General features: G+C 57.9%; 13 protein-coding genes and 2 long non-coding RNA genes across 79 annotated transcripts in view; 6 read left to right on the top strand and 9 right to left on the bottom strand.

Moving 5' to 3' along the window:
- Positions 1 to 4,937: 4,937 nt before the first annotated feature.
- C1QTNF12 (C1q and TNF related 12) lies at positions 4,938 to 9,212 on the bottom strand. Its single transcript, XM_081488198.1, has 8 exons — positions 8,644 to 9,212; positions 6,754 to 6,870; positions 6,589 to 6,673; positions 6,350 to 6,501; positions 5,929 to 6,037; positions 5,590 to 5,680; positions 5,309 to 5,428; positions 4,938 to 5,134 (listed from the first exon to the last, which is right to left on the bottom strand). Exons 1-8 carry the CDS (start codon positions 8,806 to 8,808, stop codon positions 4,969 to 4,971), a joined length of 1,005 nt encoding a protein of 334 aa, XP_081344324.1. The 5' UTR covers positions 8,809 to 9,212; the 3' UTR covers positions 4,938 to 4,968.
- Positions 9,213 to 11,719: 2,507 nt separating this feature from the next.
- UBE2J2 (ubiquitin conjugating enzyme E2 J2) lies at positions 11,720 to 23,544 on the bottom strand. Of its 6 annotated transcripts, none has more exons than XM_081488209.1 (8): positions 23,215 to 23,544; positions 19,743 to 19,759; positions 19,392 to 19,522; positions 17,032 to 17,072; positions 13,563 to 13,665; positions 13,345 to 13,483; positions 12,981 to 13,061; positions 11,720 to 12,374 (listed from the first exon to the last, which is right to left on the bottom strand). In XM_081488209.1, the coding sequence occupies exons 3-8, from the start codon at positions 19,520 to 19,522 to the stop codon at positions 12,090 to 12,092; spliced, it is 780 nt and encodes a 259-aa protein (XP_081344335.1). In that variant the 5' UTR covers positions 19,743 to 19,759; positions 23,215 to 23,544; the 3' UTR covers positions 11,720 to 12,089. The 6 variants fall into 6 exon arrangements, with proteins under 6 accessions (XP_081344335.1, XP_081344334.1, XP_081344330.1 ...); XM_081488208.1 differs by having other exon boundaries at positions 19,743 to 19,777; positions 23,056 to 23,235; XM_081488204.1 differs by lacking the exon at positions 19,743 to 19,759 and having other exon boundaries at positions 23,370 to 23,544.
- On the top strand, positions 23,507 to 32,885 carry SCNN1D (sodium channel epithelial 1 subunit delta). Of its 5 annotated transcripts, XM_081488202.1 has the most exons (14): positions 23,507 to 23,736; positions 24,020 to 24,146; positions 28,648 to 29,183; positions 29,704 to 29,911; positions 29,988 to 30,169; positions 30,334 to 30,422; positions 30,495 to 30,658; positions 30,766 to 30,864; positions 31,072 to 31,189; positions 31,293 to 31,371; positions 31,448 to 31,505; positions 31,671 to 31,696; positions 31,802 to 31,916; positions 31,998 to 32,885. In XM_081488202.1, exons 3-14 carry the CDS (start codon positions 28,687 to 28,689, stop codon positions 32,334 to 32,336), a joined length of 1,974 nt encoding a protein of 657 aa, XP_081344328.1. In that variant the 5' UTR covers positions 23,507 to 23,736; positions 24,020 to 24,146; positions 28,648 to 28,686; the 3' UTR covers positions 32,337 to 32,885. The 5 variants fall into 5 exon arrangements, with proteins under 5 accessions (XP_081344328.1, XP_081344325.1, XP_081344327.1 ...); XM_081488199.1 differs by having other exon boundaries at positions 31,671 to 31,916; XM_081488201.1 differs by having other exon boundaries at positions 23,533 to 23,736; positions 29,788 to 29,911; positions 31,671 to 31,916.
- A 206-nt stretch (positions 32,886 to 33,091) lies between these two features.
- ACAP3 (ArfGAP with coiled-coil, ankyrin repeat and PH domains 3) lies at positions 33,092 to 47,822 on the bottom strand. Of its 3 annotated transcripts, XM_081488210.1 has the most exons (24): positions 47,257 to 47,822; positions 43,645 to 43,702; positions 42,882 to 43,001; positions 42,629 to 42,682; positions 41,463 to 41,521; positions 40,644 to 40,827; positions 40,234 to 40,278; positions 40,053 to 40,148; positions 39,898 to 39,972; positions 39,469 to 39,480; positions 38,745 to 38,857; positions 38,601 to 38,652; positions 38,278 to 38,378; positions 38,092 to 38,203; positions 37,651 to 37,859; positions 37,509 to 37,578; positions 37,295 to 37,389; positions 37,011 to 37,216; positions 36,747 to 36,851; positions 35,627 to 35,725; positions 35,322 to 35,542; positions 35,034 to 35,143; positions 34,813 to 34,923; positions 33,092 to 34,678 (listed from the first exon to the last, which is right to left on the bottom strand). In XM_081488210.1, exons 1-24 carry the CDS (start codon positions 47,301 to 47,303, stop codon positions 34,531 to 34,533), a joined length of 2,502 nt encoding a protein of 833 aa, XP_081344336.1. In that variant the 5' UTR covers positions 47,304 to 47,822; the 3' UTR covers positions 33,092 to 34,530. The 3 variants fall into 3 exon arrangements, with proteins under 3 accessions (XP_081344336.1, XP_081344337.1, XP_081344338.1); XM_081488211.1 differs by lacking the exon at positions 39,469 to 39,480; XM_081488212.1 differs by lacking the exons at positions 39,469 to 39,480; positions 42,629 to 42,682; positions 42,882 to 43,001; positions 43,645 to 43,702; positions 47,257 to 47,822 and adding an exon at positions 42,400 to 42,492.
- Positions 47,823 to 47,888: 66 nt separating this feature from the next.
- On the top strand, positions 47,889 to 50,777 carry PUSL1 (pseudouridine synthase like 1). 5 transcript variants are annotated; one of them, XM_081488218.1, is made up of 8 exons: positions 47,889 to 48,062; positions 48,327 to 48,384; positions 48,479 to 48,666; positions 48,809 to 48,958; positions 49,035 to 49,205; positions 49,824 to 49,878; positions 49,960 to 50,122; positions 50,438 to 50,777. In XM_081488218.1, exons 1-8 carry the CDS (start codon positions 47,998 to 48,000, stop codon positions 50,440 to 50,442), a joined length of 855 nt encoding a protein of 284 aa, XP_081344344.1. In that variant the 5' UTR covers positions 47,889 to 47,997; the 3' UTR covers positions 50,443 to 50,777. The 5 variants fall into 5 exon arrangements, with proteins under 5 accessions (XP_081344344.1, XP_081344343.1, XP_081344342.1 ...); XM_081488217.1 differs by having other exon boundaries at positions 50,461 to 50,777; XM_081488216.1 differs by having other exon boundaries at positions 49,824 to 50,122.
- INTS11 (integrator complex subunit 11) lies at positions 50,684 to 61,414 on the bottom strand. 2 transcript variants are annotated; one of them, XM_081488213.1, is made up of 17 exons: positions 61,256 to 61,414; positions 60,293 to 60,390; positions 59,796 to 59,869; positions 59,279 to 59,507; positions 54,269 to 54,367; positions 54,150 to 54,184; positions 53,742 to 53,880; positions 53,239 to 53,303; positions 52,889 to 53,078; positions 52,647 to 52,730; positions 52,159 to 52,248; positions 51,891 to 52,053; positions 51,690 to 51,797; positions 51,525 to 51,586; positions 51,313 to 51,455; positions 51,099 to 51,228; positions 50,684 to 51,009 (listed from the first exon to the last, which is right to left on the bottom strand). In XM_081488213.1, the coding sequence occupies exons 1-17, from the start codon at positions 61,281 to 61,283 to the stop codon at positions 50,947 to 50,949; spliced, it is 1,800 nt and encodes a 599-aa protein (XP_081344339.1). In that variant the 5' UTR covers positions 61,284 to 61,414; the 3' UTR covers positions 50,684 to 50,946. The 2 variants fall into 2 exon arrangements, with proteins under 2 accessions (XP_081344339.1, XP_081344340.1); XM_081488214.1 differs by lacking the exons at positions 59,279 to 59,507; positions 59,796 to 59,869.
- Positions 61,415 to 61,511: 97 nt separating this feature from the next.
- CPTP (ceramide-1-phosphate transfer protein) lies at positions 61,512 to 65,694 on the top strand. 23 transcript variants are annotated; one of them, XM_081488228.1, is made up of 6 exons: positions 61,512 to 61,576; positions 61,747 to 62,267; positions 62,562 to 62,632; positions 63,536 to 63,625; positions 63,879 to 64,012; positions 64,154 to 65,694. In XM_081488228.1, the coding sequence occupies exons 4-6, from the start codon at positions 63,599 to 63,601 to the stop codon at positions 64,674 to 64,676; spliced, it is 684 nt and encodes a 227-aa protein (XP_081344354.1). In that variant the 5' UTR covers positions 61,512 to 61,576; positions 61,747 to 62,267; positions 62,562 to 62,632; positions 63,536 to 63,598; the 3' UTR covers positions 64,677 to 65,694. The 23 variants fall into 23 exon arrangements, with proteins under 23 accessions (XP_081344354.1, XP_081344350.1, XP_081344360.1 ...); XM_081488224.1 differs by lacking the exon at positions 62,562 to 62,632 and having other exon boundaries at positions 61,747 to 62,297; XM_081488234.1 differs by lacking the exon at positions 62,562 to 62,632 and having other exon boundaries at positions 61,747 to 62,297; positions 63,536 to 63,611.
- Positions 65,695 to 67,362: 1,668 nt separating this feature from the next.
- TAS1R3 (taste 1 receptor member 3) lies at positions 67,363 to 71,394 on the top strand. Its single transcript, XM_081488243.1, has 6 exons — positions 67,363 to 67,547; positions 67,642 to 67,942; positions 68,018 to 68,800; positions 68,960 to 69,163; positions 69,258 to 69,378; positions 69,509 to 71,394. The coding sequence occupies exons 1-6, from the start codon at positions 67,363 to 67,365 to the stop codon at positions 70,471 to 70,473; spliced, it is 2,559 nt and encodes an 852-aa protein (XP_081344369.1). The 3' UTR covers positions 70,474 to 71,394.
- On the bottom strand, positions 71,356 to 83,580 carry DVL1 (dishevelled segment polarity protein 1). Of its 10 annotated transcripts, none has more exons than XM_081488251.1 (15): positions 83,092 to 83,580; positions 77,828 to 77,897; positions 77,581 to 77,702; positions 77,200 to 77,303; positions 76,814 to 76,952; positions 76,509 to 76,602; positions 76,105 to 76,174; positions 75,887 to 76,026; positions 75,736 to 75,812; positions 75,582 to 75,649; positions 75,297 to 75,449; positions 74,573 to 74,704; positions 74,224 to 74,391; positions 73,930 to 74,136; positions 71,356 to 72,695 (listed from the first exon to the last, which is right to left on the bottom strand). In XM_081488251.1, the coding sequence occupies exons 1-15, from the start codon at positions 83,259 to 83,261 to the stop codon at positions 72,307 to 72,309; spliced, it is 2,103 nt and encodes a 700-aa protein (XP_081344377.1). In that variant the 5' UTR covers positions 83,262 to 83,580; the 3' UTR covers positions 71,356 to 72,306. The 10 variants fall into 10 exon arrangements, with proteins under 10 accessions (XP_081344377.1, XP_081344375.1, XP_081344371.1 ...); XM_081488249.1 differs by having other exon boundaries at positions 75,372 to 75,449; positions 77,200 to 77,285; positions 83,092 to 83,559; XM_081488245.1 differs by having other exon boundaries at positions 77,200 to 77,285; positions 83,092 to 83,559.
- Positions 83,581 to 83,680: 100 nt separating this feature from the next.
- Positions 83,681 to 85,543, top strand: LOC145505646 (uncharacterized). Its single transcript, XR_014053175.1, has 2 exons — positions 83,681 to 84,596; positions 85,346 to 85,543. It is a non-coding gene; the product is annotated as an uncharacterized LOC145505646 (long non-coding RNA).
- A 633-nt stretch (positions 85,544 to 86,176) lies between these two features.
- MXRA8 (matrix remodeling associated 8) lies at positions 86,177 to 90,522 on the bottom strand. 8 transcript variants are annotated; one of them, XM_081488255.1, is made up of 10 exons: positions 90,425 to 90,522; positions 89,341 to 89,364; positions 88,921 to 89,217; positions 88,722 to 88,823; positions 88,129 to 88,608; positions 87,817 to 87,975; positions 87,597 to 87,633; positions 87,441 to 87,517; positions 87,265 to 87,345; positions 86,177 to 87,051 (listed from the first exon to the last, which is right to left on the bottom strand). In XM_081488255.1, the coding sequence occupies exons 1-10, from the start codon at positions 90,471 to 90,473 to the stop codon at positions 87,026 to 87,028; spliced, it is 1,332 nt and encodes a 443-aa protein (XP_081344381.1). In that variant the 5' UTR covers positions 90,474 to 90,522; the 3' UTR covers positions 86,177 to 87,025. The 8 variants fall into 8 exon arrangements, with proteins under 8 accessions (XP_081344381.1, XP_081344382.1, XP_081344380.1 ...); XM_081488256.1 differs by having other exon boundaries at positions 88,138 to 88,608; positions 88,921 to 89,226; XM_081488254.1 differs by having other exon boundaries at positions 88,921 to 89,226.
- A 19,531-nt stretch (positions 90,523 to 110,053) lies between these two features.
- On the bottom strand, positions 110,054 to 115,112 carry AURKAIP1 (aurora kinase A interacting protein 1). 4 transcript variants are annotated; one of them, XM_081488268.1, is made up of 4 exons: positions 115,049 to 115,112; positions 114,364 to 114,453; positions 110,336 to 110,781; positions 110,054 to 110,242 (listed from the first exon to the last, which is right to left on the bottom strand). In XM_081488268.1, exons 2-4 carry the CDS (start codon positions 114,413 to 114,415, stop codon positions 110,141 to 110,143), a joined length of 600 nt encoding a protein of 199 aa, XP_081344394.1. In that variant the 5' UTR covers positions 114,416 to 114,453; positions 115,049 to 115,112; the 3' UTR covers positions 110,054 to 110,140. The 4 variants fall into 4 exon arrangements, with proteins under 4 accessions (XP_081344394.1, XP_081344393.1, XP_081344396.1 ...); XM_081488267.1 differs by lacking the exon at positions 115,049 to 115,112 and adding an exon at positions 114,803 to 114,830; XM_081488270.1 differs by lacking the exon at positions 115,049 to 115,112 and adding an exon at positions 114,759 to 114,830.
- A 1,384-nt stretch (positions 115,113 to 116,496) lies between these two features.
- CCNL2 (cyclin L2) lies at positions 116,497 to 124,628 on the bottom strand. Of its 7 annotated transcripts, none has more exons than XR_014053176.1 (11): positions 124,321 to 124,628; positions 123,772 to 123,846; positions 123,380 to 123,489; positions 122,498 to 122,618; positions 121,494 to 121,558; positions 118,936 to 119,035; positions 118,650 to 118,754; positions 118,426 to 118,567; positions 117,818 to 117,941; positions 117,663 to 117,749; positions 116,497 to 117,518 (listed from the first exon to the last, which is right to left on the bottom strand). XR_014053176.1 is itself a non-coding variant. In XM_081488262.1 (11 exons), the coding sequence occupies exons 1-11, from the start codon at positions 124,603 to 124,605 to the stop codon at positions 117,164 to 117,166; spliced, it is 1,557 nt and encodes a 518-aa protein (XP_081344388.1). In that variant the 5' UTR covers positions 124,606 to 124,628; the 3' UTR covers positions 116,497 to 117,163. The 7 variants fall into 7 exon arrangements, 3 of the variants coding, with proteins under 3 accessions (XP_081344388.1, XP_081344390.1, XP_081344389.1); XR_014053177.1 differs by having other exon boundaries at positions 117,830 to 117,941; positions 118,936 to 120,921; XR_014053180.1 differs by having other exon boundaries at positions 118,936 to 120,921.
- On the top strand, positions 117,289 to 123,954 carry LOC145505655 (uncharacterized). The gene is made up of 2 exons (XR_014053183.1): positions 117,289 to 118,392; positions 122,831 to 123,954. It is a non-coding gene; the product is annotated as an uncharacterized LOC145505655 (long non-coding RNA).
- Positions 124,629 to 124,841: 213 nt separating the features above from the next.
- MRPL20 (mitochondrial ribosomal protein L20) overlaps positions 124,842 to 129,218 on the bottom strand; it is a 5,340-nt gene continuing 963 nt past the window's right edge. Inside the window, exons 3-6 of one of the 2 annotated variants that reach the window (XR_014053181.1) lie at positions 128,913 to 128,990; positions 126,506 to 126,630; positions 125,525 to 125,687; positions 124,842 to 125,350 (exon numbers count right to left, since the gene is read on the bottom strand). Coding sequence is in view for 1 of the 2 variants with exons in the window: in XM_081488266.1 (XP_081344392.1) it covers positions 127,143 to 127,316; positions 128,913 to 128,990 (252 nt within the window). In the remaining variant the exon portion in view is untranslated. Of the gene's footprint in view, positions 125,351 to 125,524; positions 125,688 to 126,505; positions 126,631 to 126,925; positions 127,317 to 128,912; positions 128,991 to 129,218 lie in introns of those variants that run through there. The other variant, XM_081488266.1, reaches the window with a different exon arrangement.

Raw genomic sequence — 129,218 nt, forward strand, 5'->3', positions numbered from 1 at the left:
TTCTGGTCTCACACACCCAGGCTGCTGGAGGGGTGTGGGCACAGGTGGCCATCTAGGCTGGCCTGGCCACCACCCCAGGTGTGTGTGACATGCCAGCTGTTGCAACACCAATGTTATCACACCAGAGGAGCCTGTGAGTCACTGCCCTAGAGCAGGTTGCATCCAAATCCTCCAGAACAAGTCTTTTGTCCCCGTGCCCCCACCTTCCCACTCCCCCCACACACCGTGGGCGCCATCAGACGCACCCTCAGATGCCCCCATTCTCCCAGCCCCCCCACACTGTGGGCACCATCTGACACACCCTCAGATGCCCCCAGTCCCCAGCCCCTCGACACTATGGGCGCTATCCAACACACCCTCAGATGCACCGAGGGGCAGGCATGCTGATAGAGGTGGTGGGCATGGACGTGGACACGAGTCAAGGGGGAGGGTGTGCCCAGTAGCCAGCCAGATGGGTTCCCCAGCCTGTCTTGACCCAGCTCCAGGGGCTTAACTGGGGGAGATCCCAGGCTGCTGGAGGCCTCAGCTCCTGTATCAGCTCCTGGATCAGTCAGGTCGAGACTGAGCACCTCCAGGACCTAGGGCAGGGTTGGAGCGGCCTGAACGTGGAGCCCAGAGGGCACACTGCTAAGCCCAGTCAGTGAACACAGCCCCCCAGCACCACTGAGCAAGGGCCCCGAGCACAGCCAGGTCCCAAGTCAGACCACCAAGTGCCGGCTGGGGGCCTCAGATGAGATAAGGCTCCCTGCGGCCCCTGAGGAGCTTCTGTCCCAGGTTGGGGGTCTGGAACCCCTCTCCCTTCACCCAGAGTCCCTGTTCGTCTGGGGAGTCCAGCTTCAGGTTCCAGGGAACTGATCCCTCCCCACCCGGGATCAATGATGGTGTGGTCACCAGCCCAAGTGTCCAGAACAACAGCCTTCAGAGCTGGACAATGCCAGTAGTTCTCCCAGTGCCAAGGACCCTGACTGCACCGACCTGAGATCAGGGACTGCCTGGGCCAGGGGTTCAGGCCACCGGCACCTAGACACCAACTCTGCATTCACCCCTGGGGGCCCAGTGATTCCAGCTCAGGCAAGAAAGCCTAAGCCCCAGGACAGAGATGGGGGATACACAGAGACCCTCAGACACACCACACAGACACTGGGGACCCTGGGCGGAAATGGGGGACACACAGAGAACCCCAGACACACCATACAGACACCAGGGACTTTGGCGGGGCTCCCCTTGGACCACAGAGTCACCATCACGATCAGCACTGGGACATTTGGGGTCAACCTGGGAGGCTGAGGTACACACAGGCCAGGAGGAGGTTCAGGGCCCCCCAGTGGACACATCCACCCAGGCTCCAAGAAGCCATCCCCACACCCCACAACCCCACACCCTCAGGGCACTCTGGATCCTTGGCCGGGGTCACAGGAGTCAGCGGTCTAGTCTGGCTGAGGACGGGAGCCCTGGTGGGGAGAGGCAGTCCAAGAGGCCCTTGGAACAGGCCCGCCTCCCAGCCCAGGCCCAACCTGAGGGGAGGATGTCATACCCAAGGTGGGCCCTGGCCACAAGAGCCCCAAAGGGTTGGTGTGTCCTGGCTGCACCCTAAGGGCCACACCCTCCCCGGAGCCCCAGCCCCGGCAGTTGGGCAGCTCTCAGACAGGCCTCACCCCTACCCTGGCCCATCCGCAGCCCGCAGAGGGGACCATGATGGTGGGACCTGGAACAGCCAGCCTGCCCACCCCTGTCCTCCCCAGTTCCTGCCACAACTGTTCCCAGCCCCCAAGAGAACTTGCTACTTTCCTAAGCCAGAGGCCCATTTCCTGTCTGCACTCCAACCAAATAACAGCAGAGGGTGCTGGGAGCAGGCTCTGACCCGACTGGGAGACACGCTGGCCCCTAGAACCTCAGGGACAGCCTCAGCCTCAGGACCAGGACGGATGGTCAAAGGCAGCTGGCTACAGCCCCAGGCCCAGGGCTCAGGGACTGTCCTCCATCCCAGGAGCCCTGGCATGGCCAGTCCCCAGCTCCGGCTGCAGGCAGATCAGCAGAGATTGAGGGCAGTGAGTCCTAGAAAGGCCAGCAAGTTCAACCCAGCACCTCCTGTGGCTCCAGAGCAGGGCTCGATCAGGGCTCAAGCTGAGGCTGCCCAGTGCAGTGCTGACCGTCCCAAAGCCCAGCTTGGAAACCAGAGTCTGGGCCAGAAACAAGCCCTGTCCCCAGGTCCCCCACCCCAGACCTCAGTGAGCCCCCTACCCTAAGCAGCAACAGCTCCTGCAACCCACCTGAGGAGCCCCTGCTCAGGCTGGGTGGGTGTGACCCAAAGGGCCCAGGGTCCTGCAGACCCGTTCGAGGCCCGGAGGCTTAGCAAACACCCCAGTTTGGGTCTGGCTCCAGGAGATGGTAGAGCTGAGAGAAGATGATGCAGCTGGGTCCAGGGTTGAGTCTCGTGGGGGCTTTACCCTGCACTGGCCTCTTATTTGCACTGGGGGGTCAGCCTATGTCCTTGAGGGCCAGTGCAGGCCTGAACCCCCCACCACCGCACCACTGCCACCCACACCAGCCCCCCATTTCTTTGCTCCTGCACCCCTAGCACCATGCTGGGGGTTCAGTTGGAGACCGCACATTCCGGGGGAATTACAGCTAAGTGGTTAATGACCTCCCATTAGGGGCAGAAGTCCGGAGGAAGACGAGACAGACCGGGAGAAGAAGGAATTCATAGGGCCTGGACTCCATCTTAGGCCTGTTCGTGCTGATCATACTCGGCCACCTCTCTAATGGACTCTGAACTCTGTGCTTAGTGCCTGTGGAAACGACAATAGAAGGATAAGACCCCCTCCAGACAGGGGAATCTTGAAGATTGTATCCAGGTTACTCATCGTGTAAGAGAAAACATACACTGATCCCCCTACCTCCGGACAGATCATAAATTTTTTCTGTAACCTTGGGCTTATTGATTGTTAACTGTTTGGAATGTAACCTCGGGCTTATTGATTATTGACTGTCTGAACACCTAACACATGAATGATGGGGTTATTGTGATTGTATTTACCTTTCGTTTGTTTATGTAAGTCACATGGAAATTGGGGTGGTGGGTTCAGACACGTACACATGGGGTATAAAAGATTTTCAGAAATGCTGATCGGGGTCCTTGGCTAAGAGGAGACTCTGCCTTGGGCCCGCCGGTGTAATAAACTGCACACTTCACTATCTGCATGTCCTTCTGAGTGAGCTTGTTTCCTGGAACGCATGGCTATAACAACCTCCCATTAGGGGCAGAAGCCTGGAGGAAGACGAGACAGATCGGGAGGCGGTGGAGTCGGGAGGCAGTGGAGCCGGGCGCCGGCCCTGGCCACCTGCCCAAGGGAGCCCGGGCAGCTGGCTCGTCTGTCCTGTCCGTCTCTCTTCTCCTCATCTTCTGTCTCCTACCTGTCACCCCAGCGGGGCCTGGGCCGACCCCTGTCATCACAGCTCCATGACAGGATCAGGTGAGGAGGCGATCCCTGCCCCCTCTCAGGCCAGGTCGGGTGAGGGATCTGAGAGGCCTCCCGAGCCAGAAGCCCATCTCCTGTCTGCACTCCAACCAGATAACTGCGGAGGGTGCAGGGAGCAGGCTCTGACCTGACTGGGAGACATGCTGAGCCCCAGAACCTCAGGGACAGCCTCAGCCTCAGGGCAAGGCGGGATGGTCAAGGGCAGCTTGGTGCCAAAGGACTGTCAGCAGAGCCCTGGGAACAGGGAGGAGTCTGGCTGCGCATCCTGCCAGGCACAGCCTCAGTGTCCCCTGTACACGGGCAGCAACACTGGTACCTGCAGCCAAGCAGGACTCCGGACGGACAGCAGCCCCAGGAAGCCTGGGCTCCAGGGCCCACACAGGCCCTCAGTGATGTGGAGCAGCAGCCCTGGCCTCCCCCCTTCTCCTCCCCCGCCCAGCAGAGAGACCCCAGCTTGGCACTCACGCATCCCCCTTGCAGGAGTGGATACACCCGTCTCAGATCATGCCGCCGTGAGGCTGAGAACCACTCCCAGACCCCAGGCTCCTGTCGCCACTGGGTGGGAGGCGGGGGGATGGGTCAGAGGCCAAGCCCATGGCTGCAGGGACTGGCGCCTGCCCGGCACCAGAGCTTTCCTGCCTCATTACCCAGCGGGGTGCAGGAGGGTCAGGAGAGTAGCTGGTAAGCTGCCCGCTATCCCCCCACCCCTCACCCCTGCCCCTGAGCCCCTGCTCTTCCATGCAGCCTTGGAAATGGGTCTCTGGGCCCCTCTACTGCAGAGCTGAGCGCCCCCTCACCCCCACCCTCCAGGCTTATACAGAGGGGTCACGTGGGGCCTCCCACTGGGGGCCCCCCGGGGCTAAGCAGAGATGGTATCTCAGCAGCTCTGCAGAGGCCTGAACCACCCACCACAATTTACATTCTTCAGTCTGAGTTTGCTGGGGCCACAAAGGGTGGGGGCCAGACCTCAGGGTGGCAGCCGCCAAGAAGGTGGTGAGAAGTCAGCTCCCTTAGGGAATGAGGGGATTTGAGGACCCTGGGGTTCATACAGGGGGCTGGCAGCCCTGTTCACCCACAGGCCCAGGCCCCCCTGGGTCACTCTGCCTCACCCTGAATGCCCCGACATGTACCATCCCACACCCCAACCTTGAGTTCTCCATGGCCCTGCGAATGTCCACAGATTGCTGCCCTCTGAAGTGGGACTGGCCCGGGCTGGCTGAGGGACAGCCCCAGGTCATGGGCAGGGCCAAGTGGCGGCTTGGATGGACAACTGTCCTTGTCCTCAGAGTAAATGTGGCCCTTAACAGAAGCAGGAGCTGTGGCGGCCACACCCATGCTGCCAGGGTGATTAGTGGGAGCCTCTACCTCCCCGGCCAAGCCCACACCCATACCCCACGGCCACTCTGCCCCCCCTCCCCTGCCCCTTCTCCATGATGACCCAGTGACCAGGCGACAGTAGGGGCTGGGGGACCTTTCTTTATTGCTATGATTACAGGTCTACCAGCGGGCAGAGGGGTGGGGTGGCAGGGTGACTTCTCTGAGGCCCTGTCCATCCCTCATGGGCCCAGGAGCAGGCCGGAGAAGCTGGAGCTGCTCTGCACAGTGAGAGCTGCCCCAGAGCCATTGTCCACGAAGATGGAGGTGTACTGTCCAGCCTGCAGACACCCACAGTGGATGTCACCACCCATGGGGCCCAGCTGCTCTCCAGTCGACATCCAGCCCCACCAGGTGGCCCCGCCCCAGGCCTTGCAGTGCCCAGGCTGAGGCTTAGAGGTCCAGAACCCCACCCCAGCGGTCCTCTGACCCCTGCCCCAGTGGCCCCGCCTCACCTGCAGCTGCAGCAGCCCCTGCACGTGCATTGTGAAGACACTGCCACTGCTCTCCAGGCCAGAGATGGCCTCCAGGGACCTGAACATGGGGTCCGGGAATGAGGGGCCAGGGCACAGTGGCTGTGAGGGGAACACCCTTGTCGGTGCCCAGAGATCTGAGTGCTCCCGCCTCAAGGCTCACCACGGTACTCTGTATTTGGGGCAGCCCCCTCTGTGGGCAAGGCAGTAGGCGGTCCCCTGCCCCTCAGGACACTCCAGCGACCCCCGGGGGGCCCACTCACGTGTGGCGATGGCACAGAGACTCAATGCAGACCAGCACCCGCACTGTGTCCCGGGCCCTCAGCCGGACCCTGCCCTGCAGCTCCCTGGGATCTGGGGAGACAGGCCGGATCTGTAGCGCCCACAGGGAGGACAGAGCAGAGGGGGAGGGGCCTGGGGGCCTTCAAGGCACACTGTGGGCTGGGGAGGGTGGGCATGAAGGCCGTCCAGTCCCCAGTGGGTGCAGGGTTGGGGCAGGAGGTGTCTCTGCAATGGGACTGAGGCCTGAGGTCTGTGACACTGGGGCCCACCTGAAGGGCCAGCCCCTCCCCACCACCCACACCCTGGCCAGATCCGCTCACCCACATGCAGGCTGGCAGAAAACTGGAAGATGGCGGTCACCGGGGCTGTGAACCGACCAGAGGCCAGGCTCAGGCCGGACCCCCGCAGGAAGGCACCCTGGGCAGCAGGCTGGAGGGACAGCAGGGGGACACAGTTGCAGTCTGGAGCCTCACCTCCCACACCCAGCCTGGGGCAGGGGGGGTGCCTGCAACTAACAGCCCTCAGCTCAAGCAGACCTCAGATGGGCAGGACAGAAGGGTGACTCGTGCATCTGTCCCCACCAGGACTCTGGGCACCAAGAAGCCCCACAAGGGAGGGCATCTCTGCTCAGGCCTCTTTGCACCCTACCCTGAGCCTCGGCGCCGTGTGTGGAGGCCCAGGGTTGCCCTGGGGCTGCTGTGGCCTGCTCTCCTATGGGGCCCGCCCGCCACACCCACTCACGGCCTGGAAGCCCTGAAGTTCCACCAGCGTCTTCTTGTCCACCAGCACTGGGCCCCTCAGCCGACAGTGGAAGGCCTCGGCCACCAGCTGCCTGCCTATCCCCTCAGGCAGCACAGGGCCCAGCAGCCCCAAGGACCGATGCTCGGTGGCCTCTGTGGGGACAATGGTGCAGGTGTGGCTCGTGTCAGCATGGGGTTCCTCTCCCACACCCAGGAGGAGAGGGGGTGGAGGGGGCCTACCCTTCAGCATGTCCTGGAACTCCCGCAGTGCAGACTCCTGGGGGGCCTCCACACTGGGCTGGCCGGGGGCACCAGAGAGGCCTCGCTGTGGGAGGCAGGAAAAAATGAGGCTCCCGAGGGGGCACTCCCAACCACCTTGTCCTGGGCTCGGACCCTGAAGCTCACCGATTTCTTGTCCTGGCCTCGGCACCGCTTCCTTGAGGGCCCATGATCAGGGCGCCGGACAAAGTTCAGCCACGTCACATGGGCATCTGTGAACTCAGGCCCTGAGGCATCAGGCAGCTGAAGGGTCAGAGGACAAGGCTATACACTGACCACCAGGCCCCGCTGGGTCCTGCCCCACTACCCCCGGAGAACAACAGGAATCTTAGGGCCCAGGCTGCTGGGGTGGGACTCAGTGCAGACACAGGGAATATGGCAACGGGGCACCGCAGGGCTCCCCTGGGGCTCAGGCCAGGGACCCATGTCCAGAAGCCTCGGGGTCTGCTGCCATGTTTGGATGCGCGTGGCCCCTCCTGCTGCTCCCTGTTCCCAGGCAGACAAGCAAAACAGCTGTGTGCACGTGGAGCCAGCCCCGCCTGTCCCGACAGAGGTCTGGCCTGGCTAAGGTGGACAGGAGTGTGTTCCAGAGTCGTGCAAGGCTGGGGAGAGTGGGCACAGGTCCTGCTCTGTGCTGGGAGCTGGGCGTGCAAGCTGGCGGCCCAGGATCAGACCCTCCAGACATCTCTCGTACACCTCATTTCTGCACCAGGGCAGTGGGAGGGATAGGAGCACACCCAGCCCCAAAGTCAGGGCTGAGTGAGGGGGTGCGAGCTGGTGGTTGGTCCCTCTCTGTATCCAGGTCTCACACAGGAGGTGCACAAAGTGACCAGAAGCACAGCAGACACTGGTCTGGCAGGGGAGAGCTACTGCCATGAGGCCAGTGGAGCCCCGGCCACTCCTGGAGAGCCAGCTGTCCAGGCAGACAGGCCAAGGGGTCCTGACCCAGGTCTGGGGGGCTGGGAGGGCCAGGGTTTCTCCCTTCTGCAGTCCACCTGTTCGTTTGGTCACCACAGACCTGAGCCGTGGTAGGGGATCCGGGGGGCAGGTGGGGCAGGAGCCCACTCTCAGCAGGAAGAGCGGGTCTCCTGATGCCTGCAGAGGGCCGTCCTGGGGTGGGGGTGGCATGGTCAGGGACAGCCCTTGTCTGCCCCCCAACTGCCTTGCCATGGCTCTGGAGGAGCAGCCCAGGCAGGTGGGGCCAGGCAGAGCAGGAACTGCCCCCAAGGATCCTCCCCCGAGCGGCTTTCCCAGAGCTTGCTGGCAGCCCACTCCCCTGGCAACAGGGCCAGAGGACTCGCTCTCCTCAGCCTGCCCAGCTGGAATATGGGGCCTCAGGCTCCAAGGGGGCGCGTGGGCTGAGAGCAGCCAGGCTGGCCGCCATAGAGACGCCTGCAGGAGGCGAAGGCCAGGATCAAAGGCTCGAGGGCTGGCAGGGGGCCTAGCCCAGCAACCAACCGCTGCTTCACTCCAAGTCCGGCAGCCACCAGGCCCTTGCTGACGGGGTCAGCTCCGAGACCCCCTCAGGGAGCCCCAGCCTGAGAGGGTGGAGGCCACAGGCTGAAGCAGGTGCGAGAGGCTCTCTTAGAGGGGAATGCCAGAGGGTAGGCTGGGGCCAGGGGCCTCCCAGAACCTGGCCTCCCTTCCCATGCCAGAGGCCGTAAGGGGTGCTGGCTACCCACCAGTGGGTCAGGGCAGGGCTAGCCTTGGCCACTCCGGAAGCCAGGGTTGGAGCACCAGATTCCAGCAGGGGATCTGAGCCAGCTGCCCAAAGCACCTCCCAAGTTTGTAGTCTCACCTGAGGGTAGCAGGTTACTCAGGGCATGACGGTCCTTAGGCTTCAGCGGGTTCAACGTAGCCCCCACAGAAGCCCCTCCACCCCCCAATCCCTCCCCAGGCCCAGAGAAGCTCCCCTGATCCACACTGTTATGGTTCCTGCCCAAAGTCCCACCCCACTCTGACAAGGGAGGCGGGCTGAAGGATGGCCCACGTGGGCCCGTAATAGACTGTGCATACCTTGGGGAAGCCCAGTAGCCCCTCGCTGCCCAGTGTGGTGGCGTTGGGGGCTATGGGGCGCAGGCTGGACTGCTGAGGCCTCTTGGGCTCCCGCCGGGCCCCGTTGCCCCCGAGGAATGCAAGCTGTGGCCAGAGGACTGTGGCGGCCAGCCAGGCCCAGCGCATGTTGGCTGCTAGCTGCCGGGTCCGGAGCCCACAGCAGCTCAATGCTGTTGAGCCCAGGCAACCAGAGGCACTCCGAGTCTGGGCGTGGGGGCGCAGCCCCGAGGGACGCCTGACTGCCACTGGTGCATGTCTGCACAGGATGAGCTGGGCTAGTGAGGGACGCGCCCCCAATCCTGCAGACTCCCTTGTGAGCAGTGCCCTCCCCGCCCGCGCTCCCCTCCTCCCCAAGACTGGCGGGCTCCAAGGGGGCGGGCTCACAAGGGAAGAACCTCAGCCTCCCAGGCTTCAGTGCCTGCCAGGGGGCGTGGATGGGGGCGGAACCCCACCGACAGACCACCCACCTCCCACACAGCTGCTGCCCAAGGGGAGAGGTTGTGCACTTCCCACCCCAGCCCCTTCAGGGTGGGGCCCAGCGACCCCCGGCGGGGACACACTCCATCGGGGTTCACAGCCCCTTCCTATGACCTCACAGCCTGTCCCTCTGGCCCTGCTGCCCCAGGCTGTGGCCCTGCTCCCAAGAGGGCTCCCAGCTGGTTCTAGCCTAGGTAACCCAGGGACCAGTGGGGCTAGCAGGAAGAAACCAGTCAAATTCATGCAGCTGCCCCTCCTCTTCTTGTGGTGCAGGCCCAACCCTCACTGAGGGGTTGCCTTCACCCAGCTGTGCCCCTTGGGCCCTCTAGTCCCCAGGCCTGTCCCCCAACTGGAGGTCAGCGGAAAGCTGAGCCCCCAGTGGCTGTGCCCTGCCAGACAAGCCACTCTGGCAATGGAGAGCAAGTGACAGTGGGCAGGTCCCCAGGGAGAGCTGGGGCCCTTCCTTACCTTCCTACAAGCTTCAGGCAGCATGAAGCTGTGGCCAAGTGGTGTTGACAGGCCCTGGTGGGGCCCCAACACCTAAGTCAGGACCATCCCCCTTCACCAGCTGCCCCTTGGCTAGTGCCGCCTGGGGCTAAGGGTGGTCAGAGCTGCAGCTGACCTGCTGCTTGCAACCCAGATTTGAAAAAGCTGTCCCAGGGGCAGCACGGAAGACCCCTCCAGACCCTCCCCCACTGGCAGAAGTCCAGCACAAACAATGCGAGCAGGAGACAACCAGCCCTGGGCCACATGCAGGGTTGGCAGCTTCAGGCAGAACCACCTCAGAGACAAGCTGGGTGGGGACAATGTGAGGAGTGTCCGCCCAAGGACACCTGTCCCACTCCTTAGGTAGAGGTGGTCACCTCCCAGGACAACAGCACCCAGTCTCAAGTGAATCCTGAGCTCGCCATTGGAGCCTCAGCTCTCTCAAGTGTCCAGCTGGTGAGCCTGGTCTCAAGGAGGTCACGCTACAGAAACCCCTCTGCACCTGCCCAGTTAAAGCCTCCACGTGACCATGGCCAACGCCCAGAAGGAAGGGACTGCCTGACAGACTCCTCCTCTCCAGGCTGGGCACCTGCATCCTGCTGGCCTGGAACATGTGGACGCGCCAGCTGTGCCAGCCTTCGGCAGTCTCCACAGGCCCCAGCCCCCCTGGCTGATTGAGGCCAGAACCAGAGGGAGCCTGCTCTTGAGTTGTCCACGCCTCCTGGCCATAGCCGCCAACTGCCCCCTGGAAAAGGCTCAGGTCAGCTGATCTTGACCCAACAGTGGACATCCCAACTCCACGCAAGAGGACAGGACCTTGGGCGCCCTCATTACAGCCCCCATCAGGCTGCCCGCCCACTGCCCACCAGGGGAGGTGTCCCAGCCTCTCAAACCAATGAGAGGACAAAGTCATCTTTTATTTGCAGTCACATCAGACAGCAAGCTGCCACGAGTGCCGGGGAGTCTCTGTACAGCGTGGACCTGCTCCCACCGCTGGCTGAGGGTTTTTGAAAGTTAAGATTTCACACACAGAAAAAATGCATCTGCTAAATGTTCTGTCTCCTGAGCCCCTCAAGCAACATGACACACCTGGAAGGGGTAAAGACCTCCACAGACACGCCCTCAGCCTGGCAGTGGATGGAGGGAGGCCCAGCAGAGCTACACACCAGCGGCCAGGCCCTGCAGTGAGCACAGGCAACAGGTCCACTGTTGGTCACAGGACGCCGAGCTCCTCGGCATATACAGCAGCTCTGGCCCCACAGGCCACCTCAGCACTGGGTGGAAATGGACTTGTGGTTCACAGACACCAAGAGCACAGAATTTAGGAACAAAGACAAAATGATTTTTTTCACAGGAGTGGGTCAAATACACAGAAGTGGTAAATCAAAGAGCAATTTTAAGTTGATCAAAAAAACAAAGAACACCGAAGATGCATCAATGCCCGGCTGCACGCAGTGAAGTCACCATCTGCAGTCTGGTGGCCCCCAGGCACAGCACCTTCCAAACACTAAACACTGTGCAGGTGACATCATCAAGCAGAGACATATAGGAGGAAGACATCGGCGATCCAGGGAGTCACAGATCCCAAGCCTGAGAGGGTGCCCACCAGCCCTGCCCCTGAACCCAGCCATCCATCCCTCCTTCCCAGGCAGCCAGCATCTAGGAACTAGACACAGATCTGCTGTGAAAGGAACCTGGGAGCCCGCCTCCCAGGGCAAACAAAGGTCTGGACCACAAGTGCGGAGCCTGTGGAGCAGGTGGGACCCAGGGAACCGCTGAGGGTCTCCTCCCGCCACCAGCGCAGCCCGTGGAAGGCTGCAGGTGTGAAGGGAAGCGGGTAGTGTGACCAGGCAAGACACACAGCTCAGCCTCAGTGAGAAAGCAGATTTTCAACTTCAGCACAACAGCCCGTGTGCTTCCCCAAGAGAAACCTGCTTACTTCTAGTGAACACAAGCATGTCTTGAACACTAAGGTCAGACAGAGCGCACACCCCCTGACCCACCCTTGGCCACCTGCCAGGCCCCGGCCCTGCCTGCCGGGTCAGAGTTCTGCACTAAGAACGCACGCAGAGTGTTGGAGAGGCATCGAGTTTTATATTTTTAAGTGACCAAATCTAATAAAATGAAAAACAGGTTACTAAAACAGGTCCAAAAGACAATACGGGAAATAAGCTATAAAACCAAAGCATGAGGCCTCCTTGTGGACATGGAGCCCCGCAGCCCCTGCTGGACGCCAGGGCGAGCGTGGGGGCTGGGGATCTCACGTTTCCTCCAAATCCAAACTACACACTTTGGTTCTTGTTTTCCTTTTAAAGGTTTTTAAAAAGCTAACCCCAGGAGTCAGCCAAGCCTGCCCTGTGCTCAGCGGCACGTCCAGCCAGCCCGCGTCGAGCTTGGGCCCAGCGTCCTGCGTGTCCGACCCCTCTGCTGGTCGTGGTGGCGGCTCACTCCTGCGCTATGCTTCTCAGCACGTACTTGACCGTGTAGGCGAAGGCCGCAAACCCAACTATAACAAACAAGTTCGCCAGGGCCCCGCCCAGGAGTCCATGGTGCCGGTTGGCCTGCTGGAGCCCCGCCAGGTGTGGCCCGGCTCCCGGCGCGTGCCCATTGAGGAGCGGGAGCCCGTGCTGGCCATGGTGCGTCTCCCCATCTGGAACCACGTCCGGTAAGGGGAGAGCCTGGGGTCTGCTACTGAGTTCATCTTGTGCTTTCTGTTTTTGCTTAATTTCCTAAGAGAAAAACAGTAGGAAACAAGGGTTGGTCTAAACAAGCCAGTTCCTTCAGGGTCTAGAAGGGGACTGTGGTATACCACGGAGACCCTGGAGGGTCAGTGGTCACCGGCTGCACACACTTCATCCTGACAACTGCCCTTGAAGGCTGAGCTGCTGCTAATCCTGTCTAACAGACACAAGGGCCCATGGCAACAGCCAGAATCACCATGCCTGTGCCTCGGGGACTGGGACTGAGCCAGGTCCGAGCTGCTCTGACCCACCAGGGCCCCAACCTCCATGTGGCCCAGCCTCCCCTGCTCACAGCCACATTCTCTGCTCTGGCACCAAGACCAGGGAGTATGTCCGCCCCTCACTCCTGGCCACCCGTGACCTCAGCAGGCCCACCACCCTTTCCCTGACCTGCCCCCATCTCCGACTCACCCTCCAGCCCCGAGGTGCCCCAAGGAGAGGGGCAGGTCTGCAGCACCTGCCTGTTTGCATCTCAGTTCCCCTCTCCATGTTTGTAGCACAAGAACACACAGGAATACATTCTCTTGGAAAAAATAGAATCAAAGTGTTCCTGACGGGGAAAGCAAAACCGATGGCAAACTTTCACTTTCTTACCTCCACAACTTCAGGAAATAATTCACAAAACACTTTGTCTTTTAAATTAAACACTAAACTTTGTGCAGCCAGTTGTCTTTTCTAGGAAGAAAGAGAAGGAAAATGTCAGCCTGATGGCTAATTTCAGTTCCTTCATGTTCCAGAAACAGACTAAGTGACAGCTGAGCGACTGGTGTCTTCATGTTGTGGAAAGCAGTCCACAAGCGTGCTCCTCAGGACAGACTGACCTGGAGTCTCCCAAGGCTGTTTTTACCTTTCTGTATCATCAGCTGATCTTAGACTTGATGCCAACTAATAACAGAGGAGTCCCTGTCCTAACTGGGCTGAGGAGACCAAGCATCCTCCCCACCCGCCCCAAGCTCACCGTGAAGTCCGATGTCTCGATGCTGCCCAGGGTGGGGCCCTTCTCCACCATAAAGCTCAGGAGCCCCGTCAGGATGGTGGAGACGGACCAGGCCGGGTTCCACGTGTCTGGGTGGAAATCCGTGATAGAAAGACATAGCCTGAAAAAGGGACCCAGTCAACGGGGCACAGGTTGCTCAGGACCCCAGTCCCACATCCAAGCACACAGGGACGCCTTACCTTGTATTGCACTTAAATCTTCCATTGGGAGTTATCATATAAATACTAGGAGGTTTAAAAGGAAATTCTCTGGGAAAAATTAGTTTTCCGTGATAATAGCCACCTGCAACAGAAGAGAGAAGCAGCCTTGTCATCGCCACGGTGGGCGCAGCCCTCACAGTCCTCAGTCTCCTGCCCACCCTACTCCTGCCCACCCGCCCTGGAACACACGTCTTGCTAGCCATCTCACTGCAGCTCACGACCACCAACCTAGAGAGGCCTTACCACCCACCTCACCCCATGCCGACCGCAAGCCCCTCTTCCTCCATCGCATGCTTCTCTTCCCGAGAGCAGAGCATCAAGACAGAATCTACACAGGCTCCTCACTGGCCCCACCCTCATATTCTGGTCCCCTCATTCTTGCACCTCTTGCCTCCCATTCTCCACCAAACCACACCGAGCAACAGGTGAATCGCCATCATTCTCCCCCTAAAAATGAGTAAACAATGAAACGCTGACCCCTACCCCTCCCTGAGCCCTGTGAGCTGCTCCCTCCCCTGGAGAGCCTCGGGCCCACCCAGACTGGCAAGGCAGGAGAACATCACTTGACAGGACTTCCAGCGACATGCACATGTGTGCATGTATGATGAGGCTTGAGGGAGCTGCCATCTTCCCACTGGGGCTCCCTGCTGGTCCCCAGCTCCACAGGTCTCTGCCCAACTCTCTGACTGCCTGGGGCACTCTCCCATGGTGAAAGAGTGATAGAAGCAGAAGAGTGATGGTGTTGGGGGGGTGACGGGCAAGTGCCACCTGAGGCCAGCTCTGCATATAGACAAGCCAGCCGGCGAGGGATTAACTCTAGAGACGACGCTGGAGCACACCCGCTCCAAGAGCACTGAGAAAAGTCAAACAGGAGAAAGCGCAGGAGATGGAAACAGGTGCTCGGCCTGGAGGAGCAGGAGCACCCACGCACATTAGTGGAGACCACATTACTGGAGACCACTTAGTGGGGGCGGGGAGGGGTGGGCGGCCAACCTGCCCGGCCAATCCAGAGAGGACTGTCAGCAGCACCTGCAGCCGCTGGCCCCTGGCAGGAAGGCCTCCGCATGCAGTCACACACACTGAGGGGCTGGGCCAGAGCCACGAGTAGGGCCTGCAGTTCTCCCAGCACCCAGATGCCCACTCTCCACCGCAGAGCATCTGTCACAGGCCTGGGAGATGGTGCATCTGAGGGTGTGAGAGGCCGGGGGGTGTGGGGTGGGGCAGTGAGAGGGAGGGGTCTCTCCTCTGGCTTCATTCCAAGTGTCCCGGCCAAGCCCTAGGATAGACACCACTGAGAGCGCCTGGCTCCGGAGGAGGGAGGCCTAGGAGAAGCACACCAAGAGCCACGGCAGTGCTGACCCCGACCCACTGTCGGGGAGCTGAACCCGCACCTCCTCCAGGGCCAGCACACCATCCAGTCAACACGACACCACCACGAGTCTCAGAAGCAGGCACAATGACTACTTCCACTTTATGATTTAAAAAAAACCATTTTAGCTTCTCTGAGTCCCTCATCTTTCATTGTAAGTTTGAGAACTAATTTTTAGAATAAGCCCGTGCGCATCTACAGAACACTCTCCTAGGGTTTTAAAGGAATAAAATAAAACCTCTAGACACAAATCAACACTCGTGTGTCAGGAAGCCCACTTCAACTGTGAGCCTCACAGGTCTGGCGCGGCACTGACAGAGCTCAGAGCAAAGATGGGGTCAGCGGGCAGCCGACATGGAACCAGACAGATGTGGACATGGGAGAGTGGCTAAGGAGACTGGGAGGGAAGGGTCAGAACACCCAAAAGTCAGAGGAGCAAATGAGGAGGGAGCCAAAGTCTACGCATCAGAATCCACACAGGCCCAGACACTGAGGCCTGAGAGCTGTCTGTCAGGTGTGGCAGTTGAGGGTCCCTTGGAGACCCTGATGGAGCAGAGTCATTAGAGGATGGCACTGTGGACAGCAGGGCCCTGAGCTGAGGAGGGGGACAGGCATCAGGAGGGGCACAACAAGTGCTAAGGAGAAGGGGGAGGAGAGTGGCAAGGTGGGCAGCAGAAAAAGCCCTGGTCTCTGAAGGAACCCTCCCAAGGAACCCTCCCAAGGAGAAGGTGGACTGTCCCAGCCCGAGGCCCAGGAATAGCAGGACACACAGGAGAGCAGAGTGACGGGGCTGGGCTGGGGAAGAAGAGACTTTTATCATCAGTCAGAGCGGCTGGGGGATGGGGAGGTTCCTGCAGTCAAGCCCCACACCCCTCTTATATGGAAAACACTAAATCCATAAAGAATAAAAACCCTTTAAAACCAGGCATAACCCTACTTGTGAAAGAACACTGCTCGTTTTTAGTGTCTCTTCAAGTTTGTTAAAAACACAGCATGTATTTGATAAGTATGATCCACACAGGCTGTCCTGCAGCCCATCTTCTGCCCTGTGGTCTGGAACCCCACGCAAAGCCATCACCAAGCCTGATACCCTGTGGTAAAAATGAGATGCCACCCACGTGCCTTCTGCACTGTTTCCTCAGGACAGGGGATTCCGGAGCCAGCAGAGTCCCATGAGGCTAGTGACATTTCTGCCAGCCTACCCACAAGGCTCGTGAGTGGCTTGTGGGCCAGCCCACCCTTCCTCCCCGCAGCACAAGTCCTCTAGGGAAATCGCACACAGAACCCCATGGCAGGAAGAAGCAAGCGGGCAGCTCCAGCCACCAGAAGTCAGGACCCAGGCCTAGAGAGTGGCCTGTCTGGCCACAGCTCTCCTCTGGGCTCCGGCTTCACCAGGAGGCTGGCTCCAGGCTCAACTTGAGCCCTGGAGACTGGCTGACTGACAGCTCCAAGGTCTATTCACAAACACTGGAGGCCACTGGGTGGCAGCATTCGGCCTTGGCAAGCCCTGCGGGCCCCCACATTTTGCACCCCACCAACACAAGGTGCCGCTCCAGGAGGACACTGCACAGAGCAAGCACTCGGGAACTGACTTCCTTTCCCTCGACAACACACACGCTGGCCTTACTCTTCCCCGTCTGTTCTCTCAGCTCTGACTCCACTGAGGTAGGAGGCTGAGCTAACTTGATACTTTAGCAGTCCCTGAAGACAGAGAGGTGAAGTGAAGTGAAGTGAAAGTCGCTCAATTATGTCCGACTCTTTGCGACCCCATGGACCATACAGTCCATGGAATTCTCCAGGCCAGAACACTGGAGTGGGTAGCCTTTCCCTTCTCCAGGGGATCTTCCCAACCCAGGGATCAAACCTGAAGACGGGAGACACATCAGCAAAACCAGACTCTGAGCAAACACCTCTAGGACTTGGAGGAAACCAGAACAAGCTCCAAATGTGTGCAGTCTACCTCCCACACATCCAAAACAGAAAGAGCATTACTGACAAACAAAAGGAGTTTCTCGGGTAAGGTCTCTTTGGAACACAGATGCTGCCTCTTGTTCATCTAATTCAGAGTTAAAGACTTACCTTCATAGGGAGTCATCTCAGGGCCTCGGACCACATAGTGCCTGAGGGAGGAGAGAAAATGAGTTGGCTTTGGCGATGGCATCACTCCAAGGCCAGGGTTTTTAGGACCCACCCGAAACTAAGACACTCACAGACATTCAGCAGGTGACTAAACTCAACCAGCTAAATAGCTCCCTGCCTCTCCAACAGGATCAGAGAGGCTGTGCCCTCCAAGTTTTCTACAAAGTGCCTCTGAATCCACAACACAGTATGCAAAAAGCTAACCCTCTTTGACCATTAACATCAACTGACAATTTAAAAATTCACTTCACGAGACTTCCCTGGAGGTCCAGAGGTTAAGACTCAGCACTTTCAAAGCAAGGGGTACAGGTTTCAATCCCTAGTTAGGGAACTAAGATTCACATGCCATGCAGTGTGAGGGAAAAAAAAAAACAAAAATTCACAATTTATAGTTGAGATGTACTTGAAATCTGATGTTTTTCAGTGTGCCCAAATATCATGCAATAGCTGGAGACACGCAGAGACTGTGCCCCTGGCCCTGCCACCCTGGAAGACTCAGACGCGACCTCGAGAGCAGTTATTTTCCAGCAGGAGAGACAGGGACAGTTCGTGATGGTCACCAAAGGCCTCACACAGAGGGACCACAGCCCCATGGACTCTGCTCTCCACACAATAAATGACACTTCATCTCTATGGCAAGAAGCATTGGAACTGCTCGATTTTTTTCGGTTGCTCTGTGTGGTTGATGGGATCTTAGTTCCCTGATGGACCAGGGATGGAATCCAGGCCCTTGGCAGTGAGAGCTGAGTCCTAACCACTGGACCACCAGGGAAGCCCTGAACTTATGAATTTTCAAAGAAAACAGAAAAGCACAAAGAATACAAAACTAACCAGAAACACAAGACCAGACACAACTGTGCACACATGAGTAACCACCTCTCCAAACACTACTTCCCACCAGGACACTTTGACAACCCCTGCTCTCTACTGGCTGATAGGTCAGATTCAAAAAATGACGGGCCGGGCAAGCAGTGCTCTGAGAGCGCCTGACAGCCCCAGGGCAGCAGAGTGAGGAAGGCCTAGAGTGCAGACCTCTCCAGAAAAGCGCTCTCTTCTCCAGCAGCGGGACAGACATGCCGGCTGGGAAGAGCCCACACAGCCGGCCCAACACGGCCGTCCTCAGCTGGTGTCTGGAACTGGATGCCAGGGGGTCTCATCACCTTAACGGCACCTCAACTGTTTGGGCAAAAATGTGGTCAGTGCTGAAAGGAAGCCTGCTGTCCTTCTGGGAGTCTGGAATACTGGGGGGCTCCAGGCAGAGGTTCCTGTGACCCAGTCCCCCTGAAATCTCTGGTGCTCAGTCCCAAGGGGGCTTCCTTGAGGACAACCCACCAGCATACAGCTTGTCCCAGCTCGTGGCAAGGAGGGGAAGCCTGTATCTGGTCTCCAATGGACTCTGTCCCACGCCTCTCCCTCTGTAGTGGGTCTTCCTAGTGAACAGTAGAACCTGGGACCTGACCCCTACTCAGGAGGATCCCCCACATGACAAGGATGTCCCCTAGAGTGCCACAGAGCCCATCTGTCCATCTGCTAGCTACATCCTGGGGGCAGGGCGAGTTCTGCCGTGACACTGATGTCTCCCCCACACACCAAGGCTGGACTCCCTGAGACCCTCTGCCCACCTGCCAGCGCTGACCCTTCTCTGCAAGCCAAGGAATGTGGATCCAAAATCCCTGAACACCTGTCCAACCTGGAAAAGACTTTTTTTAAACTCAGATCTCTTTCCTCTAGATTTAAAATTTTTTTTTACAGTATTTAAGATCAAAACATAAAATATTAAATACCCTCCAAACAGGAAAAACGTTCCTTAATGTTTCAGCCCTACATTGTTTCTCACAAAATCACCAGCACACCTGCTAAGGGCAGCACTTCTGTGGCATGGCAAGTTCCCATGAAACGCACGTCCACAGGCACAGGGCAGGGTTCAGGACCCCACCCCCCATCACAAACTTGCCAACATAGGACAGGCCACCTCACAGCATCAAGAAGCAAAGAGCAGAGAAGGAGAGTCAAGACAAGGAGCTTCTCCAACAGGCGTGAGTCTGCAGGCCCCAAAGCCACCCCTAGGAAGGACACTCTCTCTGGCCCCAGCGTGCAGAGCTCAAAGACAGCCCGCCACATCCTGGGTTGCTGTCCATTGTGAAGACAACCAAAGAGCATCTGCAGGCCTCACAGTCCACTCATGCCTGATGAGAGTACAGGAACCCCTTTCCCATGCTAAGAGGGCCCCTCTGGCCCTAAGCTCATCAGGGAGAAGCCAGGTGGCAGGTGGTGCAGGGAAGGAAGCGGCAGAGCCTTACCACTCAAGGATGTTGGAAGGGAGGGGCTCGGCACAGATGTAAGGCACAGGGTCTTTCTTAATCCGGAGATAGTCCTGCTTCAGGCGCTGGGTCGCTGTCGTCGGTGCTCTCTTACCGCTGTTGCTGCTCATCTGTAGAGACAAGTCTACACTGACACAGGACTGAGCGAGGCAGCCCCCACTGCCCACACCTCTGCCACCCGGAATCAAGGCCCCTGGGCTGCTCCAACTTGTCCGCCCTCTCAGACACCCGTGAGCCTTGCAGAGTCTCCTTTCCCATCTGTCCCAGCAGGTCCTTCGCCAATGTGACCTTCGTCAGATGCAAAGGTTAAGAGAGACCCTGCAGACTTACCTGTGTCCTTGAAGAACCTTCAGAGGGAGAAAGCCCTTGAATTCGACGGTCACGAGTAGAGATGAGCTAAAGCCAGCCCCAACTACCTGCCATGAGCATGTCTCCCCCAGCGCTACGCTGGGTGGTGCCATGCTCCTCCCAGAGCTCCTTGTTAAACATTTTCCAGCACATTTACCATTGGCCACAGGTGGGTGGGAGGAACAAGGGAATAGAGGAAGAGCCTCTTTCTGGAACTGGAGAGAGAGATTGGGACTCCGGAGAGACCCAGACACACGTGCAGGACAGAAGAGGAAGCAGAAGCAGCTGGACAGGCAAAGGTGAGGAAGTGTGCTGTGTCCAGGGCCCAGCACTGGGCCACCGCAGGAGCCAAAGCACTGTGAATGGCAGCTAATGAGGCCAACCAGGGACTCGAGGCCAGGCCGTCAGGCAGCACCCCACAAAGTTTTTAGGCCCAAGTCTTAAGGCAAATAAGATCTTCCATTAGAAAGGGCACTCTGGAGGCCCAGCAGAGGATGACTAGGACAGACTGGGACAGACAAGATGGCACGGGAGGGACAGGACGGCACAGGACAGTACTGAAGGCTGGGATGGGAGGGAGGGAGCAGCCATCATTCAAGAGAAGAGACCTGGCCTGGATCAGGGGACCTGGAACACCTCAGCTCTGCTCCAGAGGCAGGAGGGCAGGATGGGGAAGTGGAAGACGGGCTCCCCACTCTCAGGGACACCAGAACAGCTCCAGCTCCATCTACTTAACAAACTAGAACGTCTCATAGATGGAAATTAGATGCATAAGCAAAAAAGTTCTGCTGCTAAAAATAAAGCAAGAAAGTCACTGGTGTAAAATGCAGTGGAGATGGAGGACACACAGGGTGTGCAGCACAGGATGGAAAGAAGAGAGGGGAGGCTGACTAGACAGGGCAGCAAGTGAGGAATCACTCTGCCTAATCTGTGTTCCCAACCTGTCCCACCAAAGCACAGGACGTGAGCAGCCAAACCTCCACGCAGACCTCCCAGCCAGTACCCACTTGGCACTGCTCCCCACATCAGGCCAGACCTTCCTCACCTCACTTGCACCTTTCCTCCCATCAGTCTCTGCCCAGAGTGTCTCATCAGAGGCTATGGACTCCTGCCCTGTGCCCATGGGATCCTCCTCAGAGCATCCCCCCCGCCAGATGATGACCAGGGCTTGCGGTCTCACTCTGCACCCCCAGGGTGCCGCAGTGGTCCCTCCACATGCCCAGCCCTGCTTCCTGCTCTGGGGTCCCTAAACCTCAGATACCCATGTGCTCCCACTCTCCCCATCCCACCACACCCCCCCCGATGCAGGGCCCACTACGCTGCCCATCCGCTATCACGAGACGTCCGACTAGCTTCTGGCTTCCGGTCTCCCCCCATTTCAGTCCATCCTGTTCACTGAAGTCAACTGACCCTTCTCATCGCACAGTTCAGATCACAACCTTCAGGACTCACCCAGAAAATAAATTCACCTGAGCAAATAAATGTCAACACTTCTGCCATCTGCCAAGTCCTCAGCCCCAGGCCGCCCTCTATCCCCCAATTCGGACTTCCACAGCCCCCGACATTCCCACAGCCTGAGCCAACTCCTCCTCACCCCAACCACGTGGCCACACCCCAGCCCAGCCTCTACCAGTGGATGCCTCGCCAAGGCCCTGCCCAATCCAGTGCCCAACTCCCCTGGTCAAGTGCCTCCACATTCTGCCCTTTGCTGGCCTTCCTGCCACCCAGCTGCATATCGCACAGGTGCCACCAGGCCCTAGCAGACACTGCTGGCTGGGGTGCCCACTGCGGGTGGTTAGGGTCTAGCCGGTTAGGGTCTAGCCTGAGAGGGAGCGCTCCCCCAGCACCACCCCCAAGTTCCAACCAGAGACAGCAAGAGGGCCAGGTGGTTCACCACGGGCAACATCTAGTAACAAACACCATGACAAGTCAAAAGCAAGACCACCACCCAGGACTTGTTTCCTTTAACTGTTCACACTGACATTCTGCCACACACAAACCAATTCACTAGGTAATTCAAACACACCTGTGCTTGAACTCAATTAAGTGGCCAACTTCGATGCTTCAGAAAGGTTAGAGGACAGCCACACAAAACAAATAAAATAGATCCTGCCTGGCTCCTCACAAATGAACTTTCCTCCCCCTCTTGCTTTCGAAGTCATAATCTTTAGAAGCCTACTTACAATTCAACCGCTCTGTTTATTAAAGGAAAGGGTTCCCTCAGCCTCGCTCAGAGCAGTGCTCTCAGGCCCCTCCAGATGACAGGTGAGCCAACTTCTCCGTCTTCCCCAAGCACACAGGGTGCATATCGGGTGCCTCCACAGACCCCGAAGTGCATCTCAGGTCCCCTCAGGCCAAGTCCCCACAGACAGAGCACAAGTGTTACGGAAGACATTAAAAAACAAAACAAGAAGCACAGTCCACATACAAAACTTCAGTGCAGACAGCTTGAAGGCCGGTAGCCTGAACCAACATCCTGGCAAGAGTCCCCTCCGTACCATGCAGACACAGACTCGCCCCTCACTCAGCACTGCCCGCCCGGCTCCTTTGGTTCCTTTCTCTCCGCCCAGAGACCTTGGTCTGACCCACCAGAGTGCACATGACACACCCGTGCCCAGGACTCGCAGAGAAGTCTCTCCCTTCACCAGTGGGATTGCTTCACAGGTTGGATGGAGGCCCACGGCTGATGGGGGCCACCGCACCTGCCACTCCCGCACCTGCACAAAGGCTGGCTTGGCTATGTACAGATGACAGAGCACTAGTTCTAGATACTGGGATCCAACCGTACCTGCAGAGAGGCTGGGTTTTTCAAGAAAGCAAGACCCTAAAGTTACACCGAGGGTCCCTCACCCAGAGAAAACAGAGCCTTGACCACTGCCCAGAGAACTCTTAGGCCCTCACTAACTCCCCCCGGGGCTGCCCCGGGACCTCTCTAAGCATTTCCAGCCCGGGCCTGGGGTGAGTTGGAGAATGGATGTGAACTAAACACAGACCAGCTAAGTGGTATTAACTGGGAAGGGGGCGAGAAGCGTATATCTGGCCAGGGGTGGACCGGGACAGGTAACTAGCAGACGGGGAGAGCAGGTAGGCACAGGCGAGAAGCCGGCCTAGGGCCCTCTCCAGCCACCCAGCATGGAGCTTCCCCGTCTGACCGCCCGAATTTTGTTTCCACTCCAGACGTTCATTGCTCGGGGGACTTGAGAGGCGGTCTGGGGTCCTAACTGATCGAGATGAAGCGGCAGCGGGCTCAACGGCAGCCACCCCACCCCGACACCGATTCCCAAGATACGCTTACAAACCAAGCTCTACGCCGGGTCGTCCTGGCGGCGCCCGCAAGTGTGCCACTAACGGGAGCCTTTCCATGGGACGTCAGCCGTGTGGCCACCCGAATCCCCAAGTTGGCCGGAGGGAGAACGACCCGGCCCGGAGCCCCCGGCTCCCCGCTGTAACCGACCTCGGTTCCGCGCACAGAAGCTCCGGGCCGGGCCCCGCGAGCGCGGACGCGGCGAGGACGGACCGTGCGGAGGCACCGCGCTCCCCGCTCGGGCCGGCTCCGGCGGGGCGGACGCGCGGAAGAGGCCCCGGCGGAGGCCCGCGGCGCGCTCTCACCTCTCCCCGTCGCCGCGCGTGGGCCGCCGCCGCGCTCAGGCTCGCCGTGGTGGAGGCCGGAGCAGAGAGCGGAGAGTGGGGCCCGCGCCGCACAGCTGCACCGCGCCGGGAGCGAGCCCACCCGACCGCAGCCGCTACCGCCGCCGCTGCCGCTTTTGCTGCCGCCTCAGCTTCCAAGATGGCCGCCCACGGGGCGGGGCAATCCCCGCTTCCAGTTCCGGGGCGCGGTTAACTGAGGCGGCCGCTCTAGACGGCCAGGCGAAGGTCGCCTGCATCTCGCTGTCGCCTTTAGTCCCGGGAGGCAGAAGCAGCCGGCGCATGCGCACTGGCAGGCAGCTCCGAGGGGCGGAGAACGAGCTCAGGGCAGGTCTGGTCAATCAGTCACGGCTGGCCCTCCTGTTGGTCCCTCAGCCACACCGCTGTCAGCGGCCGCAGGGCTCCGGGGGGCTCCGGGGCCCCCTACCCTGCACGTTCCCCTTCTCATGATCCTCTGCCTTCCGCGGGAAAACAGCCCCAGTTAGAGGGTAACCCCCGAGGTGCCGGTATGAACCCCGCCCAAGTTTCCTGGTACCTCGACCCTCCCACCGCCCCCTTCCGAAGGATCGGCCCAGTCCCGCCTGGAGGACCCAGTTCTTGTGCCCACTTAACAGGGAAGCGCTGGAGGCAGTCCGCGTCCCCAGTGACTGAACCACCCGGGTTCCTGAGAATCGAATCCTGGGTAACCTTGTGTGACCGCAGTGATGGTGGAGCCAGGAGCCCCACTGGAACCTGTGCCAGGTGGGGTCCGATGTAGGAATCCTGCCCAGCCCCTGCCCAGGGGTAGAGCTGTCTTCATAAAAAGAGTTGCACTGTTTCCCGACTGAATTTTCCGCCCAGCCCATGAATAGGGTCATTATGCAGCAGTGGACGCTGCACTGAGGCTCACTTTCTGCTCCCACGGTCCCCTCCCAGGTCCTGGGGGAGGGGGAGGAAGAGCAGGGAGGTGGGGGCGGCCAGAGAAGTCCCTGGGGAGCAGAGTCTGTCTCTGGGACAGCACTGGGGGAACACTTTGGAGCAGGTAAGGATGGCATACGGGTGGGAGTCTGGATAAGGGAGGGCTGGGCAGTGGGCAGGCCAGCACGCTCCTCACCACCCTTCCTGGTGAGTGGGGGCTGGGGTGTGCCCTCACAGGGCTGTACCAGGGCAGACGCTGCACTGACTGTGAGACAGGCCTTGGTCATCAGCTGGGACCAATCCAGAGAGGCTGTCGCTAGGCAGATCTGGGGTTCAAACCCCAAAGTCTCACCCTTGACCACAACCCTGACTGCCTCTCAGTATACACCACCAGTCAATGGGGTTACTAACCACATGACGATTGACAGTGGACTCCAAGCTCCAGCGGGTCCAGCCATGGCCACTGGCAGAGGGCAGGCAGAGGGCCATGATAGCAACCGAATCTGGCCCACCCAGGGCACCTCAGACAAGATATGAGCAGTCATTGCAGGGCTGGCCCAGGCCCAGGGGCAGAAACAGAAGTGCCCATCGCCCCTCAGGCCAGCACCAGCCAGCCAGCCTGGGGGAAGCAGCCTGCTACCTCCCCCTGCCACGAGTGAGCTTTGCTGGCCCTGGCCCTCCTTCCTCATGGGGAGACTGGCGGTCCCAGGCCCCACCTCCTACTGCCACACTCAGAAAACATCTCAGGCTTCCTTCTCTCCCTTGCCTCCTCTGGGATCTGCCATCCCCACGCAGGGCGGGCCCAGCTGTTTTTAGCTCGAGGGGAGTTATGTAAGGGAGGCTTCCCTGAGGCTCTGGGTGTTTCAAGCACAGGTGTGAGAGAGACACAAGGCCAGACCCTGAGCCCTACACAGGCAACATCACACACTTGGCCCATTTCCAGTGGCCACTACCTTAAGGAGCCGCCTCTGTATTGGCCCAAATCCCTGCTTGACACTGCGGTCAGCACCTGGGGGACAGGGAGGTGCTGCAGTAGCACCGAGGAGGCCTCCTACCTGCCAGTTGGCAGGGACTCCAGATGGTCCAGCCCCCCAGGCTGGGGAGGACACCCCCGACCCCCAAAATCTGGCACAAGTGCAGAGCCCATTGGCTCAGACTTCATGGCTGCTGCACCAGAATCCTTCCAGGGCCAACTCTTAGCTGTCTCAGGGTGGAGACACCCACGGGTATGGAAGTGGAGCCCAGGTCTGGAAGGAGGCACATTGGTATCCCTAGGTCTAGCTTCAGGGAAGGCCAGCACTTGAAGGCTCAATGGGGCCATGCTCAGCAGGCGGGGCCAGCCATCTCACTGGGGAGAGGGTGGGGGACATAGGGCCCTAAATAATTTCTCTAATTCTGTCAACACACAGCTGTCAAGGAGCAGCCACACAAGCCCCTGTTGTGTGAGGAGCTGGAGATGCCCTGTCTGGTCCCAGCCAGTTCCTTCTGCCTGGAGGAGCCTGGGGAGGCAGGAGAGGGGTCGGGCAGGAAAGGGAGGAGGGGGCTGCTGGCCTTGCTGCCACTGGACATAGTCTCTGTGTCTCTGCCCTCCCAAAGGTGGGCTCTGGGGCAGCCTCCTCAGAAGCAGGAAGATGGGGCTCTGACGCTGGCCCCATGACATCAGTTGGTCTCATCTCTGAGTCTCGAGCCTCAAGAGGAAACTCAGCACTTTGTGCTTGAGGAAACGGGCTCAGAGAGGTTGAGTAATTTGTTCAACGTCACACAGCTGATGACTGAGGAAGCTGTGATTCGCACTCATGCCTAGATGAGTCCAGGGCCAGCTCTTCCCTGAGCGTGACTTCCCTCTCCCAGAGGTCCACAGCCACCATCTGCCCCTTCCAAAGGCAGGAGGCTGATGACCTCACCCCTCCTCAGAGCCAAGCCCCCGCCAGAAGGGCCTAGCGAGGGTGGGGGCTTCCTCCCTCATCTCAGACCCATTTGGGGTGGGCTGTCAGGAACCCAGAGCCTGTGTGGGAGGGGCAGAGGGCCAAGCGGAAGGTCTGGTCATTTGGGATGGCAAGGCCTCTGGCCTCATGGAGCCCTGTCGGGTTCCCCGTGGGTCCTCCTGGGGGCTCTCCGGCCTTTCACACACTGTCTGGCCTCAGGCAACCACTCTGGGGCCGAGGATTTCAGCCGTGAGGTGGTGGACTTGGACCCTGAGTGTGGTGTGTGGCTGGTGCAGGGTGTCTGTGCCTCCCAGGAGGCTGAGCTGTGGGCACCACCTGCCCACCCAGGCCTCAACTCATTCCCACAGTAGGTGCCTGTCCCAGGGGCTGGACAGCCAGAACCAGAGGACATCTGTGTTCTGGAAGTGGAGGCCCCTGCCCAGGGACCCCTGGCCACAAACACCTTGGTTAGAGCTTGGGCAGGTGGAGGCAAGCAAGAATTCTCCCAGGCCAGGCGGGAGGAGAGTGGACAGGGGAGGGAGCCAAGCACCCCAGGGTCTACCAGAGTGGGGTCCCTCCTTGCCCTCCAAAAACCTGGAGCCCCTCACCCACTGCTAGGGCCAGGCCCCCAGACCTCACTTTCAGGAACAAGGGCAAGAGAGCCTCACTGTGGTGAAGGACCCCCCTCCCTGCCCCAAAGACTTCTCCTTCCGGGACCAGAGCAGATGTGGATGTCCCTGCCAGGCTCCGCCCCACCACCTCGCCCCACGCCCAGCCTGTTATAAACAGGAGGCTGCTTGGCCAGCCTCGGGCCACAGTCCGCTTTGTCACCTGCTAGAACTGCCACCAGCACTGCCACAGTCACCACTGTTGCAGCCGCCAGCATCAGAGGATGGAGGCCCATGCACAGGGAGGGTGCAGCTTCGAGGTACCAGGGCTGTCAGGGCGGGGCGTCACCGGGGTTTCCCCGCTCCGGCTTGAGGTGGAGGGGCTGTGTCCCCCATGTCATCTGGAGCACAGGCACAGGCGGGGCGAGGGCAGAGGCTCCCATCCACGCCTTTGTCATGCATCCCCACTGACAGAGGGCTTGCTATGTGTGAGAGGAGTGTGTGTGTCTGTGCACAGCTGTGTGCGTGCGTGTACTGTGTGAAGGGGTGGTGCACCCCCACTCCTGCCATGGCTGAGGTGTCGGGGACCCAGGCCCCCATCTCAGGAAGCCACCCTCCTCTTGCCTGGCAGCCCCAGCCAGGGTGGGAGGTGGACAGTCTGGAAACATGGTTACTGGAGTCAGAAAGAACCTTCTAGAGGCCCTTTTCCCTCGCCTGTATCACGAGGCTGAAGGTCCTGCTGCCCTGTGAGGGCTCCATGTGGTCATGGGATACCCGTGTGGGCAGCACTCTGTGCCACAGGGGGCCCACCAGCAGCATCCATGCTGGCACGTTCTCCCAGCCTGGCTGCCTCCACAAACCTGAGGCCTGGGCTGACCACCCCCACCTGCTACCTGGGCTCCATGCAGCTGGTGGGCACTGGGTGTCCAGGCCAGCGTGTGCTGGCTGAGACACACCAGGCCCTTCCTTGGCTCAGCCCCCTCCCCAGGCATCAGCCCAGGCCTGGTTGCCTAGAGGGGCCAGAACCCAGGAGGCTACACCCTAGGTGCAAGAGGCCTAATGATTCAGAACAAGATGGGGACACTCTGGAAAGTCCGTAGGAAGCCCAGGCAGTGACTCACTGCGTGTCTCGGGCTAGCCAGCCTAACCTGGTCAGGGCCCACGGCCCTGTGCACTGAGGGACCAAGGTCCCGGGACGCTAGAGCCTCTGGGTGGGACTAGGGCCAGGCAGGCCCCAGGTCGACCTCCCTGGGGCCCTCAGGTCCCCACCATGTCTGGTCAGACTGCTGCCTACTTTTCTGGAAGCCCGAGGCCCACAAACAGAGCATCCCCGGACTCAGTTCAGTGGACAACACCCCCGCCCAGGCCCACAGTGCCCAACAGGCTACAGGCCTGCCCCTTGGCCCAGATGTGGCCGGACCTGCGTAGCTCCATCGGCCCCAATCCAGCGTGGCCATGCTGGCCACTGAGGGTTGGTGGAGGCTGTTGGGGCCCAGAGTCCAGTCAACCCCCAATGCTGGGCCCCAGGCCCACTCAGAGCAGGTCACCTGGCTGCCTCTCACCAGAGGCCCCTGCCCCACTTGGCAGATGGCAGCAGAGACCCACCCAACCTCGAGCCACCTGCAAACAAGGCCTGGCACAGCCTGGACCCTATGTCCCTTGCTGTCCCTGCCCCACCACCCAGGCTCGGCTCTGGCCATGATAAGACACGCCTGTGGAGGCTGCCTGGTGCCCCTCTTGTCACCATGGGAGTGGGGGGCAACAGAGTTGGTCCCAAGTTATGGACCAGCTTCCAATGGGGTTTTTCTCAAGCGTCAGCAAGCCAAGCTTGGCCACTGGTGGCTGAGGGAGATGACAATTCCGGGAGTTCCCAGGCATGGAGAATGGAAGACTGATGGCCTAGGTGGGGAGACCTGGGTGAGGTCAGGCCAAGTGGCAGCTGGAGCCCCGCTGAGTCTCACTTCTCAGATGCAGGCTGAAGGCACGGGCCAAACAGTGGGTGGGGGGCCAGGAACCTGGACGTGCCCCCAGGCACCCCCACCGACGCTGCCCAAGGAGGAACGTGGAGAGAGGCTGGTAGAGCTGCATGCCTCCTACAGAGAGCTGGTCACCTTCTTCTGCACCAACTCCACTATCCACGGCACCATCCGCCTTGTCTGCTCTAGCCAGAACCGCCTCAAGACTGCCTCCTGGGGGCTACTGCTGGCAGGAGCCCTGGGCGTGCTCTACTGGCAGTTCGCGCTCCTCTTCGAGCAGTACTGGCGCTACCCGGTCATCATGACAGTGTCCGTGCACTCGGAGCGCAAGCTCTTCCCATCGGTCACTCTGTGCGACATGAACCCACACCGGTGAGGGCTGGTCCAGCCTGGGGGCCCCTCCCCTGGTGTGGTCACAGCAGGACAACCCATCTCTTCTCAGGGGCAGGGCTAAAGGACAAGAAGAGTCAGCTGAGTGTTACTGTGACTAGTGCCAGGCTGGAGGGACCTTCAGGACCTAGGCAGCCCAGGAGGGGGAGGGGAGGAGAGCCAGGGGCTTTCCAGAAGAGCAGGTGCCTGGAGAGGGGAGCAGGGTAACATTACAGTGTGGAGTCAGTGGAGCAAAGACAGGGAAGGGCTATGAATGAGCCAGAGGAGGATGGGGTCCCGGGGGTGGGGGGCAGGCCAGGCCAGGGGTCTGACTTCCGTCTGCAGCCCCGGCTCCGAATTCAGAACCGCCTTCTAGGCTTCTGAAGATGGCAGGGGGTGGGGGGCTCCTGTCCTGTCTGTGACTTCGGGGTCAGTGCCTGGGGGCCAGCTTGGCTCTCTCCAAAGTACGCGTGCTAAGGGGGCCTGGCTCTGACTCTGCCCACTCCACCCACCCTGCCCTCAGGCCACACTTAGCCCGCCACCATCTGCGGGTTCTGGATGACTTTGCCCGGGAGAACATCTACTCCCTGTATCGGTTCAACTTTAGCGACAGCAGGGATGCCCTGGGGGCCGAGGTCCCAGGTCCAGAGCCTGCCTTCCAGCTGGACCGTAGGATCCGCCTCCAGAGGCTGAGACCCTTGGATGGCCAGAACAGAGTGGGCTTCAAACTGGTGAGTGTCCAGCCCGGGGGGGTCTGCATGGGACTCGGGCAGGCCAGTTGGCCCACACTGACCCCATGCCCCACAGTGTAACAGCACCAGCAGCGACTGTGTTCAGCAGGCCTACTCCTCCGGCGTGGTGGCCGCCCGGGAGTGGTACCGCTTCCACTACATAAACATCCTGGCCCTGCTGCCTGCTGCCCATGAGGACAGCCACGGCAGCCACTTTGTCTTCTCCTGCCGCTACGACGACCGAGACTGCCATGCCCAGTGAGTGCCCAGTGTGTCCGCCCCCCCCATCCAGTAGTCTGCCGGCCCCGTGGCTCCCTCCAGAGACAAGGCAGCTGTGCTCCCCTCCCCACAACCCCAGGCAACACACAGCAGGGTGACAAGTGGAGGGTGTGTGCTTGTCTGAGCATGGCCCCTGGTTCCAGGCACTTCCAGACGTCCCACCATCCCACCTACGGCAGCTGCTACACCTTCAAAGGTGTCTGGGCCGCACAACGGCCAGGCGTTACCCACAGTGAGTGCCAGCTGGGACTGGGTGCGGGCAGGGTGTCTGGGCCGACCTGGCCTCACCCCTGGCCTCCCCCAGGGATCAGCCTGGTCCTCAGGGCTGAGCAGCAGGACCACCTCCCTCTGCTGTCCACAAAGGCCGGCATCAAGGTCATGATCCACCCGCAAGACCACACGCCCTTCCTGGAGCACCAGGGCTTCAGCATCCGGCCAGGGACAGAGACCACCATCGACATCCGTGAGGTGGGCTGCCTCCACCTCCAGGCTCTCGGCCTCTGTTTCCAAGCCCGGGGGGTGGCGCAGGACCTCCAGTTCGAGGCAGCAGGACTGAGTAGCTCCCCTTTCCCCAGGACGAGGTGCACCGGCTCGGGAGCCCCTATGGGCAATGCATGGACAGCACAGGCACCGTGGACGTGCAGCTACTGTACAACACCTCCTATACCAGGCAGGTGAGTCTGGGCTTAGGGGGTGGGGAGGTGGGGCAGGGGCCCAGGGAGGGGGCTGGGGAGTAGGTGGGGGAGGCTAAGGCAAGGAGACCCTAAGGGACGCTGGTGGTGGGTGGGGGAACAGGCCAGTGGGAAGGAGGGGAGGCAGGTGGGCCGGGGAGAGGGGCGGCTGCCCTGGACCCCCAGCTTCAGCCCCCACTGTCCTCCTAGGCCTGCCTGGTCTCCTGCTTTCAGCAGCTGATGGTAGAGACCTGTTCCTGCGGCTACTTCTTCTACCCTCTGCCGGCGGGGGCCGAGTACTGCAGCTACATGCGGCACCCAGCCTGGGGTGAGCTCCCTGCCCTGCCCCACCAGCCTGTTTGGCCAACAGCAGACCTCCCCACCGCCCCTGGGTCGCTTCTCATAGATTCACCCGTGACTGTCGTCCCCAGGTCACTGCTTCCACCGCCTCTACCAGAAACTGAAGACCCACCAGCTGCCCTGCGCCACCCGATGCCCACGGCCTTGCAGGTGAGGAGGCGTGCTGGGCTCAGTCTGGTCTGCCCGGGGCCAGTGCACAGGGACATGACGGGGGTGTCTCTCCCAGGGAGTCTTCATACAAGCTCTCCGCTGGGACCTCCAGATGGCCTTCCTCCACGTCAGCTGTGAGTCCCCAAGGGGGGTGGTGGTGAGGGATGGACAAGTAGGGAGACCATGGGCAGACAGCCCTCCCAGGACTAGCCTCTGTCCCCGCGGTCCTGCCCTCACATCACCCTGCAGCGCCCGAGGGCCAGGAGGAGCCGCAGCCACAGCAAGTCTTGTGTGTGCAGGACTGGGTCCTGGCTGTGCTAGGTGAGCCAAGCGGACGGAACCCATGGCCACCTTCTGCCTCCGTCAAGTCCTGGCCGCTGCCCCTGCCCTCCTTGCCCTCCAGGGCCCACATAGAGGGCTCCACCAGCAGGTCTGGGGCTCAGCCCCTCTCACCTGCGCCCTGCCCCAGGATCAGCCTGGCCAAGGTGAACATTTTCTATCAGGAGCTCAACTACCGCACGGTGGACGAGACGCCGGTCTACTCGGTGAGCTGCCTCCTGGGCCGGGGCCAGGAGGGGGGCGGGGCAAGCACCCTGGCCTCTGCTCACCACTGCCAACGCCCGCAGGTGCCACAGCTGCTCTCAGCCATGGGCAGCCTCTGGAGCCTGTGGTTCGGCTCCTCCGTCCTCTCGGTCGTGGAGGTGCTGGAGCTGCTGTTGGATGCCATGGCCCTCACCCTACTGCTGTGCTGCCGCTGGCTCCGCGGGTCTCGGCGCCAGCCCGGGGCAGCCACGAGGGTGCCCTCTCCAAGCCAGAGGCCAGCCAGTGGACCAGTGGCTGCAGGCACAACGTCTAACACCCCAGGGCCCGGATGCCTTCACCTCCCGGGGCTTCAGCAGGAGTCTCGGCTGAGAAATTCAGCCAAGTGTGGGCCCCAGAGACCCCTGACACCTGAACCAGTCTGAACCTGGCCTGATCCTGGGAGCGGTGGCAGCGGTGGGCTCTCCTGACTGCCCAGGGCGAGCCAGTCCAGCCCCATGGGGCCTCCTGGGCCAACCAAGCCAAACTGGGGGCCCAGGAAGCAGCAGCACCAGAGCTGGGAGGTGGCTCGCCGCCAGGAACGCAGCACAGAAGGGCTTCTCGTTAGCCAAGCCACCCTGCCCTGCCCAGTGGTGGCCTCACAGGTCTCAAGGAGGCCCAGGGCAGGCAGGGAATAAGGCAGTGTCCCCACCACTCTGGATTCCCGTATTCTGGTCGTGATGAAGTATCTGCCCAAGTGGAGGAGTGTGTGCCCATGTGTGGGGGGCGCTCCACACAGGAGTGTGTGTTTGGTACCAGTGTCATATGTCCACATGTTTCTGTGTCAGCAGGTCTGTCTGCACCTACATGTAGGTGTGTGCAGGCATCGGGCAGAGCCTCACTCAGCTCGGGGCCAGTGGGAGAAAGGACAGGGCCAGGCCCAGGCACTCAGTGACCTGGGGCCACTTTCCAATAAAATGGACGATTTCACCTGGTGACTAGGGTGTTTTCTGCTGTCCTCCCCATCCCGAGTGAGCTGAAAACCTCCAACCAGATTGTACCACCACATCCTCAGTCACAGATGCTGTGGGGGTTGTGGGGCAGGGGACATGGGGCAGAGTTTGCCTAGGGGACAAGGCCAGGTCCAGACCATCCTCGCCAATTGGTGTCCATCCTAGAAAAGGCCACGGCAGCCAGGGAGTGGAGTATCAAGAACTGGTTTTAATCAATGGAGCCCAGGTTTTCATCAGGCAGATCCCCAGGTTCCAGCTTACTGCACCCTTTGAGGGTACCACTGGTGCTGTCCCACGCAGGGCCGGCCCTTGGGAAAGGCAAGTGACCCCCGCCCCAGTCGAGACAGAGCGGAGTGAGGTGGGTGAGGCGAGGCAGCGGGTGCAAGCGGCTGTTTATTAACTGTGATCTGGAGTGGAGGCGGGTCCTGCCAGCTGAGGCCCTAGCAAAGGCCCTGGCGCAGGCAGTGGGGCAGGAGATGGGGGCAGAGCTCAAGCAGGGAGAGAGGAAGCAGTTAATTCTGCTCTCTGGGGGTCACAGCCAGCAGGTGAGGGAGTTGGGGGCCCACCTTGCTGCCCATGGGGCCTCCCTGGGCAGCCTTTGCATAGTGACCAGCCAACTGGCCTTGGACTGGCCGAGGGATCGAGTTGGGGAGAGGCCCAGCCATCGCCCCAGGGCTCCAGGAAGAGGAATGCAGAAGGCATCAGAGGGCCCTGGGGGTGCGCCAAAGCCCCATGGGCTGAGCCAGGGGCAAGGCTGGTGAGGGGGCAGGGCTGAGCTGCAGAGCCCCCCCAGCAGTGGGCATAGCTGGGGGTCAAGGTGGTCCTTGAGTCCAGAGAAAAGACACGAGACAAAGTGAGAACGAGGTCCTTGTAGAAAACCCCTCAGTCCGTGACAAAGGACATCAGATGCAGGGGTGGGAAGAGCAACGCACCTGCCACCCGCTCTGGCAAAAGGCAGGGACAGGTGGGGCTGCATGGCCAGCCACACGGCCTCAGGACGTCCGTGCCCAGTCAGGGCTGAGGCCCCAGGCCAGAGCCCCCAAGCACCCAAGAAGCCCAGCCTGGATGCTGGGGTCGCTAAGTGAGGTACACGGGTTGATTCCCTGGATGGGCGGTCCCTTCTGCCCTCACAGGGTGCTGGTGGCCAGCCACCAGCCCCAGGGCCCAGCGGAGGGGCTGGGGGCATGGGAGGGACCCAACTAGCAGGTCAGTGTCCTTGGGCATTAAAGTGGGGGCATGAGGTGACACAGGCCCTGAGGGCAGAGTGGGGCACCAAGTGGCATGGGCCCAGGGATAGAGGGGCAGGAGGTGACACGGGCCTGGGGGAGCAGAGAGGAGCACAAAGTGACATGGGGCCTTGAGAGTGGTTTGTGACATGAGCAACCCAGGCCCCCTAGGAAGGGGTCACCTGAAGACACAGGGTCCCTGGGGGGGGAGAGTGATGCAACACCTCCTGGGGAAGACTGGAGCTTAGAAGACTCAGTGCTGGTCCTGCTCCGGCCCGGGATGGGGGCCTCTGGAGGAGGAGGGCAGAGCTGGCAGCAGGGGCTCCAGGAGCTCCGGAGCACCAGTGCTCTCCGGAAATGGGCCGGGGGGGGGGGGGGGGGGTCCCGCCCGCCCCGCTGCCCTAGCTCTCGTCCAAGTGAAGGCTGATGAATTCCTGAATGCACCTGCGGTACTGGAGCTCGGTGGGGCTGCTGCCGGCCAGAAGGCCCGGCTGGCCAGGGGGCGCCTCGGCCTCACGCATCTCCTCGGCCATGCGCGCCAGACGGAGCCTGGAAGAGGGCGGGCCTTGTGAAGACCCTAGCCCGCCCCTAGCCCACCGTGTCCCAGACCTGAGGAGAGCGGGCCTTGTGAAGTGCTCCGCCCCGCCCACAGGGTCCCCCACCCACACCGCCCTCCTGCTCACAGCGTGACGATGTCAGCGTTTGCTTCCTGCACGGCGATGCTCAATGGGTCCTGCTGAGCGTGGTCCAAGGCGTGCTGGTCCGCCCCCCTCTTCAAGAACAGGCAGACCTGGCTGAGAGCGGAGGGGGCAAGTCAGGTCAGGCCTTGGGCAGGTACTGGTGGGCGGGCGACCCGGGCCCATGGGGCGGGGGGAAGAGAGGGGATGACCAGCCCACGACTCACCCAGTACGGCCAAGGAGCGTGGCGTGGTGGAGCGGAGCCCGGCCGTGGCTGTCTCTTTGGTTCACGTCCGCTCCGTTTTGCAGGAGGAATTCACAGACGATCAGGGAGCCCTGGGGAAGCCGGCGCGGGGAGGCGGTATGGTTCAGACAGAGCCAAGCCGCGGAATCTGTTCCTTGCAGGCCCGCCACCTCCCACCATGCCCCTACGCCCCTTCCAGCGTGCGCACCAAGGCAGAGCCGCTGTGAAGACGCTGCACCTGGGTCTGGGCACAGCCGGGCGCCTACTTACCCCCAGCACGGCCTGCACCAGCGGCGTCTTGCCCTCGTCCTCCGCGTCAGCCCAGTTGACTTCCGCCCCGTGCGCCAGCGCCGCCGCCAGGGCGGGAAGGTCGCGGGTGCGCGCCGCGCGGTGCGCCAGCAACCCCGGGTGCAGCTCACGCACGTCTGCCAGGCCCCAGGCCTCCGCCTCTCCGTCCGCCTCGCCGCTGGACTCCTCTGACTCTGCACCCTCTGCGAGGACCCGGCGATCAGGGCCGATAAGCCGGCCCGGAGCGGGGGAGGCGCAGGGCCGGAGACGGGGAGCCGCGCACTCACCCTCCTCAGCGACGCGGTCCACCACAGAGCCCACGCCGAAGGCCAGGACATCTGAGCTGCCGTCAGAGCTGCCCCCTAAGCCGCTGTCGCTGCTCAGACCTGCAAAGTCCACAGCCAGAGGGGGTCCTGAGAGCGTCTGGGGGAAGGCTGGAGGGCTGCCCACCCTCCCGGGGATGCTCCCTGGAGCAGGATCAGTCCCCACTAGGGGGCAGAGGAGAGCCCTGCCCAGGATGGGAGGAAAGGCGAGAAAATCAAGTGACAGCTCAACGGAGTCAAGGATTAAGCGTCCCCAGGAGCACAGTCGTGGGTGTGATCCCCCCTCGCTCAGGTCGGCCCTAGCAGGACGGATGGGCTGAAGCGCCGCCATAATGCAAGCTGCGAGGTCTCCATCCAGACGCGGCCCAAAGCAGCAGTGAGCGCACCCAAGAGAAGCCCTCACAGAAGAGCCCTGAGCTCAGGGACAGGGAGGCAGCGCCCTCTGCTGCCCGAGGGCACCCGCTCACCACAGCAGCCCTGCCAGTTCTTGGCCCCCGTCTATGCCTTCTGTCCACACTGCCCAAAAAGGCGGCCCAGATGCCCCCGGCCAGTGGGTGCTGATAGACACTTCACAGGCAGGCCCCGGGAGGGGGCAGGGAGGGCCCCAACCTGCAGCATGTGCCCCGCACCCCTACTCCAGAAGAAGCTGGAGAAGATGCACACAATTGTCTTTCAGGAGCTGGTCTGGCACACAGCTGTCCACGAACACACATACATGTGCACACACCCATGCATACGCACACATGTACACACTCACATGTGTGTACCCATGTGCACAGTCATGCCACACACACACTCCTGTGTGCACACCGCACACGGGTCTCCCTAAGGGTCATGGCTCCAGCCTCCAAGTCAGTGGCTGAGTTACCCCCAGCCCCTGGAGATATTGTCCCAGCCTTAGCCCTGCTTGGCCCCCAGACTCTCCCCATCCCTACACCAGTCCCTCCTGCAAGGAATGTCCATCCCTCTGGTCCCTGGGTGAGTGGCCACAGCTGTCCTGTACTTGTCCACCCTCTGAGCGAGTATGCCTGGTCCCTGCTCTGCTGCCCTGGCTGAGCTGGGGGGTGGGCAGCAGGGGACTTACTGCGTGGGCCGGCCGCGGCAGCCCCTGCATCGAAGTAGGAGAAAAGGGAGTCCAGCTCGTCCGGGCAGAAGAGCGAGTCCCTGCGGAACCTGGGCTCCACGGAGCCTGTTGCAGGGCAGTAACGGGGCCAGGCTGGGAGGTGGGCAGAGCTTGGGGCTCTGATCCTTCCTCCCCCAACCCTTGGCCTCCCTGGGGTCCACAGTCTGGAGGCTCACCCCCTGCCCAGGCCTGTGAGCTGGGGCACACCTGCCGGCCTCCTCCCACCTGAGCACAGGGCAGCCACAGAGGGCAGAACGGGCTCCATCCGGACTTTGCTGCGGCGGGGGGCAGGGGCTCGGGGGGAGCTGTGATGGCGCTGGCACTTCTGCACCCTCCAGCGCTGTGGGGCCTCCCGTGCTGGTGCCGAGGGCGGCCTCCGCACAAACTTCTTTTCCACATATTTGTCCTTGATCCAGGCCTCCTTGTCCTGTCTGGACCAGGACCAGACATGAGGCCGCACTTGTGGGCCAGGGCTCCCCAGGCCCTGCCTAGGCTACCCCACACCTCACCTGGGGCTGCTGGCTGTGGGCTTCCTGCTGCCCGGCCCCTCACACTGGGCCTCGTAGATCCGGTTCACGGTGCTGTTTCCAAGCTCACACATCAGCTGGCAAGAGAGGGTGGGGCCGGCATCAGCCCAGCCCACAGACCTCCTCTCAAGTGGGCAGACCCGGCTCCTGTCTCCCTCCCCCCACCAGCCTCCTGGCGGCCTCCAATGACCCCCACCTTTAGCAGCTCCGGTTCCCACGAGTCCAGGGTCAGGGACCGCACCTTGGAGCAGTGGACACCCAGGCTCCTGGATGATGAGGGAGGAGGAGTCAGGGCATGGCTCCGCCCCCACCCCCTCCGGGCCACCCAGGAGGCCCACCTGTGGATGCCTGAGCACTCGATGCAGAGCAGCACGCCCAGGTTGATGCTGGCCCAGCGCGGGTCGGGCTGGCCACAGTCACCACACTGGCTGTTGCCGGCCACGTTCTGCACCCGCTGCAGCACGCTCTCACCCTTGACGCTGCGTTCCCGAGAGTCCGTGGCAGAGTCAATGCTGCTTGTGGATGGGGACGCTGTGCGGTCCAGCCTCTGGGGACCGGGTGAGGGGTCACTCAGCCCTATGGAAGCTACAGCCCCAGTCTCCCAAGTGGGGGCCCCCTCTTCCTCCCCAGATACAGGGGCCGACACAGGCCAGGGTCCCTGAGGCACAAGCCTGCAACCCCATGTGTGCACACACACTCATGTGTGCATACAGAGAATGCACATGCGTGCTGGTGTGTGGCCTGCGGGAGCTGTACACACACGTGCAGGGAGGGCCCACCTCACTGTAGCAACTGTCAGGGCTCTCCCGATAAGCAGAGGCAATGCTGGCTTGCACCGCCTGAACCCAGGCCTGCCGCAGTTTCTCTGAGTCAGCCTGCAGCATGCAGCTCCTGCAGGAAGGGGCCTGTCAGGCTGGGCAAGCAGAGGCTCCTGCCACATCACGCCCTGGGCGGGACCTTCTTACTTGGTGGGCGACACGACCTCAAAGCAGAACCTCCGTTCGACGTCCTCACAGGGCTTCACAGAGCAGAGCCGGAGGTCATCCACTACCACGGTCAGTACGTCCTGTGGGCATGACCGCCATGGCCCTTGCGCTCAGCACCCAGCCCTGCCCCACCCTGACCACCTGTTCACTGCTCTACCCAGGACACAGATTGCCTGGGATTCAAGTGGTCTCTGTCCCTGGCCACTCAGGCTTTGGTGCCCATCCGTGTCCTCAGCCCCCCAACCACCCACCCTCAGGCCAGGTGAGGAGGCCCAGGAGTCGCTGCCCTGGGCCCAGCACACCTTGAGCTTCTTCTGGTAGACCAGCTGGCTGTTCTGGATGGAGAACCAGCGCCTGGGTGGGGAATGGGCCAGGAGGGGTCAGGCTAGGCTGGGCATCCCCCCACCTGTCTGCCCTGCAGTCCCCCGAGGAAGGGCCTCCCTTACCGGTTCCACGTCTTGAAGGCATTGCTGGCTCTCTTGAAGAGGTAGCCTTCCATCACTACCCCACTGGGTGCATCGACGTCAAACTCCACCTTGGGCTCATCGTAGGAGAAGTCCTGGGAGCAGTTGGAGCCCAGGCCCCCATGAGCACCCACCCACTGCTGTGTGGACACGGCTGCCCTCCCAGGCTCCCCCCAGCCAAGGTTGAGAAGGTGGGTCTTCACAGCCACTTCCTGACCCAAACCCCATGGGGGCAGATGCCTCCCGCCACAGGTGGGGGCCTGGAGTGCTCCGGCCCCACCCCCCAGCTCCACCACCACCCGGCACAGACAGCAGGCTCTGGGTAGGATCAGGAAGGAAGCCGCCTCCCCTGTCCTCAGCCCCCCATTCATGTCGCCAGCTGGGCTGCTCCAGCCAGCCTAACAGAGCTCCATTCACATGGGCTGGGGAGACACTGAGCGTTGTCCTGTGTGTCCGGCAGTGGGAGAGGAGGCCCAGCCACCTGCTCCCCTGGCTGAGTGGGGGCGGGAAGGGACAGCTGCAGCTGTTCCCGAAGGGGACTCGGTCCCAGCTCAGCAGCCTCCGCTGGTGCTGGGCGCGCCCGGGAGGTGCTCAGGGTCGGAGCGCTGGGGCTGCGGAGGTGTCCTTGGTGCTGAAACGGGGCGGGGCAGACAGAGGCCCTACCCATCCATCCCCCCACCCCACCCCTGGGTGGGCGCCCACTCACCTGCAGCAGCGTCTGAGGGCGGGAGCAGGAGGAGGGAGAGAGAGAGCCAGTGAGTGAAGCCCTGCCGCCTCCTCCTGGGAACTAGCAGCTCCCACCCGCAGTCATCTCCACCCAGGGCAGCGCCATGACAGCCATCTGGCCAGGAGCAGAGAGGCCCCAGTAGGACCCTCTACCCAGCCCGAGCCCTAGCGCCCGCCCATGGGCTGAGGGGGCTGGTCCTGGCCTCTAAGTGACCTCTCAGTGTGCTGAGACCCTGAGGGATGAGGACTCCCACCTCTGACTGCTCTTCCAAGGAGGATTAAAATCAGCCTGAGCATGGGCAGGCCTGGGGAGGGACGGGGAGTGTGTCTTTGTGGCGGGCTCCCAGGTCCACACTTGGAGAGGGCTGAGGGGCCCCTCCACAGGGAGGTCAGGGCTGCAGGGCCTCACCCGCTGCTGGATGGCAGCATGCTTGCGCTCCATCTCCCGCTTCTCCACTGCTGAGTCGATCACCAGCTGGTCTAGCTGTGGGGAGGGGTACAGAGAGGGAAGTGGACCCCCTCCCCTGACACGCTGGCCCTGGCTTCCCCTCCCCGCAGGCTCACCTCGGCCGCCAGCTTCTTCATGTAGGGGTCCAGCTGGTGCAGCAGGCTGTACCCCTGCTGGAAGAAGCTGTACTGGGCGTGCATGAAGGACAGCATCTGGGGGATAGGGACACAGGTGAGGCCCGGCCGCCAGCCACAGTGGCCAGGGCCCTCACCAGGTGCATCCAACCCCAGCACTCACGGAATCCAGAATCTCAAACTTCTTCTTAGCCTGGAGGACGTTGATCTGTCAAGGAAGGAATGAACAGGTGAAGATATCAGGGCTGAGCTAGGCCATGGCCTGGACCTTGCTCATGTCCACTCAGGGTGCTTGTGGCTCCCCGAGACCACCAGCTCATCTGATGCTCCCTACACTGGTACCCATCCCTCCTCTCATGGTTTCTCCATGGGCAAAGCCATGAACTCTACCCCCTGCTCCAAGCCCTCCTGCAGCTTCCGGCCCTGGCTTGTCCCAAGCACATCCCCACTTCTGGGCCTTTGCCCAGGGCATCCCCCCTCCAGGTCCCTCCCCAAGCATCTGAGGTTTTCTCAGGTCAGAAGGGCCCCTCCAGACACTCTGTCTGCAGCGACACCCAAGGCCCAGCAACTCACCTGGAGCACATAGTCCAGTGCCAGGTGGCGGAAACACTTGCGGGCGAGGATCAGGGCACCCGTAGCCTCCTCCACCTCGTGGGGCCGGTGCCTCGGGGCCTGGGCATTCCTTACCAGTGACAGCTCCATGTCCTCCCGAACTTTATCAAACTGCTTCTTGGTCTCCTTGAACTTCCGCACGTCCCTGGAGGCCGGTGGGTGTCAGGTCAGGGAGCCTGAGGAGGGGTGCACTGGGGTCTCCCCACTTCAAGAAAGGCCCTCTTTCTGCTCCTAGCCCCTCTGTGCTCCACAGCCTCCTTCCCCACCTCCCTGTCCTGGCCTCCCACCCCCCACAGCCAGCACTCCCTGCCGCCTCCTCCTCAGGTCCCTTCCCCAATCCAGGGCCCCCTTTCTGTTCACCACCTCACCCACAGGATTGGTCCAGCTTGGGGTGACCCCAAGCCTTACCATGGACTCCAGATGCTTATCCTGGATGCTTACCCAGATCCTTACCCTAGACTCAGGGGATTCCCAACTATACACACAGCACTGAGCTGAGATCCCCGCCAAGTCCCCACCTCCTGCTCTATGACCCCAACCCTGACCCTTCCATGGTCCTGCCCTCACCCCTGCCTGAGGGCCCCCTCACTTCCCTCTGTGGTCCCTGCCCTCTAGCACTGTTTCCTCAGCCCAGTTTTGGCCTACGCTGAGCCCCCTACCCAGAGCCTGCAGGACTTGTGTCAGGGCCCCAGACTCTCTCAGCTCAAACACCCCAGCATGGGTGTGGCCTCACGCCCTCCTGGGGCCGAGAGAGGCCAGGCCTCCCTTGGGGCCACTCACTCTTTGACGAAGTTGTGGAGCTGCTGCCGTACAGACCTCTGGGCCTGGTCAAACAGGATCTGGGAGCACAGGAGGGTGGAGGTATCAGGGACCTGCCCCCACATGACCCCAGAAGCCAGGCCCCTGTCCCCTCAGGTAAGAACCAGAGAATGCCCTGTCCAGCCCCACTTAGGCCCCAGCTGATCACCCTCACAGAGCCGGCCTCGCAGAGTCCAAGGGACCAGGTGCAGCCCCCAGGCCTGGGTTGGCGCCCAGAGGCAACAGCTGTGACCACCTGCCCATCTCCCCCACTTGGCTCTCAGTCAGACTCGAGGCCCAAGCTGTCCCCCTCCCATGGCCCAGACAGAGCAAGCACACCCAGGGTCCCTAGTGACAGCCAGTGCCCCAGCCTGGGGAGAGGCCACCTTGAGGATGACCAGCCCTGCAGTTGGAAGGGTCCAGCTGTGGCCAAAGCTCCTGAGTGATCTGGCCTGGGGGCAGGGTAAAGTGGTTGTAGGGGCTGGAGGGGCCTCCCCCACAGCACTGACTGGACCCAGAATCAGATCCCCTCAACATGGGGAGAGGGCTGGGCCCTAACCAGAGGCAGACAGACACACAGACAGACTGCTGAGGCCGGACGAGCTGTCCAGCACTGGTTTATTTCTGAACTTCCCCTGTGGGGGAGGGGCCCCTTGTTTAGTCTGGGGCTCTGGTTTCCAGGCCATGGTCTGACCACCCACGTGGGCCTCATTCTGTTCTGTGCGGGAGCGGGGGGGGGGGCCCTGAGGGGCTCAAGGTCATGCAGACCCATCCCTGGAAGCAGTGGGGTCAGCCTGGCCAATGACCCCTGTCTGATGGCCCTGGATAACCCTCTAAGGCGCATATGCCAAGCCCCCACCACCCTCAGCCCCAGACGGGCAGGTTCCAAGCACCTCCCTGCTAGCTGTCCGGCCCTCACCTGGGACACAGTAGAGTTTCAGCAATGTGGGCGCCCCCCCCAGACTGCAGGAGCAGAAACGTGGCCTCCCCCACAGCCCGCCCCTGCCAGCTCAGCTCTCCCAGAGCCAGCCCAGAGCCTTCCAGGCTGGGCGGGGCCTCCAGGAAGCCTGAAGGGTGGCTGCCTGGGAAGGGATGACAACGATGATAAGGAAGCACAGTGCCCCCCCATTACCCCCATCAGGGCTCACCATGTGGTAGGTGACCATCTCTTGCAGGCTGTCTCCAAACCTCTGCAGACATTCCTGGGGGTGGGTGGGGGAGACCCTTGCTTAAATGCGACTGCCGAGCCCCCAGTGTCAGCACCTCCCACCCACTAGCCACAGAGTGGCCCCTGTGGCCCAGTACAAATGCCCACTTGCTCCCAGGGCAGGGGCACCCTCAAGGGGCTGCCTGCCTGTGCCTGCCCCTGCCTAGAGGTCAGAGGTCAGCTGCCCCCCTCACCGATATAACAGTGTCGCCCTGGCACTGCTGGGACAGGTCGCGGACGCCACTCACGAAGAGTCTGTTGGTAGTGACGTAGGCCTTGCCTGCCTCGATCATGCTGCTACATAACTTCACCAGCTGCAGACAGGACAGGATGGATGGGGGACACTCATGCCACCTGTGGGCCCAGCCCTCACCACCAAGGCCAGACCACACAGGCTGGGACCCTGCCAGGGCAGCTGGAATTCAGCTCAGGGCCCATCAGTGCCCAGGACATAGCTAGGCAGCCCTAGGTGGAGAAGGAAGGCCACTGCCCGCCACCTGTCCTCCTGAGCCCACCTGGTGCTAGGGCAACAGCTTGGCACTGCCCAGGCCTTGGCTCCAGTATGGGAGGTGGGAGCAAGAGAGGGAAGCCAGGAGCAGGGACCCCAGGGCCAGGGTGGGCATGCGGTCCTGGCCAAGGAACAGCAGGACCAGCTAGCAGGGGCTCAGGGATGCCACCCCTCCTCCCCTCCTGCCTGTGCCCCGGGCCCCTAGCCCAGCCACTCAGAAGCACAGCCCCCAAGCAGCTGCCCTCGCCTCCCCCAAGACTCCCCTCCTTGGCTTGGTGAGAGGAAACCACACAGACACAGGCGTGTGTGCGGCATGTGCACTGGGATAGGTATGAAGGCCAGTGACAGCCAGGCCCATGTGCTATGCATAAACACACACTTGTGCTTGTATTGGTGGCTGCGCGTGAGCTGGACTGAGCCCTCTATGTGCCCCCAGGCCCTTCCCTCACCTTGTCCAGTTTGGCCTCGATCTCAACCACGTCCGTTTCCACCTCATCGATAGTTGCCCTGCGACGGGTACAGGGTGGCTGGAGACCCGCCTGCAGCGAGCCTCCCCCACCGACTTAGCTGGTCTTCGTCTCCCCAGGCACCTCCCCAAAGGGGTCTGCAGTGGGAAGGGGCTGCTCTGTCGATAGCCACTGGCTCCCGCAGGCCCACCTTCCTCCACGCCCCTCAGACAGACTAAGACATGGAGACTGGGGTAGGGGCACGGAAGAGGGAGGAGGAGAGGGGGCAGGACTGGGACCATGACTCCAGGACTGCAGAGCCTTCAGGGCCCACCACCATCCCAAGCAGATAGAGGCCTAGTTGGCTGTGATGCCCCCAAATGAGGTCTGTGGACAGGGGAGGGGTGGTCCCTAGCACAGAGGGAGGGACAAGGGCCCTGTGGAGGGGGACATGCAGGGTCTCGCTGGTCACCGCCCCCCAGCCCAGCCCATATACCTCTCCAAGGCTCAGAGTTGACCCTAGACCCAATCTGGACCCCCCAACCCTTAGCTTCAGCTGTAGCCCACTCTGGCCTGGGGCTGGCGGACCCTGGGGCAGACCTGTGTCAGCAGAGCCTACAAACCTGGGGCTGCTCCCTGGCACAGTGAGACACCCAGCAGAGGCATGCCCCTACCTCCCGACTACTCCCCCAACCTCAAATACCAAGTTGGCCCTGTCTGCCTGGAGGGAGCAGTGGGTCAGACCTTGGAGGAGCCCATTCCCACTGGGGCGGCCTGACAATGGGGCTGCCTTGGGGAGGGAAGAGTTAACGATGACATCACCAGAGAAGCCAGTGGACAGAGAATCCCGGAAGGCGAGGCGAGAGGCAGATGGATCAGGCACGTGACTCCCCCCCCTCAATGCTCTGGGAACAGGAAACAGGGAAAGAGGGCCAGGATCCCAGGGGCCCCCCCAACCCACTCAGCTGGTGAGCTGGGCCCATCTGGCTTCCTGGGGACGAGGGACAACACGGAATGGAGCTCGGACCAGGGGCTGGAGGCAGCCGCCAGGGCCAGGGCCAAGGCAGAGGAGGCTGTCCAGGTCCAGAGGCCCCTCGCTGCCCCGTGGCTGATAGAAGAGGGCCATGTTCCAGGGTTTCCCAGGCTTGGGGGAGAGGGACTTAGTCCCTCATGTGGGGGGCAGCTCGGTACTCCCTCAATTAGGAGCTGCGGGGGAGGGGGGTGCCAGGCTGCCTCATCAGGGCCCTTGGAAGATCCCCTGTCCTCCTCCACTCTGAGCAGCCCTCATCCCTGCCCCAGGGCTGAGGGGTCTCTGAATTCCAGAGCAGAAAAGGGTCAGAGGGGACGTCTGCTTGGACCAGTGTTGGCCCACGCCCAGCAGGATGCCCAGCCTGAGACTACAGGATCCTGACCATTGCTGTAGCCTCTCCCCTCCCCCAGACCCAGGGGCCCAGGGCACGGAAGGACCACCTACCCAGGAGAGGATACTGCAGAGCAGAGCAGAGACATAGCCCCTGGAGCCCCAGTCACCCCAACTGCCCTGGGCAGCTGCGTGGAGGGCCATCACCCCTGAGCCAGGGGGGCGGGGAGGGGGCAGTTGGTCCCTAGAGAGCTGGTGGGGGTCACTGTACCAGATGGTGACAATGTGCTCGTGGGGGCAAGGTGGGCACTCAGCAGAGAGCCCATCCTGGGGGCCCCATGCCCCTCATCTCTCTCCTCCCAACTCCATTGACCAAGGCCTCCTCTCCTGCCATCCCTCCAGGATTTCCTCAGCAGCTTGGATGGTGGGTAGGAGGGTGAGGCCAGCTTCCCCACCAGAGCCATGACTCAGCGCCTGAGGCCCCACCCAGGGGAGGGGGCACCATGAACAAGGGGTGGGCGGCGCCCTGGTGAATCTGAGAGAGCCTGGAGCCCTCCAGCCACAGGCACCCAGGGCTGTGGGGCTCTGCCCAGGCCACGAGCACACAGACAGGGTCCCTCTTCCCCCGGGGCTGGGGTCACTTGGCCCTATATCTTGACCACATTCTCCCACCCAGCTCTACCCTAACCCTGGCCCCCAAGCTGGCCTCCAGGAAGTCCAGGTTACATCCTCAGCAGCACCTGAGGGCACAAGGACAAGGGAACCCCAAAAAGGCCTCAAAACCTAGTTAAATCTCAGCCCAACCCCGAAACCCACACAGTGCAGCTTCTGTGGCCCAAGGTCAGGGGCATCTCCCTGGCCCCCACCCCGGGGTCTTAGCTAGGTACTTTCAAAGAAAATTTGGCAAAGCCCAGGCATCAGCTGCATCCACTGCCTCACTGTGGGTGCTCCCCGGCAAGCAGGCTGGTGTGGAGGGAAGGCCTGGAGCTGCCCCACTGTGTGTGCCCCCAGCCCAGGATCATAGGTGCCTGAGTTGCTCACATCCCCCCCTCAACTGTCAGGAACGTAAGATAGGAGAGCACAGAGGTGACCATTAGCCTTCCCTGGCCTTCATTGCTGCTCCTTGTGAAGGGGCTGGCTCCAGGAACTCAGAGGTGAGAGCACTAATGCTGAGGCCCATCAGGCACCGCACACAGGCCCTCTTGCTAACACACCCCAAAGACCCAGCACACACACATACACATGCACACAACCCAGTGCAAGTGTGCCAAGGCCTGATAGGCACATGTGCCATCAAACACGTATGCACGCAGAAGCACGACACACACATACAGAAGTGTGTGCTCATGGATTTGGTGCATAAACACGTACCCTGGGCTGGGATACACAAGAACAAACTAACATGTGCTTAGTGCCTAAACTCATCCTTGCATGATAAACACCCACTCTGTATCTAGCAGTAGTCCAGGGGCGCAGCTCACCCACACATTCATCTCCAAGGTCTGGCACCTCAAGGGAGGGTGCAGAGGGGCAGAATTCACATGAGTGTACCCAAGCACAAGCATGAGCACCTGACACACAGGAGGTGCCCCGTTACAGCAGATGCGTGCACACCATGAACATGTCCACACAGATAAGCCCGCCTGCACTCCCAGGAAGGACTAAAAGCACAAACCCATGGCCGGCCACAGCCCAGACCCTCCACCAGTCTGTCGAATCCAGTCTGCTCAGGTAGCCCCCACCCTGCCAGGCATCTAGGTCACCCCTGCCAAGCAGCTGCCCCAACCCCTAACTGTGGCTCCAGTTGCCCGCCCCCTTGACTACTCTAGGCACAGGAACCAAGACAGATGCCAGGGGCAGACACCCGACGCACCCAGACGACCCTAGCCAGAGTCGGGCTGCAGGGCCCGGCAAGGTCTCAGCCCTGTGCAGGTGGCCTGCAGAAGGTCTAGACACAAAGCGGGCGGACACTCTCACGGAGAGGTGGCCGCGCCGGAGGCCGCCCCGCCCCACGCGCGCACCCTTCGCGCGCGGCGACCAGCACAAGGGGCATCTTTTGTTCCGGGCTCTAGGGCTGGGGTTGCTGCAGGCTTTGTCCAAGGCGAGTCCTCCTGCTCTGGCCTCCAGCCCCGGCGCCGGGTACAAAGGCGGCACCGGCTCCCCCTCCCGCGCCCCATCCCCCGGCGGTCCCTGGTGCCCCGAGGGGCTGCGAACCCGCGGATCACAAAGGGCCGCGCCGCGCCCCGGGGGCGCACCTGAAGCGCGGCGAGTCCTTGATGCATTCCTCGAACTCCACCGTCATGGCTGCGGCGGCGCGCGGCGCTCACTGGCACGAGGACCACGGCGGCCCGAGCGGCATCCCCGGCCGGCCTGCCCGCCCTCCCGCCCGCGCCGCGATCGGCGCCCGCCCGCCCCGGAACGAGGCCGCTGCACCACCGCCCCGCCCCGCCTGTCACCGCCGGGGAGAGTTGCCAAAGTCCTTCCTCCGCGCGCGCCGCCCGCTGTCACCGCCGGGGAGCGTCGCCAAACACTCCGACGTCCCGCCCCCTTCGTCCTGGCAGCCGGTCGGAAGAGTGGATGGACCCAGCAGCAGTCTCAGGAGCCGCTGGGCCGCGCGCGCTCCAGAGATTTGGCTTTAGGCAACCTGGGGGATTGGCAGCATGCGCTCATCGGGACCGCGGCGGGAGGAATGGGGGTGTGGGTGCTAGTGGGGTGGGCGCGGGAGCTTGTGGGTCTGCGTGAAGCTGCGGCGGCCTTTCCCTGGGTGGGCACTTTGCATCCGCTCCCTAAGTCTAGTCCCGCCTCGGCTCTCCTGCCCTGGGCAGCCTTGCTAGGCAGCCTGGGCGGGGCGAGAGCGCAGGCGCAAGCGCCGGAGCGGCCTGGAGGCGTAGACAGACGGGGTACGCGCGCGCGCGTAGCCCCACGTGCGGTCCAATCCACCTGGCTCTCCGCCTGTCCCGCTCAGCTCCTGCGGCTCCACCGCGTCCAATCTGGCTATGGGCGCGGGCTCGGTGCGGGCGCGCTACCTCGTGTACTTCCAGTACTTGGGAACGGACTTTAAGTACGTCCTCTGTGCCTCCTACCCGTGCCCGCTACCCACTCGTGGAGCCCGGCTCCGCGGGGAGCACCCAAGCTCGAGCTGGAAAGCAGCCCAGGACTGGCGCCCTAGGGGATGGCGGAGGCTGAGTTTAGGGTCCTCACCTCCGGCCTCAGCCGCCCAGGGCTGGAATGGCCGACTTTGACCCCAGAGGGCGGGGCGGGCGGGGCGGGCGGGGCCCCGGGCGAAGCAGCCTCCGCGCTCTAACTTCCACCTTCCCTGCCGCAGCGGGGTCGCGGCTGTCAGGGGCGTCCAGCGCGCAGTCGGAGTCCAGAACTACCTGGAGGTGAGCTCCGTAGGCCCGTGCCCGGGAGGGAGGAGGGCGACCCCGGGGAGAGGCAGATGGGACCCCGGCCCATCTGTATCTTACACACCTCTAGGAGGCTGCAGAGCGGCTGAACTCGGTGGTGCCGGCAAAGTTCACCATTTCCAGCCGCACGGATGCTGGGGTCCACGCCCTAAGCAACGCGGCGCACCTGGACATCCAGCGCCGCTCAGACCGGCCACCCTTCTCTCCTGAGGTCCTGACGGAAGCCCTCAACACCCACCTGAAGCACCCTGCGATCAGGTGAGCACCGCTCTCCTGGTCCTGGGATCGTACACTACGGCAGAGGCGGGAGGTGAGGATGCAACTCCTTGGGGGTGATGGGGGAGATGCCAAGGTGTCACATAGCTGCGGCAGGGGGTCATTCCTGGTCTCGCTCCCACAGGGTACTACAGGCCTTCCGTGTACCCAGCCACTTCCATGCCCGCCATGCAGCCACATCCAGGACCTACCTGTACCGCCTAGCTACCGGCTGCCCCAGGCCTGACAGGCTGCCTGTATTTGAACGAAACCGGTGCTGGGCACTTCATGCAGAGTGAGTGGTTTGAGCAGGGGGCTTGACCCCGCCTGGCCAGCCATTCACTCCTGACCACTCATTTGGCTCCCTGCAGCTGCTTGGATGTGGCTGCCATGCAGGAAGCCGCCCAGCACCTCCTGGGGACACACGACTTCAGTGCCTTCCAGTCGGCCGGCAGCCCAGCCTCCAGCCCGGTGCGCACCTTGCGCCGGGCCTCTGTGTCCCCCGACCCCGCCAGCCCCTTTGTCCTCCCGGAGGAAAGCAGGTGAGAAAAGCAGCCCACACTTTGGTCTGGAGGCTGCAAAGGCTGGATTTAGCTCCAGCTACTTCCCTAGTGCTGCACTTGGGGCTCCCTGGGTACCCACCCATCCAGTTTCTGGGGAGAAGAGGGTGCCTGTCAGCCATGGTGTGGGCCCAACACCCGTGAGGCTCGGTCCAGAAGGCAGAGCACACTGCCTGCCCTGCCCAGAGCTCACCAACTCGTGGACGAATCCTGGTGGTCAAGGACAAGGTTCCCCTGGGGGAGAAATACCAGGCCAGTGGTTCTGGTCTAGGCTGACAATGGTTGTTTCTACTGCCCCCCACCCCCCACTGTCCCAGGGCCTCCAGCCATCCAGCCAGATGGTAGCTACTGGATTCCAGAGCCTTCCCAGTTAGGCCCAGCCTCCAGCTCCTGCTGGAGAGCCCAGGGCCCCCTTCCAGTTGCCCCTGAGCCCACACCAGGACCTCGGCCCTGACAGCTCTGCAGTCACCTCACAAGCACCAGTCATCTGGCTTTAGTCTCCCTTTCACTGGGCTCAGTTACAGTAAAGCGGGGTTGGGGGGCGTTTGGACCCCAGGGTGGGAAGCCATAGGTCACACTGTGAGGCATCTGTGTCCCCAGGCGGTTGCAGTTCTGGAGCCTGGAGTTTGAGAGCCAGTCCTTCCTGTACAAACAGGTGGGCTCCATCCTGGGGTCTTCCCTGGGGGTGGGGCCTGGGGCTCAAACAGCTGCAGCAGTGTTTGCTTTTGGGTCACAGGTGCGGAGAATGACTGCTGTACTTGTAGCCGTGGGGCTGGGGGCTTTGATGCCTGCTCAGGTGAAAGCCATTCTGGAGAGCCGGGACCCCCTGGGGAAACACCAGAGCCGTGTGGCCCCTGCCCATGGCTTGTTCCTGAAGTCAGTGCTCTACGAAGGCCTTGGTAAGAGGAAGTGGCCTGAGGAGGTCCCTGCTTGTACCCTGACTGGGTGACCCTGCCCAAGGCTGAGCCTTCACCAGGAGAAGGATGCTTGGTGGCAGTGCTGTACCCCAGAAAGCCCAAAGGCAGGTAGCCTGGAGCAGGTGCCACAGCCCCTCAGCCAAGCCCCGTCCTGATCTGGCCCTGGGGGGAGGGAAGCTGAGAGGATCCAGACAGCAGCACTGGGTGGAGAGACTTGAACTCTGGGGCAAAGGCAGGGGCTCTGCAGTTCCATGGAAGGCTCTCACCCCGCCCCTGCAGAGACTTTCTTGCCCCTAGGATGACCTGGGGTCTGTCCACAGGCCCCACCTCCGTGCAGCCTCCTTGCATGCCCTCAGAGACCCAGTACAGAAGTCACAGGTGACCCTCTGCTGCTCCGTTGCTTGACCCTTCCTGCACTGTGCAGCGACCACAGTAAGCCTGTACCTGCCACAAGTCCCCATCTCCCTGGGCGCCTGCCCAGGTGAGTTGCCACAGAGGAGTGGTGCAGAAGACAGGCAGAAGCATCAGAAAGGGAGACGCCCAGACGGCCTGTGGTGGTTTTTATTGGAGATCAACACCCCAGGAGCCCCCACCCATCTCCTGGGAGGACAGGAGTAGAAATAAAAGGTGAAAAGCCTCCCAGATCCGTTTCTTTGGCCAAAAGCAGCCACTCAAGCAGGTACATGGCCCTATGTTCTCTACACAGATGAGCAGTGGGATCTACATCCAAGGACACAGGGAAGACGGGGCATAGACGGTAGATGGTCCTGGAGCGGAAGCCAGGTCCCTCTACTGTCCACGGGGCTTCAGCTGGCCTGGGGCAGGCCCTTCTTGAGCAGAGATGTGAGGTAGCTTCCTAGCTCCTCGTCCTGTAGCCACAGGCAAGAAGGGCTGTAGGTCTGTCCCCCTGACCCGCCTGCCCAGGGTGATAGGGAGACCCAACCAGTCCTGCCCTCACCTGGTAGGTCCAGGAGACCAGTAGCACCTTGGTGCCTGGGTCCTCAGAGTGGGCAGCGGCCTGGACTAAGATCGACTCCACGGTCACGGAGCCGTCAGGAAGGTGCTGCACGCAGTGGTCCTTGAGGACACTGTAGGGAGTCCCAGTGAGACCCAGCCTGGCGCCCCCACGTGTGCCCTGCATCCATGTCCGGAAGGGCAGCCATGGCGCCTACCTCTTCAGGTGGCTGTACACGCGCATGGCTGTCTCCTGCTCCTTGCGCGTGTCGTGCAGGTGCACACGGCAGGTGAAGCGCAGCTGGTGCTCGGCCAGGCCCAACTCCTTGAGGGCCTGCTCTGAGGACACGAGCCGGAAGTTCTGTAGGGCAAGAGTGGGTCAGAGCTAGCAGGGACAGCCCCCTAGCCCCATGGTGATTGCAGCACTCACGCTATCCTTCATGATCAGGGTGCCGTGCAAGAGCCGAGGCTTCTTGGCATCAGGGAGCAGCCCTGTGGGGACGGGGCACTGGTCGGCACTGTGAATGGGGCCACCTGCCCAGCAGCCACCCCACCCCACGCGCCCCTCCCCCCACCAGCTAGCCGTGCCACTCACCCTGCGCCATCTCCCGCTTCAGCAGCCCCAGTGAGATGCCCACAGGGATGCTGGGGCTCGTGGGCAACGTCACCGTCTCGCCGTTGGCCGGCATGTAGCAGTTGACCCCTGGCCGGGAGATGGAGACAGCCTCAGTCCAGGCTAGAGGGCCCCGCCTGCACCAGACCTCCCCACTCCCCTACCCTCGCCTGGACTGCCTACGAAATTCCTGCTCAATCTTCTGCTTCAGAAACTCCATCTTCTTGGCCTCGCCGTGCACCAGGAGCACATTCTCTGGCTCTGCCTGGCCCACCAGCTGCATGATGCCCTTGGCGTCCGCGTGGGCACTGAAGGACATGTACTCCACCTGCATCTTGACCTCCAGCTGCAACGTCGCAGCATGTGGGCCGTCAGCACAGGTGGTGGTTCTGAGGGCCTCCACCCTCCCAAGTGGGATCCACAGGGCTGGTAGAGAGAGGTGAGGACTCACCACCTGCCGCCCCTCCATCTCCAGCTTGCGCTGCCCACTGAGGATCTTGTGACCCACGGTGCCCTGAACGCAGTAGCCAGGCATGATGACCTATGGGAGGGAGGGAGAGACGAGCGGCTCCCCTGCACCTCTTGCTTCGGGGCTTCCTCCTGGGACATTCTCCCCATCCACCCTTCTGCCCACCTGAACTCGAACCCTTGAGGAGGGCCCTCCCCTCCAGGGCCCACTGCAGACCCTGGAGAGGCAGGCTCAGTGGTCTCAGCACAAGCCCACCCAGGCCTGACCCCCATGACAGCACTCAGGAAGTCAGGGGCTTTCCTGCCTGGTGCAGATGGTCCAAGACACAGTGAGTCAGCCTGGGTCAGACCTCAGGCACCAGGATCCCAAGCCTCCTGCTCCTAATGGCAGCAAGCCCCCAGCCAGGGCAGCCCCTGCCCCCAACCTCGCCAGCCCCCCAAGGAGCCAGCCCTGGGGCCCAGACCCCTCACCATGTTCTTCTCATTTCCTGCCCACTTCCGGAAGATCTGCAGTGACTGGCCAGCATGCAGCATCCCTGGGGTGGCAAAGACGACCTTTGGGGCAAGTGTGGGGACAGTCAGGGCAGCAGATGCTCCCCCTGCCCTCAGAGCCTTCTGCCCTCCCATCTTCCCAGCACAGAGGCACCCCACACCCTGCAAGCGAGCCCGAGCCTGGTGGAACTCCCTGCTCCCCCAGCTGCACCGGGGCACACCATGGGTCCTGGGCTGTCGGCAAATGCCCGGTCAAAGGCCTTGATGTGCTTGAACTCAAACATGTTCCTCTGCACGAAGGTCTTCCGTATCTTCTGGTTGGTCCAGGGGATGAAGAGCTTGTAGTAGTGATTGGCCTTCTCTGTCAGGCCCGTGGAGAAGTAGATGGGGGCTTTCAGGTCCATGCGCTCCCTGCAGCCAGGACAGGGCATGGTGGGGAGACTGTGGGGCAGGGCCGGCCAGCGGCCCCCATGTGTCCTCAGCCAGGGTCAAGTCCAGTGCCAGGAAGGGCGTTCCCCCACCCACGGCTAGCAGCACAGGGCTTAAAGCAACCATCCTGGGCTGTACCTACCAGAAGGTCTCCAGCAGGATGCAGAGCTCCTGAGCACGGCCCAGCGCAAACACGGGGATCAGCACCTGTGGGGTGGGGCTGTGAGGCCAGCTTGGACAGGAACCCCTGGCCATGCTGTCCCCCTCCAACTGTGTCAAGCCCAAACTTGCACACACGGGCAGGGAGTTAAGTTACTCCTTGTGGCCGCCTTCTCAGAAGACCAGCCCTGCTGGCAGCTCTGGGGGCTGGAGGCCGTGTCAATTGTGTGTAGCTCCTGTCCCAGCAAAACTGACCAATGGTCAGCGGACACTCTGGCCAGCCCTTCATTGGGGTCTGAGATATGAGGGGTGAATGAGCCCTGGCTGAAGGGTCTTCCCAGGGCTGAGCAAACCTTCCTCCCTCTGTGCCCAGAACACACAACATCCCTGCCCTGACCACATGCCGGAAAGCCAAAAGACCTGTGCAGCATGGCCGGGGGGCATGTGGCAAGTCCCACCTGGGGCCCCTGTGCCCTCGCCAGCTACCTTCCCACCGCGCTCCACGGTCTCATGGACCTTCTTCAGGAAGTCTCGCTCCCGGCAGCGCTTGGAGTCACGGATGGTGGTGGCGTAGGTGGACTCTGTGATGAGTAGGTTGGGGCGGCACTTATCAATCCAGGCGGCTCTAGAACACAGGTGGGCGTGGCCAGAAGAAGACAGTCCCCATGGTAGCTAGGCTTTACACGGCCATGGCCCTCCTGGACCCTCCGGTGGGCAGCCTGCCTTCTCTGCACAGGCCCAGGCCATCGACTGTCACAGCAACGCTTGAAGGGAGATAGGAGGACACCCAGGGGACAGTGATACAGACCACTCAGGTACCTGACACACCCCTTGAGGGTCACTATACCCTTGTAGGGACCTCCATGAATAAAACAAATGCATAGGCCTACTTACCCCAAATGCCTGTCTGGGGTCATGTTGTAATCCCCCTGGCAAAGAATGTGGTGATGAGAAGGGGCCTCCTCCCTCTCCTCAACCAGGCAGCCCTCCCTGTGCCCCGAGTTTCCACTGACCGTGTACACCACAGACTCTGAGCCCACTTTAATCAGGAACATGGCCGCCCCCAGCACGTGGCCCGCATAGTAAGCCTTGATTTCCAGCTCATCGTCCACCTGCAGAGAAGAGGGCTGACCTCAGGTCTGTGGGCTGCACCGGTCAGAGGGCAGGGAGGTGGAGTCTCAGGCAGCGGTGGGCGTGAGTTGATGACATCATTTGAGCCTTTCACTATGCCTGTTTTTTTTTCATACGCAACATCCAGTTCTGGTCAGAAGCAACCAAACACAGGAAATGGAACAATAAGGATGGAAATAGGAGAAACAACAGTCTACAGAAGCAGACTCAGGGCAGACTCAAGCACAGGCTTTAAAAAGATTGTTTTTAACACATTCAGAGAAAGAAAGAATTAAGAATGTTAGCAAAAAACTAGAAACTATTAAATACAATGGAAATCTTAAAACCAGAAACTATAATCCAAATTAAGAATTCAATAGAGCCATACTACCCAAGGCAATCTACATAGTGCTGCTGCTGCTGCTGCTGCTGCTAAGTCACTTCACTCGTGTCCGACTCTGCGACCCCATAGACAGCAGCCCACCAGGCTCCCCCGTCCCTGGGATTCTCCAGGCAAGAACACTGGAGTGGGTTGCCATTTCCTTCTCCAATGCATGAAAGTGAAAAGTGAAAGTGAAAGTGAAGTCGCGCCGACTCCTAGCGACCCCATGGACTGCAGCCTGCAGCCTACCAGGCTCCTCCGTCCACGAGATTTTCCAGGCAAGAGTACTGGAGTGGGTTGCCATTGCCTTCTTCCACATAGTCAGTGCAATCCCTATCAAAATACTGGGGCTTTCCAGGTGGCTCAGTGGTAAAAAATCTGCCTGCCAATGCAGGAGATGCAAGAGATGCAGGTTTGATCCCTGGGTTAGGAAGATCCCTGGGATGAGGAAATGGCAACTCACTCCAGTATTCTTGCCTGGAGAATCCCATGGACACAGGAGCCTGGTGGGCTGCAGTCCAGAGGGTCACACAGAGTAGGATTTGACTGAGCAGCTGAGCACACAGCACATCAACATGCCATTTTTCACAGAACAAGAACAAATTTTTCACAGAACAAGAACAAGTAAGTTTAAACTTTGTGTGGAAACACAAAAGACCCTAAAAAGCCAAAACAATCTTGACAAAGAACATAGCTGAAGGAATCACACGCCCCAATTTTAGACTATACAGCAAAGCTACAGTCATCAAAACTACATGGTAAATGGAGAGAAAAATGCAGAAAAACAGAGCTGGAGTAATCACACTCTCTGACTTCAGACTACTACAAAGCTACAGAAATCAAAGCAATCTGGCATTGGCACAAAGACAGAAATACAGATCAATGGAGCAGGACAGAAAGTCCAAAAATAAACCCACACACTTAAGGTCAATTAATCTACAACAAAGCAGGCAAGACCATACAATGCAGAAAAGAGAGTCTCTTCAATAGTGCTGTAAACACTAGACAGATACATGTAAAAGAATGAAATTAAAACATTCTCTTCTAACACCACATACAAAAATAAACAAAACAGATTAAAGGCCTAAATGTTAAAGAGCAGACACCCTAAAACCCTTAGAAGAAAACATAAGACAGGACACTCTCTGGCATAAACAGCAGCAGTATCTTTTTGGATCCGTCTCCTAGAGTAATGGAAATAACCAAAGTAAACAAATGGGACCTAAACTCAAAAGCTTTTGCATAGCAAAGGAAACCATAAACAAAACAAAAAGACAACCTACAGAATGGGGAAAAAAATTTGCTTATGATGCAACTGACGACATATTAATGTCCAAAATACACAAACAGCTCATACAGCTCAATTATCAGAAAAACAACTCGGACTTCCGTAGTTATCCAGTGGTTAAGAATCTACATGCTAATACAGGGGACATGAGTTCAATCCCTGGTCCAAGAAAATTCCACACGCTGCAGGGCAACTGAGCCGGTGCACTACAACTCCTGAGCCCATGTGCCACAACTACTCAAGCTCTTGTGCCCTAGAGCCCGTGCTTCGCAACAAGAGAAGCCACTGCAATGAGAAGCCAACACATTGCAACTAGAGAGCAGTCCCTGATCACCACAACTAGTGAAAAGTCTATGCACAGCAACAAAGACCAGTGCAGCCAAAAACAAAAATTATTTTAAAAATTAAAAAAAAAAAAAAACCTACAAAATCCAAAAATGGGCAGAAGATCTAAACAGACATTTCTCCAAAGAAGACATACAGCTGGCCAACATGCTCATGAAAAAATACTTATCACTGCTAATTAATATAGAACTGCAAATCAAGACTACAATAAGGTACCACTTTACAAAAGAGTCTACAAATAATAAACGATACAGAGGTTGTGGAGAAAAGGGAACCCTCCTACACTGTTGGTGGGAATGTAAATTAGTGCAGCCACTATGGAGAATGGTATGGAGGTTCCTCAAAAACCCAAAAATAGAGTTGCCATACGATCCAGCAATCCTACTCCTGGGCATACATCCAGAGAAAACAATAATTCGGAAAGATAACATGCACCCAAATATTTACTGCAGCACTATTTACAATAGCCAGGACATGGAAGCAACCTAAATGCCCATCAACAGATGAATGGATAAAGATGTGGTATACACAGACACACAAGACTACTATTCATTTGAAAAACAAAATTTTGCCCTTTATAGCAACATGGATGGACTTGGAAGACATTATGCTAAGTGAGATAAGTCAGATGGAAAGACAAATACTGTATTATATCACTTAACGTGAAATATAAAAAATACAACTAGTGAATGTAACAAAAACGAAACAGACTCAGACATAGAGAACAAACTAGTAAGAACAAACTACTAGTGGGGAGAGGGAAGAGAGAAAAGGTGAGAAGCATGGGGAATTAAGAGGTACAGGCTCTTACACATAAAATAAGCTACAAGGATATGTCATATAGGACAGAGAAGAGAGCCAATATTTTACAATAACTACACATGAAGTATAGCCTTCACTGATTTCCTAAAGGAAATCAGTCCTGAATATTCGTTGGAAGGACTGATGCTGAAGCTGAAACTCCAATACTTTGGCCACCTGATGAGAAGAATTGCCTCATTGGAAAAGACCCTGATGCTGGGAAAGACTGAAGGCAGCAGGAGAAGGGGATGACAGAGGATGAGATGGTTGGATGGCATCACCGACTCAATGGACATGACTTTGAGCAAGCTCTGGGAGTTGGCGATGGACAGGGAAGCCTGGCGTACTGCAATCCACTGGGTTGCAAAGAGTTGAACATGACTGAACAACTGAACTGAACTGACTAATACATGAAGTATAGCCTTTACAAACTGTGAGTCACTATACTGCATACCTGCAACATATAATATTGTAGGTCAATTATATTTCAACCTTAAAAAAAACTCAACAGATGAATTTAACAGCACATTATATACAACCAAGAAGAAAATTAATGAACTAAAATAAATAGAAGAGGCTATCCAGCATGAAATATAGACATGAGGACAATGGAGGGTCTGGAGAAGAAAGATCTCCATTCGGCCTGGAGGAAGCTGGGGGCAGCTCCAGGGCCTCACACATGAGCAGGAAGGGAACAGGTGAAGCCAGCATGGCCACCTGCCAGAGTCTGCAGGAAAGGACATAATCCCACAAGCCGCCTGAGAGGATTCTCCTACAAATAACAGATGGAAGACATGAGTCCTGGTAGTACCTGCTGCCCTAGAATTCTGAACCTAAGGGAGAAAGTCTTTTACAATAAAGGCAAAATAAACCCATCTGCAGACAAATAAAGTTGAGAGCATTCGTCACCAGCAAATCCACACTGATGCTCTTCATTGCAAATACGAAGTGAAGAACATGGGAAGGAGCAGGGACACAGCTAGGGTAATGGAGACGGTACCCGGCAAATGGTGAGGGCCTTGGGGCCTCATACGCTGACGGAATTAAAATCCTGCTATGTGGAAACAAGAGCTGGTGAGTCGGGGAGGGGTAAGTGAATTTAAGATGCTCTGAGACACTTTCATTGTCCAGGAAAGAGGCAAAAGTTCCAAGTACCTTAGAGCTGAGTTGTCATGGATGTGTTTTGTAATCTCTGCCACAAAAAGAATTACAAAAGAACATATAATTACTTACAAAATAAGAGGACAAATGGAGTTTTAAAAACTCAGTCCAGAAAAAGGCAATAAAGGAAATAAAACATAGAACAGGATGGACAAACGAAGTAAACAGGAAAAGATATACCTAAATCCCAAATTATTACACGTGGCATGCACACCTCTCCTGCAGGACAGGCCATCAGGTTGCATTAAACCCAAGACATGGAAAAGAGTCACATTTAAAATATGATGCAAAGGGACTTCCCTAGTGGTCCAGTGGTTAAGACTCTGCACTTCCACTGCAAGGGGAAGCGGGTTTGATCCTTGGTCAAGAAACTAAGATCCCACATGCTCCACAGTGCAGCCAAAAAACAAAAATAAAATATGCTGCAGAAAGGGTAAAAGTACTAAGGGCAAGGATTCAAGGTGTGGGAGGGGAACAGCGAGCTTTCACCATAAAGGCAGACTCGAAGATAAAGCATTATTGAGGATACACAGAATGCTTCAACTCGACAAAGGGTTCAACCTGAAAAATAAGATGACCCCGAATGTCAGACTCGTGATAACAAGCAAAACCTAGACTCTTGAGAAGAAACAGACAAATCCATGATCCTTGTGATAAATTTTACATTTGATGTCACTCGCCTGCCTGAAGTCTTGCACCTCCACCCTGAGTCGGTCCACTGCAATGAGTCCACACTCTGGTCTCTGTCCCACCTGGCCTGCCCCTGTGTACTCAGATGGCACAGTGGCCCTCTCTGGCCTCTTCCACACACTCAGGCAGAGCCAGGGAGTGGCAGGGGCCCTGCTCAGTGCTGGATCTGAGCTGGGCCCCACGCTCACCTTCTGCCTCCAAGGGTCCCTGGGATGGCAGCAGATGAGTTGGGGGCGGGGGGCTGACCTGCACCGTTTGGTGGAGGTGGACGGCCACCACTTTCTTCATGCAGTCCTTGATCATCTGGGATGTGAAGAAGTTGGCCTCGCCCTTCTTGTCCACGGCGATCTTGCGGTAGTCCTCCAGCAGGATGGGGCAGATGGCTTGGGTAGGCTGGGTCATGTAGATGGGCCCATCGTAGCCCACCATCTCACTGAAGTAGGGGAGTGCCCCGCAGTGGTCCAGGTGGAAGTGGCTGCAGGCACAGCACCAGTCAGCTGGATGCCCCCCAACCCCCCACCCAAAAACCCTACCCCCATTCCTCCACTCACTGAGGGCCCACTGTGGGTCAGACAAGGCCCTGAACACGGGAGAGGGAGAGGGCAAAGGGACTCAGGCCCAAGTGTCTAGCGACGCCACCAGCAGGCAGTTACTGTGGGGTCAGCTTCACGTTCCAGGAAGGAATACGAAGGGGCTCAGGGGAACACAAACCAGGGTGCCACTTGGGTGGGTGGTTGGGTCTGGGGGTGGGGAGGGCGCCCACCTGATGATCACGCAGTCCAGAAAGTCGGTCAGTCGGCCGCTGCGGGTGATGTAGGAAAAGTCAGGGAAGCGCCTCTGTTGGGGGAGAAGTGGAAGTGTCAGGATGCCGCCCACCCAGGGCACAGATGACTGTGGGGCAGCCAGGGCTGTAGGGACGGCCCCTGGGTCAGGGTGCAGTTGAGCCTGACACCCACACCCCGCAGGCCCACTGAGGCCACCGACTACTCAGAACACCTGAGTATGTAGGGCAGAGGTCAGGCTGCTGAGAGCTGAGACCCCACAGCCAGGGGGTCTGTGTACAGGCTCCAGTACAGTCTGGCCCATGCATATGTTCCACCTGTCAGGTGACGGTGGAGGCTGCCCTCCTACCAGTGCCCACCTGCCCCCCCGCCCCATTCCCCCTCTATAGTCAGAGCCCAAGATTCTGAGGCCCATGTCCCTTGGTGACAACACTGAGGAGCAGGCTGGATGCCAAGCCACCCACCCCCGAAGACTCACATCGTCGCTGAAGCCCATGTGCATCCCGCAGTCCAGCATGACGTTCTTGCCCGCAATGGACACCAAAATGCAGCTTCGGCCCACATCCTGGCCAGCCCCTGCATGGAAGGACCAGTCAGAGGCACGGCCATGGCCCCCTCTCTCCCACTGCCTGGCAAGGATTTGGGGTAAAAGAAGCAGTAAAAAGACAGGACTGTTCAAGAGTGAGTGGTGAGAAAGGTGCCATACGGGAAAAGAGGCTGGAAGGAGGACCCTGCAGAGGCCCCTGGTGAGGAACCAGGTACGAGGGGAGCATGGGGCTGAAGCGGCCAGAGGGGAACCGGAGCCAACAGCTAGGTGAGGCGTGAGGACATCTATGGTGGGGTGGGATGCGTGCTGTGCCCTTGTCGGCCAGGGGCAGGCCACTGCAGCTGGAGGCTGGGTGGGCTATTCTGAGAGTGTACCACAGAAGAGAGCATGTGGAGCTGCGGGGGACAACCCTACTAGAAGATGCTGCGGATACATGGCCCTGGCAGGGGGGCGGTTCCGGAAAAGCCCCCGGCACCTGTGCACAGAGACCCCGGCTGTTCCGATTCTGAGTGACCTGCTGTACCTCCTTCGTACTGCTGTACTGTTTGAGCCTTTAAACTATGCACTTCTATCTTTCACAAAAGGCAAGCTGGGTGGCGGGGGGCAGCGACGTTGGTTTTTGTTTTTAACGCTGCGCCGGTCAAGCAAAACTAGGGCTGACTGACGTGGAGTGAACGGCCCACAGTAAACGAAGGCTGCAGGGAAGCGGGGCTCAAGACGTATGGAAGAGGTGGAAGGCAGCCAGTGCGCGAACGCAGAGGCAGGAGGAAGGTGCACTAAGCACTGGCGCCGGGCGGGGGGCCGCGCGGCGAGGAAGACACGTCCCGGGGTCTCCAGACCTCCGAGCCCCCCACCAGCTATCCTCGGGCGCTCCTCGCGCCGCCCAGCACTCACCCAGGGGCGTGACCCTGATCTCGGGCATCCTGCCGGGCAAGCCAAGCGAGCTGGCGAGACCACCAAGGTCCCACGAGACCCGGGCGCCCGCGACCCGGTCCCGGCCACGCGCGCCTGATTCGCGGCTACGCACTGCGCAGGTGCAATCCCAACGGCGCCAGCTTCCGGCGCGTCGGACGGAAACGCGGGCCCGCGCAACGGGCTTTCTGATTGGGCGGCCGGCAGCCAGTCCCGGGCGGCTGGGCGGTGGGGCTGTGGCCAAGGGCCGGGCTGCCGGCTTCGCGGCTGCTGCGGTGGCACAGGTGAGCAGCGGCGGCGCAGGTGAGTGGGGTGCGACGGGCTCAAGGCGGCGCCGGGGAAACCCAGCCCAACCGAGCTGGGCCTGGGCCTTGCCGAGGGGTCGGAGCGGGACCCCCCCAGGCGTGGGAGGAGGCGGCCGAGGACCCGGCTCCAGCGCTAGCCCGGACCCCGAGCCCCTGTCCCCTCTCTAGGACTCAGCTGGAGCAGGACCCACGCAGGACAGGGGCCCCACCCTACCCGAGTCCCGGGTCCCAGCCTGGCGCCACCTGGAGCCCCCTTCTCAGGCGAGATTTCCAGGACTTCACTGCTCCCACTTCGCTGGGCCTGGGGTGCCGGAGAGCCAACCTCTTTTCCTGGGGACCTTCAGCTTGCCGTCAGCCTCAGCACGAGCCCTGACCTTGGGGCCATGGGCTGCCCCTGGGGGAGCCTTGGCGATTCCCTGCATCACCTCCCCAGAGCTGGCAGCCTGCCCGACCCCGCTGCGCCGCCACTGCCCTTCCTGTTGTTTGCAAGCTCTTAAAGGCTGCTGGCACCTCCCGTTGGCTGCTGGCTCAGGTTCCGGGCAGGAAGGCCAGGCCCACAGGATGGCTGGTGACCAGGAAGGTAGCCCTGAGGACCTCAGAGGCCATCTGCTTGGTGGACAGAACACTGAGGCGCTGAGAGAGGGGAGGAGTATTCTGGAAGCCTCCCAGTGTCTTCTTCCTGAGGCCAGGCACGTCTGTCCCCCACACCTGAAGATGGGGTGAGCTCACTGCTGGGCACTCCACCTAGTGCCAGGCATGTGACAAAGGCATAGGGCCTGCAGGGCCTCAGCACCCACTGGGCCCCATCAGAGGCTCCTAGCAGCCTGGGTGGTGGGTAGGGCAGGGTGTGCTGGCCCATTTTCCCTAAAGCTGTGGGGCAGGATCTTAGGTCAGTGCATGACTTGCTCATGGTATGGTAGGCACCCAGGTGTGCTCTCTTGGCTGGGCTCTCACCACAGCTCGAATGGCCTCCTCCCATGCAGGCTCTCAGAGAAGGCAATGGCACCCCACTCCAGTACTCTTGCCTGGAAAATCTCATGGACGGAGGAGCTGGGTAGGCTGCAGTCCATGGGGTCGCTAAGAGTCGGACACGACTGAGCAATTTCACTTTCACTTTTCACTTTCATGCATTGGAGAAGGAAATGGCAACCCACTCCAGTGTTCTTGCCTGGAGAATCCCAGGGACAGGGGAGCATGGTAGGCTGCCGTCTATGGGGTTGCACAGAGTCAGACACGACTGAAGTGACTTAGCAGCAGCAGCAGCAGCATGCAGGCTCTCACAAGACTTCCAGCACCAAGGGCCCAGGAACCCCTGTACCCAAAGGGGTGAGAGCTTGTCCTGGACAATGAGATGAGACACAGCCTAGTCCCCAGGGCCCGTCAGAGCCACACCACAGTGCAGCTCTGGGCACCCAGGGAGGCAGGGGCTGGGGTGTCCAGCAGCACCTGCTGACCTTGGGCACTTTGGTGTTTGTGGCATGACTATGGGAATGCCGGCAGAATCTAGAGGAGTTCTGTGGCCTGGGGCACTTCTGGAGTCCCTGGGACCAGGAGAGGACCTGTGTCCAGCCTTCCTTCTGTGTGGGACCTGACATCTCCTTGCCCTCTTCCTACATTCTCACCAAGCTCCAGTTACTGTAGGGGTGGAACATCTGGTGTCTGTCCTCTGGCAAATGCTGACCCCACAGCCTCTGTTTTGGGTTTTGGAATATAGCTTCAAGCATGGAAGGGCATGACACCCCCTCCACCCCACCCCCCCGCTTCAGCCCACAGTCTGTCTCTCCATGGTTCTCATCCTTTTACTTGCTGTGTTGGACTTCCTGTCTTTGTTAAAAACCACACACACACACACTCACCACTAGGATGTCATCCCAGTGGGCTGGGCTGTTGGTTGCACTCATAGTGCACCCAGGTGGCTGCCTGGCTTTGCGTGGGGACTCAGCAAATACTTCTGTAGTTAGTAGGAACGGACACACCCTGGAGAGACAGACTATAAACAACCAAGAAAACCCGAGCAGAGATGCTTTCCACAAGTGAGATGTATAAGGTTTGACAAGCCTGAGTTACGGGGGGCCATGCTAAAAGCAAAGGGCCCTGCTGTGGCCCAAGCAGAGCAAGGTGGCTTCTGGGGAGGAGGGGCTGACCTGGGGGTGGGAGTCCTCATGGGTTTTCACTGGGGAGCCACGGGATCCCAGCTGTTTCTTTCCAACTGCCTCCACTCCCCCTCCCCAAAATAATTACCCAAAGAGGAGCCTTCTCACCAGGAGACAACCCACAGCCCGACCCCCTGTGTGTTCCAGCTCCTGTTGAAAATGGATGACTTGGAGTCAGAGTTCAATCTGAAAGTCGTCCTGGTCAGTTTCAAGCAGTGTCTCAATGAGAAGGAGGAGGTGCTGCTGGAATACTACCTCGCTGGCTGGAGGGGGCTGGTCAGGTGCGCGAGGGGCTTCCCCAGCCACACGTCCCACCTGTATCCCGTCGGCCCAGTGCAGGTCGGCCATCCTCACTTGCGGCCCAGGAGGTGGGAGTGGTCTCACCCACACCCAGGCTGAGAGTGCCTGCTCACTTCCTGCAGGTTCCTGAACAGCCTGGGCACCATCTTCTCATTCATCTCCAAGGACGTGGTGACAAAGCTGCAGATCATGGACCAGCTGCGAGGCGGCCCCCAGCAAGAGCACTACAGCAGCCTGCAGGCCATGGTTGCCTACGAAGTGGGCAACCAACTGGTGGACCTGGAGCGGCGCTCATGCCACCCTGACTCAGGCTGCCGGACAGTGCTCCGGCTACACCGTGCACTGCGCTGGCTGCAGCTCTTCCTAGAGGGTGTCCGCACAAGCCCTGAGGACGCACGCACCTCTGTGCTCTGCACTGACTCCTACAATGCCTCGCTGGCCACCTACCACCCCTGGATCATCCGCCGGGCCGTCACCGTGGCCTTCTGTGCGCTGCCCACACGCAAGGTCTTCCTGGAGTCCATGAATGTTGGGTCCTCCGAACAGGCCGTGGAGATGCTAGGCGAGGCCCTGCCCTTTATTGAGCGTGTCTACAACATCTCCCAGAAGCTCTACGCCGAGCACGCCCTACTGGACCTGCCATAGGGGCTGGGGGACCCAGGTGGGGTGGGCTTCCCCTGATCCAGAGGTAGGCAGGACCTATCAGTCCCACCATGGAACTTTCTGGGCTCCTCTGTGAGCTGAGCTTGTCAGGAGCCACTCAGATTGTGCACATGGGCCACAGACAGGCTTCAACAGAGAAAGCAGACACTGGCCATCTGCTCTGTACCTGGCCTCTCCCTTGCCCAGGCATCTCATCTTTACCCTCTACCAAGTTACACCCATGTAGTTAGGCCTCTCCTGGGTGGGTGAAGTGCTGGAGGTGGAGGGCAGGCAGGATCAGTGTTCATGGAAAAGCTGCCCCTACTTGGGTGTCAAGTCTGTGGGCTGGGGAAGTCACAGGGCCCGGGATGTAGTGTTTGCCCACCTGGGCTGCCTTGAGCCTTCTGTACCGGCTAGCTGACCCCAGGACAGGGAGAAAACCCCTGGGCAGGGGTCAGCTCTGTGGGATTTCTCCCTGCCCCTGGCCTCCTCCTTAGCCAGGGGCGCACATGTCCTTAGCTGTGACAGCAGGACCTGAAACCCCAAGGGAAGGCCTGCTCTGCCTTCACTGCCCTGCATGCACACAGCGGCCTCCTGCAGCCTCAAGTCTGCACAGCACAGCCCTGGACGAGAATCCTAGAACCCAGGATTCCTCTGGGCTAGTGCTGGCTTCTCCCTCAGCGTGCACACATCCAGATGCTGTGTCCCCTTTCCCGGCCCCATACTGCTCTGTCCCCATGTAGCTCAGGAGACCTCGAATGACACAACACGGGAGGGAGCCTGGGCCACCTCCCCTCGGTGACAGGCTGACAGGTGACCACACCCAGCCTGGCCATCATCCAGTGACTGGGGGGTCTGGTCCCACCCACTTCCTCTTCTCTGTGAGCCCAAGATGTCAGGTGCCAAGAGGACAGTATCCACCGAGAGCAAATGTGTGTAAGTGTGAGCTTTCAGGGTCCCTCGGCGCTGTAATACAGGTGATGGCTTTTCCAAAATAAACAAATTGCACTTACAGAATAAAGTACTACACCCCAGGATAAGGGTGCTGCCAGGCCATCAGAGCAGTGTCAACCACAGGGGCATAAAGCATGTCCTGGCCAGTGTTGGGGTCCTTTGCATCTCTGTGCAAGCTTGGTCCCTCAACCACTGCCAAGGTCTGAATTATCTCCATTGGACAGGTGAGAAGACTGAGTCACAGAATCACCTGAGTGGCTGAGTTGGAAACAGATCTGAGGTCAGCCACGTACCCTGTAGAGAGGAAAATCTGCCGAGCTACAGCCAGTGGAGAGGCTGCTCTATGCAGGGCCATGGGCCTGGACAGAAAGAGGATGTGTGTCATGCAGGATCCTCACAGTTGCTGCCTGAGGCCAGAGCTGAACAGCAGCACCCAGCACAAGCCACCTCCCAGTCTGCTGCTGCACCCTGTCCAGCTCTGGCCATACTGTGGGGGCCAGAGCCTGGAATGTTACTGACAAAAGGCCAGAGAGCAAGGGCTGAACGTGTGCCTGTGTGCATACATGGGTGCCAGTGTAGGCACTGTGTGTGTGTGTTTTGTGCATTCTGTGTGTGCCATGCCTCATGCGCCCTTCCCAAGGGTGTGTAGTGTGTGTGTGTGTGTGTGTGTGTGGTGAACGTGCTGTCCATGTGTGCCCTCCCCAAGGCCATAGGTTCAGGCAGAGACCAGGTCCTTAGACCAATTCCCATAAACGTCTGCTAGGCCCCACTGCACCCTCAAGGGCATCTCGAGCCTCCCCCAGCTCCCTTGAGTGCCTGTGGCCTGGTGTCAGTGAGGCCCCCAGACCCAGACTCGAGGAGACCAGTCCCTGGGCACCCAGTGGCTAAGCAGGAGCCACCAGCCTGGGCCTCAGGTCCATTGCCACACCTGGTGCTGGCCTGACTGCTGCAGCCCATTTGGTTACAGCATTTCCTCCCTTGTTTGCATGCCTCCCCACCCAGGCCCAGCTGTGAGCTCTGTCCCTGAAGGAAGGCACCTGCCCCCTGAAGCCTGGTGTGTGCACAGCCAGCCTTGGGGCCCCCGAAGCTTCTAGGCCACAGACCCTCAAGGTGCACTGTTCCCAGGCAGGCTGAGACCATGGCCCCCACCTCAGGACCCTCCCCACCCAGTCATGGCTGAGAGCCATGCCAGCCAGCCATCCACTGTCCTTTTGGTTGCAGGGCTGTGCGATATCCCCCTCAGGCTGCCCCGGGGCCTGCAGTCCACCTTGCTCCACCCCAACTATAGATAGTGCCTCCCTGGGCTGGGGGGATGGTGTGCTGCCCCACAGGCACCTCCATGATTGTCTCACAGCAGCTGGAGACTCCAGGCCCCTCTGGCAAGCAGGTCCAGGGCGTCCCTCCAGAATGGGTGGGTACCAGGGGTTTGGACACAGGTAGCAACGTCGCGGGCAGTAGCTGCTTAGAGCCTGCCTGCCCAGGTCACCATTACCCAGAGGGCCTGTTGGTTCCATCAGGATAAGAAGCCCAATGTGAGCACACCTGAGGGGCCCAGGAGATGGGGGCGACTCCAGGGCCCCAAGGAGGCAGGTGAGCAGGCAAGTGCTTTGCTAAACAAATCCTGTGCCCCTCCCCGCCTGACTCCCCATATCTGGGGCCCCAGTCAGCCTGCCCTCTTGCTACTGGAAGTGCAAGTGCAAGCAGTCTGTCCTGCTGCTGGAAGCTGCCACCTGCCATGCTGGGCCTGATGCTCCTGGGCCTCGCGGCTGCACTGAGTATCAAACCAGGGGCCACATTGTGCCTGTCCCAGCAGCTCAGTCTGCCGGGAGACTATATTCTGGGCGGGCTTTTCCCGCTGGGCTTGGCCGAGGATACCGGGCTGAGTGACAGGATGCAGCCCAATGCCACTGTGTGCACCAGGTAGGGAGGCCAGGAGTGTGGGCAGGGGAGGTAGGGCTGGGGGAGGTTGGTCATGGGAGGAGGCGTTGGCCACCCGTAGCCCCTGTGGCCCCAGGTTGTCGGCCCCCGGCCTGCTCTGGGCGCTAGCCGTGATGATGGCCGTGGAGGAGATCAACAACGCGTCCACCTTGCTCCCTGGGCTGCGTCTGGGCTATGACCTCTTCGACACATGCTCAGAGCCCGTGGTCGCCATGAAGCCCAGCCTGGTGTTCATGGCCAAGGCGGGCAGCCGCAGCATCGGTGCCTACTGTGACTACACGCAGTACCAACCCCGCGTGCTGGCCGTCATCGGGCCTCACTCGTCCGAGGTTGCCATGGTCACTGGCAAGTTCTTCAGCTTCTTCCTCATGCCCCAGGTGCGCCCCCTCCCCACGTCCCATCCTTCTGCCCACCTCAGGAGCCCCCATGTCAGGAGCCACCTTCGCCTGCAGGTCAGCTACGGCGCCACCACCGACCGGCTGAGCAACCGCGAGACGTTCCCATCCTTCTTCCGCACGGTGCCCAGCGACCGCGTGCAGGCGACAGCCATAGTGGAGCTGCTGCGGGGGCTGCGCTGGAACTGGGTGGCTGCCGTGGGCAGTGACGACGAGTACGGCCGGCAGGGCCTGAGCCTCTTCTCCAGCCTGGCCAATGCCAAGGGCATCTGCATCGCTTATGAGGGCCTGATGCCGCTGCCCCGTCCCGGCAACCCGCGGCTGGGCTCTGTGCAGAGCCTGCTGCACCAGGTGAACCACAGCAGCGTGCAGGTGGTGGTGGTGTTCTCCTCTGCCCACGCCACCTACAGCCTCTTCAGCTACACCATCCACTACAGGCTCTCACCCAAGGTATGGGTGGCCAGCGAGGCCTGGCTGACCTCAAGCCTGGTTATGACACTACCGGGCATGGAGCAGGTGGGCACGGTGCTCGGCTTCCTGCATCAGGGTGCTGAGATGCCCGAGTTCCGGTCCTATGTGCAGACCCGCCTGGCCCAGGCTGCCGAGACCGCCTACTGCGCCTCGCTAGAGGCAGGGCGGCTGGGTCTGGAGGAGCACGTGGTGGGGCCACGCTGCCCCCAGTGTGACCGCGCCTCCCCAGAGAACGTGACTGATGGGCTGCTATACCACCAAACCTTTGCCGCCTACGCAGCCGTGTACGGCGTGGCCCACGCGCTTCACAAAGTGCTGCTCTGCAACTCTTCTGGCTGCCCCGCACAGGAGCCCGTGCGGCCCTGGCAGGTGAGGTCGCAGAAGCTGTGCCTCTTGGCTCGTTCCCCAATCCACTGGCACTCCTGAGGAGGAGGTAGGGGGCGGGGAGGGGGGTCTGGCCAGTGGCAACTCCCTGTCCAGCCCCACCATCCCAATTCCCCCACCGCCTCCTGATCCCCCCACTGCCAGCTCCTGGAGAACATGTACAACATGAGTTTCCGTGCATACAACCGGACCCTGCAATTTGACACCAGTGGGAATGTGGACCTACCTTATGACCTGAAGCTGTGGGTGTGGCGGGACCGGACACCCATGCTGCGCACCGTGGGCAGCTTCAACGGCAGTCTGGAGCTCCAGTTCTCCAACATGATCTGGCACACCCCGGGAAACCAAGTGAGTGCCAGTCCTGCCCAGGGAGCAGGGGCAGCCCCCAAGGCTTGGGCCAGTGCAGCCAGCCATGCAGATCCTGAGCCCTGCCACCCACCAGGAGCCCGTGTCCCAGTGCTCACGGCAGTGCAGGGAGGGCCAGGTGCGCCGTGTGAAGGGCTTCCACTCCTGCTGCTACGACTGTGTGGACTGCAAGGCAGGCAGCTACCAGCGCCACCCAGGTGAGCCCTCGGGGTCCAGCCCACGCTGAGGCCCAAATGAGGGCGGGTGCCACATGGTTGGGTCTGGGGCAGAGGCAAGGCCAGGGAAGCCAGTGGCCCCCAGCACCCTCTCTCTCCTCCCTTGCCTCAGACGATGCCCTCTGCAGCAAGTGTGACCAGGATCAGTGGTCCCCAGACCGGAGTACCCGGTGCTTCCCCCGCAGGCCCAGGTTCCTGGCGTGGGGGGAGCCGGCCGTGCTTGGGCTGCTCCTGCTGCTGGGCCTCGTTCTGGGTCTGGTGCTGGTGGCCCTGGGACTCTTCACTTGGCAATGGGACAGCCCACTAGTTCAGGCCACCGGGGGGCCCCGGGCCTGCTTCGGCCTGGCCTGCCTGGGCCTGGTCTGCCTCAGCGTCCTCCTGTTCCCTGGCCGGCCCAGCACTGCCAGCTGCATGGGCCAGCAGCTGCTGCTCCACCTCCCGCTCACCGGCTGCCTGAGCACACTATTCCTGCAGGCGGCCGAGATCTTTGTGGGCTCAGAGCTTCCACCCAGCTGGACAAACTGGCTCCATGGCCTCCTGCGGGGGCCCTGGGCCTGGCTGGTAGTACTGCTTGCCATGCTGGCAGAGGCAGCAGTCTGCTCCTGGTACCTGGCGGTCTTCCCGCCGGTGGTGATGACAAACTGGCATGTGCTGCCCACAGAGGCACTGGTTCACTGCCGCGTGAGCTCCTGGATCAGCTTCGGAGTGGTGCATGCCACCAACGCCATGCTGGCCTTCCTCTGCTTCCTGGGCACCTTCCTGGTACAGAGCCGGCCTGGCCGCTACAACAGCGCCCGCGGCCTGACCTTCGCCATGCTGGCCTACTTCATCACCTGGGTCTCCTACATCCCCCTCTTTGCCAATGTACATGTGGTATCCCACCCCCCTGTGCAGATGGGCACCATTCTCTTCTGTGTGCTGGGCATCCTGGCCACCTTCCATCTGCCTAAGTGCTACGTGCTGCTGTGGCGGCCAGACCTCAACACCCCCGAGTTCTTCTTGGGAGGCAGTCCCAGCGATGCCAGAGGGCAGGGTGGCAGTGGGGACAGGGAGGAGACTCAGGGGAAAAACAAGTGACACTTGAGTCGGTGACCTCACCCCAGTGAACTCACCTTGTTGAGGTGCCCCCAAACCAAGTCTCCATGCAGCAACCTGCAGACTGTGCCTTGACTCCACTGAGATTCACAGCCCTAGATTCTGCTCACCTTGACCCCAGAGTGACCTCCAGAGTGCGTAAGTGGCCTCAGCCCAATGGGATCTCATCACCTGGGGCCCCAGACTTAGGCTCTGTCTTGTCCTGGCCGAGCCCTGGCCTATACAGGTGACCTAGCCCCACTGTTCCAGTTAGAGGCCCATAGAGGGTTCTCAGGGCTCTGTGAAGCCTACACTGAGCGCTCAGGAAAGACCCCAGGGACCACATGAAGGCAAAGCTGGGTGTCACTTGCCTGGCTGAGCCCAGTGGGAGGCCCCCACCCAGCATCTTCTCCAAGCATCACAAGAGTGGGATGTTGGGAGGTGGGTGGGGCTTTCTCAACCCCTCTGCAGGGTTGTGTGCCTGACCTGGGCCCCAGCACAAGGCAGAGGCCTCCTCAGAAGGGAGGGGGCACCCAGCTTCCTTCTCTCTCCCTGGCCAGTGAGCCATCAGAATGGGGGCCAGTCACCTCCAGAACCACGGACAGAGCCCAGGCAGGGTTGGGGCATCAGCACTATGGCCAGCACCAGCCACAAGGACCCCTACCCCCGACCCCACCCCTGCCTCAGAGCCAGGAGCCAGCACCACGAACAGAAGACTGCCTGCCAGGTCGGCTGTGGGCAGGGCCTTGGTGAGCTGGCACCCAGAGGACAGCACCAAGCCAGTCCTGGGTCAGTTCTCAGCTGGACCCTGGGGAAGTTGACCTGGCGCTTCCCTGCATCCCAACCTCCTAAAGTGGGGAAGGAGAGACACAGATCACACATCAGTCCCATAAAATTAAATGCTTTTTAGTGTTTAAAATAGCATTTACACAGAAGCAGCTCTATTAACTATCTGGACGACGCTCCAACTGGATACAGTATCTACAGTGCAGACATGTGCAGGCCAGAGATGCCGGACGGAAGCGACGTGCATGTGTGCGTGCGTGGGTGGGTGGGTGGGAGGCCACCCCAAGATCGCGAGGAAGGCCAAGCTGGCCATGCCCTCTGCTCTAAACCCTGCCCCTGCAGCACCTGCGTGCATCTGTGGCCCTTGCCCCTCAGGGTCCCCCACCCTGCCGCCTCCCCCTCACTGTCCTCCTGCATACCTCCAGACACAACCTGTGTCCCTGCAGGGGGGACACACGAAACTGTTCCGGTGGCTGGGGTAGGGGACAGCTGACTTGGCCGCCACCCCACAGAGCACACAGGCCAGACAATAAATAAATAAATTAGATCCCTACCTTGGGCAGCCACAGAGGGGCCTTGGGGCTATGATTCTAACCCCGAGAGGACCCCCCAATCCTGGCCTAGGCAAGATGGGTGGGGCCTGTGAACCCGGTGGGGCCCAGGCCTAGTGGCCACCTCTCAGCTCAGTTTGAGGCCCGATGCACGGCTCTGTGGGCAAGCTGGGGTCCCTGAGGCATATGCCAAGAGGGGTGGGTCAGACCTGCCTGAGCACAGGAAGATGCCCCTCCTGCCCAGGGTTTGCAATGACAGCTCCAGCCAGGGGTGGATGAGCCGCCATCCAGATCACGGTGGTCTGGGCTGCCCTCAGCTCTTCCCCTCCAGCCTGCTGCCACTCTGTCCAGGCCCAGACCCCATGGCAGCAAGCACAGGTCTGACATGGGATGGCAGCTAAGGCAAGCCCACACAAGCTCCAGGAGCAGGGCCCTCCTGCAAGAGCAGGACCCTGGCCCTCCCCACAGCAGGGCTGGGCTGAAGGCACTCTCGCCTCGGTCACATGATATCCACGAAGAACTCACAGGGGTTCCCCATGGCCTTCTGGAAGGACTGGCGGCTGCCCGTCAGCTCTGGCGGGACAGCGGCCAGCTCCCGGACAGGTGGCCCCCCAGGTGGCCCCCCCACCACCGAGTAGGCCTTTGTCAGGGGGTGCAGCGGGGGGAGCCCTGGGGCGGCGGCTGAGGCCTGGCTGCGCGGGCTGCTGCCACGGCTGAGCTGGCTAGGCGGACGCTCCCGCCAGCCACTGCCACCTGCCCCGCTTGGTGTCGTGTGGTCTGACTCGCTGCCACTGCCCCCAGCTCCAGCCAACCGGCTCTCCTTCTCGCGGCCCAGGGCCCGACGGCTGCTCCCGCCAGCGCTCCGGGTGGACCCACTGCTTTTGCTTCCTGGGGTCAAGAACAGGGGAGAGGAATGGGATGGTCAGTACTAGGCCTTGCCTCTTCCAAGACAGACGGCATGGCCGGGACCGCCAGGGACAGCACCAATGGTCCTGAGCGGGTGCAGGTTGGGGTGGGCAGACATGCAGACGTGAGGGCCGGATTGGCCCAGCCCAGGGAAGCGGGAGCAGCTGCAGCAGGCAGAGGAGAGGAGATGCGGGGGAGAGGGGGGCGGGGCAGTGGCAGACAAGCAGGGATGCTCCAGGGCCAGCTCGATCCCCACTCCTCACACCAGTGCCTGAACCGAGGGCCTGGTCTTACAGCTGAGAAATGAAGGCCCAGAGGAGGCGGTGTGCCCGGGGCACTGCCAGCCATTGTGGGCTCCCCACCCAAGACCCGCCTTTCATCTGCCCCCAGAGCCCTGGCTGGCTACTCAGCCCAGCCTCTCCTGGGCACTCAGGACATGTCGGGAGCCTGAAGATGCCCACTGGCTGGGGACGTGCGGAGGGGGACGCCGGGCAGGACCCTGGCTTACCGGCCCTGAGGGTCCGCTCCACTAGTCCTTCAGTCTAAGGCTTGCTCAGCACAAAGCAAGGGATAGATGAGTTACACACCAGCAGCCGGGCACCCACGCTGCCAGCTGGGCCTGTGCAAGGTCCACTGGCGCCAAACACACTTCCCCTTGGACACTGCTGCCCCTGATCCACTGTCCTCTCTCCCTGTCCCCTTCTGGGTCCACCGAGTCACCAATCAGACCTCTCCCCAGATGCTTTTGGGGGCATGTTCCCATGGGCCTCACTGACCCCCCCTCAGCCTCAGGACAGTGTCCCAACAGGCACTCCTCTGTGACATCCCGACCCCCCTGCTCAGCTGCCCTTCACATCCCAGCAGCAGGCTGCGGCTATCTTTTGGAACCGTCACCTCTGCTCCCTGCTGTGCTGCAGGTACTGGGGAGAGGGTCCCAGGACCCCTCTGCTGTTCCCCCACCCTGGGCCATCACATCCCATGCCCCCATTCCCACATCATCTCCCTCTGCCTCTGCCACGTCTGGACCACCAGCACACCCACACAACCCCTGAAGACTCTAGGCTCTTCTCCCCAGCCTCTGACCACTCACCCCTTTCAGAAGAAGCCACCCAGGGCCCGAGCACAGAGCAGATGGGAGTGCAGGGCAGGGGGTGGGCACGCAGGGCAGAGCCAGGCTGTGGGGGAGGGGGCTGGGCTTGGAGGTAAGGGCCCTCACCTTCACTCTGCTGACTCCCGGCACTGCCGCTGCCGTAACCAAAGCCAGGGTCCTGATATGCGGGCGGGAAGCAGGGCGGGGGGCCCGGGTACTGGTAGGGGTAGCCCTGACCCAGGGGCCAGGGGGCAGCTGGGTGGGGCAACGGGGCCAGCGTGTCCTGATCGGAGGCCCCACTGGAGCCGCTGTTGAGGTTCAGGGCAGCAAGATCTGCGAGAGGGGAGGGCAGAGGGAGTGCGGGTGAGGGTGGGGAGGGCGGCCTTCCCTTCTGGGACTCCGCTCCGCAGCCCCACTCACTGCTGCACAGGTCCCCGAAGACGTAGTAGCACTGTTCCGAGAAGGTGACCTTGTTGACCGTGTGCCGCAGGAAGCCACGCTTCAGCATGCTGCTAGCGTACTTGCGCGCCTCCCGTCGCTCGCGGAAGCCCTCCAGGTGCGCATACAGCCAGTCCACCACATCTGCCCCTGGGCGGCAGCAGGCGGCAGTCAGAGGCAGGGACCCGGTCCCACCCCCCCAGCCCCCCGCCTGCCACTCGCAGCAGCCCTCCAGGTGCATGCACAGCCAGTCCACCACATCTGCACCTGAGTGGCAGCGGGCAACAGTCAGGCAGGGACCCGGCCCCACCCCCGCGTGCAGGACCCTCACCGATGACGGCATTGGCGATGGTGATCTTGAGCCACATGCGGTCCCGGATCTCCAGGCCCGAGTCCGGCAGCTGCATGACCCGGACGACAGCACCCATGTCGCTCTTCACCGTCAGCGGCGCCTCCTCCAGCTCTGCAAGGCATGGCCCCCCTCCTCAGCACAAGTGGCTGATGGGCGGCACAGGGTCAGAACAGACCCCAGGCCCGGCCTGCTTCCCCACTTCAGAGGCCAGGCTCTGCTGGCCGAGCAACTGTGGGGCTCAGTGCCAGCACTCAATGTCCCCACAGGGTCAGGGAGCAGGCACTGGGTGGGAAGGGTTTGGACTTTCATCTCCCACCCCGTCCAAACAGGGCAAGGCCCCCGCCGACCCTGCAGACCAGAGCCCCAGGGGCCGATATTGGGCGTCTTCTACCCATCCCCTGCAAGCTGGAGCTGTTAGTCATGTTAGTGGCAGGAAAGCAGGGTGAGGGCCCCAAGCAGGCACTTGCCTCTCCCTGCCCCCGCCACACAGACCCCAGGGCTTGCTGAGACCCTCCAGCCATCTCCCATTCCCACTGCTGGGACAGAGAGCAGGGAGGAGGGCGGGAGCAGGCACCCCTGCATCCGATCACAAGGACCTGGCAGCACCGTGAACACTCAAGGCTGGCATGGCCCGCGGGGGCAACTGCACCCAGTGAGTGCCTGGCCAGGGCCTCGGTTCCCAACCTTGTGAGCTGCCACTTACGCGGAGCGCCAGGCACAGAGCTGGTTAGTGAGGAGGAGCTGGTGCGCGTGACAGCACTGGAGCAGGGGCTCGTACCGTAGCGGGGCAGGCCTCCCGTCAACGCTGCCGTGTGGGACAGCCAGGCGGCTGGGTCGATGGGCCGAACTGGATCCGCTGGGCAGCCATAGCATGGCAACAGATGGATAGATGGATGGTGTCGGGGGAAGTGGAGCACAGGACAGAGAGGCCCTTCAGGCTGGGCTAGGTGCCCCACCCCCACCCCACTGGCCCCAGGGGGTCACTCACCCCTCGGGATGGTGAAGTAGCTGCGGGGTGTTGGGTCCCAGCACTTGGCCACCGTGAGGCTGATGGGCCTGCGGGGTGAGTGGGTCAAGGTGACCCAGGCAGCCCCCTTCCCTCCACTGTCCCACCCCTACACACCTCACCCCACATGCCTCACCCTGTCTGGGACACGATCTCCCGCAGGACCCGCACAGCATCATCATTGCTCATATTCTCAAAGTTGACGTCGTTCACCTGGGGGCGAGAGGTCAGCATGGTGGGTGGGCATGCTGCTCTTCCCCCCTCTCAGAAGCTCTCTCGGCCCGCACCTGCAGCAGCATGTCTCCCGGCTCGATGCGGCCATCAGCAGCAACAGCCCCACCCTTCATGATGGAGCCGATATAGATGCCACCGTCGCCCCGGTCATTGCTCTGGCCCACGATGCTGATGCCCAGGAAGTGGTGCCTCTCTGCAGGGCAGGGGCAGTGGTGAGCAGGTGTGCCCCCACCACCACTGTGCCCTGCCCAGCACCCCACAGAGGCCTCACCCATGTTGAGTGTGACGGTGATGATGTTGAGGGACATGGTGGAGTCCGTGATGCTGCTGAAAGAGGAAGCCTGCAGGGGACGCCAGGTGAGGGGCTGTGAGTGGGACCCATCTGCCCGCCCCAGCCTACACCTGTCCAGTCCACACCTGCTCAGTCCACACCTGACTGGTTCACACCTGCCAGCCCACACCTGCAAAATTCACACCTGCCTGGCCCTAACCTGACTGGTCTGGAACTACCTGGTTCACACCTGCCCAGTTCACACATGCCCGGTTCATACCTGCCTGGCACACACCTGCAATATTCACACCTACCTGGCCCACACCTGCAATATTCACACCTGCCTGGCCCACACCTGCCTGGTTCACAACTGCCTGGCCCACACCTGCCTGGTCCGCACCTACCCGGTCTGTCTGCCGCAGGCGCTGTTTCCGCCGCCGGCGCTTGTGTTTCCGGATGAGCCTGGAGGAGGTACTCTGCTCCGTGGAGCTGCTCAGCCTGAGGGGGCCCAGAGTCAGGGTCTGGCCACCCCCCATCTAGTTGAACTCAAAGGGGCAGGGGCAAGGTTGAACCTGGGGAAACCATCCCCACCCTGCAGACAGTGAGCAGCCAGCAGGGTCTCCTGCCCATGTGCACACACACATGCATACATATACGTGTGGTCCAGGGCACACACCCTGCCCCACCTTGCACCTCCACCCTCACCCACCGGCTGGTGTTGTCATCTTCATCTGAGTCAATGAAGCTGCTAGACTCAAGTTCACTGCTCAGCACGGTGGACGCACTGTCAGGGGGCAGCCCCAGGTCCCGCCGCCTGTCCCCCCTTGGGTGCCCATTGGTCCGGGCTGCTGTGGGGACAACAGGGAGGGGGGCTGGCCATGGGATCCCCTGGAAGTCACGGGCGGCCCCTGCAACCTCAAGCACTCTTTCACCTGGGAGCTGGCAGGGTGACTGCAGGGCTGCTGAGGGATTACTAGGGTCCAGGGTATTTGGGTCTGGAACCTCTGCCGAGGGACCCCCACTGGAAGGGGGGCCAGCAGGGGGTTGGGGTGCACAGGGGGGGTCCCAGGGAGGTCAAGGGCATGGCCTCATTACCCTCCTCACGGTTCCGGCGTCGGGCTCGCTCCCGCCGGTGGCTGACCAGGGACTCCGTGCCAGTCTCGTTGTCCATCCCATCGCGGCTGCCGGCCACATTCGGGCTGTGCCGAGGAGGGCTGGGCTGGGGCGGCCAGGCCACTCATGCCTCAAACACCCTCTCAGCTCCTCTCCTCCCAATGTCCAGTGGGACCTCGACTCCAGCAGAGCCCCCATCTACCCGCCGGCCCACTCTGGGCATCTCCACTTGTCCCTCCTCTGCTGACCAGCACCTACTGACCGTGGGTCCCTGCTCAGCTGCCCCTCCCCACTTCCAACAGGCTGGCAGGACGCAAGCCCCTCAGCTCCACTGGGCTCAGCACAGCCCCCCAGAGTCCTTACTGGAAGGAGGGAGGCCGGGAGTCCCCGATGCCGCCTGTCCGCTCGAGAGGCGGGGGCAGGTCTGTGTGCCCATCAGTGCCCTGAGACCCTGCATCCGAGTGTGCGCCCTCAGCCAGGACCAGCTGTGGACAAGAGCAGTGCTCAGGAACCAGCATCCAGGCAACCCCAGCAGGGCACCGGGCACAGGCAGTCACCTTCTTTCACTCCCACCAGCCTAGAGCCCTCCACCAGCATCCCATGGACTCACCCAGGAGACCACACGGCCATTGAAGCAGGGCAGCTTGGCATTATCGTCAGAGATCTCCTCCTTTACAACCCTGAAGGCAGATGCAGTTGTGAGGCAGCCACACTGGGGCCTGCTCCCATTGCTGGGCTCTGGACTAAGGCCCCCAGCTTGTCTGGGGTGTGGGTCACATGGGGCATCTGGCCACACGGGGCATCCAGCCACACACCCAGATGCCGGTCTGTGCAGATGCCCTTGCCCAGCACCTCCACTTCTGGGGACGGTCACCATCCTTCCAAGGACCCCGCCCAGGGCCCATGGGGCCCAGACACAAATGCAAGTATCCTCCTTGCTCTATGTGACTCCCTCAGACTTCATGTTACAAGGGCAAGGCCCATTTCACAGCAGGCTTCAACACAAGTGGGGTGTGGGGAGACCCCCCGGGAGATGCACAGCACACAGACCCACAAGCTCACACTCCAGGAGTGGGCCACCACCCTCCTGACCTGTTGGCCCAGCCAAGGAGACAGAAACAGACCCCGACTCACAGCACTGGCCTCACTCGAAGGGCGGCCAAGTGCAGGGCCAGCGGGGCCCACCTTGAAGCCTCAGGCCCTGAAGGTCAGCAAGTGTCACCAGCTCTACCCACTGCCCAACAGCTAGCCTGGCCTGTCCCTTCCTGCTGCTCCCAGCAAGTGGGCCAAGGGGGACAGGAAAGGCAGGTGGCCAAGGCCCAGGGCAACTCTAACTGGGAAGGAAGCCAAGGACCCTGGGGTCAGAAACAGGTTGGGGAGATACAGGAGTCAGGTTCAAAGGGGTGAGAAGGGCAGCAGGGAAGGGCCATGGGGCAGGGCAGACAGTGCTGTGGCCCAGACACATCCCACACTGCGGCCTCCTGGAGGCCCAGGGAGCAGGGTAGGCAGGGCGGGGCCGGCAGCAGGCCCCTGGAGCACAGCCCTGCCCAGCACCGCAGATTTCCACACCTGGGATGAGGGCCCAGTGTAGAAAAAGGAGCCGCAGACCAAGCAGGAAGTAGCCTCGTGGCCTCTGGGCCCAGACACCTCAACTTGGTGTGTCCGAAGCAGCAGCAGGGGGCAGGAGGCCCCAGAGAGCAAGGCTTCAGTCCACCCCACCCACCAGGAGAGGCCCAAGACCTCAGGGCAGACTGCACAGAGGAGACAGGGCAGCCTGGAGGGGGCACTCTGCCAGGGTCCTATGGTGACTCCATCAGATGCCTCCCAGGCCAGCCACACAGGCACAGATGAGGTGGACAGAACAATGGACAGGAGTCATTTCTCAGGACCCCCTCTCCCATTAGTGTCCACAGCCCCCATCACGCACCACAGTCTGGCAGAGCTGAGCTCTGGGGAGGCTGAGACCCAGCCTAAGATTCAGTCCAGGAGACCACACAGAAGGTGTCACCACAGGAAGATCTGCGGTGGCCTGGGGACACTTGGAGTTCTGCCGGCTGCAGCCAGGAGACAGGGGGTTGCAGCAAGCCCTCCAGGGGGCCCAGCGGGCCCCGAGCACTGCCTCTGAGTGACTGCAGCAAGAGACCCAGGGGGGACCTGGTTCTCACTTCACAGCCCAGGTGGCCCAGCCGGCAGCCTCCCCTCCCTCCCTGCACTCATGCTCCCGCCCTTTTTGACTCACAGCACAAGGCCCATGGGGATTCCCAGAAGTGGACACCCCAGGCGGCACTCTGAACCCCCACTGCCTGCACGGCCAGCACCTTCAGACAATCAGTCACCCAGAGCTGCCTGAGGTCCCCATGCAGCCCACCCACACATGAACACCCCCCACCAGGGCCCAGAGGCCCTGCTTCCCCAGTCCTCCCCAGCCTGAGAGATATACACCTTCTGGCCGGAACTAAAGGGCACCCAGCCTTCCCCCTGGGGGTCAGGGCATCGAGGAGCAGCTAGTCAGGATAGCAGGGAGGGAGGGGGAGGGCCTCGCCCCCCAGGACAGAGGGCCCAGGGGCATGGTGCTGCCCATCCCTAGTGATAGCCAGGAACAGGGACGAGGTTGGGGGTGGGGTTGGGGAAGGCCTCAACCAAGCCTGGGGAAATGCCCCCCAAACAATCCAGAGCACCTTCCCTGAGCCTGAGAGTAGACCTCAGGAGCTGTGGTCAGCAAAGACATGAACCCTCAGGGTGGCCACCCAGGGGAACCTCCGTTGGCATGTTGACCCCAGCTCTGGGATTCCTGGTGAGATCCCTGATAACCTGGAACTTGGGCTGTCCAGCCCCACCTGCCACCCCCGCAGACGCGCCCCAGTGAGGAATCTGCTCAGAAGCAGGGCCTGTGCAGAGCAGGGCTCCCTGCTCAGAGCCAGGAGCCCAGGGACCCTTGGGCTCCCAGAGGCCCAGTGGGATGCCCCACCTGTGTCCTCAGAGACACAGGGTTGCCCCAGGAGTCGGGGTCCTCAGTTCCCACAGAGTCTTCATCTGTCCCCCCACTGCCTCCTGACCAGGCTTGGGCTCTGCATGCTCCAGGGTGAAGGGTCTAGACCCTAGACCCTCCACACCTGACCACAAGCTCCAGGGGGTGAGGCATATAGAACCTCCCAACACCAGGGGCACTGACCACAGATGGCAGAGCTGCAGAGGGCAGAGCGGGAACTCAGGGCACCTGGACTAGGCCAAGCGCAGCCCCCATCACAGCCCCCAGGGCCCACAGACAGATGGGCCCACAGACAGATGGCCCCACAGACCAGAGCGCCTGGTCCAGAGATGCAGGGCCCAGAGCCACTGCCAAGTCCACGGAGGCCTGGAGTCCACCAGGCAGCGGAAATCTGTGAGCACGGCTGCACACCAAGCCCAATGCTTAGCACCTCTGGGCCAGCCCAGCACAGGCTCTGAGAGCCTCCCCAGCTTCATTGGGACACACAGCTATGACTTGCATGGGAAGAGTGGGAGGGAGGCGCAGGACTCTCTACCCACTTGGGAAGAGTGGGAGGGAGGCGCAGGACTCTCTACCCACTTGCCAAAGATGCTCATGGAGAGTGGGGCCCGGCTAGAGCAAGTGACTGTGGCCACATCTGAGACTTAGGAAGGTTTCCCTTCTTGGCCAGAGAGGCCAAGAACTGAGACTTCAGGAACAGAGGCCTCAGCAGGGTCAAGGGCCTCACAGTCCCCAATCTGAGGCCACCCCTCTCATAAGGGGGCCACTTCCCCAGCCCAGCCAGGACCTGCCCCCTCTTTCTCCAACCTCCACCTATATCCATTAGGTAGCCAAGGTGAGACTCTAGCTCTCATTTGTACTAAAGTGTGAGTGACTAATCAGACACTCCCAGAGGAAATTTATTCCACTGAGTAAATGATTCTACAGAATAAACAGAACCTGGAACTCTGCAGGTAGATCTCAGGAGAAGAAAGGAAGGAGGCAGATCCCCTCCAAGGGTCCCTGAGGCCAACAGGCCACCAACCACAGGTCTGGGGGTGGGGGTGGGGGTGGGGAATAAGATGAGACACCCCTGCTCTGTCTGCCCATGCCCACTACACCTTCTCGAGTCACCCCAATCCCTCCCTCTGTCCCAGTCCAGCCTACCAGCCCAGTCTTGTTCCCTGCTCCACATCCCAGTCATGCTCAGACAACCTGAAGAACTCCTACTCTTGCTTCAAGACCCAGATCTTGCCTGCCCACCGTGACCTCCTGGGCCAGAGCACCCATGGGTCCTGAAAATCCTCTAGCAGGCACAGCCTCTGCTGGGAGTGCACCTGGAGTGGGGCAGGGATCTCTGCAGCTCAGTGGCTATTAGACGCAGGAGGAGGGTCGGGCCCCTCAGGCTGCACCCCAGATCATGGTCCAAGGGCAGCAACGTTGGGGGGTTGGGCACCCAGTGTGTCACACACTCCTTTCAGTGTGTGAAAGAGCATGTGTGATTTCAGTAATTTTTGTTAAAATGATAAATTAAGATAAAAAACAAAAGCACCCTTTCACATACCTGATGATCACAGCCAAAGCAGAGTAGGCTCAGAGAAGTGAGACTGTAGGCAATCAACCAGCCGAGGCAGCAGTGGGGGGGTTCGCGCAGTGGCCAGGACCAGGCCCCCCAGTCTATGCCCTACCCTGTGAAGCCTGGCCTGGGGGCAGCTCCTAACCTGAGCCCGGCGGGGCTGGGGGCTGCCAAGGACCCATTCCCCATTCTCTGCCTCTCCTTGGTATTGAGGGCGTGAGACAGTCTAGTTGCCCCATGTCCCTTAGGCCTCCCTGGGAGCCACAAAGTGGCCTCAGCTTGACCTGACCTGGGACTGCCCAGGGCCAGTGCAAACCACAGAATCCAGGAAATGGCCTCAATGTCAAAGTCCCAAGACGCAGCCACAGACAAGGACACGGGCTGCCTAAGGGCGTCCAAGCACACCTGCTCGGCCCAGGCGGCCTCTGGGTGCCCCCCCCAGCACTGCCGACTGGGGGACTCAGGTTACCCGTGGTTGTGCTGGGTCAGGGCTCAAGCATTCAGCCAGCCTCCGGTTCACCGCTCACCGTTCCAGAGGCCCGGCCCAAGCAGGAAGTCCCCTCAGCCAGGACAGCCACCACTAAGGGCAGATGTGGGAACTCTGACCCAGAGGCTGCCCGAGTCAGCAGCTGGCCTGCACTGCTCTCAGGAACCCAAGTGGCATGTGGTTCAGCAGGGACACCGGCCCTATGGCCAGCAACCCCAAGGCTGGGGTGGGTGGAATAAAGCCCCATGTTGCTCAGTGACCCTTGGCCCCTGCCCTGTCCTGAGGACCCTGGAGAAGGGGGCCAGGAGAATGCTGTTTTAAGCCTCCAGAAACTTCCGCAGACCCCTGCAGACAGATCTGTGCCCTTGTCTCGGGTCACTTCATTTCCCCCGTGCTAACTAGGAGATCCACTGGGTGGCAGGCACCCTGTCCCCACCCTAACCCCTTCCCCCCAACGCTTGGAAACTCCTCTGACCCCAAGCCTCATGAATCCCACCTGCCCTCCACATAAAGGGGGCAGTGGACCCTGAGTCTGACAGGTGCCAAGATGGGATTTTGGAGGTCCACGTCGACCACAGACCTCCACCGCAAAGTCACACACACTCAGAACAGGGCCCAGGGTGAATGGAGAAGCCAGGACCGCTGTCAGCCCACCATCCAGTTCTCTCAGACCCCGGAGCAGACAGTCAGGGGCCCAAGCGTCCCATGCTCAGAGCACAGGTGGGACACACGCACCACAGCGCGCAGACACCGCCCAGGTCACAGCCACAGGATCCCCTGCCCTGCTTGGCCGGACAGGTGCCTACCGCGCGCACCCGCGCACAGGCCCTACGGCCCACTGACCCGAAGTCCTGGTCCATGGACTTGAAGAAGAATTTGTAGGCGTGCACGGGCCGGTTGCTGAGCACGTTCTTGAAGTCGGCCAGCGTGACGCGCTCGGGCGCCACCGGCAGCTTGACCAGGTACGGCGTCTCCTCCTCGTCCATGTGATAGATGATCTTGGTCTCCGCCATGGCGCGGAGCTCAGGCCCGGTCCGGGCCTCGGACGCGGGCGCCTCCCCGCTGCCGGCCCGCGCCCCGCCCGCGCGCCGCTCCCGGCCCGGCCGCGACCAGGCCCCCGCGTCCCCGCCCGGCCGCTCCGGCCCCGCCCGCCCTGCCGGCCTCAGCCCCGGACCCGGCCCCGGTCCCGACCCCGCGCGCACCCCGGCTGCTGTCCCTCCGCCCGCGGCCACCCATGCGCCCCCGGCCCGGGACGCAGGCAGGGAGGGCGCGAGGCCCGCCGCGTCCGTGCGCCCCGCCGCCGCCCCCTCGGGCCGCGCGTTAAAGGGACCACGGATCCGGCTACGAGGGGCCGCTGGGGGCGCCCGAGAGCGACGGGCCTGACGTCACCGGACGGCCCGCGGCGTCGGGGCGGGGTTGCGCACGCGCGGATGGGGAGGGCGGGGCGCGCTAGCGGGTGGGGCTTACTGCCGTGTCCAGGCCTGGAGCCCAGGGCGCGGGCGCCCGGCCTTCTCAATGCGCATCGGTGGGCCGTCCACAGGGTCAGGCTCCCCGCCTGTGGGCGGCCAGAGGCGCGCCCGGCGGGGAGAAGGCGGGTGGGGGCTCTCAGGAAACTCCGAGCCTGGCCTGGAGCCCTCGGAGGGGTTCTGCGCGGCCGGGCTCCGGTTCTCCACCTCTTCAGAGTCCGGCGGCGCCTTGGTCACATCGACGGGCTGCGGCGGCTACGCGGGAAGCTGAGAATTCTTGTGTCGGACCGTAACCGATGATACTCTGTCACTTTGCCCCCCCACCCCCACCCCGCTTCAGCCGAGTTGGCGCGCTCTCTGCCAGGTCGCACGGGGGCTCCAAGAAACACGGGCCGAGCGTGTGCGGGTCCCCGTGTGGACGCGACAGTAGGGTCAGCGCGAGCAGCTATGCGCACGCAGGGGCACGGCCCTCCGGCAGCAGGTGTAGAGTTTTTTTTTTTTTTCGCAGCCGCTGTCCATCAAACCTGCGTGGGGTCCTCCGTGGGGCAAGGGATAGGAAGAGCAGCGCCCCCCTGGCTGTGAAAGGTCCAGCCGCTGGGGAGAGCGGGTCTCCCTCTCTGACCCCAGGGGGAAAAGTGAGGCCACTAGGAGGAGGCCCAAGCTGGCGAGAGTGAGATGCGAGAGGACCTAGGGTGGAGCCTGAGAGTGATGTGGTTGCTGCCCCCCTTGAAGCTGGCTTGGAGCCTGGACTCTCCCATCTGCCAGGTCAGGACCATCCTCGCTCAGTGGACCAGCACAAGAAAATGCCACATTAGTCCATCACTGACTGGAGGAGCCAGTTTTTCCTTAAGTCCCTGAGTCCAGGCCAGGGACCACCCTCAGGTGAGCCTCGGCAGGGGTGTTGACATCCATTTCCCTGGGCTCTGAGGGCTCTGTGAGGTTGGCCCACTCAACAGAGCCTGGGCCTTCTTCCCTTGGGTCTCAGCTTCCCCAGAGGTGATCTGAGGAAGCCGGGAAGGATGGCCTTGAAGGAAGGGTCACCATGGCTCTCTGCTGGGTGTTCAGGGAGGGAGGAAGACAGTCTGTACCCTGCGAGCTCACCAGGGACCAGATCCTCCAGGCCAGATACAAATGGCTGCTGGTCACACTGATGCAGGGGCTCTGGGGTCCCAGCTGCACTCCTGCTCTTGAACCTCTCTCTCCTACCTGATCACCTAACTCTCAGGCCAAGTCACAGGACAGAGGCTGGTAGCCAGAGGCCAGTCCCGGGACCGATGCTCATGTGGTCGAGCTGGGGCTCTGCGAGGGACCTGAGTTTGTGGCCAGAGCCTGAGCTCTGACAGGAAGGGCCTTGTCCAGTGGCAGTGTGGCCACTGTGAGTCAGGGGTCACTAGGCTGGGGGGGGGTCACTAGGCTGGGGGGAGTCACAACTCCCTGCCCCAGCCTCCCTCCCTGCCTTTGCCACTGGGCGGGGGGTTTCTTGAGGGATGTGAAGAGAAAACAGCTATTTTGAATTGTTGCCCAGGCATTTTACTGCATGACAACCCTGCTCACGTACAGAATCTGGACAGTTAGGTGAGGACCCAAGCTCAGAATCCCTACCACAAGTTCCTGCCTTGTTTTTCCCCCAGCACCTTTTACAGTGACCACTTAGAGTCAAGACCATCACAGTCAGTGACCACTGCCCCAAGCGCCTTATACGTTCTAGGTGCTTGCTACCCTGGGCTCTCCATCTCCATCTCCGGCTTGCTGGTGACCTGCTAGAGAGCTGCCCTTCCCCCGGCTCACAGAGCATGCCCATCCCCCAACCAGGAACTGTAAGGAACAAATTTTGTGTGTCTCCTTCTTTGTATGACATCTTGAAACTGTGGCTTCATCAATACGACCCCAGGGTTTCACCTTTGGCAGGTGAGAGTTCCAATGCTGGGAGAGCCACACGCGGACTCGGTGTGGGTGGTTGTGGTTCCTTGCTCAGTGGGTCATGATCTGTGTGTTCTCAGTCCACCACTCTGGGTTTTCCAAGTTAGGGTGACAGTTACCCTCCTGCCCCCAAAGGCCTTGGAAGACAGGGTCAGGGTTGGAGAAACAGGCTTCTTTCTACCTCATGCTCCTGTTCTGTTCCTGTCCCACTGGCACACCTGAGGGCTCTCCCACTCACTGCTTCCTCCCCCTTTTTCCTTGTGCACTGAAGCTCATCCTGGCATCTGCTTCTCTTTTCAGAGGACTGAACTAGTACAGCCCTCTGTCCTCATATCCCCCAACATGCTCCCCTCCCCCATGTCCAATAAACCCTCTGAAGAGGACCTGAGGCCCCTCCCCAGGACACCCAGACCTTCTACCCAAAGGAAGGGGTGATGACAGTGCAACTTCAGATAAAAGAAAGCACTTTGGGGTCCCCAAGGCACAGACTCTGCCCCCAGGGAGATGGAGGGGAGCAGCAGAGGCATCCTTGGGCCCAGGTCTAAAATCGATGTGGTCTTTATTGAGATGATAGCAATTCCCCAGGATGAGCAAGTGTGGGGTGTCGGGAGTGGCAGTACTGGCCACTCTAAGACCATCTTGACACCATCCTCCGGTCCTCGGCCAAAACAGAGTCAATGAGGCCTCGTCCCTAGACTCCAGCCCAGGGAAGGGCCGAGAGAAGGGGGTCAGGGTCAGAAGTCACGTGGAGCCCAGTGACTGTCAAGGCAGCTTGTTGGAAATGGGGCTGGAGCAGGGTAAGCAGAGAGGCGGCCCCAGGTGGCCAGATGCAGTGCAGAGAGACACTAGCCCCAGGCCTGGAGTGCATAGGCTTTGGGTTGCCATGCAGAGCCCGCCACAGTCTGGCGGGGTAACGTGGGGTGCAGTCGAGGGGAGCCAGCAGGCAGCTCTCCTGAGGAAGGTAGGACTGCCAGCCCTGAGGCTGACCCAGACCCCAAGAATCCCCACTGAGCCCTGTCGTGCCCCCACCCCTGCAGAGGTGGGGCTCCCAGCCCCCGGTGGGCAGAGGCCAGGAGAGCCTGAGGGACTGGTGAACATCAGCAGGGTCTTGGCCACATGAGGAGGGAAGGACACCTGGTGAGGGCTGCTGAAGGGGCTGGCTGCAGCGCTGGCAGATTTCCAGGAAGCCCGCGAGCGTGATAGAAGACTAGGTGGTCCTGAGGGCCTGGAGGCAGCCTCACTCTGCACCCGTCCAGGCCAAGTTCCTGGACAGCGGGACCAGCCGCTGGAAGGGGGGCCAGGTGAGCTGCGTGGGGGTCAGGAAGAGTCCTCCGAGGTGGACAGACAAGAGTTGGCAGAGCTGCTGGTCCAGCCAGGAGCCCGGAGTCACCTTATTTGCAGTACTCCTTCCTGAACTCTGGAAGCCGAAGAGACAGGTGGTGTCTGCCCTCTGCCCCAGCAAAATGGGCCGACTTCCATCAGGACCATCCAGGGACTTCTGGAACTGCCGAGGGGGCAGGGGACTCCTGCCTGCAAGGCTGGCAGGTGTCTTGGGGTTCTGGGTAGATGGAAAGGGGGTACAGCCCAGCTCTACGATGGGCAGAGGTATCCTTCCCTACCCTCCACTAACCTTTGTCCAAGTCGATGTTCTTGGCGGGTGGGAGGCTGTGGGCCAGCTCAGCCCTCTCCTTCAGGATGTTGTTTTTGTAATCTGAAGCAGGAAGAGAGCAGGGTGAAGGCCTCCCAAAGACGTGCCTCCCTCATCCCAGGCCTGGGAGCCACAGTCTGCCACTTGGGTCTCCTCACCTAGTCGAATGTCCTCACTCCTGTAAAGAGCCTGGTCCCCGGAGGCCACAGCAAATTCTGCCATGTTCATGTCTTTCCTGGAGGCAGGAGGATGGTGGGAGGTCAGAGGGTGGGTGAGTCTTCTTGGTCCCCAGGGAAGCCAGAAGGGACACTCACCCCTTTGACTTGGACTTCTTGTCGGAGTATTCGTAGCCTGGGGAGGGAGACTCGTGTTGGGGGCAGCCTTGCCCACTCCCCAGCTCCTCCAGCCCAGAGGAACCCTCGCAGCCCAGGCAGGAGGCTCCCGGGGCCCTCTGCTTTGGTCACTGTGCCCTAAGTCCTGACTCCGGCTGGGAAAGGCTTCCTGTAGCTGGCCCCAGCCAGGCAATCGGCTCACCTCCACGGCGGCGCTGCCGGGTGGCCAGAACGACCGTGATGAGCAGCAGGATGAAGAGCAGCAGAGTGGCCAGCACGTAGCCCAGCTGCTGGAAGAAGTGGGCCCGGCCCTCGGGGACGATGACGTTGATGACGCTGCGGCCTCGCGTCAACGTGGGATCTGCGGGGACCGTGCGTGCGCGGGACAACGTCAGGGAGCGCCCAGTGCGCCCCGACCCAGCCGACCTCAGCCCGCGGAGGCCTCCCCCCCAACACCGGGATCCCTGATTTGGGACGGGAGGGGGCCAGGTGGGTTGCTGTCCCGCAGACATACCTCCTGCACCTGGGCCGGGCGCGCCGCTGTGGCTGGAGCCATTGCCTGGGGAGTCCCGCGGGGGCGGCCGGGCAGGTGGCTCGGTGACCCTCAGGTGGAAGACGCGGCGCTCGTGCAGGCCGCAATAGTGGTGGTGCAGGTGGCAGGAGTAGGTGCCCTCGTCTGCCGGCTCCAGCGGGTCGATGAGCAGTGAGAAGTCGCCGCGCGCGAACGCATCCGCCTCCACCGCTATGCGGTCGCGCAGGAAGGGCGGCCCGTAGGCGCGGCGCTCGCCGGACGCGTAAAGGTCAAGCAGGCGGTCCGCACGGTCGTGCGGCACCCCAGGGGGCTGGTGGTCCCAGTGCACAACCTGCTGCGCTTCCTCCAAGTGTCTGTCGGTCCACACGTGCGCGCGGTTCACGCACGTCAGCAGCGCAGGCGCGCCGCGCTCCACAGCCAGCACCTCTTTCTCGCCGTCCCAGTGCGCGCCAGCGGCCCGGGCTGGGGGAGCATGGCGGTCAGGGATCCCGGGCCGGGAGGGAGCCGGGACGGGGCGTCCAGGGTGGCAGGGGTGGGAGAGCACAGGCGGGGTGGGGGTGGGGGGGCACACTCACGGTCGTCGGTAACCTCGAGGCGCACGGCCAGGCTCTCGTAGAGGTGGCAGTAATGGTGGTGAAGATTACAGGTGTACAGACCCTCGTCAGTTTTCTCCACCGCTACGCACCGGGGATGGGAGGGAACCCAGCCTTAAGCTCCGCGGCCCCGCCCGCGCCCCGGAGCCCCCGCACCCCGCCGCGGTACCCCGGCCAGTACCTCGGATGAACAGCGAGAAGTTGCCATCGTGGAAGGCGGAGGAAGGCAGCAAGAGGCGACCGCGGTCGCGCGGCTTGTACACGCGCTGCTCGCCCGCCGAGTACATGTCCACCAGTCGGCGCGCGGGGCCGCCATCCTGGCCGCCACTGAGGTCCCAGTGGACGACGCGCTGGCGGTCGTGCAGCCGGTCTTGGGTCCACACCATGCGCGGGCTCTGGCAGCGCAGCACTGCCCGGGCGCCTGCTGCCCAGCTTACTGCAGACTCGGGCACCGCGGAGATGTCGGAGGTCGCGGGCCCTGATGGCCCTGGTGGGGAGGGGGAGTCACCAGGGAGGGATGAGACTCCAGAGGTCAGTACAGGATGGGGCTAGCAAGAAGGCAGGGAGACTGGCAGGTTCTTAGGGAAGGGTGGTCACTAACCTGAAGACAGAAGAACGGCTGAACCTGGAATGAGAGGAAGTGAGGGTCAAACTGGGGAGGGGTGACCTGAGCCTTTACATGTGGGTCACCTGCCGAAATTGGCCCTCCACTTGGCCCCTGGGTCCCTTTTATAGTCCTAGTTGAAGTGGGTGCTAAGGACACCCTGTTAACAGGTAGGGGTAGGTCCACAGAAGCCAGGAGGGCACAGTGGGGGGTCTCCTATTCCCCTACCTCTCCCAGGCCCCCACTTAATCCTCGTGGCCACCTGCCCGGGCTGCAGGAACAACACCTGCCTTTCTCCGGGTGACTGATGGGGCCAGCCCATCTCTGGATGTGTGCTTGTCACGAAGGGCCACTTTCAGGAATGGTGGCTACCCTAACCATCACTGCAGCAAGGCGACAAGAGCACCAGTGCCTAACACCTTGGCTGGTTTGGGGGCTCCTGCACATACATATCCAGTGTGGCACCTGCCCAGGGCCATGCTGCATGAACCCTCCAGGGTCCTCAGGCTGCTGGCACCCCACCTGGGAGCTCCTCGGCCTTCATAAAGGACAAGAAGCCTGGATGTTGGAAGTGACCCCACCATCTGCCAAATTCCTGCTCCAGAGATGTGGCCTGGCGCCCGGGCTGGACTGAGGAATGTGCCGGGTCAGCAGGCCACCCCCGGGGAGCGGGCTCGGGGGCCCCAGGAACAGACCCTGTGAGCCCCATGCTTCCCGGGTCCCCCTCAATCCTTCACCCATCCCCTCCTGACAACAGAGAAGCACAGGCTGGAGGGGCGTCCCAGAGAAGTAGGGGGTGCAAGGGACCCCAGGAGGAATCCCCATGCTCAGCTTCCCTGCCCTGCCCAGCCCTGTCTCCAGCATCCAGTGAGGGAAAGTTCTGTAGGGATCTAACATCAGACCTCAGATCCTCCGTGTCCTGGGGGCCTTCTCCTGGTGAGCAGCACCTTCTGAGGCCCCCAGACCCATCCGCTTTCTGGTGGGGTGTCCCCTCACCCCAGAGTTCAGACAAGCTTAGCCCCAAACACAGACTGGCTCAGACTAGGTGTCACTCCTGCCACCCCGCCCCCCATGAACTCACTCTGCAGAAGCACAAGTCTCCAGAGTAGGACCCAGGCCCGCAGCTCCATGGCGCCCGCCTGGCCCGCCTGCGCTTTGTCTCACTCAGTCTCAAACTCTGCAGAAAAACAGCCCGGCCCGCTCCCCCTCCCCCTCCCCCTCCCCCTCCTCAGCACCCGCCATGACATCACGGAGCCCTGGGCAGGCCACAGTCTGCAGACCGCCCCCTCTGCTCCTGCCCAGCCCCTTGGCCTCCCCTAGTACTTGGCTGGCCTGGTGGGAGGGGTTGGGGCCTTGGCCACTGTGTCCCAGAGGGTGAGGGTAGTCACTCTGGCTTGGGTCCTGGAGAAGGGGGCAGTAGCCCAGCTCTGGAGGGGCGGGGGCCTGAGGGCATGGCCCCAGATGCTTTGTGGGTGTTTGTGATAGATCCCCGCTGGGGCCACTGCAGGTCTAGAGTTCTGGAGGGAGCATCTCCTCACCTGCACCTCTATAGGGGGACCCCAGCCAAGACATCCCCCCCAACCCCCTGCAGGCCAGCAGAAAGGCCTGGGCTGCTGGGCCACCAGCTCTTCCCGCTGGCTGTGGGGTGACCCCTGGCCTCTGGGGGCTCCATTTTTTTCAGCTGTGAGGTGGGGACAAGAGTAGTGCAGGCCCTGGGGGTGCAGGGGCTCCCTTCTGGCAGCATGATGGGCACCACGGTCTATCAGTCAGCTTCAGCACCCAGAAAGCTGCCAGGGAGATGAGTGGCAGGGACCAGGGTCCCCTGTCCTGGTGCCCCCACCCCATCTGCCCACCACCCAGACCCAGGTCCACTGCTCCTGGGAGCATCGCCCTCCCCTCCCGGAGGGGAGGGAAGGAAGGAGGGTATGGAAGGCTTCCCAACAGAAGGCACAAATTTGAAGCTCTGGGAAAACTTACAAAGTCACGTAAACAAATGTGAAATAACAGAGCATGCACTGTGTACCAAACCCACTCTTTCTAGTTAAGCAAACCTCAAGAGAAAGAAAGGAAAAATCCACTGAACAACCACAAAACCCACGGTGCATTTTTGGACTCCCCTTTTGGACTGAATTATGGTCACAGGTCCCAGTCCCTGGTGGGCTGGAGTCTCACTCTTGAACCCTGCCCTGGTCCCCAAGTTCTCAGACAAGCAAGGAGCCCAGCTCAGCCAGACTCCTGGGCTCCAGGCAAGGGGAGGAGGCTGCTGATGCTGCAGCAAGAAGGAATGAGGGGTGACAGCAAGTAGGACCGGCTCGGAGGACACAGGGCTGTGAGGACACCCCACCCTCAACCTAACGGACCATTTCCTCAGCAGGATCCAGGCCCTGGTAGGCGGAGCCCTCTTTCCAAACTGGAATCAGGACTTGTCTCCACACCCCACCCCCAGCTCCTCCTGGGCCTTTCATTCTGGAAAAACAAGCCCTGCCTGGCTGGCCTTGAGGCCTGGCCTCTCCTCCTGTTTTTCTAACTGGTTTATATTAGTGCTGGTGGCCTCCCTCCCAGTCCGCCTCCCTCCTCTGAGCCCCCCGCCGCCCCCGCCCCCATGTGTCTGTCTCTCTCCATGTGCCTCAGCCGCTCTGTGCTCTGTTCTCCATCCCAGCCCTCTGTCCCCGCCTCTGGCTGCCGGGCTGTCTTTCTTCCACAGAAGGAAGTTGTCCAAGCAGGGCGTCAGGGAGGCAGACACCCAGGTCTGGCCTCTCAATCTGGAAGAGGACAGGGTCAGCTCCCAGCACTGAGCTAAGAGCCTGGAGGTGCTGGGTCCACACCCTTAACTCCCTGCAGAGCCCTCCACCCCACCCCGACCAAGCCTGCACGGAGGTTGGTGGGTTCACGGCACCGCAGATCCAGCCCTTGGCTCAGCCCCAGTGCAGAAGCCTGAAGGAGGAAGCAAACCCTGTGGCACCCCTGGGCAGGATGGACAGGGCAGTGGAAGACAGCAACACCCTCCTCCTTGCTCCCTCCTGTTCTCTCTCCTTGAGCCCACCTCCCCCGTCCTTGGCAGGAAACACAAGTGAGAACAGTGGCCCAGAAGAGAACAGACCAGAACTAAATGACCACATCCCCTCTCAAAAGTCCAGGCCGGACAAGGCGGGTCAGCCAGGCAGCCCCATGGAGACTGAGACTCAGTCTCTGGCTCCAGTCCTGGGGACCCGGACATTCCAGGCAGCCAGGCTCATTGGGAGGAAAAACCACAGGCACTCAGAGGCACAACCCGACACAGACACGTGTTAACATGTGCCGTTCTGTCATCCAGCAGAGCTGAGCACCTACTGTGCGCCAGGCCCTGGGGTTCAGCGCTGCACAGAGGCCAAGCTCCTGCCCTCTGGGAGTTGTTAATAGGGAGGCAGCCAGCTCGCTGAGGAATGAGGTCATTTTAAACACAGCGAGATTAAAGCCGGGCAGGGGCTCCCTCCACAAACTGACCAGGACACCCTCTGAGGGACCCACACCCACAGCGAATGGCCAGGCAGGGGCTCAGGAAGCTGCCTGCCAGTAGCGGTTGGGGTGGGGTGGGAGGGGGGGGAGGCATGCTGGGTGAGGAGGTCTGCGGGCCACGCCCAGGCTCTCACCTGGAGCCTAGGGAGGCCTGAAGGGGCCTGGTGGTCTGATGATGCAAGAAACGCCAAATGGTTAGTTTAGAGCTGTCAGGGTTCACAAGAGCACACCAGGAAAATGGACGTCCGAGGACCAGGTGGTGGACGGAATCTGACATGCTCCCCAGGGCACCTAGCCCTGAGGGAGCCTGTGGCTAGACAGCCCTTAGTACCCACACGACAGGTGCCTGCCAGTCACTCCTGAGGCAGAGTCTGCATTGCTGCCAAGGAGCCTCAGCATCTCCTGAAACACTGAGGGCCCAGCCCCTCCCCCAAGAAGAAAACAGACCTCACACTGCTTTTCTGTTGGTCTGAGCAGTTCTGCTTTTTTTTTTTTCTGAGCAGTTCTCCTTTTTTTTTTTTTTTTTTCTGAGCAGTTCTCTTTTTTTTTTTTTCTGAGCAGTTCTCCTAAAAGCCATTTGTAGAACTTCTGGTGGCCCAGTAGTCCTGGTGGTTCAGTGCCTAAGACTCAACTTTCCCAATGCAGGGGGCTTAGGTTTGATCCCCAGTCAGGGAACTAGATCCCACAGGTCACAATGAAGATCCAACTAAGACCTGGTACAGCCAAATAAATAAATACATTAAAAAAAAAAAAAAGTCATTTGAGACTGTCTTGGCCCTTCTTCTTGGTTCCTGGTGGCCTGCCTGGCCCCAAGAGGCAGGGGGAGTCTGCAGCCCTTATGTCCAAGGACCCATGAATCCCGTGGAAGCCCTCTTCTCCTCTTGTTGAGAAGACAGGGCTGTCCTCCACCATCTCCTGGAGTTTGCTGTAATCATGTCCATTGAGATGGTGATGCTATCTAATCACTTCATCCCCTGCTGCCCCCTTCTCATCCTGCCCTCAATCTTTCCCAGAATCAAGGACTTTTCCAAAGGGTAGGCTCTTCACATCAGATGGCTAAAGTATTGGAGCTTCAGCTTCAGCATCTGTCCTTCCAATGAATATTCAGGGTTGATTTCCTTTAGGATGGACTGGTTTGATCTCCTTGCTATGCAAAGGACTCTCAGTAGTCTTCTCCAGCACTACAATTCGAAAACATCAATTATTTAGCGCTCAGCCTTCTTTATGGTCCAACTCACATCTGTACGTGACTACTGGAAAAACCATAGCTTTGACTATACGGACCTTTGTTGACAAAGTGGTCTCTGCTTTTTACTGTCTAAGTTTGTCATAGCTTTACTTCCAAGGATTAAGCATCTTTTAATTTTGTAGCTGCAATCATTGTCTGCAGTGATTTTGGAGGCCAAGGAAAATCTGTCACTGCTTCTACTTTTTCCACTTCTATTTGCCATGAAGTGATGGGGCTGGGTGCCATGACCTTAGTTTTCTGAATGTTAAGTTTTAACCCAGCTTTTTCACTCTCCTTTTTCACCTTCATCAAGAGGCTCTTTAGTTCCTCTTCACTTTCTGTTATTAGAGTGGTATCATCTGCATATCTGAGGTTGTTGATATTTCTTCTGGCAGTCTTGATTCCAGCTTACGATTCATCCTGCCTGGCATTTTGCATGATGTACTCTGCATATAAGTTAAATAATCAGGGTGACAGTATACAGCCTTGATGTATTCCTTTCCCAATTTTGAACCAGTCAGTTGTTCCATGTCTGGTTCTAACCATTGCTTCTTGACCCTCATACAGGTTTCTCAGGAGACAGGTAAGGTGGTCTAGTACACTCATCACTTTAAGAATTTTCCACAGCTTGTTGTGATCCACACAAAGGCTTTAGCATACTCAAAGAAGCAGAAGTAGATGTTTTTCTGGAACACTCTTGCTTTCTCCATGATCTAATAAATGTTGGCAATTTGATCTCTGTTTCCTCTGCCTCTTTGACACCCATCTTGTACATCTGGAAGTTCTTGTTTCAGGGACTGCTGAAGCATAGCTTGAAGGATTCTGAGCATAACCTTGCTAGCATGTGAAATGAGCGCAATTGTGTGGTAGTCTGAACACTCTTTGGCATTGCCGTTTTTGGGGATTGAAATGAAAACTAACCTTTTCCATTCCTGTGGCCACTGCTGAGTTTTCCAGATTTGCTGACATGGGTGCAGCACTTTAACAGCATCATCATTTAGGATTTTAAATAGCTCAGCTGGATTTCCATCACCTCCACTAGCTTTGCTCACAGTAATGCTTCCAAAGACCTATTGGACTTCATAGTCCAGGACATCTGACTCTAGCTGAGTGACCACACCATTGTGGTTATCTGGGTCATTAAGACTTTTTGTACAGTTCTTCTATGTATTCTTGCCTCCCCTTCTTAATCTCTTCTGCTTCTGTTAGGTACTTACTGTTTCTGTCCTTTATCATGCCCGTCCTTGCATGAAATGTTCCCTTGATATCTCCAATTTTCTTGAAGAGATCGCTCGTCTTTTCCATTTTATTGTTTTCTTCTGTTTCTTTATATTGTTCACTTAAGAAGGCCTTCCTATCTCTCCCTGCTATTCTCTGGAACTCTACATTCATTTGGATGTATCTTTCCCTTTCTCCCTTACCTTTTCCTTCTCTTCTTTTCTCAGCTATTTGTAAAGCCTCCTAAGATGACTACTTTGCCTTCTTGCATTTATTTTTCTTTGGGATGGTTTTGGTCAATGCCTCCTGAACAATGCTACAAAATGTCCATGGTTCTTCAGGCAGTCTGTCCATCAGATCTAATCCCTTGAATCTATTTGTCACCTCCACTGTATAATCATAAGGGATTTGATTTAGGTCATACTTGAATGGCCTAGTGGTTTTCCTTACTTTCTTCAATTTAAGCCTGAATTTTGCAATAAGGAGCTCATGATCTGAGCCACAGTCAGCTTCAGGTCTTGTTTTTACTGACTGTATAGAGTTTCTCCAACTTTGGCTGCAAAGAACATAATCAATCTGATTTCGGTATTGACCATTTGGTGACGTCCAGGTGTAGAGCCATCTCTTGGGTTGTTGGAAAAGGGTGTTTGCTGTGACCAGTGTGTTCTCTTGACAAAACTCTGTTAGCCTTTGCCCTGCTTCTTTTGTACTCCAAGGCCAAACTTGCCAAGTATCTCTTGACTTCCTACTTTTGCATTCCAATCCTCTATGGTGAAAAGGGTATCTATTTTTGGTGTTAGTTCTAGAATGTGTTGTAGGTCTTCACAGAACCATTCAACTTCAGCTTCTTTGGCATCAGTAGTTGGGGTATAGACTTGGATTAAAGTAATGTTGAACAGTTTGCCTTGGAAATGAACTGAGATCATTCTGTCATTTTTGAGAGTGCACCCAAGTAATGCATTTCAGACTCTTGTTGACTATGAGGGCTACTCCTCTTCTTCTAAGGGATTCTTACCCACAGTAGTAGATATAATGGTCATCTGAATGGAATTCTCCCATTCCTATCCATTTTAGTTCACCAATTCCTAAGATGTTGATGTTCACTCTTGCTATTTTCTGCTTGACCATCCAATTTACCTTGATTCATGGAAAGGAGAGTGAGAAAGCTGGCTTAAAACTTAGCATTAAAAAAAAAAAAAAAAGATCATGGCATCCGGTCCCATCACTTCATGGCAAATAGATGGGGAAGCAGTGGCAGATTTTATTTCCTTGGGCTTAAAATTCACTGCAGGTGATGACTGCAGCCATGAAATTAAAAGACGCTTGCTCCTTGGAACAAAAGCCATGACAAACCTAGACAGCGTATTAAAAAGCAGAGACATCCCTTTTCTGAAAAGGTCTGTTTAGTTAAAGCTATGGCTTTTCCAGTAGTCATGTATGGATATGAGAGTTGGACCATAAAGAAGGCTGAGTGCCAAAGAACTGATGCTTTTGAACTGTGGTGCTGGAGAAGAGTCTTGAGAGTCCCTTGGACTGCAAGGAGATCAAACCAGCCCATCCTAAAGGAAATCAGGCCTGAATAGTCATTGGAAGGACAGATGCTAAAGCTGAAGCTCCAATACTTTAGCCACCTGATGTGAAGAGCTGACTTATTGGAAAAGAACGTGATGCTGGGAAAGACTGAAGGCAGGAGAAGTGTGTGATAGAAGATGAGATGGCTGGGTGGCATCACTGACTCAGGGACATGAGTTTGAGCAAGCTCTGAAAGACAGTGCAGGACAGGGAAGCCTGGCTTGCTGCAGTCCATGGGGTTGCAAAGAGTTGGACATGACTTAGCAACCGAACAACCATCTTGAGGAGCAGACATAGGATCCCTTCCATTTTTCTTCAGGTTGCTGCTCAGGTCATTGCTCTTTTTCACTTGCACCAGTACCTGGCTCCCTGTGTTGGAGGGATAAAAGGGAGCTTCCGGACGATGGGGAGATCTGTGGGGCACACGCTCATGCATAGTGCTTAACAGTTGTGAACATAGTGTTTAACTTTACCTCCTGTGTTAGAAATGTTTCATTTTACACAGGACCTGAGAGTGGTCTCCTGTACATAATTTCTTGAGGGCTCTATCCAAGGCTGCTTCTAGGGGACATCAGTGTATGGAGAGCAATTTGCAAGACCATGTCCTGTGTTAGATGAGTTTTCTGGCATAGCCTGAAAGAGATGTCTTAATAATCTCAACATCTTTAGAAAAGATCCAGCTATTTGCTGCATAAGAAACACAACCACAAGCTGGGGGAAAGATGAATGGTGGAGCACAGGGGGTTTCTCCAAGCAGGAGAACAGGGAACAGGGAACTGTTCTGCATGACCCACAATCAGGGGACACATGGCACCATGCATTTATCAAGATTCAATGAACTGCATGGCACAAGGAGGGAACCTTAACGTGTAAAGTCTAAAAAACTCATGCAGGTGATCAGGAAACCAGAATGTGGCCAGGAAACCTGCTGAGTCACACATGGAGTAACATCACGTAAGGGGTTGTGTGAGCGCCAGCCCAAGCAACCTCAGGAGTGAGCAGAGCCAGTGACTAAAGGAAGAGGGGCCTGCACCCAGCACTGAGCTTGAGCTGGCAAAGCTGTTTCCTGCTGGCTATGGTTTATCAGCTCCGCTACTGCCTATAGGACGTGGGCTAAACAATTAGGTGAGAGGTTATAGAAAAGCAAGAGAGGGGCTAGGATGAACCCCAAGGTCTGGATCACAGCTGGAAATGCTACTATGAACTCACGTTCAGCCTAACAAAACACTGGTGGATGCTTGTGGTAGCAGTTTCCTCTGTGTGGGCACATGGTCAACTGCCATCTGAGAAAGGCCCACAGCTGTGTGCACACCCAGCTCCAGATCTTGGTTTCTAAGACCATTTTCCAAGAACAGGAACCAGAGCTCCTTGGAGAAATGGCTGATTTTAGGGCTGTGTAAAAAAATACACAAAAGAAGTCTGTAGTGCCAAAAAGGAAGGATGTGCTAAAAAATAAAACAAAACTAATGATGGGGGTGTCAAAGGTCACAGGGCCCAAAGCTGGAACCAGAGGAGCAATGAAGTCCAGAGGTGCTGGACTGTAACCCAGAGCAGGAAGTAACCATCCACGTCCACAACCATAGGAAAAAGTGACTATACATAAACACAGCTTTTCCAGGCAGGAGAATCCCCAAGGTTGAGGTGGAGACAGAACAGGATCGTGGCTCTCACCCACACCAAGCACAGGGGGGTGCAGGGCTGATGTTGTCATCCTCTACTGCCCATGGTTCTGTGGGTCGGGAGTCCTAGCTCCACGTGGCATTGCTGGGATGGCTCGATGGGGCCTGGACGATCCACGTGCTTCTCTCTAGAAACTGGGGTCTTGGTGTGGCCACAGGCTGGGTCCTCTGTCCACATGACCCCTTGTCACTCAGCAGTCTAAACCAGGCTTCCTTCCTGACAGAAGCTGCTGGGTGCCTTAAGGCTGAAGCTCAAAAGCATCTGCCGCTTCTGACTGGTCAAAGCAGGTCACAGCCCAGATTCCTGGGAAGGGAGACAGCCCCCAGCTTTGGTGGTGGGACCAAAGCAGGACCACAAGGCTGAGGGGTTTGTGTACAGGGAGGGGTTCTGACATCTGTAGTAACCATGTACCAGAGGTGAGAGGCAGGTAGCACAATGAAACACAAGTAGTTCAGAGCATGTCTCAGGTTTACCTGAACAAATCCTTTATAAACAAGATCAGTTCAGACTTCCCTGGTGGTGGAGTGGATAAGAATCCACCTGCCAAATCAGGGGACATGAATTTGATCCCTGGTCTCAGGAAGATTCCATATGTGGTGGAGCAACTAAGCCCATGTGCCACAATTACTGTGCCCGTGTTCTAGAGCCCCCAGCCACAAATACAGAGCCCACGTGCTGCAACTACTGAAGCCCGAGCACTCTAGGGCCTGTAAGCCATAACTACTGAGTTTGCGTGCCACAACTAAAGCCCAGGCACCCAGAGCCTATTCTCAGAAGCAAGAGAAGCCACCACGATGAGAAGCCCCCATTGCAACAAAGAGTAGTAGTCCCTGCTTACCACAGCTGCATCAAGTCCACACAAAGCAATAAAGGCCCAACACAGTCAAAAATAATAAGTAAAAGAGATCAGCTGTTTGTTTTTTTTTTTCTTTTTAAGGGGAAGGGGGGTATAGGGACCTCATTGCTTTTCTTTTTAAAAAATATTTATTTATTTTTGGCTGTGCTGGGTCTTTGTTCCCTTGTGTGGGCTTTCTCTAGTTGTGGCGAGTGAGGGCTACTCTCTAGTCAGAATGCAAGCCTTGTGGTGGCTTCTCCTGTTGTGGAGCACAGGTTCTAGGGCGAGCAGGCTTGGTGGTTGTGACATGTGGGCTCAGCTGCCCTGTGGCATGTAGGATCTTCCTGGACTAGGGACTGAACTTGTGACCCTTGCATCGTACGGTGGACTCTTAACCACTGGGCCACCAGGGAAGCCCAAGATCAGTTCATTTAATCAAATATAATTAAACACAATACCACACCACCTTACCTGCCTCCTGAGAAATCTGTATGCAGGTCAAGAAGCAACACTTAGAACCAGACATGAAACAACGAACTGGTTCAAAATTGGGAAAGGAGTACGTCAAGGCTGTATATTGTCACTCTGCTTATTTAACTTATATGCAGAGTACATCATGGGTAATGCTGGGCTGAAGAAGCACAAGCTGGAATCAAGACTGCCAGGAGAAATATCAATAACCTCAGATACGCAGATGACACCACCCTTATGGCAGAAAGCGAAGAAGGGCTAGAGTCTCTTGATGAAAGTGAAAGAGGAGAGTGAAAAAGTTGGCTTAAAGGTCAACATTCAAAAAACTAACATCATGGCATCCAGTCCCATTACTTCATGGCAAATAGATAGGGAAACAATGGAAACTGACAGATTTTATTTTCTTGGGCTCCAAAATCACTGCAGATGGTGACTGCTGACATGAAATTAAAAGATGCTTGCTCCTTGGAAGAAAAGCTATGACCAACCTAGACAGCATATTAGAAAGCAGAGACATTACTTTGCAGACAAAAGTCCATCCAGTCAAAGCTATGGTTTTTCCAGTATTCATGTGTGGATGTGAGAGTTGGACTATAAAGAAAGTTGAGTGCTGAAGAATTGATGCTTTTGAACTGTGGTGTTGGGGAAGGCTCTTGAGAGTTCCTTGGACTGCAAGAAGATAAAACCAGTCCATCTTAAAGGAAATCAGTCCTGAATATTCATTGGAAGGTCTGATGCTGAAGCTGAAACTCCAATACTTTGGCCACCTGATGCAAAGAACTGACTCATTAGAAAAGATCCTGATGCTGGGAAAGACTGAAGGTAGGAGGAGAAGGGGATGACAGAGGATGAGATAGTTGGATGGCATCACCGACTTGATAGACATGAGTTTGAGCAAGCTCCGGGAGTTGGGGCTGGACAGTGAAGCTTGGCATGCTGCAGTCCATGGGGTCATAAAGAGTCGGACAGGACTGAGCGACTGAACTGAACTAAAACATGTATGTTTACATTTTTATGACCTTAAATAGTTCTTGGAAAAAAATAACTTACCTGACCCATAAAGCCAGACTAAGCAATGTAGGAAAGCTTAATTAAGCTTTGCATATGTAAGTAAACCTAATTCTTCCATAATGTTACATTATCTTTTCAGTGTTATGTGTCAGGAGAAAGATACATAGTTGTTTTAAGTCAAAATTATGGAAGCAGTCTAATTTGGGGCTTTTCCTGGTGGCTCAGTAGTAAAGAATCTGCCTGCCAATGAAGGAGACATGGGTTCAGTCCCTGGTCCGGATGATCCCTTGGAGAAGGAAATGGCAATCCACTCCAGTATTCTTGCCTGGGAAATCCCATGGACAGAGGAGCCAGGTGGACTATGGTCCATGGGGTCGCAAAGAGTCAGACACGACGTAGCCGCTAAACAACAATAAGTCTAATTTGTTCAAGGATTCATCCTGAAAAAACACTACCTAAACTTTTTATAATATAGATTGTTAAACTCCACGTTTTCCACCCTGACATTTAAACAATATTAAAGTAATGTTTATATGACATGAAGTCTCCTTGGCAATATTTGCTCTCTGCCAGAATTCACATCTCTCTGCTTCTTATCCAATGATCAACCACTGTCTCAGGTATTTTGCTTGTTTTTTGACTGTGGATTCTCCAAGAAAATGACTTTCTTTTAAAGGGTGAACACTTGTAAGGCAGCGCTGTTTGCTCTTTATTCAATAAGTTGCATCCGACTTTGTGACCCCATGGATTGTAGACCACCAGGCTCCTCTGTCCATGAGATTTCCCAGCAAGAAAACTGGAGTGGGTTGCCATTTCCTTCTCTAGGGACTCTTTCCGACCCAGGGATCGAACCCACATCTCCTGCTTGGCACACAGATTCTTTACCACTGAGCCACCTGGAAAGCCCTAAGCTGTTAGAAATTCAGTTTCTCTTTTCTTTCTGGAATTCTCACATTCTCTAGCTTTTTTCTCTCTCTTTAGCTTTTTAATCATACAGACTGCTTTGGTTTCCCGGAAGATAGGGAGTTACACTACAACACCCAGAGAATGCCTCCAGTTAGGCATCTGGAGACCCTGGGACTTGGGCCTCATCCTCCATGGCTGCCCAGAGAACGGGCTTCAACACACGTCATATGCTTCAGTCCAGTGTGGCTACCGCCCTCCTACGGTCCATCTTTGGCCAGCAAAGCCCTTTGTGCCCTCCCAACTTCTCCCATGGCCTCTGCCATGAAGAGACATGGTGGGCTCTCATGAATTTCCTGCCATAGGTCTGGCGTTAGGGCTGCCAGGTAAAAACTACACGAGACATACTTGTACTGAGAAATCTGTTGTTTATCTGATATTCAGATCTAACTGGGAGACCTGTACTTTTATTTGCTGAAGTTGGCAACCTTCCTGGAATCAGCCATAGTCCCCAGAGTCCTGGCTTCCACCAGAAGTGGGGTGGAGGGCACTTAAGGGCCACTGCTGGGGGTCTCAGTTTGTAGACTCCACTCTCAAACATAAGCACACAGCCAAGTGCCACCAGAGGAAGCCCACTGTCATGGGAAGCAGAGGCTACAGTCCGCAGACAGAGGGATGAACTGGGAAGAAGCGGAAATGGGACTTGGCGCCAGAGGCGGGTGGTGGAAACCCACAGCATCAGTATCCTCACAGAAGTGACCTGACCACACCCACGAAACAGACACACAGAAAACAAAGGGGTCTTAGAAATAAAGAACAAAGTAACAGAAACGGAAAAATTCATTACATGTGTTAGAAGAAAATGTTGAGGGTGCCAATGAGATAGAATATAGAAAGTGATCCAAAAAAAAGGAGTTTCAGAAGAAAAGAAACAGAGGGAAGGAAATGATGACAAAATGGTTCAAGAAAATATCCTAGAACTGAGGGAGGGTTAGGCATTTCCAGACAGAATTAGGCTCCCACGGGGCAGAAACAGACCCACACCAAAGCACACAGCATGGGAGAGTCCACACCAGTGAGGAAAGAGGAGCTCTGAAAAAGTCACAGAGGCTTGGGAGCCAAAACGGGTGCAGTTTTCTCAACAGCAACACTGGAAAAGGGAATACAAGAGAGTGACATCTGCAGAACTTGGCAGGAAATAATTTCCAGCCTAGAATTCCATACCCAGCCAAACTGTCAACCAAGAAACAGGATCCAATAAAGCCATATGCAGATTTACAAAGTTTCAGAATTTCTCGTGTTTTTTTCTACAGGAAACTATGAAGGGTGTGGGCTTCTCTCATAGCTCAGTTGGTAAAGAATCTGCCTGCAGTGCAGGAGACCTGGGTTTGATTCCTGGGTTGGGAAGATCCCCTGGAGAAGGAAATGGCAACCCACTCCAGTATGCTTGCCTGGAGATTCCCGTGGACAGAGGAGCCTGGTGGGCTACAGTCCATGGGGTCGCAAGACTCAGACACAACTTAGCGACTAAACTACCACCCACTGTGGAGGATATGCTCTTTCAAAGTAAAGGAAGGAAAAAGAATTTAAAAACATAAGTGAACACGAGGGGTCAGGGGAGCAGCGAGTTTGAGAGAATCCCCAAGGTGAAAGCTGGGCCCAGAGGCAATGGGCAAGCAGCCAGCTGGACAGGTGAGTGGTCCAGGAGAGACCTCACCTCAAGGTGAGTGAAGCTCAGCTGCTCTGAGAGGTGGGCTGAGAACTTGATGTTGACATTGTGATGAGGGCACAGAAAACTAAAGCAACTGAAAAGAATAAAAATAAGACAATTAATGCTTCCAGGGAAAAGAAAAATAGGGAAGGAAGAGCAGTGAATGTCTCCTTTTTATGGTTACAGGGACGTGAATACACTCACGGCCCCCAACTCACAAGTCAGAGAAGGGGCGGGAGGGAACAGCAGAGGACACCTACAAGGAAAACGAACCACAGAGACAAGCATGTTTAGTGCCATGTTTTCCAGAGTGAAAGTTAGGCCCCATGAGCGAGTGTGAATTCAATTTAGTGGCTCACAAACACCATTTCTTAATGAAGTTAACTAGAATAGAAAATGTCTGAGATTACTGTGCTTCAGTTCAATCACACAGTCATGTCAGACTCTTTGCGAACTTGTGGACTGCAGCACGCCAGTCCTCTCTGTCCATCACCAACTCCCAGAGTTTACTGAGACTCATGTCCATTGAGTCAGTGATGCCATCCAACCATCTCATCCTCTGTCATCCCCTTCTCCTCCTGCCTTCAATCTTTTCCCACATCAAGGTCTTTTCCAATGAGTCAGTTCTTCACATCAGCTGGCCAAAGGATTGGCGTTTCAGCTTCAGCATCAGTCCTTCCAACGAATATTCAGGACTGATTACCTTTAGGATGGACTGGTTGGTTCTCCTTGCTGTCCGAGGGACTCTCAAGGGTCTTCTCCAATACCACAGTTCAAAAGCATCAATTCTTCAGCACTCAACTTTCTTTATAGTCCAACTCTCACATCCACATATGACTACTAGGAAAAAAAATAGCTTTGACTAGATGGACCTTTGTTGGCAAAGTAATATCTCTGCTTTTCAATATGCTGTCTAGGTTGGTCATAGCTTTTCTTCCAAGAAGCAAGCATCTTTTAATTTCAAGGCTGCAGTCACCATCTGCAGTAATTTTGGAGCGCCCAAAAATAAAGTCTGTCCCTGTTTCCATTGTTTCCCCATCTATTTGCCATGAAGTGACAGGACCGGATGCCACGATCTTCATTTTCTGAATGTTGAGCTTTAAGCGAACATTTTCACTCTCCTCTTTCACTTTCATCAAGAGGCTCTTTAGTTCTTCACTTTCTGCCATAAGGGTGGTGTCATCTGCATATCTGAGGTTATTGGTATTTCTCCTGGCAATCTTGATTCCAGCTTGTGCTTCATCTAGCCCAGCATTTTGCATGATGTACTCTGCATATAAGCTAAATAAGTAGGGTGATAATATATAGCCCTGATGTACTCCTTTCCCAATTTTGAATCAGTCTGTTGTTCTATGTCTGGTTCTAACTGTTGCTTCTTGACCTGCACACAGGCTTCTCAGGAGACAGATAAGGTGGTCTGATATTCCCATCTCTTTGAGAATTTTCCATAGTTTGTTGTGGTCCACACAAAGGCTTTAGCATAGTCAATGAAGCAGAAGTAGATGTTTTTCTGGAACTCTCTTGCTTTTTCTGTGATTCACTTTTTAAAAAATAAGTTTTGGAGTCAAACAGTCTGAGAGCTGATTCATGGCTTCTCAGTCATGTGACTGTGGGCAAGTTCATCTGTGTACTTAAGGGTCCTCCCTTATCAGACAAAGCTCATTATAGATTTGTTGTGAAATGAGATAGTCCTGTGAAGAACCTAGCACTGTCTGTGGTAGAAGGAATCAAACCTACATCAATGATTAATTGTTTAAAAACATAATTCTTACTCTGCCGACTGTCTCTCGGACACTTACTCTTGGAAAGCTACTATAGGATGTGCCCCATGAAGAAAAGGAAATAAACCACAAAACTGGAACATGCAGCATTCCAGAAACAGAGGCTCCAGCTTATGAGGTCAAGGGTATCCCAGGGAGACCTTACTGGTGCCACTGAGGACCGAGAGCAGCCCAGACAGGGCTCAGGAGAGCGGCTTCACCTGAAGAAGGAACTCAAGGAGCTGGACTGGACTGAGAGTTTTCAACTTCTGTCAGCATGTTTGGGGCTGAGTCAGTGACACACAGAAAAACTTGCAAAAGAAAAAGCAAGACAAGGCCAAAAAGCTGAACAACAAAGGAAATATAAGTTTTTGAGGCTATTTACACTGCGATGATGACACTGGGAGGAGGCAGAGGCTGAGGCCAGCACACAGAGGTGGTGAGGTTGGTGCCTCTGGGACAGGCTCAGGGTAGGTGAGGTGAGTTGGGTGAGCAGAAGCTGGGAACTCCAGGCTGAGCCACATACAGTCCTACCTGCCCCATAAAATTAAATAAGAATTCAACTGTAAACACACAGTAACAAAACCAACAAGAACAAAGTGAACAGGCTCCTCTTGGCAGTGTTCATGGGGAACCCCAGGTCTGAGTTCCAGAGAACCATGGAGTGATGCACCCCCTCCCCGTTCATGTGACAGCTTTGGTGTCCCAAGCCTTTGGGGACTCCAGGCCAGAGCCCCAGTTGTGGTAGCCTCTGGGGCTTCCTCCACCCACAGAGGGGCCAGAGGGAGGCTGGATTCACTCAGCAGGAAGCCAGGTTGAATCAGTTCCCTCCCCCACAGTGCAGACCATTTACACTAGGGCAAGGCCAGCCCATGTGGGCGAGGGTGTGGGATATCAGGTAACAGGGTGACCCCTGTCCTACTTTCCCAAATTCAATGGGTCAACCTACACTCCACATGGCACATGCATGACTCATGCCAGTGACCCGGTTCACCCTGATCTTGGGTATGGCCATTGCAAAGAGGCTCCTAAGGAGTTGGCACAACTACCCCCACCCCCAGCCCAAGTGTTGTCTCCCCTTCTCTTGGCCTCAAGAGGTCCTGACAGTCCTGCTGCTGCCACAGCTGAAAGGAGGGGGCTGCAGGCCTGGTCCTACCCCACTGGGGTCTTCAGTGCTTCCCTCCCTACTGAGTCAGAGTGAAGTGAGGTCGCTCAGTCGTGTCCGACTCCTTGCGACCCCATGGACTGCAGCCTACCAGGCTCCTCCATCCATGGGATTTTCCAGGCAAGAATACTGGAGTGGGTTGCCATTTCCTTCTCCAACTCAATCAGATGGGGTCCTGAAATACACACAGGCTGCCGCACACCCCACACAGAGAACTCCAACCTCTGTGAGTGGCAAAGTCCCCGCGGAGGTTAACTCTAGCCCCAGGCCTACTGCTCAACTGACTCCCAGGTGAGGGGCCCAATGCCACAGCTCAGCCTCCTCATCCAAACACTGGCCCAGCAGTGCTCTGTGGGGCTGAGGTCAGTGCCAGGAAGATTCGACAGGGCGTCTGGGTGCCCAGCCAGGCAGCAGGGCTGTCACCCTCCAGCGCCCACCCTCAGGCTACCTCCAGTCCCAAGTCTGGACTGCTTCACCCCATCCTGGGGGCTGCAGCTCCACAGCCCTTCAGGAAAGTGAACGTTGCTCAGTCATATCCAACTCTTTGCGACCCCATGGACTATACAATCCATGGAATTCTCCAGGCCAGAATACTGGAGTGGGTAGCCTTTCCTTTCTCCATGGGATCTTCCCAACTCAGGGATCAAATCCAGGTCTCTTGCCCTGCAGGCAGATTCTTTACCAGCTGAGCCACAAGGAAAGCCCAAGAATACTGGAGTGGGTAGCCTATCCCTTCTCCAGGGGATCTTTCTGACCCAGGAATGGGACCAGGGTCTCTTGCATTACAGGTGGATTCTTTACCAACTGAGCTATCAGGGAAGCCTCAGCCCTTCAGGGGCTTTCTCCAAAACTCAGTCCTAGAGAGGAACCTTCTTTGCCTCCCTGTCCCCCAGGTTCCAGTGTTCTTATAGCAAGTCCAGTGGGCATGGCCAGGCCAGGGGAGTGAGGCCTCCTTCTGCCCTATGTCTTGTCCCTCTGTCACCCTTGCCAGCCTGCGTGCTCCCCTGGGTGGTGGGGAGCACAGCCATTCACATGCAGGGTTTGAGGGGCGTAGGCGTATGTGTGGCCCCTGTGCATCCAGCCTCACATCCTCCCCCAGGACTTGAACCTGCCTGGCTCCTTCCTTGGCCCATGGTGTGGGCACAAATGCCCAGGTCGAAGAGCCTGGCCATGCCCCAGGAGGAACAGCAGAGTGACAGGCGTGGAGCAGACCTCATTACAGTGCCTGCCCTGGGTCCACAAGGCAGCCACTCCAACCCTGGAGCCTCTCCTCTGGCTGTGCCCATGCCAAAGCACTGCTCCGAGAGGCTGCGGGGGGACCGACTGCAGGCCGGAACCCCGTCACACAGGCAGACCCCTCACTCTGTGCCCCTCTCAGGGGTGCCCAGGGCTAGAACAGGAGCCAACACAGAGGAGCCGAGAGAGGGTGGAGGCCCCACAGGGAAGAAGCGAGAGGCAGCCTCCTGCGGTCTGGGAGGAGCTAAAGAATAAAAATAAAACCCCCAAACCACCTCCTGAGGTCATGGTTGGGGCCCAGGGCACCCGAACCACAGACGGGATGAGGTCTGCATGTGAGCCAGGAGGGGCGGCTGCTGCCAGGTCCAGGCCCAACAGGGCAGGGGAGGGGAAGGGACTAAGGAGACCAGCAGGGCTGGGCCAGCTCAGGAGACAACCCGAAAGGATCAGTCACATCAGGAGCAGGGGCCTGGATGGCGGTCCCACTCACGCGTCCAGGCTACATGCTCTCAGTCAGGGGCTGCTCTGCGTGCTGTAGGGCATTTCACAGTATCCCCAGCCTCACCCACTGTGACCCCACCATGACAACCAAAACTGTCTCCAAACGTGGCCAAATGTCTACTTAAGAACCACTGCTCTGGAAGAATGGTGAGGCTGTGCAGTCTGGAGCCCCTGGGCAGCCTGCCTTCTCAGGGTGCCCCAGCTGGCAACCCCCAGCGTGGAGGGGGCAGGCGCCCTGCAGTGCTCTGCCAGGTAGCTGCCTCCTGGCATCTGGGTCTGTGCCTCTCTGCACAGGCGGCTGGTTGCACCCTCGGCACTCACTGCCCTAGCCGAGCTTCTGACGGACAGAGGCCTTGTCTCCAGACTCAGCATCTATTTCTCTCCCGCCAGTCAGGGAAGGGTGGGGTGAGCCTTGGGCAGCTTCACAGCAGGGCTGGAAGGAAACACCGGGAGCAGCTGCTCGGCAGCCATGGGTATCAGCCAAGGGCAGCACTGGCAGGCTGAGGCCCTGCTGGGCAGGCCGGTGGAGCTGGGGCCAGACTGACTACCAGAAGAGCCTGGTCCACTCCACCCCAAGGAGGCCCCACTGCCGAAGCCCTGGACCTGGGAGCCCTGCCCCACCCGCAGCTGAGGAAACAGACCGAAGGATGCTTCTGTCCTGGTCCTCAGCAAAAACCCCTTTGGCTGCCAGGAGCCCAACCAGTGCCCCCTAGTGGTTGCTGGTGGAAGCAGTCCTGTGCCCCTAAAGGCCCCAGGTCCCTCAAAGTCAGGGCCAGCTTCACCTTCCTGACATCCAACACGTACATTTGCTCCATGAGCCCATCCCACTGACAGGCAGGGACCCAGATGGGCCCCTTGGCTAGAAGCCTGCGCACCTGGCGGGCACACACAGGACAGGGCCCACCAGGCTCACTGAAGCATTGGGGTCATCAGTGCCCTTCCAGGGGGAATTCTGGGAAGCCTGTGTCCAAGTACACCCCCTCCCTCCAGATCTGCACGGAACCCAACCCAGGCCCAGACACATCTCCACAGCCTAGTGTGAAGCAGGACAGGGCATCCCAGGGCTCAGGAGAGCTGCACCTTCCCCTCCTTGCACATGGCAGTCAGGAGCAAGGCAGACACCTCACCTATGCTCACCTGAGCTCAGACTCTGACCAGGCTCCATGCCTGCAGCCCAATCCCCCAAGCCTGGATATGAGAGGCCCAAGCTCCCCGCCTAATCCCCTACTATTAGACACAACACATTCCTCTCCACGCAGACAGAATCTGGAATTCCTGGGGGCAACTGGCTCATGATAAGGCTCCAGGCTTCCCCAGCTCCATAAAGGTCCCCCTCTCAGCCGGTCCAACCCTGAACCTGCCAGACCAGGCCATCCCTTCCTGATGAGCCCCAGAAAGTGGCAGAGGCCAAGGAGCTCACAGCAGGCTAGGGGTCCCCTGCTGTAGCTAAGCAGGACCTGCCCACCATCCCTAAGAACAGGTGCCTTTGCTGCCTTCCTCCTGTCTGCCCAGTGAGGGCCTCCCTGACCCCCCAACTGTGCAGGTCCCTTTTTTTCCTTCCAATCATCAGGTCCTATAGCTACACACAAGCCACAGCTGGTTGAACCCAAAACCAAAGAGATGGAGTGCTGACTATAAGCTCTGCTCAGGATTTCAACTGCAAGAAGGATCAACGGTATACTCACTCCCTAACCCCCAGATGGTCCCCGTGCCACGCTCCCTGACTGTGTGTTCACCAGGGGCAGGGCTGTGACTCTTCACAGATGTCCCACAGCACTGGCTGTCCCTCCTGCAGCCGTGGGACCAGGACAGGGCCCGCTGGGGGAAGGGGCTCTCAATCTGCCCCAGGGACCTTGGGTTCCTGTAATACCAGAAGGTGGCGCCAGCCTTCATCCCAGAACAGCTCACACCAAGCAGAAGAGGGTCCAGGCCAGTAGGGACAGCCGAGTCCCCAGAGCATTTATTATCGTTGGGCATCTGCAGTCACGGGGGCGGGGGACAGACAGGAGACTCATTTGCCCTTCAGGTAGATCTTGGGGGTCTGCCAGCCTGGGGGGGCTTCCTTCAGGCCTGCCTTCTGCCAGATGCGCCTCAGGTCTCTCTCGAGCTTCATCTGCAAGGGCAGAGGGAGTGACCACCAACAGGTCAGTGGCATAGCCACGCACCCCAGCCACCCCACGTAGCTGCAGCCAAGGGCCACACTCACCTGCTTCCGTTTCAGACGTGCTTCCCTAACTTTCCGCCGCAGGAACCGGGTCCTCTTGACCAACTTACAGTACTTGTGATGATTCATCTTCCGCCGGCGGATCTTGAGCACGTTTCTGCACTGCTTCTGGGGCACATCCCAGACCTCCTTACCACCCTGCTCAACCCCTTCGCCCACCTGACTGGGCGGACACTCATAGAGTTGGGCTGGAGACACAGTCCCTGGGGTCCCAGTGTCCAGTCTCGGTAGGAGGTAGCGAATGGTTAGCCAGCTCTCCAGGGGGCTGATAGACATCTTCCTTGGGACCAGCATCTCCTCAAGTTCCATGTGGACCCGCTTGCCAGGGAGAGAGGCAACCCCACTTGGGCCTGTTGGTTTCGTGCTATAGCAAGGCCTGCAGGCATGCCTGCCCAGCACCCCTAAGACAGGCCAGGGTCCATTGCAGCCTGCAGGAAACAAGAGAGCACAGTGAATTACTGCTCGTGGGGCTACACAACCTACACAGCCATGGGGCCTATGGAGCAGAACCCCCTAGAGCCCTGCTGACATTCTCAAGCCAAGACTCACCTTTTGTGACATCTGGATGTCTACAGGGTTGTCTGCTCTTATCCATCAGAGGGCAGACAGAATGAAAACTACAAGCACAGAAAACTAACCAAACTGATCACATGGATCACTGCTGCTGCTGCTACTGCTAAGTCGCTTCAGTCGTGTCCGACTCTGTGCGACCCCATAGATGGCAGCCCACCAGGCTCCGCCGTCCCTGGGATTCTCCAAGCAAGAATACTGGAGTGGGTTGCCATTTCCTTCTCCAGTGCATGAAAGGGAAAAGTGAAAGTGAAGTCGCTCAGTCATGTCCGACTCCTAGCGACCCCATGGGTCTGCAGCCTACCAGGCTCCTCCACCCATGGGATTTTCCAGGCAAGAGTACTGGAGTGGGGTGCCATTGCCTTCTCCGACATGGATCACAGACTTGTCTAATTCAGTGAAACTATGAGCCATGCCGCACAGGGCCACCCAAGAAGGACAGGTCATGGTGGAGCGTTCTGATAAAATGTGGTCCACTGGAGAAGGGAATGGCAAACCACTTCAGTATTCTTGCCTTGAGAACTCCATGAACAGTATGAAAAGACAAAAAATATGACACTGAAAGATGAACTCCCCAGGTCAGGAGGTGCCTGATATGCTACTGGAGAAGAGCAAAGAAAAAGCTCCAGAAGGAATGAAGAAGCTAAGCCAAAGTGGAAACAACGCCCAGGTGTGGATATATCTGGTGATGAAAGTTAAAGTCCAATGCTATAAAGAACAATATTGCATAGAAACCTGGAATATTAGGTCTATGAATCAAGGTAAACTGGAAGTGGTCAAACAGGAGATGGCAAGAGTGAACATCAACATTTTAGCAATCAGTGAACTAAAATGGACCAAAATAGGAGAATTTAATTCAGATGACCATTATTTCTACCACTGTGGGTAAGAATCCCTTAAAAGAAATGGAGTAGCCCTCACAGTCAACAAAAGAGTCCGAAATACAGTACTTGGATGCAATCTCAAAAATGAAAGAATGATCTCTGTTTGTTTCCAAGGCAAACCATTCAGTATCACAGTAATCCATGTCTATGCCCCAACCACTAATGCCAAAGAAGCTGAAGTTGAATGGTTCTATGAAGATCTATGTGATCTTCTAGAACTAACAACAAAAAAAGATGTCCTTTTCATCATAGGGGACTGGAATGCAAAAGTAGGAAGTCAAGAGATACCTGGAGTAACAGGCAAGTTTGGCCTTGGAGTACAAAATAAAGCCGGGCAAAGGCTAATAGAGTTTTGCCAAGAGAACACACTGGTCATAGCAAACACCCTCATCCAACAACGCAAGAGATGACTCTACACATGGACATCACTAGATAGTCTATACTGAAATCAGACTGATTATATTCTTTGCAGCTGAAGATGGAGAAGTTCTATACAGGCAGTAAAAACAAGACTGGGAACTGACTGTGGCTCAGATCACAAACTCCTTATTGCCAAATTCAGACTTAAATGGAAAAAAGTAGGGAAAACCACTAGACTATTCAGGTATGACCTAAATCAAATCCCCTATGATTATACAGTGGAAATGACAAATAGATTCAAAGGATTACAGTTGATAGAGTGTCTGAAGAACTATGGACAGAGGTTCGTAACACTGTAGAGAAGACGGTGATCAAGACCATCCCCAAGAAAAGAAATGCAAAAAAGCAAATGGTTGTCTGAGGAGGCCTTGCAAATAGCTGAGAAAAGAAAAGAAGCGAAAGGCAAAGGAGAAAAGGAAAGATATACCCATGTGATAATTCAGACTTCCGAAGAATAGCAAGGAGACAGAAGAACACCTTCCTCAGTGGTCAATGCAAAGAAATAGAGGAAAACAATAGAATGGGAAAGATTAGAGAACTCTTCAAGAAAATTAGAGATACCAAAGGAGCATTTCATGCAAAGATAGGCACAATAAAGGACAGAAATGGTATGGACCTAACAAAAGCAGAAGATATTAAGAAGAGGTGGCAAGAAACCCAGAAGAACTATACAAAAGAGACCTTCAGTCAGTTCAGTTCAGTCGCTCAGTTGTGTTCGACTCTTTGCAACCCCATGGACTGCAGCATGCCAGACTTCCCTGTCCATCACCTACTCCCAGAGCTTGCTCAAACTCATATCCATCAAGTCGGTGATGCCATTCAACCATCTCATCCTCTGTCGTCCCATTCTCCTCCTGCCTTCAATCTTTCCCAGCATCAGGGTCTTTTCCAATGAGTCAGCTCTTCACATCAGGTGGTCAAAGTGTTGGAGTTTCAGCTTCAGCAATAGTCCTTTCAATGAATATTCAGGACTGATTTCCTTTAGGATGGACTGGTTGGATCTCCTTGCAGTCCAAAGGGCTCTCAAGAGTCTTCTCCAACACCACAGTTCAAAAGCATCAGTTCTTCCGGATTCAGCTTTCTTTATAGTCCAAGTCTCATATCCCTACATGACTACTGGAAAAACCATAGCTTTGACTAGATGGACCTTTGTCGGCAAAGTAATGCCTCTGCTTTTTAATATGCTGTCTAGGTTTGTCATAGCTTTTATTTCAGAGTGCAAGCATCTTTTAATTTCATGGCTGCAGTCACCATCTGCAGTGATTTTGGAGCCCAAGAAAATAAAGTCTGTCACTGTTTCCATTGTTTCCCCATCTATTTGCCATGAAGTGATGGGACCAGATGCCATGATCTTTGTTTTCTGAATGTTGAGTTTTAAGCGAACATTTTCACTCTTCTCTTTCACTTTCATCAAGAGGCTCTTTAGTTCTTCTTCACTTTCTGCCATAAGGATGGTGTCATCTGCATATCTGAGGCTATTGATATTTCTTCCGGGAATCTTGATTCCAGCTTGTGCTTCATCCAGCCCGGCATTTTGCATGATGTACTCTGCAAACCTTGACAGCGTATTAAAAAGCAGAGAGATTATTTTGCCAACAAAGGTTTTGTCTAGTCAAAGCTATGGTTTTTCCAGTAGTAATGTATGGATGTGAGATTTGGACCATAAAGAAGGCTGAGTGCTGAAGAATTGATGCTACTGAACTGTGGTGCTGGAGAAGACTCTTGAGAGTCCCTTGGACTGCAAGATCAAACCAGTCAATCCTAAAGGAAATTCTGGAAGGACTGATGCTGAAGCCACCTGATGCGAAAAGCCGACTCACTGGAAAAAGACCTTGATGCTGGGAAAGACTGAAGGCAGAAAAGGATGACAGAGAAAGAGATGGTTGGATGGCACACCGACATGAGTTTAAGCAAGCTCCGGGAGATGGTGAAGGACAGGGAAGCCTGGTGTGCTGTAGTCCATGGGGGTCAGAAAGAGTCCGACAGGACTGAGCGATTGAACAACAACAGGGTTGTTTGTGTGGCCTGGCCCCGCCTCCAGGTGGGGAGAACAGCAGCGCAGGTAACCAAGCCGCTAACTCCACACTCCTAACCCAGGTGTGTATCCGGCCCATCTTCCCCCACGGGGCTTCTTACCTGCCCTGGGAACAGCCCTGAGCAGCTGGGAAGTCAGACGCATCAGAAACATAGTCTCTGCGTGGCTGTGGCCCCAGGCGATCAGCGGAGCTGGAACACAGGTGTGCGCCGAGGTCACTCTGGGGGCTCTGGTCTCGTTCCCCGCACCCGGTCTCCCTCGCCACGCTTTCCCACCACGAGGATGCCACTTCGAGTACAGCTGCCTCCCTCAAAACCTCTGCCTCTGAGGGTCCCCAGCTGCGCGACTCTGGGCAGGTACTAGCCCTCCCTGAGCCTCAGCTTCACCCAATGTCTCCAACCGCGCAGGTTGTGTCTACGATCGGGTCTCGGGCCCCGAGCCCCAGCCAGCCGCGGCCTCCTGGGCTGTCCCTGGGGCCCACTCGCCGCGTCCTCACACAGACACTCCTCGAACACCGCAACGAGGTTCAAGAAACCATACCGTCGCCTCGCTCAAGCACTTCCGGTCCGTTCCTAAGGCCGCCCCAGCCCAAGCGCGGCCGCCTGCGTGTTTCTACGCCCAGCGCCCCCTAGCGCCCCACGGCGCCCCACTTCCAGTCGGCGCAGGCCCTGCCGGACCCAGAAAGCGACGGTTTCCGGCCGGAGGAACCGCCCCACCCGTGCCCAGCATCTCCCACAGCTCGCCGACTCCGCCTATCCCTCGCGGAGGCTAGAAAACTACACTTACCACAATCCCAAGGGCGTTCCCTATGCGCCTGCGTGGCTCGAACTCTGGTCGCTCCCCGACAGTCAAGGGTCAGTCGTCCCGGGAGGCCGGAAATGGCGTTTTCCCGGCGACGGAAAAAGAGTTTGCGGGGGCGACGGAAGTGGCCGTAATTACTGTAGATGCTGGGGCACGAGTGGGACTCGGAGCAGCTCGTCTTGAGGGGCGTCGTCTTCACCCCCGAGCCCGCCTCTTTGGGTGCGGAAGGTGGTAGACAGGTGCCGGGCGTTGGGCTAGAGCCGGGGCGCCGTCAGGAGTGACTTGGCTGTCTCGGACCCGCCACCCCTCCGCTTTGGCTTGCAGCCCCCGCTCTGCCAGTCTGGATAAGCGAAGGACGTCCCGCATGTACCGTGGGATGGATAACAGGACGCTTTTTGCATGGGTGGAGTGTCTATTCCTTCCTTAAAGCAAACAAGCTCCCATGTTGTGTCCATGAGAAGTTTCTGTCTGAAAACCAGAAGCAGCATGGGGTTGAGCTAAGACCCTGTGTTGTTCCTCAGGGTAAGGGGCGCAGAGGGCCCACTTAACCCGTGTAACACATCAAGGCTCTGTTGTCCTGAGGTTGGGTAGGATGGACAGGATCCCCAGAATGGACCTGAAGGAGCTCCTGCTAGGACAAGGATGTGGGGAGTCTCTTTGGTCCTCCTCTGAGGCTTGCCCTGTAGGAGGGTCTTCCAGTGAGTCTTAGTACGAAATGGCCAGGCCTAGCTACCCCCAGGCCCCAGCTTGGCTAAGCAGGGAGTGGAGGACAGGCCAATGGAAGGGCAGGACTGCAGGATCTGGGGCCAGCTCTATAACTGAGTCACCAGAGGATGTACCCTTCAACCTGAGGGGCAGCTTCTGGTTCCCAGGTTGAAAGGTCTCTGAACACATCCAGGAGCCTACCTCTCAGCCTCCGCAGGCTTTTATGGTTTGGTTCTAAGAGTGAGCCACCTGGACCCTGGATGCTGACCTTGCTGCTTTCACACCTTGGCTGTACTGACTTCAGGCACCTTTCTCCAGGCCACTGGCACCAGTAAGGGTGTGCCTTCCACCCATGAAGCGCTGGTCTGGAGAGAGCCAACACGGGGCAGACAGGCCACCTGAGTGCCTTTGATCGGCACAGAGTGCACGCAGCACTTGGAGACAGCCTTGACCCACCCCGCTCACCGGCACCACCAAGCTGTCCTCACCCACTCCCACAGAGGACCCCTCCAGGGTGATACTCTTTGTCCTTTGCAAGCCTTCCATTTATCCTGCTAGCAGGAGACAGCACAGAGCCCTCACAAGCCCTCAGAGAGGAGCAGATGCACAGAATTCAGTACAAAACCCAACACTGTAATGAGATCAGAGGGGGAGCGGAGACACACGGCTAGATCGGTGCTGCAGGCTGTGCAGGGGAGCAAACAATGAGAATGACAAACGACAAGCCCTTTAACTTTCCAAATGTCCTGAGTAGAGAGAATTGTTTATTTAACAACGTAAAATGCATATATAGGAAACTTCTCTAGGAGCTGGTGGCCTGCACTCAGCATCACACAGATAAAAATATACGACTTTCAACACAGATCTAAATACCTTCACATTTTAAAAATCAGAATTCTCTACACAAGTTTTAAGCTGACAGTTCAAGTTCTCAGTTTTCATATATAGCTTTAACTCGTATTAAACACATGTTTATTTACAACGTGGACAGAGTAAGGGGCTATTAAGGCCATTTTCTCATCGTGAAACACTGCAAAATACATACATAGTATAACCTAATATAGGCAAAGGTTCAAAAAGTCATTTTCTTGGTTTAACGTAATTAAGTACAGGTTCGGGGGTGAACAGACAGCCTGTTGTAGCACCAAACCCCGCTGCTGGGACACGTGCCCCGCCTTTGCATCTAGCAGGGCTACTGCTGAGGCGCTGGGCAAGAGCCGGGGGCCGGGCCCAGGCCAGACAAAAGGGCACCTTGCCAGCCTCTCCATGCCATCTCCAAATTCATCACACGGTCCAGAGTCAACAACTATATCCAGAAAGAGTCACGCCCCAGGGCCAGCAGCTTGAGGTGTCCACACTGAGGGCCAAAGCACAGTCCTGCGGGGACCCCACCCCTCACCTCCGGTGCCTGCTGTGCCCAGGGTGGTCCCGCTCGTAGCGATGGGCTGTTCGCTCATAAGACCGAGAACGCTCCCGTCGCTGGTCTCTATAGTAATGACTTTTTTTCTTGTATTTTCCAGAAGTATCCGCCCGCTCCCGAGAGCGGCTCCGAGAGCGGGAGGAGCTCCGGCTACGGGACTTGTGTGGCTTCTGGGCGGAGTACTTGCAGTCCTTGGATCTCCGGTAGCTCCGCACCTTGGAGCCTTTGTAGGGGGCGCCCCGGTGGGCCTGTCGTGGTGGGGAGTCACTCCGGCTCCGCGAGCGGCTCTGTGACTTGGACCCACCAGATGTGGAGCCACTTTCACTTTTCCTGTGAAGGAGACCACCAGGTGGGTGACCACTCATCCCGACCACTTCAGGGTCAGGAGCAACTGTTCCCGAGGAGAGGCCACACCACTTCCCCAGGAAACATCCCGGTGCCTGCTGCAGCCCCGTGCACCCAAGCAGCACACACCTTCTCTTAGGGGACGCAGAACGCGACGGGGACCTTGAGTAGCTCTGCTCGTGACTCCCACTTCGACTCCCCTGCCCCTTCGGCAAGCTGAGAATAGGGCAGAGAACAGTTGAGACCTCAAGTCTCTCTAGCCAACCCCAGTGCCATCTGGGCACGTGGATACTCACCCATTCACCGGACTGTCCGCCTTGGCTTTCTTCACACCCTCCACTTTCCTCTTGGCGTTCTTCACGGAGAGTGGGGAAGGCTTATTTCCTTTGCCTTCTTTGGGCGATTCCACTAGAATCAATCACAAGAAGTTACAACCCAACAACTGCTCTGGTGAGAAATGGGAAAGCCCAGCAAGGTGAGGCCACTCCCAAGGGACTGCTGCTGCCAACTCTGACTTCTAGCTCCCAGCCCAGTTCAGGACCTCCAGATGCAGGAAGACCACCTGTCTCACTCACCAGGCCTCTGGGACGGGAGACGGGCATCATGCTTAACTCTAGGATCTGACAATAGGATCTACTCCTTCAGATTTATGAGACTTTCATCAAGGCAAACTACTTGGGTAGGCTGGGTAATGAGAGCCATTTCAGGAGCCTGTCCATACCCCTTACTAATGAAAACACAAGAACGGACTTCACAGGAGCCCCCACCTCACTTCAAAGATCGCCTCCTGTTTGCTGGGGACTCGGGAGCCCTCAGGAGTGCTCAGACTAGCTGCAGATGTGATCCGAGAGAACTCAAGGTGAGAGGGCTGCCCCTGGGAGGAGATGCTTACCAGGCTTGGGGGCAGGCGAGAACCGCGATGCGCTGTCCAGCACCTGGGTGCTGCCGGGCAGCAGGCCCTTGGCTTGTGCCTTTGCCTCATCGAGGGCGTGCCTGCGCTTCTCCACTTCACTCTCCAGGTGAGTCAGATCAACCTAGAAAAGCCAGAGTGCATGATTCAGACCAGATGCTTCCAGTCAAACACAGGTGCACACATTACATGAAAAGACACAGAACCTTTTTCCGAGTATACAGCTGCAGGATTTTTAAGCAGATTTCTTGAATTTCTTCTTCAGTTGCTCCAAACAAAAGAAACCAATGGGGACGATTGGGTAAAGGAATCTGTAAACACAGAGGCCATCACCATCAACCATTCTTCAGAGCCAACAAGAATCTCAGGGCAATAAAAAAACAAGCCTGATGGTCACCAACAAGTAGGCTTTTTACTGACGCCAGTGAACATAACTTGAAGCATAGTACAGTTTACTGGGGTTGGTGACTCCCCAGGTGGCCCTGCACTGACCTCCAGCGTCCGGGCAGCAAGATAGATGCAGGCACAGGCGATGCTCTCAGGCTGGAACCTCACAAAAACATCTGTGCGAAGGCTGTCGTTCATGTAGTTCCTGAAAACCAAACACAGAAGAACTGAAACCCCTGGAGCACTCACATGACACCCGTCTGCACTGTCGAGGTAAAGTCACTCTACTAACTAGTCTATGGCCAGGACTTAAGAGCTAGACAGTCTTGTGATTCTCATAAGTTCATGGAGAAACGTCCCAGCTGCTTTTTCTGAATACAGGATAGGAAGACAGGGAAACTACTGAAAAAAATCTTTTAAAGCTGGCTGAATGTCAGAGAGTACATGTTGCTATGAAAGAGAACCAACTTTAACTTTACTTTTCCCTCTCAACCTTTGGCCTGCTCTCATGCAAAACACAGTGCCTCAGAAAGATGTCTACTGTGGCAGTTCAACATGTTTGAGTATGAAAATTTAAATGCTCAAAATCCATAGTGCAGAGAAACATGCAAACTCAAATGAACGGGCTGAGCACAAAGCCTGCGAGGGCCTTTCTGAGACAAGTCGTCCTCTTGCACTCCTTTTCCGGGAAGATGTGCTCGCGGTGTAGCTTCTTCCACACGGGAGTCCACTTGACAAGGGGGAAAAACTCCCTTGGGTACATGGGAACATCATGCAGAGGGCTCAGTGCCCAAAGGGAAATCCTCTTCTCAGGCTTATCAAAGAACCGTTTCCAAATTGTCCCATTTCAATAAGGAGTCTTAAAATGAACATTCATAAAATCAGATAAAAGCAACAAAATACAAGTTTCATCACAATCAGTACATTTTTAAAAACTATCATATTAGAACATATAAAGATACAAAACATTTTCATTTCTTAAAAGGTTAGAATTCTAATGCTGGCTACATTTTCAGCAATTTCATTTAGATACGTTTCTCTAAGATTTAAAAGACCAAAAATCAAACTTCACAATAATTTTATCAATATTGCAAAAACACAAGAAAACAGAAAATATTGCATAGATTCATTGCACAAGAAACAGTTGAACAGGTCATACATTCATTGCTTCTAACATACCCCAATGATAGCAGGCTACACCCACAGGGGCAGCCAAGTCATGCTGGGGCCTAACTGATGCACCCCCCCACCCTGGTTATCTCTGCCCCAAATCCTGGAGAAGGTGACCTACGAACCCATGGAGAGATTTCTCAGTGATAAATTCTACATCTGCCCACTAGGAGCACCTGGCTCTTAAGATCTCACTCCAGGTACCCAGAGGGGACCAAGAAAAAGCTTGTTTGATGGAGCCAAGGCCATATGTCCCAAGAGTTGCAAGTAAACAGTTCAAACATTTAATAAACACAACCATCAGTAACTATTTTGGTTCTAATAAAAAAGATTTAGTATTCAGTTATAACATTATTAAACCATTAACTTTTATGTCCTTAAAAAAACAAAAGTCCTCAAAACATATATTTAAAGTGACTATTTTTGAAATAAGTTACAATATAAACAGTGTCCATGGAATGATTTAAAGATGCACACCTTTTACAAAAATGTTTCAACCCTTAGCTGCTGAAAAGAGCAACTTCGGGACTTCCAGAAATAAATACCACCACCCCACACTACAGTCTCAACTCCCACCAGCCAGTTTTCACAGCATCCCCTAGTTTGCTTTTTTTAAGAGAAAGGTACTGCATCTTTATTGCACAGGTAGAGCAGTTTCAAATGGACAAAATTCAAATCAAGACAGTTATCAACTCTAATCAATACAATTACCAAGCACGACAGAGGATTAACAAGAAGCACAACCGTCAGAGAACCACAGCAGCAGTGGGCCAGCACTAGACTATCGTGCGCATACCACCATCTAGAGCCAGCCTTCGGTGGAGAGCCTGCACGGGTTTGGCTGAGGACGGCCGCTGTCCCCGCACCGAAGCGCTTGGACAGGAGAGGAGAAGTCTTAGTCACTTACCCTCAGAGGCTACCCTTTGATTGAAAGAGTACAGAAAAGAAAAGTCAAAATAGGTTCTCCATTAGCACAGCACAGCACCAGACAATTCAGGCAGCAAAAACATGACCCTTACAGACCTAACTCTGTGGGAAAGCACCCAGCACTGAACTGTTACTTCAGGCTTCACTTCTAGTATATTAGCATATTGTTAAAATCAGTCCCCAAAGAAGGCCCTACACCCCCTCTTCCTCCCATACGATTCACTTAACCAAGGCAGTGAGAAGCAAGTTCACATTAGATATAAAACCACTAAGTCCACACTGCCAGCTGTGGGAAAGATCCTGACATGCCTAGTCAACAGCCCCCAAAGGGAAGCCTGCTGACTGCTCTCCTGGGGGGTGGGGGGGGATGGGTCACCTTACCGTTCCACCAGTGCCTGATATTTTGGGAATCTGGTTGGAATTTACATGGCAGGAACACTGGGCACTTGGACAACTCCAGCCCACAACCAAGTCATGGGACCGACTACCCACTGCCCAGGTGCCTCAAATCAACATACTCCTGCACTGCCCTGGCTGGTCTCATGTAACAAGGAAGGTCAACTCACCATGAAGTCTGGACCAGGTGTTGGTTACGCTCACACTCTAACACCTGAAGGTACATAACGATTATCTGGAAGATATGGGTCAGGCAGTTATTACCGAGAACCTTGAGAACCCAGAATTCAGATCTTGAGGGCATCCATGCAGCAAACAAGAGCCTCGTGTTAGATCCCACGGCTGGCTCCTGTCACACGCCCGGTGAACAGTTCAGCCGGAGGGGAGTTTTTGCTGATGTGCCTGCACCCTGCTTTTGAGCCAGGCACCAGGGAAGCGTGGGAGGACCTAGCTGCACTGAGCTTCTCGCGGCTGGGGCTCAGGCTCATTCTCATCTTCGACACATTCTCCACCAGTGAGAGTAGCCTACCCGGAACGTTTCTGCACCCCAGCCGCTAACTTATACAAAGCATGGCGTGAGAATACTTTCAGCAAATGAAGAAAAAGCTCTTAAATCTATGGTGAGTTATTTACCAAGATTCTGAATTAATGCCAGAAAGTCACACAAGTGAGAAAGAAGCTATGAGGAAACCCCCAATAAAAAGGGAACAGAGAAAGATGAAAACAGCACTCTGCGTTTGAGGGGAACATGGAAGATATGTGTGCTATCATATGCTCAACTGATACACGCTGCAAAACTGTCCTCCTTCACTTCCAAATAAACGTTTCAGAATTCTTCCAATTCCCCCATAAAAGAAAATAAAGTTATTACTTAAGCAGCTTTAGAAAATTAGCTGTTGAAAAAGAAACAATAAACTGACAGATTTCATTCTTACAAGTTATCACTATTTCCGAAAGCTCAAACTTAAAAGAGATAACTTTCACCTCTTAAAAATATACTATTAAAGTTAACATAATATGAGAAGGCTGATGAGAAAACAATTATCTTTCAGAGTACAGGTATAAACTGGAAAACCAAATCAGGGACACATTTAATCCTTTGGAGTTCCCAATCTGGGTGGGAAGGCAGCAGTCACTTTGGTAAGCTCACGTGGCAGCTGGGCCTCATACCCACCTTGTGAGGGTGCTTCACATGGACGCAGAAACCCAGCTCCTTGAGAACTCGCCTTTCCGCCTTTATAATTTGATTCTTTAAGTTAATGTAATCTTGATCCAAGAGTAGAGGCGCAGGTTTTCTACAAAGACAAAATACACAATCTGCGTAAGAGTCAAACAAAACAGAGTCTATCAAATCCCAGTTACCTCCAGTGACAATCTACCATACACACAACAGAGATGGAGTCAGGAAGTTCACTTCCTTTAACTAACAAAACCACAAAGTCTTCCTCAAACCCCACGCTAACCTGCTTATCCCTCCTCAATAACCCTCTCTCTGTTTTCCTTACAGACGATAAACATGGACTGAAGAGTGGAGGGTCTCATCATCTCATCGCACAAGGACTGCACATCTTTTGTTGGGCTCAAGACACATGCAGATTGTGGATGAGTGGAAATCCAAAGAACCCACAGAAGCATGATGCTTAAACAGCCGAAACTGTGTTTCACAAAGGACCTCCATTACCTGGAGCATTGGAAAGCCTGGGCCAAGGATGCTTCTAAATACCCTACAATACAAAAGTCCCCACAACAAAGACTCATCCAGCCCAAAACGTAAACAGTGTTGAGATTGAGAACCAGCTCCAGAGCATCCAGGCTGACCAAACAGCCTGGTGGGCAACCAGGAAACCAATGTCAGCCAGACAATAGCCACAGTTCCCTTCCTGCTGACAGTGGTTCCTTCACTGATTAAAAGTATCTGATTACCTCCCAGGTGCCAGGCCTCCTTCTGGGCACAAGTGTAAAATCTCACACGGTAAATTTTGTCCCAGAAACTAGTATAACTGAATAACTGTGAAAACACGGAAGCGGATATCTATGACAGCGCTGATGGACTCACTTTTTCTCTCGCAGATGTCGAAGGCGATGAAACACGTTGATGACGTCCCGTATTCGCCTTGGAGCCTCTTCTATCTTGGAGGCCAGGTGAACACAGGCCATTGACACGTGCTGAAATGTAAGCAACGGGACAGAGGTTTGTTCCAAGGACTAGTCTCCCAACAGCTGAAGAACGGCGGTTGAGAGCAGAGGAGATACACCCGGAGAAAAAGGACACTTGGGAGAGACCCCTCTACAGCACAGGGGGCTTCCCAACACACCCCGCCCCAAATACAGCGAGCACTACAATTGCCAAGACCAGTACTCCTTCCTCTGAGCGACCAGCAACACCACAAACCCAGATTTCCTGTCAACACGTTTCTGTGGGGAAGAAAGACGGGGAGAAAGTCTCACCTCCATGGAATGCTTCACAAAGGACTTGGTGTAGAAGAACCGCTGGAACAACACCTGCCCGGTAGCCATGGCCACCTGCACAAGAGAAAGATTCCATCCTTTTCAATCGCCCACTTCAAGGGTCTAGAATTAAACCACTGGGTTTCGCGAAACTCCTAATAAAGAACCAGAAGCTGAAACGTTTCCTGCATCCACAAAGGTTCTTTGCATCCCGCTGCCTCGCCTCCTTTATCACCTCTGGTGGGCTGTAGCAGGGGCGCTCCGGCCATGGGTAGGCGCTGGGCCCGGGTCCCGAGCGGGGACACGGAACGGGGTGGGGGCTGGGTTCTCGGTGGGAATAAAGAGAGTGATCCGAGCCGGGTACCCGACGTCAGTAAGGAGTGGGGTTGGGATCCGGGTAGGGGGTCATTGCTGGGCCCGGATCCCGGGCAGGAACACGAAGCGAGCTCCGGGTCCGATTCCGGCCCCGCCGCCAACAAAAGGCCTGGCAGCCTTCCCGGAGCGGGCGCGGCGGTTACCTCGGCCCGAGGCTCGCGGCAGCTCCCTCACCTGCGGCAGGCGGAGCAGGATGCCGGCCGCCTGGATGAGCTCGCAGCCCACCACGCGGAGATCGGTTTCCGTGTCGGTGTCGAGGCCACTCGACATGGACGGCGTGAAGCGGAGCTTGTCGTCGGGCAGAAGGCAGTTCTCCAGGGTGATGAGCACCCCGGAGTACAGCCGGTCCCCGATCAGCACCCCCTGTGACCCGGGGGCTGTGCCTCCGGAGCCCGGCGTGCCAGCCGCTACCGCGGGGGCCGTCGACACTGGAGCCCCGGCCCCGGCTGCCGCCGCCATTTTGTGCCGCCGACTCCCTCTCTGGCTCCTTCCCGTCAGGGCGGCTCCTCGCGACGCTCTACGACCGCGACCGCCCCGCCCCGCCACGTGCCATTGGTTCGACTGGCGGGTGGCTCGGAGTTTCCTTGTCCCGATTGGCTCTGCTGCCTGTCCGTCAGCGGCGCGACCGACGCCGGAACTCGGCGCGGGTAGGGGAACGGGCTCGTTACCCAGTAGGCCCTGCGGCGCCCTGGAGAGACCGTCGTCTCGATCCCGACCCGGAAATAGTAGTTGCAGGGGCCAGCTCCCGGCGACTTTCCGGGTCTAACCGTTCGGGCGTCCCCGTACGGTCCGCGCAGAAACTCGGGAGCTTGCGAAGTTCCCACCGCAGCCCCAGGCTTCTTAGGGGTCAAGCGGGTGCCGAGGGAGGCTGAAGGGGCCCGCGGGCAGCCCCTGGTAAGCAGAGCCAGGCGAGACGCCCCTTGCCGCTAAGGCCCGCGGGGCGGGGCGGAAGCGGGAGGCGGCTCTCCTTGCGTCTTTCGGGCGGGTGGTGCAGGGCTTGAGTGGAGCTGTCAGACGTCTCCGAGGCTTCCGACCTTAAAGGATGGGCGCACGCGTGGTAAGTTTTCCCAGCCCGGGCCCAGCAGCAACGAGATGCTGTTTCCCTGGTTAATTTGTGGCCGCCGGCACGGTGTTTACTGAGTAGAGGTTTTGTAGTACAGATATTAACGCCAGACTCCCGAAGATCTCGCCTTCAGAATTGAGTCTAGAGAGAAGAGAGATGGTAGCTGGAAACGTTTAATTCGATGTTTCTACAAAGCACAGCAACTTCCAAGAGGCATGAAGCATGAGTTCCCCCGAGGTTGGCAGAAGAGCTAGGCTGCGATGCGGGGGTAGGAGGGCGCGGGCAGCAAGGGAAGGGCTTGGACTTTCGTCTTACCAACAGCGGGGAGCCATCCAGGGGTTTGACCCTCCATTTTCTCATTGGTTGCACCAGGCTCTCTCAGGATTAGTGACTGTTAGCTTCTGGTGGGCGGTGGGGGTGGTGGTGCGGGTATGTGTGCCAGGAACTCCCCACAGTTGTCTGCCACTTCCCCACCTTCCTTTATCGAGATGAACAAAGAGAAGGCAGCTCCTCCATAACAGTGCCTGTTACACAGAACTTCGTCCCCACGCGAGAGAGCTCCCTGTATCCTCCACCCTGTTGTCTTTCAACAAGAGCCGTTTACTGACGAGATATGGAGTCAGGCACTGCATACGGTGTAGCAGAACAGGACTCAGCTGCCTTTCAAAGCTTAGTCTAGTGGCCATCACTGGATATAACGAGGGCTAGAGGAGGCTTCCTCTTAGAAAGCCAGTGCAGTAATTGCAGCCGGAAGAGATACTTGTCCATATGAGGATGGAGGGAAGTGGGCAGACTGTAAAGGTTGCCTGGCAGTGGGTGGCCTGGATTTGATTGGCCCCTTATTGAGTTGGTGGTGGGTGTTATCTGAGGAAGGAGTGACTTCTGGGGGTTGGCTGGCAAAGGATGGTGTTGCACAGGACCCAGTGTGGAAGTTTTGGGGTGAGGGCAGGGAAGTGTAGGAGTCCACAGACAGTGACTACTATGGGGGTCTGAAGAGCTTTCCTAGAGCAGAGGGTGTGAGGGTGAGGTCAGAATCCTGGAGGGTAGTGAGCCCAAGGTGGGGAGAGTGTATGTCATGCAGGGCTGACAGTGTCCCTCGATTGGCGGACTAGGAGATGGTTTTGGTGAGAGCGGTCAGGGAGTGGTGGGGCTGATCAGAGACCCAGTGACAGGAGGCCAGAGCTAGAGGGCTCGGCCGATGAGGCTCCCACAGAGGACCAGAGGAAGGCCCTGTCACTGAGCAGGAGGGGAGACACCTCTGCATGGCTGTGCTCAGAAGAGGTGGACACGGCTGACCTGTGAAGCAACCTCCATCAGCAGAGATTTCTGGGCTTGATTCTGGAACTAATGAAGTCAAGTATTTGGGTGAGGGACCGGAACCCTCACATTAAGGCTTCCCAGGTGATCTGAGGTCACTCCACCTGTGGAGGTTAAGGTGAGCCTGGGATCAGGAGAACCACCCTGCTTGTTGCCACTGCTGGTCTACAGTGAGGGAAACCACCTGCTGCTCAATAGCTGAAGAGTTGAGCCAGGAGTCCCTACTGGAAACCAAAATGGGGTGGGGGGTGAGCACTAGCAAGGCTAGTGTCAGGCCTGGTGCACACCCCCCAGCCTTCAGGAGAATCTAAGGTTCCCAGGGGAAGCCTTGCCCTGGTAGCATCAACACCCAGTCAGGGCCCACCCAAGGCGTTTGTTGATACCAAAGAACTTAACTCATACATCACAGAAGCTTTATTTACACAATCCATGTGAGACTTCTGAACCTGTGCCAATGAGGCAAGACAAGTCCTTTTCTCTCAGGCTTGTAACTAACATGTAAATTAACACCAATGCAAGTCAAACCTACACACTGCTGACAAATAACTTGTAGTCTCTATTTTAGTATTATCATCACAGGGGGATGCTCAAAGGGCTGTTGGTATCAGCATCCCCCTCAGTGGTGCTGTGCCACCCTGGAAAAAATTCCTTCAGGCTCCTTCCCATCCCCCAAGGCAGCAACAAATCCTTCTTCTCGCCTTCTTTTGGACAAAGCAGCCAAAGATTTAAAAGTCTTTGGTTCATAGATGGCTAGATCTGCAAGTACTTTCCTGTTGAGCTCCACCTGGCACTGGGAAGAAAATCATAGTTAAATATTTTAGCATTTCAGTGAAAGATAAAACGACTGAATACAGCTGATCACCCTGTGATTTCAGTCACCAATACATACTGCTTGAGCACCAGTGCGGGAGAGGGCATCGTGAGTCTTGTCCAAGTAGGACAAGTGAGTAGAAGAGAAGGGCGCAGCTCCCAATGCCAGATTCCTGGCCTACGTTATCCCTTTAAGTCAGGTGGGAAGAGGAAACCACAATTCCCATTGTATAAATGGTGAAAAAACGAGACATGGAAAAGGTATGTGAGGCACAGAAGAACAAGGACCAAAACTGGGCATTCTGGGCTTCCCAGGTGGCTCAGTGGTACAAAGAATCTGCCTGCCAATGCAGAAGACATGGGTTTGATTCCTACCCACATGCAGTGGAGCAACTAAGCCTGTGTTGGCCTATTGCCCATGCCCTACAAAAGAAGCCACTGGCATGAGAACCCCACATGCCACAACTAGAGACTAGACCCTGTTCACCACTACTAGAGAATGCCCACACACAGCAACAAAGACCAAGCACAACCAGAAATAAACAGACAAACAAAACTGGGCATTCCTAATTTCCATATGAGAGCCAAAGTAAGTCATCTGTTGAGTAAGATAATAGAAAACCAATGGACAGTGCCTGTGACTCTGAGGTGCAGGAAAAAAGGGGGGGTGGTCTTGTGATATTAAATGCAGCTGTGCAGGAGTGACTCCTATTCTACTACCTGGGACCCCTGTGCAAAGTCCCTCTCCTTTCTGAGCCAGTTTCCCATGAGTAAAACGGAAGTGTCACACCTACACTTGCCCTGAGGATCTCTGTAAAGTGCCAGGCCCACGTGGCACAGGAAGAAGCACACCACCAACTCACCTACTCCCCGAGCTTTTTAAGAAAAAATTTAACTGCATAAGAAAGCAGAGGCAGTAGGGACAGACTTCCTGGTGGTCCACTGGTTAAGTCTCTGCACTTCCACTGCAGGGGGTTCAGGTTTCATCCCTGGTTAGGGTTAGGAATCGAACCCTGGTTGGGGGGAAGTTCCATATGTCATAGGGTGCAGCCAAAAAAGCAGAGGAAATGGCATACTCTCTAGATGCAACAGAGATGCTCTGACACCTGCTTACTCCAACATTCCAAATGTTTCGCTCCATTTAATTATGTTTCAACTTGATCTGCCACCTTGTCATAATTTATTCAACATGAAAAATTTGAAATTAAACTTCAAAGTTAAAGCCAAGTTTTTCTTCTTTTCATTCTTGATGGGGAAACAGCATGATTATGTCTTCATACCACACACCCTATTACTAATTCTGCTACCAGCAGGGCAATGAAAGAGCAAGTGAGGTGAACCCCAGAACCCACCAGAACCCCACCCCAAGAGTGAAAGCAGTGGGCCCCAATGCCACCTCTTAAGTCCTCTGTAATCTTGGATTTCTCTAATATTAATAAAGACACCCCCCCCCAAAAAAAAGAATGAAAACAGTGTTAGGCTGCTAACTTAACTCCACGGTGGAGCCTGGTAGAGCGTGAAAACTGGACGGGTTATGACGTTTAATGTCTCGGCAGGACCACATCCTCGACCATACCTTAATCAAATTGAGGATGAATGCTGGGTATTTCAGACCGTGTTCCTGGGAGGCAGCTGTAATCCGATTAATCCAGAGCTGAAATGAGAAAATGTCGAAGTATTTGAGAACCAGCTGTATGTCACGTCCACACCTCCCAGCAAAGGTTCTGACTGAGCTAAAAAATTTTTTTGTAAAAGCAGATACAAAAGTCAGTGTCCTATTCAGGCTGCAGTGCAAACAACAGTGAGCAAAGCCTGATGCCCTTTGTCCAAATGCCAGCTGTAAAGCTCACATCTCGCACATTAGAGCCAGAATACAAAAATC

Source organism: Giraffa tippelskirchi, chromosome 5 (genome assembly GCF_054371585.1).
Source record: "Giraffa tippelskirchi isolate mGirTip1 chromosome 5, T2T-mGirTip1v1.2.pri, whole genome shotgun sequence".
NCBI classification, from domain to species: Eukaryota; Metazoa; Chordata; class Mammalia; order Artiodactyla; family Giraffidae; genus Giraffa; species Giraffa tippelskirchi.

Coding starts and splice junctions, on each gene's coding strand:
- C1QTNF12 (XM_081488198.1), bottom strand. CDS start 8,808: ATGCGCTGGGCCTGGCTGGCCGCCACAGTCCTCTGGCCACAGCTTGCA. Junction 6,502..6,588: donor GTTCCAGGACATGCTGAAGG/GTAGGCCCCCTC, acceptor TTGTCCCCACAG/AGGCCACCGAGCATCGGTCC. Junction 5,681..5,928: donor TTCTGCCAGCCTGCATGTGG/GTGAGCGGATCT, acceptor CTGTCTCCCCAG/ATCCCAGGGAGCTGCAGGGC.
- UBE2J2 (XM_081488204.1), bottom strand. CDS start 19,522: ATGAGCAGCAACAGCGGTAAGAGAGCACCGACGACAGCGACCCAGCGC. Junction 17,073..19,391: donor CCTTCCAACATCCTTGAGTG/GTAAGGCTCTGC, acceptor CTCCTCCCTCAG/GCACTATGTGGTCCGAGGCC. Junction 13,484..13,562: donor AGATTTAAGTGCAATACAAG/GTAAGGCGTCCC, acceptor TCCCTTTTTCAG/GCTATGTCTTTCTATCACGG.
- SCNN1D (XM_081488199.1), top strand. CDS start 28,687: ATGACAATTCCGGGAGTTCCCAGGCATGGAGAATGGAAGACTGATGGC. Junction 29,184..29,703: donor TGCGACATGAACCCACACCG/GTGAGGGCTGGT, acceptor CCCTGCCCTCAG/GCCACACTTAGCCCGCCACC. Junction 30,659..30,765: donor CCACCATCGACATCCGTGAG/GTGGGCTGCCTC, acceptor CCCTTTCCCCAG/GACGAGGTGCACCGGCTCGG.
- ACAP3 (XM_081488210.1), bottom strand. CDS start 47,303: ATGACGGTGGAGTTCGAGGAATGCATCAAGGACTCGCCGCGCTTCAG. Junction 40,279..40,643: donor CACTGGACTATGTGCTCCAG/GTGAGTTGCTGG, acceptor CTTCCTTGACAG/ATCAACGTCCTCCAGGCTAA. Junction 38,379..38,600: donor TCTACCAGAAGAAGCTCAAG/GTGTGCTGGGCC, acceptor TCATGCCCACAG/GACGTACTGACCGTGGTAGT.
- PUSL1 (XM_081488215.1), top strand. CDS start 47,998: ATGGGCGCGGGCTCGGTGCGGGCGCGCTACCTCGTGTACTTCCAGTAC. Junction 49,206..49,823: donor GTCCTCCCGGAGGAAAGCAG/GTGAGAAAAGCA, acceptor CTGTGTCCCCAG/GCGGTTGCAGTTCTGGAGCC. Junction 50,123..50,460: donor AGTGCTCTACGAAGGCCTTG/GTAAGAGGAAGT, acceptor GTCTGTCCACAG/GCCCCACCTCCGTGCAGCCT.
- INTS11 (XM_081488213.1), bottom strand. CDS start 61,283: ATGCCCGAGATCAGGGTCACGCCCCTGG. Junction 59,870..60,292: donor ACATGGGCTTCAGCGACGAT/GTGAGTCTTCGG, acceptor CTCCCCCAACAG/AGGCGCTTCCCTGACTTTTC. Junction 59,508..59,795: donor CTGGACTGCGTGATCATCAG/GTGGGCGCCCTC, acceptor CTGTGCCTGCAG/CCACTTCCACCTGGACCACT.
- CPTP (XM_081488221.1), top strand. CDS start 62,140: ATGGCTGGTGACCAGGAAGGTAGCCCTGAGGACCTCAGAGGCCATCTG. Junction 62,268..63,856: donor TGTCTTCTTCCTGAGGCCAG/GCACGTCTGTCC, acceptor GACAACCCACAG/CCCGACCCCCTGTGTGTTCC. Junction 64,013..64,153: donor GGCTGGAGGGGGCTGGTCAG/GTGCGCGAGGGG, acceptor CACTTCCTGCAG/GTTCCTGAACAGCCTGGGCA.
- TAS1R3 (XM_081488243.1), top strand. CDS start 67,363: ATGCTGGGCCTGATGCTCCTGGGCCTCGCGGCTGCACTGAGTATCAAA. Junction 67,943..68,017: donor GCTTCTTCCTCATGCCCCAG/GTGCGCCCCCTC, acceptor CTTCGCCTGCAG/GTCAGCTACGGCGCCACCAC. Junction 68,801..68,959: donor AGCCCGTGCGGCCCTGGCAG/GTGAGGTCGCAG, acceptor CCCCACTGCCAG/CTCCTGGAGAACATGTACAA.
- DVL1 (XM_081488251.1), bottom strand. CDS start 83,261: ATGGCGGAGACCAAGATCATCTATCACATGGACGAGGAGGAGACGCCG. Junction 76,175..76,508: donor GCCTGCGGCAGACAGACCGG/GTAGGTGCGGAC, acceptor CGTCCCCTGCAG/GCTTCCTCTTTCAGCAGCAT. Junction 72,696..73,929: donor CGGGAGTCAGCAGAGTGAAG/GTGAGGGCCCTT, acceptor TCTTGACCCCAG/GAAGCAAAAGCAGTGGGTCC.
- MXRA8 (XM_081488254.1), bottom strand. CDS start 90,473: ATGGAGCTGCGGGCCTGGGTCCTACTCTGGAGACTTGTGCTTCTGCAG. Junction 87,518..87,596: donor AAGAAGTCCAAGTCAAAGGG/GTGAGTGTCCCT, acceptor TCCTGCCTCCAG/GAAAGACATGAACATGGCAG. Junction 87,346..87,440: donor GAGTGAGGACATTCGACTAG/GTGAGGAGACCC, acceptor TTCCTGCTTCAG/ATTACAAAAACAACATCCTG.
- AURKAIP1 (XM_081488268.1), bottom strand. CDS start 114,415: ATGTTTCTGATGCGTCTGACTTCCCAGCTGCTCAGGGCTGTTCCCAGG. Junction 110,782..114,363: donor CAGGGCTGTTCCCAGGGCAG/GTAAGAAGCCCC, acceptor TGTTTCCTGCAG/GCTGCAATGGACCCTGGCCT. Junction 110,243..110,335: donor CACGTCTGAAACGGAAGCAG/GTGAGTGTGGCC, acceptor CTGCCCTTGCAG/ATGAAGCTCGAGAGAGACCT.
- CCNL2 (XM_081488262.1), bottom strand. CDS start 124,605: ATGGCGGCGGCAGCCGGGGCCGGGGCTCCAGTGTCGACGGCCCCCGCG. Junction 117,750..117,829: donor GCGGACAGTCCGGTGAATGG/GTGAGTATCCAC, acceptor CCCTATTCTCAG/CTTGCCGAAGGGGCAGGGGA. Junction 117,519..117,662: donor TCTGCGTCCCCTAAGAGAAG/GTGTGTGCTGCT, acceptor TCTCCTTCACAG/GAAAAGTGAAAGTGGCTCCA.